The sequence below is a fragment of the Pollachius pollachius genome, assembly GCF_949987615.1.
Source record: "Pollachius pollachius genome assembly, chromosome: 1".
In the NCBI taxonomy this organism is placed as follows: Eukaryota; Metazoa; Chordata; class Actinopteri; order Gadiformes; family Gadidae; genus Pollachius; species Pollachius pollachius.
Window position 1 is genome coordinate 13,533,269 of NC_136934.1, and position 144,179 is coordinate 13,677,447.

Genomic DNA, 144,179 nt, shown 5'->3' on the forward strand with positions numbered 1-144,179 from the left:
TATAAATTTGTTTTCTCCAATCTGAACTCCATCCTGTACATCTTCCATTTTGAGTCAGCATGGGAAGCCCTAGGAAACCAACCAGAAACAGAGAGAGAGTGGGAGTGGGAGAGAATGTATAGAGGGAGAGAGAGAAAGAATGTATAGAGGGAGAGAATGTATAGAGAGAGAAGAGAGAGAGAACAAGAAGAAATAGAAAGAGAGATAGAGAACTGAGATTAACCTCATGGCACTTCATGACAGTCAGCTGGTTCACAGAGAATCACAGTGGAGCTATGTGAGCAAGTGCCCAGGATAGGAGAAGCAACAGAAAAACACATTCACAGATTACAGCCTCCTCTGTCACTCTTCTGTGTGACTGTTGAACCAGCTCTGAATGTCTTTTCACTCTTTAACCAATGACAAAAGTGCTCTGTGTTGAGCACGGACAGCTGCTCCCCACCTTTCCTTCCACAAGCATAAACTTTTCTGCGGTCATTTATGCAGAGACCACCCCCACACACACCACAATCACATTCATAGACACACAGACACACACAACTCTTTCAAATGTACACCAACACTTGCCATATGCCATTGAATGTGTGTGTGTGTGTGTGTGTGTGTGCGTGCGTGTGTGTGTGTGTGCACGTATGTGTGCAGACATGCATGCGTGTGTGCACGCATGTGTGTGTCTTTCTTTACGAATACGCAGACGGGAAGCAGGAAGGAAGCTTCTAGAAGGAACAGGTGCAGAACACATGCCCCATCAGGTCAAATCCTTTCTGCTGCTTAAACATTCATCTTTATCTGGAGCATTTGACATAAGACACCACACACACACACACACACACACACACACACACACACACACACACACACACACACACACACACACACACACACACACACACACACACACACACACACACACACACACACACACACAACAACCATATTAACTGCGCTTTAATAGAGAACAATTGTTGTGTTGTAGAAGATATGTGTGTTTAAATGATGACCATAACAGAGAACGGCGATGCGTGATACTCGGTTGGACGTCGTAGAGAACGCTCTGATGACACAGAACAACACTTTTGTAACCAAAGAAGGAAAAAAGGAGACAGAAACGTATTCCCACCTCTCCACGCCGCCGAGCTTAATCCCAGATCAACTCCCGGGCCTACCTTTGCAAACGCACAGCTCCCCCGGTCCCTGTCTCTGGGGTAGAAAGGGTGAGAGGGGCCACAACAGCGGACGGAGGCGGGACCAAAAATAAGAGAGTCAAGAAGGAAGTGCTCCCCTTCCGTTAATCACTTCCTCCTTCACTGAGTCAGTGACACAGGATGTGGCGGGCTCGCCCCTACATAGGCCGAAACTTCCTCAATTCAAATGGCATAGATGGACGGTCTTAGTCCAACCCAAACAAGCGCCCACACACACACACACACACACACACACACACACACACACACACACACACACACACGCACACACACACACACCCACACACAGATTAGGAACGCCTGCTTGCCTTTCCTTGCCTATTTATAACCTAATTACTGTGTAATTATCCAGGATCAAGTTGATCAAGATTCAGTCCTGTACTTTAGCAGTGTAAACAGTGGTCTGCCTCTAAAGCAAGGACTAGAAAGGTCTGAAACCAGGGTGATGTGGCAGTCCTTGAATGCACTTCTGAGGAGATATACCGGTTGAACTCAGAGATCAGCAGCGCAAATGACTTGGGTTGTTCGCACCAGATCAAATATTAATCTCCAATAAGCTTGGCACCCAGTGGAACCCAATCAATATTTCAGCAACAGATATTAGGCCCAGTCATCCTGTCTGACGCTCAGGCACTGACCTACACAAAGGAGAGCCTTTAGAGCCATGGCCCCTGTTAACGGTAGGGAGACTCAAAGTCATGAGTTGAGCCAGACGTCCGTAGCTAGGCTGTGGTCTGCACTCAGAACAAATGTTGGAGTTGTCTACTGTGGAACAAGTTTTGCTCCGATGTTTCTTCATTCTGCTGTATCCTAAACTGAAAATTAAAGAATCTTTATCCTTGATAAAATACTAAGAATAACCTCATGTTTACTGTGACAATATGACTGTAACAATAACCATGGTCCTTAACTGAACGCGCCCATATTTGGCAATGGCTGTGGCCTTTTAGCAATCCAAGAAATACAAAAGCTCTGCTGGATGGAGATATTCCTGTTGTCATTATTCAAGCTTTCCTGTTTGTTTTCAGTATCCAGGTCTTCTTTGTATAAACCTTGAGGTTTTCAAATCATGACCACTGCACTATTATCATAATCATCAATATTGGTTTTATTAGTAATCTCAGGAATGTGTGTGTGTGTGTGTGTGTGTGTGTGTGTGTGTGTGTGTGTGTGTGTGTGTGTGTGTGTGTGTGTGTGTGTGTGTGTGTGTGTATGTGTGTTTGTAAGAGAGTGACAGACATACAGAAATTAGGGGGTTGTTTTAGGACCATGCTTGTCTAGACTTTAACAGTGTCAATCTGTCACGGAGCTCTGTCAGGTTCAACTGTATTTGACCTCAAATACAGCATCATTGCTTGATAAGGTAATACCATTAACAAAAGCTATTGCTTGTACAATATGAATTCTTTCACTACTTAGTAGTGGAAAGTATGACGCTCAGCTTGGCAGTAGCCTAGACTCCTCCTGTACTTAACAGAGTACCACATTACAAAACACAACCCCAGCAGCCTGCTTGTTTTTATGTGCACTAGTAACGATGGTAAGCATTTATGTTGTGCGACCTCTTCAGGTTTCGTGTCTACGTTTTCCCCCACACATCTCTTTATCAGCTGTGCAATTGACCAAAGTACCCTGTAAGCGACCACGAGGCGTGCAACGACTACATCAAGAAAATATGTCAGCAACTATTATGCTTTAGCAATGGTTATTACAGCATCCCTTTCCTTTTGCTGTAAAAGACTCGGCGTATCTACAAATCCAACCGCGATCCAACGACACCCTCTGCCCCACCGTTTCCTGTAATCCAGTTAAATTGATCTCGACAAGTAGCGAGACATCAACGCATAATAAGATCAAGCCGAATCCTCGTGATCTGTGGGGCTACTTACAATTCCGCTTGTGTCTCTGAGGGGTCCACTGATTCCCGACCAGTTTCAAGATGTTCCCTCTGCACCGGAGAGCGGCGACTGATTTACGTCGGACCAAATCGGTGGCCCGTTATCCGTACTCCTTTTGAACTCATCGCCTATCGCATCGGCCACATCGACGGGTGCGCTCGAGGGAACGAGTGCTTCCTACGAGGTGGAGCAGAAGTAACCCATCTGTTCTAAACCTTTTGGCGTCTGACTCGGTAACCAATCAGCGTAGGACCTGACGCCCCTTTGTCCGCCGTGACAGCGTCGTAGAGATGAATAACTGGGAAACAATGAACGCCCCAACTGCACATGCATAATAAAACACTAACCCTACTCTATATGCGTTCTTTAAGGAATCCCTTTATATCTCTGACTCAATGACCGGGCAGCCAGGCGGACGGCACTAAAATGTTGCAGCTATCGTTGGCAGCAGTAAGTTAAAAGTTGAACTCAATAACTATTATTCATTGATACGTTTTAGATAGCTAGATAGAGATCTGGACTGATATCACTGCAAATAGATCTCTTGGAAAATAAGACCAATTATGACATTCAATTCATGTATTGAGAACTACTGAGTCCAACTCATGTGTGAGATTTTTTAAATATTAGAATTGGTCAATCTGATCCAGAACACGTTTGATAGTAATACAGTAGCCTAATATTAAATATTAATATTGTTAAAAGTCTGTATTCGAATGAAATTCGAATATATTCATTATTCTTATATATATATTAAGAATAATATATATTCCTGTCTCGTGTTTCACATTATGTCAGCTTTAAAACCACACTTTTTTTAGTCTTTATGATGCTCAATTACTCAGTCAAATACCTCCTCTTTATCAGTACGTCAAATTCACATTTCCATTGCATCACATTTATTAAGCAGAAGCTTTTGTCAAAAAACGACTTACAGTAAAGTAAGTGCTTTCAAAAATGAAGAAATAGCCAAAAAAGTGCTAGAATCATTTGAGTGGCCTTCATAGCAACTCCATGGATTAGCAAAGAAACGGCTTTTAAGTGCTACAGTACTGAAACACTATATATATATATAAAATAAAAAAATAAAATAATTGGAGTAGAGATCAACGTCTTATCATAGATTACAATAGTATAATCTATTTTTAAAGTCTAATAGTATTGTATAGAATGATCAAAGTCAATATATTCATTGTGCCTTCAGTTTACAGGGACCCCTAGTGTACCGAACAGGCAGTAAAGTAAAGGAAAGTATTCTGCAGGGCTTCCCAGAAAGGAACTTTACATTTGTGAGTCCGGCTACGATGCAGAGTGGGGCAAAGGCTACATTTAAACAACCTCTAGATGTTTAAAGTCAGGCATATCAATCAAATATCTCCTGTTTAAAATGTATTTATGTCAAAGATGAGACCATTGAGCTGGCCATGAAAATCTCCGTGAAATAAGAACAGACACCAACATACAAAACCACGGATGGTATCCCCGGCCACTGTAGTCACTCCCCTATCCATGTCTCGACCATGCCCCTGACACAACTCCCTTTGCAATAATCTGAGTGAAACAGATAGCAAAGCTTGAGCCTAAAGCTCCCAGCACTTCCATGGGTCATTGTGGACCTCAGTGCACTTCATCATGTGGCTAGGCATTCGGATTGACACTAGATTATATTAACACATGCAAATTTCCATCGTTTATTCTGATGTCTTTTCGGTAGAAAAAAGTCCACTTTAATAAGACCATTCTACAACTGATTGTGTCAGGCTTTTTAAGTCCAAATTTCTTCACATTCTGTAACCACCTATACTCTTATCAGTGGCAAATTCAAACTTTCTTAATAATAAAGAGGCAATCGATATATTTAGTGTATATCACCATGGATGCTAGTGAGGGGTTTTGTGGGGGTTATCTTGAAGGTAAGTCGATAGTGAGGTGTTGGAATTAACAGTTTGTAAAGGCCATCATGGAGAAGGTTTATTTTGACTTGAGGATGTGCCAATGGTCAAACGTCTTGGCTAAACACCAGGAAAGAATAAATGAAGGATGGACATTGGTGTGAATGGAACAACGTATGTATTGCAATTAATACAGACAATTAAGACAGAAGTCTGAATGGATTTGTATCATCGTATTAAATAGTTTTAAGAACAAATATAACATTTTCTTGCAACTCAATATCTGGTCCAGAATTTTCTGCACATAATTAGCACGCAGTTCAATATACATTTTGAACATCCATTTAAATTATTACAGCCTTTTTTTAAATTCTGTGTTAACATGAAAATAAAGTAATGTTAGAAAAATACAATATGGAAAAGTCCTAACAAACAAAATTATTTCATCAGACCACAGATAAAAGTAAGAACAAATAGGGTTAAACTCTTTGAAATAAAAATGTAACAAAACAATGTGCTTTCCAGCATGATTTAATAGTATATGATTTCTTACAAACACATCTGTAGAAAACGTAAAAAATTATGCATACAAAACAAAGAAAAAACCCGTTAAAAAGATAAAACACTTGAGACTTAATTATATTCTTTAGGTAGTGCCCCTTCAAAATAACTGAAAGGGATATTTTGTCACACCACTTATGGCCACCTTTTCAAGAGTCGTCTTTTGATAGCAAGCTCCTTAACTCTGAAAATATGACAATGGGCCAAAACCTAGGCTTTTGTAAGTTGAAAGCCAGGTGTAAGTGCTATTAGGCACCAAATTTAACCTTTTAAGGTAACAGGCCATAGTTAAAAAATCGAATTAAGGAAAACTTGCATTGAGCGACTATACCTTCAGAATGCAACCAACTGAGAGCCGTTGTTTATAAAGGTGGCCGATAGGTGTCATTTCCTGTATGCAGGCAGGAACCTCAATGTGAACATCTGCACTGTACTGGCAGGCGAGTATCAGGGGAGGAGAGAGCAGGACGTCAGAGAGGAATAGAAAGCGTGTTGAAACATGGGATGGGCGTGTAGAAAAAAAGTGAAATAATATTACGCATGTATGATTTCGATGTTTGCATCTTGAAACAGACGCCACCGCTCCATAACCAAATCCAGGAAGAGTGAAATGGTTAATGCAAACACTTAAAACAGGTGGCTTTCTGAATAGGCAGAGGTAGCGTACTGTATTTTAACAACTAGCAGGCAAGCTAGCCGTCTTCAGGTCCAAGTAGACTTGATAACAAAACATTGTGTGACCACCGCTGCAGCAGCAGTTCAGAGGAACAAAAATCTGGTGTGACGGTAGTCGACATGCTCTCAGAACCAAAGAGAAGAAATCAGTTACGGATGTAGTAACAGTACTTGTTATGTAAGAGTGTTCAAGCTCCAAAATTCCAAAAGTGTTTGCCGTATATCACATCACTGCTTCACTAAGCATCTTATTTTGTGATTCTAACCTTTATCCAGCTCTGTGCTTGTATGTAATGAGGAACTGTAAGCCCCTCAAGTCAAATATAACTATCTAAACATGGGACAATGTGGCGTTCCCTGTAGGCAGAAGCGCTAATTACAGATTTCTACAGGGCAAAAACAGTAAACTATTCTTAAAAATATTATTTTTTATACATTGTGCAAGAGGCAGTCAAATGTGCTTTAAAATCTTCATTGTACATTGTCTTATAAATAAATAAATTAGTATGAGACAGAAGGGTTTTCTTTGTGTAAATTACTGAAAAACTGTTTTGGTATGACAGTTTGGAACATTTCTATAGTATTTTGGTTCGACAAACATCTCACTTGGACTGCTGTTCCACAATACAGTTTGAGCTTTTCATTATTTCTTTTTTGAAAAAATGTCCCATTTTCTTTATAGCCACTGTTGGGACTATGGCAGCTGCCACATAGTAGCTTTACACTCCAGCCCTGATCGAAGGCAAGGCTCTAAATAACATCACATCCATGTTAATCCACCAGGTAATGTCGTACGGCTTCCAGTTCAAAGAGCTACGATTAGTAGTAGTGATATATAGTTATCGCTCACTTGGTTTTGCCAGCACGGACACAGAAAAGGACAAAAGCCCATAATAGCAACCGATCAGGAAAAGTCAACTACCAAAAGCTGTTGCAGTGTTACAGTGTGTTGAAAAAACAAACAAAGCTAGATTGAATGACGATGGAAGGAAAGACCTGAGCACCTTAGCAGAGAATTGGAAAACGGAACAATGGGGCATGAAGTACTTAAAAAAAATAAAAATAAAAAGGAAGGAGCAACCAACGCCTCATTGTGATAATCCAAAGTAGTGGTCCGAAGGGAAAAGAATACAGATCAGTCTCAGGAAAATCAATCATAATTCCAATCTACTACAATTCCCTGTACAATTTACAGTTATGATAGCCATTACGATTGAAGAGTTGGATGACATCCAAATGACGTCTACATCTAAAGTGACACGTAAACGTTGTGTGGGTGGGCAGGAAGCAATAGCTGGTGCGCTGCCTGCGAATCCTCAACGCCATTAAACAAATGGGTCACGTGCACTGGTGATGTTCTACACAACAGCAGGAGACGGAGGTCATGGAATGAGTATTAACTGTAAATCTAACTCCATTGGGGTCAGTCTGATGGTAAAAAGGTAAAAATACTACTCTAAGTGCTGTTCGAACAAGGTAAACTCATGCATCTGGGAGCAAATTTTTCATAGTCTCGTTTTGCGCCAGTCTAGAACTTGCATTCTCGTTTCACAAAACCATCCACTAGTGGCCCTGTTTGGGGCAGTCCTGACCCCACTGTAATTGCATAATCCTAAACTTCCTCACCAGTGTCTATAGAAATAAGAAAACAGACATTAGCCAAAGTTAACACTAAAATTAAGGTCCTCAGTGAATGAAATAATTCTAATCTAATACTATTTGCAAAGCCGATGCATTTTAAGTCGCAACTCAAGGTGCAATATATGCTCCATGCCGAGGCTGAATATATAAGCTCTAATCGTCTCTTCACAACCATTTTGGGGGAGGGATGTTTGACAATAGAGGGTTTTAGTAATTCAATTATGCATAAGATAATACTGAGACACTTTAGTTACATAGCTGGTATTTTGGCAAATGTACACCCATTTGAATGCTTTGAATGTTTGTTTTACTGAATGAAGACAACCTTGCTCTTGTAAGGTTGTCTTCTTGGGACTAGGTTTTAACAGACAACCTATTCCATTATCACCTCCCACCAGCGACCATGGAGAAAGAGCAGGTCAAATTGTGTTGCATTTGTGCAAACGGCAACGGTTCAATGGAGGTGAGGACATCCTCGAACTCTGCAGTCCCCTTGAATTCTAGACAGCAAAGAACGCCACAGTCCCCTGGGCTGCCAGGAAACATACAGCAACTGATTGATGAGCATTTCCGTTCCAGCCTAGACTAGACCACCAACATTAACACACACACACAGGGTGCATATATATATATATATGGATATATACACACACACACACTTTCCTTTTTAGGTAAACAAATTATTCTCAGAAAGGTTGTGGCACGCCGTACGCGTGAATTGTGTGAGGGAGATGGTGTTGCTTTGAAGCACTGATTTTCTACATTAAAGAAAGTACAGCTAACTGGATGCACGACGACCCCCCCCCCCCGACTTCTGCATGCAATCATGTTTCGCCACAGTCCGGCTTCTCCATGAGCCCATGGCCTTTGGCGACGTGGACAGACGAAAGGAAGACAGAGGGAACGTCACCTCACGAAACACACAAAAGGGAAAACACAAACGGGGGGTTGCGCACTTCTTTATCCTCGCTCCTCCGTTCTTGAGTCCATCCGTCCCTTCCGTCGGATCCCTCCTCTCCCCCAGAGTCCCATCGCTATACCCGGCTGTCCCCTGCAGAGCCACCCCCCCCGGCTGCCTTGCCGGCCTCCTTCCCGGCTCCCTTCCCGCTGTCCCCGTGGGCCTTCCGGCTCCGGCAGGCGCCCCGGAGCCCCCCCCACTTGTGGCCAGTGAAGGTGGGGCTGATGGGGAGGTAGGTGAAGATGTCGTGCCTGCGGATGAAGTCCATCCCGAACGGCAGGTCGTAGGATCGCATCCCCTCCAGCTCCGAGGTGCTGGGGCCCGTGCCCCTCTTCAGCTTCCTGATGCCCCGCTCTTCCGGCGTGCCTGAAGAGCGATGGGGGGGGGGGGGGATACACTCGTAAGATCACAAGCAAGCACATGTTCCTGAAAGTATAAGTTTAGATGAAGCCCCTGTCTGCATAGTGAATGAGGTGGACGTCTGCTACTGCCAAACCATAGAGCAGGGATATAAATTCTAAATAGAGAGGTTTTGTCTTGTTGGAGCAAACCGTGATAAAGAGCGTAAAGGCTTGTAAAGGCTTACCTGGTATAGTGTTGTCGAGAAGAAACGCCACCGAGCCACCGACAAACATAGCGGTGGTCAGAAGCACATTCAACACCTGGTCGACCTCGACGACGCCTACACCCACCGAGGAAGAGAAAGATGATGAGAAAAGGCCTACTTCCTCTCCCCTGTGTCTTGACAAAAAACAAACTCAAAACGCTTCATGCACGTAAACAGGATTCCGTGCTTACGCAATCTTCGTTTCATTGAAAAAATTAACTTTGACTTTATGTTTTCTCAGGAAAGAAATGTAAGCCAGAAACATCATTCTGTGCTGTACTCGCCGGTGACCAGCGGGTTCTGCTTCAGGTAGCTGGGCAGCACGAGGCCGAAGAAGATGGAGAAGCCCAGCACAAAGAGGTTCCTGGAGGAGTTGAGGTCCACGAACTGCAGGTTGGACAGGCCCACGGCGGTGATCATCCCGAACAGGGTGCAGAACAGTGCCCCCAGGACTGGGTCGGGCAGCGAGGCGAAGAGCGCACTGAATTTACCCACAAGCCCCAGCAGCAGCATCATGGCGGCGCCATACTGGATCACGCGTCTGCTGCCGACCTAGAGGGCCAAAGGGAAGCCAGGATAGAGACGGCCGTCATAAGAGTGTCCGAGTCTCAACGTTTTTTGATTCTAAAGAAAGAGGAGCCCGTTTATTAAGCAAGTATGGAAGCAGCTGGTGAAGTACCTTGGTGATTCCCAGAACCCCGATGTTGGGACTGGACGAGGTGGAGCCGTTCCCGGTTCCAAACAGACCGTCGAGCACACAGGACAACCCCTCCATGAAAATACCCCTGGAAAAACCCGAGCAACCCAGGTGTTAACAAGGGGCCTCACAGTCGAGCACACTGGACACCCCCTCCATGAAAATACCCCTGAAGAAACCCGAGCAACCCAAGGGTTCAGAGATGATTCAAATCAGTTTCTAAAAAGGGCACAGTCCCATATTACAAGACATACCCAATAGTGTCAATCATATTTTTGTGACAGATTTATATCACTCGATATGTTTATTTGCCTTTATGGATGTAAATTATAGAGAAGATTAACAGGAAGCGGTTGTGTGAGTGAGTGAGTGAGTGAGTGAGAGAGAGAAGTGCCTCACCTGTTGATGGCGTGGATAGGGGGCGGCGGCGCACAGGCCAGCCGCGCGCAGGCGTAGTAGTCCCCGATGGACTCGATGATGCTCGCCACCACCGCGCTCAGCATGCCGATGACGCCCGCCGTGGTTACCGTGGGAACGCCCCATTGAACTGTGGGAGACATGGGATGTCAGATAGCATCCTAGCTTTAAACATAATACCCTTTAGACTTAAGAAGAACAACGTCTCATTTATGACGGCCTCGGAGGAGGGTGAGTGAGTGAGTGAGTGAGTGAGTGAGTGAGTGAGTGAGTGAGTGAGTGAGTGAGTGAGTGAGTGAGTGACACTCACAGGGGTAGGGAATTTTGAACCAGGGGGCAGCGCTCAGGATCCCCATGCGCGCGTCTGTGCGGGCGTAGTAACCGTACTTCTCCTTCTCGGGAGGGAAGACGTCGGTCGCCGTGAAGATGAAGCACGTCAGCCATGACACGAGGATGGCCATGATGATCTGGGAGGAGAGGAGCCGCGTAAAACTCATGCTTAGTTTCTAAAAGTTGTACACCAATGTGTGGGTATTCATGGTAAAAGGTAGGGGGAGATTTTATAAGTGAAGTGAGAAATTAAATGTGTCGAATGGTTAAAGGTCATCATAGTCATGCGACAGAAACAAAGAAACTACAATCATTTATAAGAAAGAGCAATATCATAATTCAAAAATGAAACCATTCCATTTCCAGCCACCAGGGGTCATGATTGGGCTGACTTGTATTGCTGACCATAGGAGTCATGTAAGGCAACCCAGAAACCATGGATGAATTATCCACATGAAGTTCACGTGTGTCCAGTTCACAAAGTTACGTACCATGACTAGACTTAGCCGACAGTTATGTACTTCTGTATGCATTTCTGCTGTGGGAGCTATATTTTCATGACTTCCTCATCTGAGCGCGGGCATGTTGGCGCCTTTCTGTTGCGCAAGTGTTTCCTTTCGTGCTGACCTAGCCTGCAACCCTCATATCCTTGTTATGAAATGGTGCCTTCTTGGCCAGGTCATACAGAGTGATTCCCAACATGACTAACCCGGCAAATTAAAGTAAAAAAATAGATCCATTTTATAATAGAAGATACATAACAAAAAATAAAGAAAGGGAGAAGTAAGGGAGTCAGTCAGTCAGCCAGCCAGCCAGAGAGCAGGAGACGAGAGAGAGAGGCACACAATGCATACGAGTGTGCAGACTTACGGGGAACATCTTAAAGACCTGCAGCCTGTACACCGTCCAGCCCTTCTTGAACTTGTAGATTGGCAGTGGAAACTGGACATTCCTGGCGTACTGGGAGAAGAGCAGCACCAGGAAGATGGTCCTGCAGGGAGTCAGAACCAGACGCGGGTCAGTGGGTGGGTTTCACAGAGAACCGGCGGGTTCCACACCACTTCACTCGGAGGACATTTGTGAAATGTTTCTCCTTTACATTTGACCCGCTAACACTGAAATATAAATGAGTGCCGCCGTGGAAACGCTGAGAACTCACACAGAAACCAAATTGTGAATGTGTGTTTGGCTCTCATTCAAGAGCCTGGCACAACCACAACAGCCTTGATGGCCCCTAATGCATCTCCTAGAAGCGTGGCCAAGTGTTTATATACATACTCAGGGCTAACCGCCCCTCTAACCTTCCCCCAGATTCATTGCATTCATCTAACCGGCCCCCAGACGCATTTGAGCCAATCAATTAGCTTAAAGGCCTTGAATGAGGGCTAATTGGAGGTCGTGACCAGCCGATGGTCCCTTCTGGGAGAGAAGCACCCCGAGGGCCGTAGCGTGGTCAGCAAATGAAGAGCTGGTGCTTATACTACAACTCTGGCTGATATGCCATCTGATGAGGACAATGAAGTGTCAACGTGCAAGTTTGTGGTTCCCACAAGAGAAAGTTTGGGTGACTATTTTTAAAGCCTTTACAGTGAAAGCTGTCAGTTCCTATTTCACTTCCGTTTAAGAATACTCCCCCCTCTGTCCCCAAACATCAGCCCCAACATCAGCCCAGCTGCCTATTACATAACGCAGGTGAACTGGATTGTAGTGCCTCTGAATTGGCCTTATTCAGTTTTGTTCTAAACACCAACAGGCTGACGGGACTGAATGCGGATTCCCGCATTCAGTCCCGTCACCCTGCCGGCGTTTAGAATCAAGAAGGAATCGAGGAGGCCGCGGTGAGGAGCACTAAGGGGCCATTGTCCGCTTACAGCATAGCGATGCCCCAGTGTTTCCCCGCCCTCTCCCCGGCAGCCTGGAAGCCAGACAGGCCGATGAGGGCGACGGTGGGGGTGATGGTCAGGGGGCCGATGTACTTCAGCAGCACCCCGGGCAGGCCCAGAGCGCCGATGCACACCTCGATCAGGGACGACACGATGATGGCGCCCTGGATCTGGAGCGCAAAGACACAGAGGTTATCCCCGGAAGGAGTTAACAATGGCTCTCTCACCTTGTTACGTTGGACTACAATGTGAACGGTAAATGGACTGCGTTTGTATAGCGCTTTTATCCCAAACGCTTTACAACATTGCCTGACATTCACCCATTCATGCACACGTTCACACATGGTAGGGTCAGCCATGCAAGGTGACAGCCAGCTCGTCAGGAGAAGTTGGGCTTAGGTGCCTTGCTCAGGGACACCTCGACGCTCGGCCAGGAGTGACGCTAGGATCAAAGTAGCAACCTTGCGGTTACCAACACGCTCCTGAGCTACTGCCACCATAATTTACAAAGTTGTTGAAATTGGGGAATTCTGTGTACAATAATTCTGCTTCTTCCGGTTGTACACTGTATTTATTTTTTTCATTGGCTGCAAGCTCTGCTCAAGGCAGTATGACATGGGTTTTGAACACGCCCCTCACACTTGCTTCTAGGGATCCGATCCGTCTGTTTTCTAAAACCTTTACGACGGCCGATTCCATTTTCTCAGCTCATGGGGGTTTGGTTCACCCTTAAAAGCCACATACTTGAAAACATATAAACCCTGATCTCGTTATAGCCCTGGCTGCCTTCCAGGAGGCTAAAGGAACGATCTTGGGGGAATGTTTATGTGTTAATGTTTATGTTAAATAACCCCCTTTTGGCCGGGACCAAACAAATTAAGCTATATTGCTTGGTCTTTGATAAGGTTAAGTGTGTTCTGAAAACCAATTACTTTTTATTTGAATTGGGGAAAGAAAAGGTTAACTTGAGTTACCGGTGTCCGATACTTTTGCCCTTCAGCTACGAAGAACAAGAACTTATTCTTGATGGCCAGTAAAACAAGGTTTGCCAAAGCCTACTGAGAGGAAAACGTCTGTGCAGAAACTGTTAATGTATTTTACTTTGTCTTGCGTCCACAATGTTGCACCCGAAGTGCAAATGCACGTTCACGCATATGCCTACCTCTTGTATCCTGGGGTGCCAGATGTGCTCTGTGTTGAGGAGCTCTGTGCTGTTGAAGTCAGGGACCACTGATTCAGGGGACAGAGCACAGTGACCAACATTAGAAACACAGTGTTTAAAGATGATGCTTCACTACAGAAAAGGTGCTAGAGGCAAGATCTGAGAGTTGTCAAGTGCGAGAGAGAGAGAGAGAGAGCGATAATGGGAAGACAATCTGGCGTTTTCTCTGCCATTGTGAGGTATTTTGTTCCACTCCAGTGCCGGAGTTGCCAGGAGTGCGAATGTGCGGGACAAGCTAGATGAAAATTGGTTCATACAGAGGTAGATGTGACCAGAACCGATAATCTCACAGAGCACTTCACTCACTAATAGCTGAAGGATGGCGACGGCTATTTCTTAAAAATTATAATCAAATTACAGCGCTTATGTCGTACTTGCAGCGCATTTGACAGATTTGATTTGCAGATGTGAAACGACATCCAATTTAGGAATCAGTGAGTGAAATAGAGAAAATATTTACCTGTATTGTTGCACTTCCATTTATCGAGTGATAGAATTGCCCTGGCTGGGGCGAGGAAGGCAAACGCACTGGCCTGGAAAAGAGGCAACCTGGGCAGAAACCACAAGAATACATTATCAATGAGGGATCTGAGCCCATTATCATTAAAGTTATTTAATGATAATTAAATAAAAATTATCATTTCCATGCAAAGAAGAGTCTAAACATGTCAAGTCATATATTTTAGTTTTTAGATGATGTCTCACAGGCCAACATCATTATCATGTTGTAATGATCCCACACTAATGGTCTAGGTTGGGGTTACTCATCTTGAGAAATCATTTAACTGTAACGGTAACCCTATTACTAACCCTGACTCCATAACTAACCCTAACTCTAAACTGTGTGGGAGCAATATTTACTCCCGCACTAATCAGGGTCTGTCGACTCTGAAAGGAAAAACTGCAATCGTGTCTGAGCTGCCCGCAAAAATCCTGCCTATCCTAATCAGAAAATACAATCCAGCGGATAAGAAGAGAGGAAATAGCAGTATTCTTATTGAATATTGTGATTCTGTTCCATGACTAATCCCCATGACTAACTAATCTCTATTTACCAGCCTAACTCCATTAATAACCCTAACCCCATTTCTTACATGTTGCTCCATACAGCCCAACATCAACTTCCCTTCACGTGCGCTATTGAAGGCAGCCAGCCCGTCAAACAAGGAGCCAAGGTTGGGGAAATGAAAGAAACTGTCACAAGGGGTAAGAAGTCAGATGTGCTGAAGAGGGCAACAAGGACTTTTATGTTTGACAAATAGAGGAAGTGAAGCGTTACTAAAGTAGTCCCTCCCTCTGAAAATAAGCTGTACACCTGACTCCTAATACGGCAGTAATCAGGTGCCATCTTAAGTGGAAGTAGGTAAGGACGTCGACCGAGAAATGTACCCTTTGTAACAGCAGTTACAAGAAGAGTCACAGTTCAGTTGACTCCTTAAAAGGGGCAATGTTTAGAATTGAGTGCCACCCGGTGGTAAGGTAGCAGACTGCAACCCTCTGACCACCCCGCCCCTTCATGCCCTTCTTTCCAACGATTAAAGTGACGGGATGGTGGCCTGTACTGCCCTGTAACTTCTAAAATGACATCATCGTCTACCACAGCATCAAGTAGCAAAGTGTGAAGTGATAAAGTTCCTTGATAGATTTAGAAATTGTCATTTGTTTGTAAAACTATCGTTTGTTTGTTTGTAAAAGTCACGGCTTACAAGTAAGATAGGGATTATGATTTTGTTGTCTGTTGTGGTCTACTGTAGAAACATGGTGGTAACAACATGGTGGGTTCTGTGGAAGAGGCCACGGTCCGTATGTAGGTATAAGGAGCTCTTTCTAAGGTATCAAATACTCAACAATCCTTTTTGCATTTGATTAGACTCCAACTAAAACATAACGGATATAATATTCCATTTCAGCATTGTCTGTTGCACGGGAAATACACAAAAAAAAACAATTTGACAAATTCTGACTGTGTAAATTGCATGATTGTTGATTTAACTCAAAACATAAACAGCATATGGGTCCCCTCAGCTCTTAGTCGTAATGGGCTCGCACACACGCACACCTCAAAGTCCCTCCATGCGTCATCTCTGTTGACACATCTCTAACCATGGATGGCTGGTTCTTCATCCCCTTATCTTCTTCCTCATCCACCCCTCCTCTCTCTCCCCCTCATCCCTCCCTCCTCTCCCCGTCCACCCCCCCCTCTGCTCCTCCCTCCCTCCTCTCCCCCTCCATCCCCCCCTCTGCTCCTCCCTCCCTCCTCTCCCCCTCCCTCCCTCCCCCCTCTCCCCCACCTCCTCTACCCCTCCCTCCTCTCCCCTCCCCCTCCCTCCTCTCCCCCCACCTCCTCTCCCCTCCCCCTCCCTCCCTCCCTCCCTCCTCTCCTCCTCTCCCCCCACCTCCTCTACCCCTCCCTCCCCCTCCCTCCCTCCTCTCCTCCTCTCCCCCCACCTCCTCTACCCCTCCCTCCTCTCCCCTCCCCCTCCCTCCCTCCCTCCTCTCCTCCTCTCCCCCCACCTCCTCTACCCCTCCCTCCTCTCCCCTCCCCCTCCCTCCATCCAGACCTCTGCTGCAGCCGGCTCAGCTCTGATCACGTGTCACGCAGGCCAGGACAGGGGGGGCAAACAACAGGCTGCGCGTCACGTTGACGTTAGACAACCAGCAATTAAACAACTCTGTGTATGCGCGTGTGTGACGCGGTGAAATGGAAAGGAAAAAGGAGAGTGACTCAGCAAACATCTTTGCATCTCCAAGCACCATCAACATCATCGTCATCCAGGGATACAGAGTGTGAGGTTAAATATGGTGGTCTTGGGGACCTTAGAGCAGAGAAAAATCAACAGAGACGGCCAATGTTGTTCAAATGTTTTTCCCCATTGTACCGACGCCACAGGCCGATGTGAGCAGGGTTCCTCTGTTCAGCCGGAGCTGGCTGGGACACATTTATTCCTGGCAGCAGGGCCAGAATTGTATCTAATCACGGAACACACAGAGAAAACACTGGCCTCGGCATGTGCCTGTGGTTCGTCTTAAGGTTTACTACTCGATGGCGGGGTCATAACAGGAAGTGCATTTGTTGACTGTCCACTCAGGCTATCAGTCAAGGCTACTGCCTCCCCCCCGCCGCACAGAAATAATCGCAGATCCTCTCCTTCGGACCGATGACTCTTCCCAGGCTATCGCTATCGCTTGTATCGTTCAAAAGGTTTATTTTTATCTCCCCGCTGGCTACGCGCAGGGTCTTTAGGGCCAGGGCGCTGGGCAGAGGAGATTAACCCGGCCACTGAGACGCTGACGTGGGCCGGGCCGCGTGGGGAGACGGACCACTCGACCGCCGGATCACATTCGATTAACACCGGGGGGGGGGGGGGGGGGGGAGACGAGACCAGGATGCCCTCGCGGCCGCTTACACTGAGTCACTTCTGGGGCCACACACACACACACAGACGCCTGCTGCCTCTTGACGCACACACACACACACACACAGACGTCTGCTGCCTCTTGACGCACACACACACACACACACAGACGTCTGCTGCCTCTTGACGCACACACACACACACACAGACGTCTGCTGCCTCTTAACGCACACACACACACACACACACACAGACGTCTGCTGCCTCTTGACGCACGTATAGGTGGGTTGGCGGGCGGAAACACACACACACACACACACACACACACAGACACACACAAGTAGAATGATGCTGTATTTTAGTGTCTCTCTGTCTTCACACCTCTTAATGTGGAGACAGGCCAGTGCCTCTCCAACTGATACAGGGTTTTATTCCCATCAATCCTCTATTTGTTTATGTCCCCAGAAGGACGAACCAAATAGCTGGTCCCAGGCTGTCTGGGTCATTGGCAGGGCCATATACCTTATCAAGAGAGAGACTGCTTCTGTTATGTGAATCACACTTTCTTTTGTATAAAACTCTCCCCAAACCTTTGGTTCGGTGAAAAGACGGATCGACAGCCAAGGAGCACGTCCGGAGACTCCTCACCCAACTACACTATAGACTATTCCACTCAAGTCTGTATCTTGCTGTATCACATCCTCGATTTAACCATCTATTTAACCCTCTGATCCAACCTGTGCAGTTGCCTTGATTTTCACTTCGAGAATTACTACTCAGACAAAAAAAAGGCAGAGTCTATACTAATAGCTTAGAAATAAGATGAACACACAAACACACACACACACACACACACACTATGTCGTTATATCTGTAAAATAAGAACTATGAACCTGTGGGGGAAACACAGGACAGGCCTGAAGCCGCAGATAACAGGCCTATGGAGGGAAAGGAAGGACACCCGACAGTTAATCATGAGTTCAATTTCCCAGGCCCAATCCAAAAAGAGCCAGTTCTCACTCAGTTGTTAAACTGAAGGGGTCAAAACTGTGGTTTCACACGCTGTGACCCAAAATTACTTCATACCATTTGCCATGCGGATGAGGCCATAAGCAGAGTGTGGAGAAGTCTGTGTGTAACGCTTTGGTAGTCGATACACCAATGGACATGGTGAAGGCAGGGTAGGTACATGTAGCAACATACAGTATGCAGGTTGAGGCAGTCCATGTACATGTGGACACGCCTCATTGCCCCTTGAGGCGGTTGCTTCTGGGTTTGCTGGACAGCATGGGGTGACTGAGGACGCTAACGTGTGGCATGTTGTGTAATAATGAAGCTATATCAATGGACTTGCAAGGACGTTTCTTATGATGCGGTTTGTCACATGTGTCCGTCGGGAAAGCGCTGATATCAAATAAATGAAATGAATATGAACTATGAACGATTAACTGTATTGTCGTCCTGAAGGTTACTTAGGCGAGAAAAGGTTTGATTTACGTGGCACTAACGAGACATTACATATCAGTCATTCAACAACTTTTTGAGGACTAGCCTCTCGCAGCCATGCGCTGAATTGTGATCACATGAAACGATGAGCTCGGCTGTGTACAGTAGAGAGCGGTGGGAGAGAAGCAAGAGTGCGAAGCAGAGTTTGGTATGGGAACATTTCCAACGACCATGGCCACTGTAAACACTGCAATGCCGTGTATGACAACAACACAACATCAACGGCAAGAGCGAGTGTTTTTAGCCACTGCCTGCTGTACTGACACTGTTGCCGGGTTGCGTCCGTGTCAACAAGGATCAACAAGAATCAGTAGGCAAGCTCAGGAGTTCGGACAAAAGCCCCAATGTGAGTCGCTCGTGTTATTTTTGTTTATAATCATTGCATTATCAACAAAAGAATAACATGATTAAGAACTCGCCCCGCAGCTTGATCTTCGCTACCACTGCGAGGAATATGAAACGCTCATGCCTTTGACCTGTCTGCTGGGATCCGCCAAGTGGAAGTGACACTTCTCAATTCTACATTGTATAAACAAACTAAATTGGTTAGACAAAGTCCTCTGACGTCTTCAAAGACCTTTCTATTAGGCTGAGACAGATTCCTTATTCTGATAGTGGAGGCCTTCTGTAATAGCCAAGCAATGTTAGATAGGCCAATCTAATCACGTCAGGTTCATGAACGTTTCATACAACCAATAGAGTGGGACGAACTTAGAAGAATCACAGCAACCTGCATGGCGTTTTGTGTTTATTCATTATGGCTTGCACAGCTGTTTCATATGCCTAGGTTTAAAGGTTTTTACTCTTGACTGTATTACAGACTGGAATCCTGGTTATTCCGGTTTCTGCCTTAGGACAGAGTGCTCAAATTTGATTTAATATCTGAGCAACCTTCTGTTTTGGGGTGAAATGGAAGAAGGAGACCACTGTTGATGTCCAACTTGGCCTTTGTTTGCAGACTCATTTAAATAAAAGGTTGACGATTGATCCTCTAATCTTTAAGGGTCACTTTCAATTATTTTAACCAATGAAATTGTAGATCAGCAACGATTTTCATTTCGGGACGGCTTTGATTTTATTTCTGGACGGCACAGGGAGGAGGAGGGAGTTAGGAGCCCCGGTCTGGACCCAGTGTGTGGGCACGTGCGTACCTGCATCCTACGGTGGTCTGGATCAGGGTGGTTATCCCCACACAGAAGAAGATGGTCCCTATCAGCTGGCTGGTGGCCCACTGGTCGTAGCCCACACACATGGCGTCAGCCAGGAGGAAGGGGACGGCGATGGTGCCGCTAAAGCAAGTCAGATAGTGCTGGTGGGACGAAGAAGGAGGGAGGCTTTGGTTATACTGGTCCGAAGATTTCACCCAATCATATCCCTCGACTGTAACGTTCCAAATCCCCTCCCCTACCCCCTCTCCATGTAATTACATGCCCAATAGAATTAACTTGCATTAATAGTAGGGACGCATATTTCCCTTATAAGTTCTTTCCAGATAATGAAACCTGTCTCTTCCGGGAAATCCCGGGATAAGTGTTTTTTGTGGCACCGGTGCATCATGAACAACAGCTTATCCCAAACAACAGCTCAACAATCATGGTGAATACCTTATAGATCCATGATGTCGTCTTTCATGTAAACTAGCTATGTTTTTCAATTTTTATAATACATCCATGTTGGTTCTACGCTCAGGGACAGAGGAGGTTCTCTGCTTGGTCGCAGAGTATTGCAAGCTTTATAAAGGAAGCATCTAGTCAAATACGATTTATCAAAGATGTTGGAGGGTTATGGCTCCGGCTACATTAAAAACACAACAAGAAATTAGTGGGATAGCCTATGTTCTTTCACGTTAGCAATAGAGGACTTCAAAACGTCTACCGGAACGCCAACATTGTACATTATTCCACTTGTGGAGCCACCACTCCACCCACTCCAACTCACATTTGACATGATGCATCGGTACAACAGAAGGGTTTGCCTTGTTGCTCGTGGCCATATAGGACTTAAAAATGAATTGTCGCATTGAATTTAGATTAAAAGAAGGAACGTTTTGTGTTTTCTCCTGATTCATTATATGCAATGTGAAATTTTGCCAGGAACCCTTCCATCATTGCAAATGAAAACATAGTTGGGAAATCCCGGGAAGCCTTTTCCAATACATTCCAAGCATTGTGACTGTGAGGTTTCATGTTTGCCTTACCTGTAGGCCGAGGAAGACACACAGGTACCACGGCGGGCAGTCTTCGATGGTGTAGATCATGTCCATCCGTCTGGCGTCCACGCTGTCTGTACTGTCCAACGTCTCAGACATGGAACACTATTGGCACACACACACACACAAAGTTTATACTTTGACATACACATTATGCACACTGCGCATAGATTAATGGGTTTTATCATTTAACAGACATTTTTATACAGAGTTGCCAACAATGTACCCACTCCACCTTTTGCAATTCATAGTGCCCAATGTTGCAGGATGTCTAACACTTCACACTCATGCATATTAAACAAATACTGTATTATTTTTAGTAAACATATATTTTTGATGATGTGTGTAAGTTCACTTTGCAGGACAAAAACATGGCTGTGACATTGTGACCCTTTGTTAAAGTATGTGTGTGTTTGACAGCTGCTCCTCTGCACAAACAAACTTTGTAGAACACAACAAAAATGCAGAGTCATTCTGGCAACTCAATAATGTGCATGTGTTGTAAGGAAGGGGAAGTGTGTGTGTGTGTGTGTGGGGGGGGGGGAGGACAGAGAGATGACTGGAGGCAGGATTAGCCATAGCTCATGTTTCAACACTTGGAATGTAACAATCTAATATGTTAATCAGACAATACAGGTTTTTGTTTTTTTTAACAAAAGGAAGAGGCACGAGGCACCGGCATGCGGTAAATGATAGAAAAATGTTCTCCCAACATAATAATCTCATTCTATAATATCCATTTGGAGGACTGATATCCAATATCCTATAAAACAGAGCAACAGAGACAGCGAGAGAGAGGGAGAGAGAGAGCCAAAGCGAGAAGGCAGGTGGAAAGAGAGGCTGTGGTGACAGGGGGAAACATGATGGATCAGCTGAGGTAAACCTAAACGTGGAGGCTAACACCGGGTGTGAAACACACTCTTTGATCAATGTCTTGGTCAAAGCTAGGCCGGCGATTTGGCTGACACAAGCAACCCTGTTTATTAGTCCGCAGACGTACCTTCTCTCCTCCTTGATTCTCTTTAGCGTAGACGGCCATCAGCTCTGTGTCCTCCGTGTCTTGTTCTCCATTGGTCTGGCTCACCCCATTCACCACCACCTACACACACACACACACACAAATTATAGCAAAATGATTGTGAAAGATAAATGTTTTATTTGTAGCATTTTTTTTTAATATATAGTTATATATACACACAAATACAATATATAACATTACCCATATATATATATAACATATAGCTAACATAACATTTCACAACCACATCTAATTGCATAGAGACATGTTACGACGAGGCCCCCATAAGTTCTCACTTTACTAGCCACTCTTGGTTGTGCCTTACCTCCAGGCCTCACCACAAACCCAGGGAAACCAGAGAGATGACATAAGAAGGCATGGAAATGACATGTAAAACAATGACCCTGATGGTAAACCTTAATGTAAAGTGGCCAGGAAATCATGGCCCAAAACATTTGAGGACCAGGAATCACACGTCTAGTGGACACCAGTCAGCCCCAGCATCATGCTGCATTTAAATATCCTCGGCCTGGGATTTGTTGAGTGTGGCCAGACTTGTCCATTCTGATTTATTCTATTCTGTTGCACATTTATGTGTTGGATTTGCGGTTGCTTGAATAAGCAAAACAGAAAGGAAGACCATCCGATGTGGTCTCTATAATGGACGTGATACCCATGGCAAAGACCCTGAATAGACATTGTGGTGTTTTTAATGTTACACAGTCTTGAAAGTAGGGTCTTAAAAAAGCCAGTGAATGACTTAGACCATCAAAATAGCATCTGGACAATAATAAAAATAATGCACCAGCCACAGGCTGCTAGGCTGAGGCCGTAGGGACAAGCTAGAGGGGTCAAAACAGAGGAAATGGAAGCAGCTGCGCCAAACACGCACCAACAGGCTCTGGAAAACACAGACGCACGCAGGCGGGTTTTCTGCTTACCTGCACGCTGCAAGAGTAATCGCAGGATTCACTGAGTCAGAGGGAGTCAAAGAGTGACTGAGAAGGGACGGGAGGGGATATAATAGGCATGGGGAAAAGTACTCAAGTCTTCTAATCCTTTAATTACATGGGCAGGCAAACGGTGTTGAGTTGGCGTAAAATTATCCCCCGCTCACACAAGCGGGAACGCTCCCAAACACGCATACCCACCGGAATAGGGTAGAAGTCTGCTCCGCGTTTGGTTTCCTCCTCATATTTGTTCCCGTTCCCATCTCCTCCTCCTCCTTCTATAGATTTGGAGGTTGTATTCTTCCCCACGCCCATTTTTCTTCTCTCGTCTTGCCACTCTTCCTCCTCCTCCTGCTCCTGGCTCTGCACCTCCTCGCCGCTGTGTCTGCGGGGCACTCCTTGCTCCCTCTCCAACGTGAAAACTGAAGCCGTCTCCGTCACCCCGATGACATGGTCCAGGATGGCCTCGGCTACCGGAGGAGAGAAAACACAGGTAAACGAGAGGCACTACGATCAGCCCCCGTGGCACAAAACACACTAAACATGTCTAGGTGAAGTCATGGTGACGGACTGGAGCTCCTTCAGACAAAGAATGAGGAGACGAGGTCCCTCCACAGACTACTACTTCGGAGGCAGTGGTCAACACTTCCCCACGGCTGGCAGAGCCATTGATCGGAGGGATGGCGGTCAATAAGAATAGGGCAGAGATACTCGCAGGAGAATCGACTAGGTGGAGAGCGCTTGGTTTATGTGCAGCCACGCATGCAAGGGCTACCGGTAGTTTCAGAGATTGGGAGCAAGGAGATGAAGGAGCGGCAGGAAAAGATAGATGGCATCGGAAGGGCGAGCAAAAAGAGAAGACTGCGTCAGGAAGAATTAGAACGAAGGACAGTGGGACATGTGATAAGAGAGGACCAGAGCAAGATAAAGGAACGTTGCATTGTGCGTGTGTGTCTGCCCTCGAGCCATCCACGATATTAAAAGATATTTAAATCACTATAACATTAAATGCCTTTAATCACCAGGGAAGAATTTATAATAATTTCCTCACCACATTCAAGACGCCACACCCTGTTCCAATCTGTTGCAGGCCGTTAAGATTCTATTGAATCTCTAGCCAAAACCTCACTAGGTATTCCACCGATTTCCCAGAGACAATGAGATACTGTGGGGGCAATTACTTTTAACCGTCTTTGACGAGGGCTAGTCAAGGTGTTAGTGTTGCCCGTGTCCATGGGAACAGAATACAGCCTTGACTGTCTCAAGGCTGAAACCCAACCAGCCTGCTGGGTGAGAAACCCTTGAATCACAACTCATGTCAGACATTATGCATCGTTGCAGACTTATCCAGTTTAGCAAATGTATTAATAATTTCTACCATCTACAGGCTTCTGCAAGCTAGGGTATAGGGAATTTTGAGAGCCCAGCCAGAGTGAGCAGGATTCGGATATCACTGGCCTGTGTCTCTTCAGGCTTACCTCCAAAGCCTCCCTCACCCAAAACATGTGACTAGCCTGCTAGCTTTAGCGATACTGCAGTTGTGCTCTATGGGAGCACGGGCAGAGTTCACGCAGGTGGCCTGCTCGGTAGGTTGACAGACAGGTATGCCATTCAACAATTTCATCAGGCTGAATGTAATGATTTGCATTTCATTTCAACATTTTGACAGGGCTTTTGACTTATTGATAGCCGTCGGGAACATAAGATAATTTCAACAAATATGGACAAAAAATGCTTCTATAATAATAGTCTGTAATAAAATGAAATTGATCCACTTTTTGTTCCATGAGGCAGGCCGCTTCAGATACTGCAGATAACATTTAGTTGTGCTTTTCCATGAAACACTTACTTTGATTATATTACCCGGTACTATATTCAATAGAGGATGAGAATGAGAGTATACATATATAATTGATTTAATGACCTGAGCAGTTTAGTTGTTTCCATGCCAACATAAAACAGGCTACACACAAATGAATGAATTATTGAATACGGGAACAAAACTGAACCCGTGATATAGAGGGCTCGGTCCATGGAAAGACATAAGCCAAATGAACGTCTTCGGCCATGGTGCTTTATGAAATCCCCTTTATCTTCTTGACCATTTCCTAAGCCCCTCTACTCATAATCTCTCTGCAGGATCTCTACCCACCCACCAAGACCCCCACCCCCCCCCCTTCAGTCTTCCTGCCTGATGCAGTGTTAGGTGTTGGGATAGTTGCAATACCTAGTGGACACTTCCCATCGCTCCTCTCGAGGTGGGTGGCTGGGAGCATCTGTGGGGGGGGGGGGGGGGGGGGGGGGGGGGGGCAACAGAGGGAACAGGAGGCAGAAGATGCGGGGGGCAGAGAGAGAGACAGAGAGAGAGAAGAAGGGGTGAGAGAGAGAGAGCGAGAGGGAGTGAGGTTAGAGGACAGGGTAAGGAGGAGGAAGGTGACAATCGTTATTTTAGCAGGCATAAGTGATCATCAGCATAAGTAGTCAGTGTGACAGTGAGGGTTTGCATTACCCCACCCGTTCACTCCTCTGTCCTATGTTACAGAGCAATGGGCCAGGAAGTAAAATAATAGATACGACTTCACTCATCGCAGCCCCCTGCAAAACAAATTCATAATGAAACATGTTGCCCTTGATCTCAAACCATCAATCCTGATGCTGAATGTGAGGACCAGGTCAGCCATTTTGGCTGAACAGCAGGCTACCGTGAGTCAAGCAGCCAGCCGCCAGCAGCCAGCTTGTGCTCCGCGGTGCGCACCCAGCTGGCCCACTACTGGCGGCCAGGCGCCTGATCATCATTACCAGAGGATTCTGTGGAGATGCTGTGGTTCATGGACCCCACGAGAAGGAAGATACGAGACACAGAGAAAGACCAAGAGAGGAAAAGGATAAACAATGCTGCTATGCCCTTTTGACAAGACAATATGACATTATTTATCAAAGTGATGTCTTTCGATGAGTGACACCGTGCAATATGATTTGGAGTCATTCTCCATTAAGGGGATGACGCTGCTGATATTCTACCTGGCATCCCATCAGTGCATCCCATATTCTTGTTCCCCTGAGAGGATGAACAAAAGAAGAGCAGCATGGTTGGAACAAATAGGTGGGAAGCAAAAGAGAGGAGGAGAGCAGGGAGAATCAATAGCCCAATGAGGGATTGCATGTAACTCATCCCACAGTGCCGCACTGACGCCTGACTCAGTTGCCACGGCAACCATTGGCAACAGAAGACGTGTACACGTGTTCTGTGCCGGATTTCAAAGGAGGCTTGGAGCGCACGCATGCGCGCGTGTGTGATTGTGTGTGTGTTATGTTGTTAAGGCCAGACAAAGCTATACAACTGTGGTTAAGGCTATCTAGACCTCAGACCACATGGCTCGTTTTTAAGAAGTGATACTGGGGCTCACATGCGCCTTTCAAACATTTAGTCTGCTGACCATTAGGAAAGCGACTGACTCAAACTTTCATACTTCCTACGATCCCTGTGGTTTAAAGTGGGCTGCCTTTATGGGGGGAATGTTCATCAGGAGAGGGGGCGTTTGTTGTTAATATTAATGTTTAGGGGATGATAGGGGACACCAATCCAACCCTGATATCACCACAATACAAGCATTACAAGAGAATTTGATTTCCCCTTTCATGTTTTCCATTTATTGCTTAGGTGAGACTGTTCTGCTTTTCAACAAAAAAAAGCAGAAACAGAAACGCAACATTCACATAAATTGGAATATTATTACCAAATGCTGTGGCATGAGCGAGGCATACATTTTTCCTTTATGAAACCCATTGTATTATTATGTAGTACGGCGGTCACAGACAATCGTACCATTTTATCCTAGGATTGACTGTGACCACTGTACCGAGTTGGCAAAGAATTACACCAAGTGCAGCGCAGCGCAACTAGAAGTTCAGCCAGGTTACAAGGGGTCAGACAGCACCCTGAAATATCCCCACGTGTCATTGTAGGCTAGGGCAATGGCCTCCCATTCAATGTGTTTTGCCAGTCCCTTCAGTTGAAGATCACGTTACCCTTTCATCAAATTACAGGTGCGAAATAATTTATGGATTTTACTTAAGAGACTGCATTGATATAGACCATTGATGCATTGATGTAGAGATTACTTAAGGCGTTTGGATTGACAGGTTCACCCGAGGACACTGCACACTGAAACAAATTAAAGATTAAATAAGTGTGAGACCCACCCCGTTATGGGCCTTGGTTACATGTGAAGTGAACAGGTTTGGGCACGGGAGGACTCATTTGAACATATAACCGACAACACGTGAGCAGTTGGCTAAGTGTGTGTGTGTGTGTGTGTGTGGGGGGGGGAGTAGGCCTATGGGCAGTGGAGAAGCCTGCAAGGGGATGTTTGCTGATCCTGACAGTGGGGTATAGGTAAGGAGATAAGAGCCCATTATCTTGAGAGCACATGCACAGTGTCAGAGCCAATCAGCAGCCTTAGTGTCCCTGCTCAAATTCTTGTTGTCACCAAATAGTGCAAGCAAGGGCTAAAACTACTTCACGCACAATTATACCTGTGACGATGAATGCAGTTTGACATTTGATATTCTGCCTTTTTCACTCACTTTCTCTCATCTCGAAAGTGACTTGAAAAAGGAGAAGACATATTTTAGGGGAAGAATGAAAATTGTGTGTCACAGGACATTTCCTCCTGTGTGTCACTGGAAATTACGTTGATATGAGGAGAACATTTGTTAAATATCCCGATCAGCGATAAAACAGTGTGGACTATTACCCAATGTCCAGCCTCATCACCTACTATCTGCCCTTTTTTAACAAGCTGTTATTTCGCTAGCGAATATCGTCAGATATCCCCACTTTACGCTTCCGTCGACGGGGCCCCTCACACTCGGGTGTGCCTCTGTCAGGGCCCCTCGCAGGTGCCGTCGAAGGCGGGGGGCCCCCCGCGGGCGGGTGTGTCGACGGCAGCGAGGGGGGGGGGGCCTGCACGTGGTGTGCCAGCAGCGGCCCCTCCCCTGGCGCGCAGGTGGGCCATCGACACGGCACACGGTTGGGCAAGTGAGTCTGTTGCGCTACACGCCACTTAATTCTACTCACTGCACCTATTGACAAGCTATGCACCTATTAACATGTTTGCACCATAACATGCCATGCCATGTAATCTAACATGCTACACGTGAGCCTAAATGACCACTGTCTCATATAAAAAGCAAAAAAATATATGGGACATTAAAATGCCACAAAGAAAACGGTTGACAGTATCGCCCCTTTTCACGCGATCCTCTCATAGGGATAATACAAATTTTGGCCAACAAAGATCAGTTACACAAAGATATCGGTGCATCTTTATGCCCATGACAACCTATGTAACCAAATATGAAGGTCTTCGGTGGTGCTAGGAATCTTACATAAACATGGGAGAGAGAGAGAACATGCAAAATATAAACAGAAACCAAATATCTTCTGGCTGGGTTATCATACTTATCTAACCTTAGTTATTCAGGCCGCCTCATTGAGGTAAGGCACCTCTTTTGCAAGAGTGACCTAGATAGGGGTAGTAATAATGAGTGACATTTGGTGTTTAAAATGACCAGAGCTCTGAGGGCTGTAAACATAATAGCTAATTGAAGGGTCAGACGTCACCAGCACAAAAAACTCATTCAGAAGATTTCAGAGCTCATTTGTACTCTTCAGATCACGATGTTGCCATGATCATGATACATGTGATGAGTCTGTAAAAGTGCATGTACAGTCATTTTCAGTACATCTGCTCTTTCATTCAATCTATGGATCTAAATATCTCCTCTGGCATTCTGTGACCCACTCATGTGTACAAAGAGCTTCCGTGTCACATGGTGGGACACAAACATCACATGGACCATGCCAAAATAACAAGAATTCCATCTTGGATGAGGTGACACTGAGAACAAAGACCATATTAAAGCTGCAATGAGCAATTTGTGCCGCCGCACTTTGTTATGATTGAGTCTCAAGGTTCTCATCCATTTGTTCCCCCTGCATGAGAACCATGAGACAATCAAAACACAATTCAATCAAAACTAATTGGGGTGAACACAATGTGATGCAGCTTGAAGACAAAAATGTGGCAGGCCAACGTCAGTATTCCACATTCGATTGATACTTTATTTTAATTCTGTTAGGGTCAAAGGATTCCACCATCATGTTGGATAAAAGTCCTCAACTGCAACCCCACAAGACACAAACCTTTTAATAAAAACACTGAACTGAATTGAAGCTCACCTGCTTTGTTATATACAGTGTAGTTGACCAGCAGATGGGCCCAGGAAATGGGTTGTGCAACAGAACACTTAAAATGGCAATCTCAAAGTTCTAAAAAGATTTTCATTTCAATAAATGTGAGTTATGTCATTATCTATAACCCACCGATGAAAGCCCTTGCATTTGCAGTATTATGAAAGTTACGAGCTGGGTGTCTGTGGGGACAGCCCCTTCCTCCATGTATGAGAGGTTATGGCGGAGCTACTGCAAAGGTCGCACTCTTCAACTGTGTGTGTGTGTAGCGGCTTACATTGTATTGCATCACAGGTGCCTTGAGAGACAAAACAGATCTTCAAGATTACTTTTTAGTTTAAAGGCTGTAAACTCAGTTCATCACTATGTAGTCCTACTGAGTGACCTATGGACCACTATGCAGTGCCAATGGAGATGTGTCGTAAATCTAGACAACTGACCTATTGCAAAGGTAAGTTAAAATGTCCACACTGTAAGCAAAAAAACAATGCTTGACAATATGTACCTAAACAATTATTGAAGGGGTTACAATACCACCTCTATGTCTCTGAAGTGGGAGTTCATGAGAAAGGCCACGGCTTTGTGCATCCTTCTAGAACTACCATGATTGACCCCCTAGACTGTATACGCAGCCCCCGACCCACCTCCACACACACAGCATGTAATCCGCGGGGTATGAATGGACTGTAAAAGGTTAGAAACATAAAACTCTTTTGCCTTTGTTCTCCGTAAAGTACAACATGAAACACTATGAGAGTGTCTTGCCCGCTGCCCAGGCAGCCGGACTGTCTGGACACAGGTATTTTCCAGGAGGTAGCAGTAATGCTGAACGCATTAGTCATCTACCGTGGTTCTGTGCAATTTGTAAATCCCCCAGAACCATTATCTGAACCAAATCCATGCCTGTGAACTGAAAGGTTCCAAGGATAGCATCAACCTCATTTAGTTGAGTGTGTTGGACTCCCATTCAAATATCCAGTGTCTAACAAGTGTTACAATTATGTACTGTATAATAATAATAATAATAATAATAATAATAATAATAATAATAGTGTTGAGGATCATTTACCCAGCAGCTAAAACTGAATAGGGCACTGTATGACTTAAAAGACAGCTCTAATGTGATAGTTTGTGTCACAATTGAATGTAAGTGGTATATGGCTAGAGGCTATATTATATAGACAGGATAGATTATTAAGAGGCCAACAACCAAAACATTAAAAGTGTCTTATCAAGGAACATCCAAAGGACATTTTAAGGCTTGATACAAGGTGAATTTATACTCAGTTTGTTGGAGTTAGAAAATAGGTTTGACTAGGGTTATAAGCCTAGGAATGAAGTGCCCTTCTACCATCACAAATAGCCTCAAACACTTAACCTCAAGAGTACATGAGCATGACAAGATATCATAATCTGCAGGGACACACTACATTATGTCACTATGTTTGTCATTCATGGACTCACATACTCAATGTATAATTATTATTCATCATGAATGCATTGGTGGTTTTCCCAATCCATTTAAACCTATAATATTGCAATGGTAATTCGGTTCAAAGTTTATTCTTAGCATTCTTTCTCCTCATGCAGGTTGATGACTAAGTCTTTATTTTTATTGTGTTGTTCATCTTGTTATACATTAATCACTGTTTATAGTCCCGTTGAACAAGTAAAAAATACCATAAATGCGTGCAAACCCAATTTGTGTGCTTCAGGATGAATCCCTTATAAGATTGGTTGGTCTGGCATACTGTTTTTATGTTATCACAGTAACAAAGTTTTCATGAAAATCTCTCCATTTATTCTCCTTTTGGGCAAACAAAAGTAAATAAGGGGTTCTTATTTACAGTTTATCCTACAAACACACAAACACATACTTTGATCCAGAATAGTGTAATCTTAGTCACATGGTGAATTCAAAATAACAGGCGCAGGATTCCACTTGTGCGACCCAGTTCAGAGGGCCGCGTGGAGGCTTGGACCAGTGTTGGCCCCAAGCTGGTACACTGAGGGGTTCCATCTTAGCACATTCCTTTCCTCAGCGCCAACACCGGGAGGTGCCGATACTGTTACTGCCAGCCCATTATACCTGGTCCAAACAGGATACACACTGAAGAACAACCACAAAGCACCAGCACAAAGGCCCTTGGTATCTCTGAATGAGAACGGGGGTTATTAGATCTACCTTATGGGGCAATTAGCGCACAATAACTGTCCAACCGTGTTCGGGAAATGTAACAGATTGAACCGCTAAGTTTAAAACTCTGGGATCCAAGTAATAGGTTTGACATGGTCTTGTATAAGAGAAGATGTGCTTTTTAACCTGATGGGAACATCAGTATTATAGCAGTATCCCTTATGCGAGGGTCGCAATGTGCTCTTGCGCTATACGAATAGTGACTTCTTTTTAAAAAAACTTGTGAACCAATAAGAGACCACCTGAGTGTATTTGATATCCATTTCCCTCAGTAATAACAAAAAAAAAGCATTCATCCTAAAATCCAAAACGCATTGGGTGGATGGATGTGAAAAGCAATTCCACCATGTCCCCACATCTGCTGACGCTGTGACTGGCGGTTATCTAAGATAATTGAGCCCTTCCACCCCAGAATACAATTAAATTCTGATCAGGTGCCGTTTTGGAATAAAAACATATATACACATCTTAGGTAAGCTCGTCAAGGCCTTATATCATTGTGCAGCATCCAGGGTCAAACCGATGGGTTACATGATACAATATACGACTTTTAGCTCATCTGACCCTGGGAGGGTATGAATATGTAAACCTTGTCACCCGATGCTGTTTTGAGAGTACAGTTAAAAAAGCCTGAAGAACTAAACATTGATCTCAACTCACCTGTCGGTATAACAGAGTAGTAGACAGTAGCTGCTTCCCCTCTCAGCCGACGTTACGTCAATGTAACCCTTGGTTTTGTGGTTGGCAGGGCTTCTTGGTGGAGGGCAGTAGGCGACTAATTCTACCAGAGACTATCTGTAAACATTGGCGGAGGCAAGGCGTTCTCAATATCTCTTATATGAGATGTAATCTGAACAGTCCTTAAAGACAAATGGCGTTCACATTGATGCTAAAGTCGCACTGCTCACGCCTTTCATACAGACACAGCGTTGCCTTGATCCTTATCGCGCATGCTCTAACAAACCTTGACGTCAGGGTGACTACCTTTCGCTCCTCCCTTGGAACGTTGTTTCCACCAATCACATGTATTGCGCAAGTGACGCAACTCACTTTGCATTGTTGTCTACTCCTGTATTTGCCTAATAGACAGCAGTGGGTCTAAAACAATCATTGATTAGATTATTTATCATGCAACACACAACACTTTATGTTTTTGAACAACTATCAATCAAACCTCCCTACGTAAGGGACGTTATACGGAAAGATTATTCACGAATCCTGGACTTCCAGATTTTTCCAATTCAGCCACATGGCCATCTACAGGATTTTGGCTGGAAACGCAGTTACTTAATTGCCCTCAATTCAAAGTCATTCTTATGAAAGCTATATCGTTATGAAATACGATTTCATAACTGTCGTTATTTCATAACGACAGTTAAGATGTTATATGTTGTTGCCAAACCCGTATGTCCCATTGTTATAGAAGCTGCTTCTCTAATGAATGTGTTTCATAATAACGTGTCATTATGAAGTTGAAAATTCAGACTAGGGCACTGTGAGTCTTTGTGTTTAAACTCTGATAGATCACACTATTAAACACCTGAATTGCTCCCAATTTCAGTTGTAAACTGTGTTTAAAGACTTCAATGTAATAGATAAATAATCAGATCTGGTTGTTGCCATAGACTTATTGGACATGATTATAGGATAGTACAAGATAAATCTGGCCGAGAACGGAGAAGAAAAATCTCGAGACTTTATTTCTAATTATGTCAGATCACAAAGGTTTTATTATACTGTACAAAATACTGTATTACTGACAGCCAGCATGCTCTATGATGACAGCAAAATAAAATTACATACCTCAGTTCATAAACATTGTTTGCTAACTCGTTGTTTCTTAGCTGTACTGTACTCTGAATCAACATGTCAGCATAATTTTGAGAGACCTTTACTCCTTCTCTCCACAAGTCTTCAAAAATATATTAATTTAAATAAATGTAGAACCAATTAATAGGGATTGATCAAACACATACTGGAGAAAAAAACACACACTGACACCAAACACAGGTCCAGTGAATGAACACAGTGTGCAATAACAGACATTCAGTTGAACATCTCTGTCCCTAGACCACAGTTAAGTGCAGTACAAATTAAACTCTCACAACCTAGGATATGTATAATATTATCTATACATATATACATAAACCCTGCTTTCCATCAGTGGTGGACAAGGTGCAGGTATCTACAGTGCGCTTTTTTGTTGTTGTAGTTGCATATATTACATTATAGTAAAATGTTTGTGCAAGCTAATTCACATCACATACGACAAACATGCTTCAAGTTAATTGTCTTTAATAATTTTTTGTTTCCCTCTGATTTGAATGCTGACAGTTTACTGTGGTAGTGTTGTTTTAATCACTGCTTGAAAAATGGCTAAAAAGAGGAGTGTGTATTTTGTAAGTGTCTGTTTGGTGTGGTGATGTTTTTGTGTGTGTGTGTGTGTGTGTGTGTGTGTGTGTGTGTGTGTGTTTCTGTGTGTGTGTGTGTGTGTGTATGTGTGTGTGTGTGTGTGTGTGTGTGTGTGTGATTGTGTGTGGGTGCGTTTGTGTGTGTGCTTAAATGTGAGTCCCTGTGTGTCGTTGTGGGTGTTTGTGTTATTGCAACTATGAGTGTGTGTTTGTCTGTTTTTCCCTGCTAATGTTTGCGCTAGAGATAGTAGCATAGATTCACAGATGCTACTCCCTTTTCCCCTCCCCCCATTAGCACTCAGCAGATTCAGATGCAAAACATCCCAGGAGGAACCTGATCCACGAGATGCCCTGGCGCTGGATTAAGGCCACTCTGTCTCAGGTTCTGAGAGGCAGGATAAAGCTAAAGAAGGGCAATGAGAGAGACCCTTGAGTGTTCATTGTATGTCCCTCCCCTCCCCACCCTGTTTCTCTATCTACGTCTTGCTAACCTTATAACCTTAGTGGAAGGTTGAGCTTGTAGCCTGTGGGCACAGGGGGGGGTTGGGGTTCTGTGGAGATCAGAAGGTGTGTGGTCAGGTACATGTCATTGACGGAGGCTGGTGACGTAGAAGGGAGCCCTGGGTTCTAGATGACATTCTCAAAGAGCTGCATGGAGTTCATGATGTTCTCATCCTGAAATGGAATCAAATCGTTATGCACCACTTGTTGGGTGGCAAAGTTTTACAGCCAAACTATTGAGCACCACAAGTGTACTACATGCTTATAGATCCCTTACCTTCTGACAGGTCTCAATAAACTCTTCAATGGTCACGACCCCATCTCTGTTTCTGTCCATCTTCTGTAAGCAAGAACAAATACGACATTTGTCACCATTGAGGATTCCTTCAGCCGTTGAAATCATCTTTTGGAGAACCTTAAATTTTGGTGGCTCTCCGAAAATCTTAGACTACATATTTTGTGAGCCAGATTTTGAAAATGAGGATTAGACTTTGATTTCCCATTGATTACCACCAACTATGACCCATACAACCATCTATGTGTTGAAATCCTTACATATCACCTTAGGTGAACTAAAGCGGCCTTTACAATAGACATTTACAACACTGCTCTGTTTTCAAAACGGCTTTAGTAAATGATTAAAGGGGATCACTATCAAATATATTGTCAAAAGTCGGACAATCTTTTTCTTATTTTATGTAGAAATAAGTGTTGCATTTGAATGCGAAAATGAATGCAAAACACATTGCCCAAAAAGTGTTTGGTGCACAGAACCTGGAAGAACTTGTCCACATGTTCGGACGGGGCCTCGTCCCGTACACAGGGGTAGGTGTACCTCCCCATCATGTCATAAATGGACTTCATTATCGCCAGCATCTCCTAGTGAACAACAATGTCTTGGTGTCAATGATCCACTCAGTCACAAGACTCAAACAACAACACTTGCGTTATTATAACATAAACTAACACTGATCTAACGCTATACGTTTCTTTAGTGATCTTGAGCCCGCTCTGATACTTCAGACATCGACTCTGACATTTGAATACATTTGACTTGACCTGATTGTTAAATCTTGACTAATCTCGGATCCAGCAGTCCTATTGTGTTATAGCAAAACTTCGGGGGGCAGACGGGCCGGCATAGAGTCTGGGCCAGTAACCGGAAAAATAAAAGGGGGTTAATCTTGCTTTCTTTTTTGTCATGGCTATTTCTACAGAACGAAGAAGGGGATTTGAATAAGTGTACTTCAAGTCTGAAACATGAGGTTGATTTGAAACCTCTACAGACAGTTTACTTCTGCTTGCTGGGCTTGTGTTCACCAATTACACGCTTACAGATCCCCCTCCCCTCCAGCAACATAATTGGTCAAAACAAAGTGAACGATAGCAACACACACTGTTCAAATAGACTGAAGACTTTAGATATGAATCCAAAGTCTGAATTGTAAGACTACATCTAGGCTTACAACAGATACACACTGAAACAAGAACTAAATTTCATCAGAATCTGCTCCTTATTGGAACAGCATCTATCTTATTTTATCTGCTAATTGTTGTTTGTCGAAAAATAGATCTGTACCCAATGGTTACACACACTCTGGCCACGTATACCTCTTTGGTGATGTAGCCATCCTTGTTGATATCATAAAGGTTGAATGCCCAGTTGAGCTTCTCCGTCACTGAACCCCTGAGCAACACGGACAGACCGATGACAAAGTCCTCGAAGCGGATTGAGCCATTCCTGTCTTTGTCGAACGCATTGAACAGGAAGTGAGCGTACGTGGTTGCGTCTAATTTACAGGTTGAACAAACAGAAAGGGGGAAAAAATACAGTATTTGCATGTCGTCCTTAATACAGTTCACACATACTACTGATTATGGAAAGAAAAGGTCAATATACTAAGAGAGAGAGAGAGAGAGAGAGAGAGAGAGAGAGAGAGACAGACCAAGAGAGGAGCTTTTCTAACCTCCTTGAGGAAAAAATTGAGAATAGATGGACTTGAAAGTTTCCTCATCCACTAATCCGCTGGGACACTCCTGCGAGAGAGAGAGAGAGAGAGAGAGAGAGAGAGAGAGAGAGATAATTTAATTGAGAGAGGAAGAGAATAAAGCACCAGAGCAGTAGACTGACTATAAACAGAGCAAGGGGGATGATGATCGCTGAGAGCACTCTCCCGTCAATCCTTTGCCTATCACTTAGGACGGCCACATGGGCCCACCGCTTAAGCCTGCGGACGTACGTTCTTGAAGCCCCTGTAGAGAGACTGTAACTCCTTCTTGGTGAACTTGGTCTGGGCCTGCAGCTGGTCAAGACCCTCTGGCTGGTGTCTCACCGTGGACAACTCCAGGTCACTGTCACTACTCTCTATGGGAGAGAGAGGTAGAGGCAGAGAGGGAGAGCGAGAGAGAGAGAGAGAGAGAGAGAGAGAGAGAGAGAGAGAGAGAGAGAGAGAGAGAGAGAGAGACACGGAGAGAGGTAGGTGATGGAGGAAGAGGGAGTCAAGAGAAAAAGAGGGAGGTTGTGGTAGAGTGCATGGATGCAGGCCAACGTTGAGGAAGGGATGAGGAGACATCTCACAGGGGGGCGTAATTTAAAGAAGTGGGAACAGGGAGGGGTGAAAATAGAGATATAAGCAGGTAAGCTACAGGAGGTTTAACAAACAGTAAACAAAAGAAGAAGGTAAGGAAGTACTTTCTTTACAGCGCTTAATGTCCCTGAATGTCCTTCTCCCATTCTTAAATTTAGCTTTCTTCGTCAATTATAGTCAATTTAATCTAAATTGCAGAATTGTCCAAAAGCAATTCACACACTTAAAGAAAGCACTGGGTGAAGAAAGGAGGGGAGGAGGGACTTTTTGTCCTCCCAGAAAACATTGTTTAAATGTTTCTATTGCATCCATACTCACCATCTTCAGACAGAGAACACATAGGGAGAGGGGTTGTTGATAAGGAAATATGAAGAGAGAGAGGGAGAGAGAGAGAGAGAGAGAGAGAGAGAGAGAGAAAGAGAGAGAGAGAGGGAGAGAGAGAGAGAGAGAGAAAGAGAGAGAGAGAGAGGGAGAGAGGGAGAGAGAGATAGGGAGAGGGAGAGAGAGGGAGAGAGAGATAGGGAGAGGGAGAAAGAGGGAGAGGAATAGGGAGAGGAGGGAGAGTAAATGGTGAGAAATGTTGCAGTTAGGTTAGAATATTCTCAGAAAGCACCCAGCTGGGTCGGTATAAAATACAGCCGGCAACGAACAGAAATCACAACAATGGTCATTTAAGATGAGCGACCATCCTTATTTTTTCTAAACGGGGAGAGATCGCCGCTCCAGTGTTCATTTTGAGACACGAGGCAAGGAGAGCCAGCGGGGCTCCAAGGGTTACACAAGAGAACATCTTCATTGTCCGCACTATGCAGAGAACTGGCTCAGGAACTCTTGTTTCAGGAGAACAGTAAAAACAGATATTACTTTCATATTCCCGTTTCTCTTTTGGCACTCGCTCAGATCTCAAGTATGTAAAGCTGAACAGTTGTGTCTCCATTTGTATTCCATTATTGAATTGTATGCATACTCTCTTCTGAGATGAATGGAGTAAACTCAGTCATTTATATGACGACCACACGCGAGTTAACACTGATGAACTTTGCATGCACAGTACTGTTTATACATTGTCTTACTCCTTTATATAGAAAAACAAACAAAACATTGAATTGCAAACATCAGATGTATCACCACTTTTGTATCCATTTCGCCCCACACTTATATAGCTTGGTTCCCCTTGAAAATGTTTCACATTATTGAAGCTGTCAATGCATATGACTTAATGTGCTAGATTAAATATTTGTAGTTCATCTATTCTCAGTAAATTACTGCAGAACACTTCTCCATCTTTATAGCGATTCATATCCAAGCATTTACGTGAATGTCCCTACAGGAATGGCACCATTCAAAAGCACAATTCAAAACTCTTTTCTTAAAAGCAAGCCTATAATAATTTTTCCCTGAATACTAAAAAGGCAAAATCCACTCCACTACTGTAGGCATGACAAAAACACCAAAGTAGCTAGAACCAATCTTTCAATCTCTTTCCCCACCTGCTGCCCATCCTCTGATAAGCTTCAGATCGCACATCACAGACATACACCACAGCTGGTTGAAAACACCCCATCTTCCCCAAAAGCCCTCTCGAACAACCACTCAAATTACTTCTTCCTTCACCCCTGCCCCTGCCCGGCCAGCCCCCGGGGGGTCTGTCTCACCGTGCTCCGTGATGTCGATGAGGCCCAGCAGGTGCATCAGTTTGAGAAACATGATGACCAGACACACAATGCCCACAGTCTGAAGACCCTCCGTCTCCCACCTCACGATTATCTTTTCCTCCTCCGTTTTAACGCCTTCCCCTCCGCGCCTCTACACGTCAATCAGTCACTCTCCCAGTCCGTCAGCGCCCCAGCCGGTCAGCCAGCCAGCCAGCCAGCAAGTCAGTCCATCGGGCAGTCAGTCACTCTCCCGCAGTCCATCAGCCCCCCCAGCCAGCCAGTCAGTCAGTCTGTCAGTCAGTCATTCCATCGGGTATTCAGTCAGTATCTCACTCAGTCTGCCACTCAGCTCCTCTCTCAGCCAGCCAGCAAGTCAGCCAGTCCATCAGGCAGTCAATCACTCAGTCTAATCTAAGTCCATCAGTCCCCAGCCAGTCAGCCCATCAGTCAGTGAGTCAGTCAAACGGTGCCTCTGTCAGTCGGTCAGTCAGTCAGTCTGCAATTGTTGAATCCAGTTCCAGAAAAAAATACTTCCAATGAGGCGAAGAGCTGGCCTGAATTCGGTCACAACGTGTGAGGGAATTTTTGGGACAATCTGTCAATCGGTTTATTGACCTCCTTCCAATGATGAAACCGTCGGCAAACATGCAACAAGCACTCTATCTGTCATTTATCCAAATGCAAGCCTTCCTCTGATGTGATTAAGTCAACTCATCGCTCCCGGAATAAGCTAAACCTTACAACTATCTCATTGCTCTCCACCCTCCCCCTGCATGGATGTGTATTGTACTGATTAACCTTCGTCCTTCTTGGAAATCCTGCATCGGCCCTGATTACCTTAAAATAAACTAAATTAAACCCAAAATAATGAACCAAATTATGTATAGGTTAATAGCACACCCGATGTGATTATGGTTGATGGGAAGAGAAGTCCACCTCTAATTCCTATTGATGGATTTGAAACAAAGTGGAGCCTTTGCCTTTAAGGCATCAAAAGGTGTGGTTAAGCGTCAACAGGTGTCCTGAATCCCTCTTTCCCCAGCCAGCTCCGTGATCCACTTTTTTTAATTGCTCGCCTTCATCTCCTGGGGGCTGTAACACATACGTTAAATATCCGCCACCCACTTAGTAGCGTGTGGAAAAAGATCAAGCGGTAAGACGTGGTGGTGTGTGTGGCGTGACGAGCCACCTAGGGACCTGTTACACTTGTCAAACGCTCATTACGCTTTAGATGGGCGTCTTTCCCTCCTTCAGACGGCTGATCTTTGCTGCCCTCTGGTGGATTTGATGAACGACCTGCACAAGGGGGGCTGAAATGTTTACAGATCCAAATAGAAAACGTACCACTTTGGTTTTGTGATTTCTCCCTTATTAGGCTGATATTTGTGGGGGCCATCTTATAGATACAAATAAATTGCTGAAATAGAAATGAACTCTACTGAATTAAAAAGGATATCGTTCTGCATTATATTACTATACTTTCTTTCTGTCATATGACGAAAAGTATGATAATAAACATTTATTTTGTATACTGAATACTGATATACAGTCTTTACGTATACGGAAAATGTATGCATGAATTCTTTAGCCATGCTTAACATTTAGTTTGACCTGTGCATTTTTCAGATTCAACAGGTCTGTTAAAAACCCATTCACATGCATTTGGAAAGTTGGCTTGTAGCTTAAAATAATTATGAGCCATCAAACTAATTAACAATGTAACAATGGAAATATATAATCCCTATTCTTCTGATTACTCTATGAAGGACACATAATACCTCTTATCCTGCCTGAAAACCAGTACAGAATGAACACCTGATAGGTGTGAGTCTTCAAAAAGGCCCCATATTGCACGATGGACAAGGTTAAGCCACATGGTCAGGGAATATCGATGCCATCCCAAAATAAATCACAGTGTGTTGGATTTACCCCAAAAATATCCCTGGTGTGTAAACATAGACGGATAGAAATAACTCCAATCGAAGGACATCACTTTGACTTCAGGCCACTGAAATGGATTTCATGAAGGCATATGAAATACGCAACTGCTTAAATACACACATGATTTCTAGCACACACGTATGCACGAAAGCACACAGACAGACACACGAACACGCGCACACACACACACACACGTACACACACACACACAAACACACACACACACATTCATGCACCTTTGATTGACGGGCAAGATGGATTCCCTGAACCAATCAGGGAAAAGATGGTTAGAATTGGTTAGAAGCAAGATTGAGACAACATAGAGGCGGACCCATTCCACTCAGAACGTTATGCTCACAGCACATTTCACTCACTCGTAGCTGACGGCTATGGTCATTTCTAACAAATTAAACTCAAAATGAAGCTCTAACCTACAGGAGATTAAATATGGTATTGAAGAAGTATTATATAAATATATGTACAACATCTTATATATAATATAAATGTACAATAGCAGCATGAACAGCCTGTTGCTGTATAAATGTTGGCCATATGGGTCACAGGTTTTATTTATAAATTGTGTTATGTTAAATGGATTCCCATCCCACATGGCTATTGATCTGTATCGCCCATGACCCATGACCTCCAGGGAGAGATCAAAGGTCAATCATGGTTTTATTTAGGTTGTATCTATATTTACACTGGCTGATGCCTTTAGAGTCTGCTCTGCTATAATCAACTGAAGCTAAGATTGATCTCCCGTTTCTACATGTGAACACACAGTGAAACCAACAGGACTGCTTAATTGGTCACTCAGGAACCTGAGCAAGTGGTAGAAACAGCAAAAAGGATTATTAATGAGAGCAAAAGAGAGTGAGAGAAAGAGAGAGAAGTGTGTATTTGTGTCGTGAGTGTATGTGAGTGAGTGTATGTGTGTGTGTTTGAGCGAGCCTGTGAGTGTGTGCTTACGAACATGTGTTTCAGCCTGTATATGTTGTGTTGTAGCAGTGTGTGTGTGTGTTTGCTTGTGTTTATGTGTGAGGGGGGGCTGTGTTGGTAGCTACTGAGCGGGGTCCAGTGTCCTTCAGGTTCTTAGAGGAGCACTCCATTCTCCATTTTTAGGCGGCCTCAGAGAAGGCCTGTTCGATAATGCATGTATAATTGATGCGGGGTAATGCTAACCCTGAGCCTCTCGGAATGATCCCACAACAACACAACAGGGGAAGGATGCAAGCCATGAGAGCAAGGCAATGATTGTTGGATGAAAAAAAAAGAAACAATGTGTGAGAGACGGAAAGATGTGGCTGTTGAACCGGTGAATTGACAGAGTGAAAGTGATTGATGACTTATGAAAGCCCATTATTGATGTTTTCGCTGAATTCATTGCCTGTGACGAGCACTAATGGAGCTGTTGTGTTGTGATCGCCTTGGCATGCTGACCAAAGGGCACTCTGAATCGCTGGCTTTGGGCCTAAAACCCGTGATAAAGGGGAAGAGCCCCGTCGCAGCGGAGCTCTCGCATGTTGCTCCTAAAGCCCCAAAGTAAACCCTGAGGCGTGGACGGCTAAATGTCGGACATGGACACTAAACAGGCCCACACCCAGGCCTCCAACATACACTCTATTTTGAGAATCTATACCTCAAATATCTACATGTCAGAATAAAATCCTTCAATAGAAGATAAGTTGCCTTTGTGCTAGCACTACTTGACATGCCCCGATAGAAACTCCCAAAGTAGCTGCTATATGGGGGGGGGGGGGGGGGGGGGGGGGCGCCCAGGTGACCCTTACCTTCAAAGGAAGACATGGGCTCCAGGATCCCGAACTGCTTGAGCACCGCCATAAACAGGATGATGACTACGCCGATGGCAAACAACTCCATGCCCTGGATCCCCATGACTGCGACTAGGCGGGGGTAAACGCCCACTCAGGGGCCAACCAAGGGAGCACGCAAAAGGCCCCCGCCGGGCCCTAAAATAGAAGGGTATACACTAGCCTAGGCCGGCGGCCTGGCTAATCAGCACAGTTTTTTAACCAAAGGTTAGCTTGTAGTAGAGGCTAGTCCGTCTGGGTGTTGGGTTTGTATCCAGGCCCAAGCCATTGCCACAGCATGAGTAAAGAAAAAAAAAAGAAAAAAGACAGCGTTGGATGATGTTTGGTTTAACGTCAACAATGATGATGACATGGAAAATATGTGAAGGCCGACATATATGGCTCTCTGGAAGCATGGGGGAACGTGATGTTGCGTCAGGGTTCGTTTATTTTTCATGCACTAAAGGAGGATTAAGGAGTTCATTCTAGATATGGCTGCAGCCGTTCTCCCCGTAAAGATATAAAGTCTGCCACTCTCTCACAAGCACTATGTCTATTAATAGTATAACCGTGGCCTATTCGCCCAAACCACACTCAACACTTACATTTTGAGCTTTGAAATAACGTTGATGGAAAAAAAAAAAAAAATTCAATCTGTGTGGTGTGTCTAGATCGACATCAAATTTCTGTCTGATCGATAATTATGGAGACGTAAAGTAACATCTTAGCTTTTAAACGCAGAATTGGCATAAACACACCACATATCCCAATTTTTATCATCCTTGCCATTCAAGAGCATTAGTTTATGAATTATTAATAACAAACGCATGTAAGAGCCACATTAATCCATTTGTTTAAAGCTTTGCTAGGGTCCGTAAATAACTATTTATTCAACACGGCACACGGGCCAAATGCAGCATACTTGGAGGTAAACAGACCTGTATATCTGTCTGTGAGATTATCACTAACGCAGAACTCCCAGTAAATAAAATAGGAAATTCACTGAACTATATTCCGATGAAAAAAACGCCTGTATTTAAGTCCAGTCCATCAGTACTCAGAACAATCAATAAATCCCTCAGTTGGGAGCCCGTCTGCTCCTCTCGTGTTGGGTGCTGCTGCTCATTTTTCCCCCAGCCTGAAGGACTACTATTTAAAAGTGGACTGCCTTTCCGGATCAGACCCGGGAAAACAACCTCAGAAAGTGACAGTCGTCAGGGTTTTCCTGCCTATGGGCCATTCGGATCCCTCCTGGTTGGGAGCAAAGTTCCAAGCATGTGATGGGCTTGATGGGGGTGTTCCCAGAATTGTCTTAGTCTCTATCCGCTCAGATACTCCGGTCAGGTCCAGCAGGGTCCAGGGAGGAATGGGGTATGGAGCCAGGGAAGAGCCCAGCCAGCGTCCTGGGAGGGATATCCTAAGAAAGTGAGAGGCGCCCTGGGGAACAGCTCCTCCCGCAGCCTCCTCCCCCGCACATACTTTAAAACACTCCTCTCTGTCCACACGTCTCCCCCACAGCCTCTGTCTTTTTTTCTGTCTGTTCCGGCTCCTGAAGAACTCCTTCTCCCTCCCTCGTCTCGCCGACACTCAAACCAACTGTTACGGGATTGGGTTTGGTCTGTGATGACACCAGGCCACCATCAAACTCCTTTTTTCTCTACTGTTACTCTACTGTTTTCTCTTTCTAGTGTCTCCCTCTCTCTCTATCTGTCTCTTTCTCTCTTACTCTCTGTCGCTCTCTCACTCTGTCTCTCCCTTTCTCTCCCTCTGACTCTCTCTGTCTCTCAGTCTCTCTCTCTGTCTCTCTCTCTCTCTCTGTCTCTCTCTCTCTCTCTCTCTCTCTCTCTCTCTCTCTCTCTCTCTCTCTCTCTCTCTCTCTTTCTCTCTCTCTCCCTGGTCTTGTCCACTCATCGCCCCTTCTCCCGCTCTCCTCTGGATTGGCCTGGCCGCCCACAGCCTACCATCTTCTCCTCCTTCTCGACTGTTATTTCATCACTCTGGTTGACCACAGACCTGCTCCCCTCCTCCTCATGTGACCCTTCTGGCCTCCCTCACTTTCTCTCTCCATTCTTCCGTTCCTTGCACGCCCACATGCCTCTCGCTGCTCTCCCATATCTCCTCCCCTCTCCTCTCTCTCTCCTCCCTTCCCACTGCAGAGTTTTGGGAGGAGAGCTGAGGTTACATTCATCCCACAGTGGCACAGAAGAGGGAGTGTGTGTGAGTGTGTGTGTGTGTGTGTGTGTGCGTGTGTGTGTGGGTACTCACACACACGTGTGCACCTCAACATAAACACAGTGATACACACACACAGACACAGAGGCACAAACTATGCAGCACTCAAACACACACACACACACACACACACACATACTATGCAGCGCACACACACACCGATCAAATATCAGGGGCATGCCATCCTCCACAAGTCCCTTTCATCTATTTGTACCTTTTCCCCTCTAAAAGTGTGCGTACGTGTGAGTGTGTGTGTGTGTGTGTGTGCGTGTCTGCTAATGCATGGTCTTCGTTCGGGTCGGGAGTCGGATGGGGGGTTGCGATACGATCGATGGCTGTGTGGTGGGGGGGTTAGCGCCTCCCTCTTGCCCGAGATCAGCACCCGGCTCTGCAGGGCAGCCCCCTCTCCTGGGGCCCAGTGTGGTCCCGCTCTGCTGCTTCTCATCACAGAGGGCTGACGGCTGTTTAGGGTCAACCTCCAAGATCACTGCTACAATCTAGCCGCCTTCCAGTGACCTGGATCATGTGGTGTGTGTGTGTGTGTGTGTGTGTGTGTGTGTGTGTGTGTGTGTGTGTGTGTGTGTATGTGTGTGTGTGTTTGTGTGTGTGTGTGTGTGTGTGAATGGGATTGTATGCAACGTTTTTGTTGTGTGTATGCTTTTGTGCGGCGTGTGTTTGTGCCTATGCTTTTGTATGCATATGCATGTGTGTGTGTGTGTGTTTGTGTGTGTGTGTGTGCGTGTGTGTGTGTGTGTTTGTGTGTGTGTGTGTGTGTGTTGAGGTTTGTGGGCAGGCCATTAAGAGGCTAACAGGTTTTTAAAAGGATAGCTTGGCACCGCCTGCTGACACAGCAGTCAGGTAGAAAGGGGAGGAGGGATGTAAGGGAGGGGGAGGGATTTACATGATCGACACTGCAGGAGACAGAGAAGACTCAGATCAAAGTCACTTAAAATGCTTAATTCCATCTGGATGTTGCCAACATATTCAAATCTTACTATTGGTTCAACACAGAGCTTCAGGCAATGAGTGAGAAAGGAAGAAGGGGGAGAGAGAGAGAGAAAGAACAGGAAAGAGGGGCATAGAGTGAGCAAGAGAGAGCAAGAGAGAGAGAAAGAAAGTAGAAAATTGACCATGAGTAAGCGAGAGAGAAAGAGAGAGAGAGAGAGAGAGAGTGAGACAGAGTGAGAGCCATTGAGTGAGAGCGCGAGAGAGAGAGAGCGATACCAACTTGCTGAAAGACTGAGCACACCACTGATACCGCAGAACAATTGAATTCCCTTGGCAGGACGTCAACCCAGTAAAACAACATTCAACAGGTGTCTGCGAGGTCCTACCTGAGCGATGGTACCGGGCCGAGCTGGTGCCGCAGGGAGAGAGACAGCTGGGCCGGGAGAATCGTCTCCTTGCCTCCATAGAGACGGCAGCAATGACGGCTCCCATATTTAATGCAGCCAACAGCACTAAATAAGGTCTGACACTCCACTGATGTCGCTCCAGCGTAGACCAGATGAAAACAGAGAAACTTTAAAAGGCAGAATGAATCAGCAAGGCCAGATGGGAGGTTATTTTTCAAGGTTTTATCAGTGATAACTGATATTAAGTGATCCTTGCTCTATCGGAGGGGCATACAGGAAAATTATAGCTGAGTCAATTCTAAACGTTTCTCTCTCCAATCGAGATGGCCAACTGACACTGATATGAAAAGGTGACCAGAGACCTTCAATCTGTGCGTGGTGTCGGTGTGTGCGTGTGTGCATGTGGGTGTCAGAGACCACATTTAAAAGTCTGTTTGGGGCATTCAGTCACGGTGGGCTACAGGCTGTGTGTGTGTGAGTGTGTGTGTGTGTGTGTGTGCGTGTGTGAGTGTGAGTGTGAGTGTGTGTGTGAGTGTGAGTGTGTGTGTGAATGTGAGTGTGAATGTGAGTGTGAGTGGGTGTGTGTGTGTGTGTGTGTGTGTGTGTGTGTGTGTGTTTGTGTGTGTGTGCGTGAGAGAGATGAAGCAATAAAATAAAGATCAAGACACGACCTTTAACATGAAACATCCGTCATATCTTCCTTCATCTCTCAATCCCACCTCATACTCCTCTCAGCCAACAACTCTCCACATTGAAACTTGAACTAACACAGTAGATGCATCTCATAAAATTGATTAGGTCAGTTTTCTACCTAAACATGTCACTGCACCATCAGCATAGACATTATAATTCCCTGTATATCGACCATGCAGAGATTCCTTTGGCTGAGTTAAAAAAAACATCATCAAGCTCTGGGAAACGTGTTTGCATTCTCACAACTTTTGGTTAATAAGCTTGAAAGAGAAGATCATATTCAGACCTCAATAAGACATCTTCGTTACTAACCGCAGACACATAAATATGAGCGATAACTACCTACATCCCTCTTCCACCCAATGGGGGGCACTGCACTACATGAAATCAGGCTCAAAGGACACCAGAGATCCTTAATGGCCTTTGTATATATAAGGACTCTGAGTCACTGGGAAGACAAGGTGTGATTTCCTGCCGCAACAGAGTTAGCTTTTCCCGGGGGTGCAGTTGACTGCAAAAACGTACAAATGGATTAAACCGGTCACAATAAATCTGCAGCATTAAATATGCATCATCTACGGTCTACTGGAGTTTAAGTTCTCCCTGAGGCACAAGAGCAATAGGGAACTAGTATATAAACTGCAACCTGTCCGTCAAACTGACTTCACCCTTTATGACACTGATGTGTTTTTAATGCCTCTGGGATTGGATCAAGGTCAGACAAGGGGCTGCAGATGACAGGGAGATGATAACTTTTCCAAATACAGTTAGACGGCCGACCGGAAGCCCTTTCAATGAGTTGTAGGGCATGCTACGGGAGGTGTAGAGGAATGACTTTACCAAGGGTTATTGGAACCTCTCCTTTATTACCCCGCTGTCCTCCCATCGTCTCCTCCACCCCTTCTTAGCCTCCCACCACACATACTTCTCTCGCGTCTTCAGACTCAACATCCTACCTATTCTCCCCCTCCTCCCCCTTCCCCACCAACTCAATCTCCTTCTCCCTTCTCCCCTCCTCATCCTCTCCCTTCTCCCTCCTCATCATCTCCCTTCTCCCCTCCTCATCCTCTCCCTTCTCCCCTCCTCATCCTTTCCCTTCTCCCTCCCTCATCATCTCCCTTCTTCCCCCCCTCATCTTCTCCCTTCTCCCCTCCTCATCCTCTCCCTTCTCCCCCCCTCATCCTTTCCCTTCTCCCTCCCTCATCATCTCCCTTCTTCCCCCCCTCATCTTCTCCCTTCTCCCCTCCTCATCCTCTCCCTTCTCCCCCCCTCATCCTCTCCCTTCTCCCCCCCTCATCCTCTCCCTTCTCCCCCCCTCATCCTCTCCCTTCTCCCCCCCTCATCCTCTCCCTTCTCCCCTCCTCATCCTCTCCCTTCTCCCCCCTCATCCTCTCCCTTCTCCCCCCCTCATCCTTTCCCTTCTCCCCTCCTCATCCTCTCCCTTCTCCCCTCCTCATCATCTCCCTTCTCCCCCCCTCATCCTCTCCCTTCTCCCCCCCTCATCCTCTCCCTTCTCCCCTCTTCATCCTCTCCCTTCTCCCCTCTTCATCCTCTCCCTTCTCCCCTCCTCATCCTTTCCCTTCTCCCCCTCCTCACCCTCTCACACTTCCCCTCCTCATCGTCACCTGTCTCCCCCTTCTCACCCTTGGCCTTCTACCTTCCTCATCCTCTCCCTTCTCCCCTCCTCATCCTCTCCTGTCCTCCCCTGCTCATCCTCACCTGTCCCCCCCTTGGCCTTCTCCCAATCCTCATCCTCTCCCTTCCCCCCCCCCTTATCCTCTCCCCCCTCCTCTTGTCCCTTCTCCCCCCCTTATCATCACCCCCTCCTCCGCTCCCTTCTCTCCCCCCTTATCCTCTCACTTCTTCCCCTCCTCACCCTCTCCATTCCCCCCTTCCTCACCCTCTCCCGTCTTCCCCTCCTCTTCCTCTCCCGTCTCCCCCTTATTATCTCACTTCTACCCCTCTTCACATCTCCCTTCTAACCCTCTTAATTTTCCTTCTACCTTCTGCCCGCCCTCATCCTCTCCCATTTCCCCCTCCACACTCTCTCCCTTCTCCCCCTTCTCATCCTCAACATCATCAATCTATTACAACTACAGCCAAGCATAACCTTTCCTGACATAAATCATAACATCCATCCATCCACCTGTCCAATCCTCTCTCTCTCTCTCTCTCTCTCTCTCTCTCTCTCTCTCTCTCTCTCTCTCATTCGCTCTCATTTTCTCATTCTCTCTCTCTCTCTCTCTCTCTCTCTCTCTCTCTCTCTCTCTCTCAGGTTAAGGTTATATGAGCTGACCTGGCCAGCAACTTATGACTGAGAGCCAGTGCTGTGCACATCGGCCATGTCTTCACATGGAGTGAGCGTTCATCATGAGGTCATTGGCGCTCTAACGAGAACATGCACACCTACAGCGGTCTGCAGCGACCTCCTCCCCGTTCTGCTGGTTCACTAAACACAGGACATTCTGAGCTGAAAACAACAGCAGGGGCGGCCAGACAGAACGGGTGTGGAGAGCAGGGCCAGCGGCAGAACTACAGGATTACTCAACGGAAACAATAAAGGAAAATGGGAGAGAGAGAGCGAGAGAGAGAGAGAGAGAGAGAGAGAGAGAGAGAGAGAGAGAGAGAGAGCCTGTGCTGATTCAGCCAGTGGGGGTATGATAGAACTGTGTTCAGAAACACAGCAACAGAATCTGGGATAGGGCTGACACATAGTAATTGCTCAACGGAAAGGCGCCGTGCTTGTTGAGTAAAGACAGCCAAATTATAAACACAAAGCTAATATTGACCCAAGGCATTGCTTAAACAAAGCAACATTACTAATCAGTATGACGATATATATAGAAGCCAACACATATTCTACCAAATATAAGCGCTCTATAATCTGTATTACAATTACAAAAGAGGAGTATAGATAAGGTAAGCGTAACAGACATACTTAACAACGTACAAGGTTCATTCCACGTCTGCCCCTGAACAAGAGGCAGAGTGAGGAATGCACCCCGGTCATAGAGTACCTGGCACGGGGGTCCCAGTGATGAAGCTGAAGAGGCATCGGAGGAGCCTCATGATCTTCTCCCCTCCCCCGTTACCAGGCAACCAGCGGCAGAGGGGACACAACAAGACGCGGCAGCACGTTCACAACTATAACATTTATATAAAAAAAAATTGCATTTTGCGAAGAGAGGAGGAGGAAAGAATTGAGTCCAATGACGAGAGGTCCGTTTTGACTCGACGAGAAAAAGGAAACAGTCCCAAATACATATAATGAATACACCCGTTCCAGTTGGACCCGTTGAAGGTTGAGGGTTCTAGTTCCTGTGAGAAGGTACGTCGGCACAACACCGCTCTTCCCCCTGCCCGGTGTACCAGTTTTACACGAGGAGGCGAGGTCCAACCGGTACAACCCTCCCTGCTCTTGGTGTGGCGATGGAACGAGACCACACCAAGATGGGAGGGTCATACAACCCTCCAATAGGTTATGGAGAGTCCCAGTAAACCACCATCCCACCACACCACCCGCCCACCCGGAGACCCTGCTCCGGTGTCCGCTCTGGGGCCAGCCACAAGTCCCATGGTCACCGGGACAGTATAGTACCCGACGCCACCGAGATGAAAATAGTTACCCTTCTCCCGCCCTCACAAGAGTACCGGTCACAGGGGTCAGTCCGGTGATGAAGTGACTCAGGGCGATTCACAGTGGATTGGTTCAGACAACTGTCCCTCTCTGCTCTGCTGATCCTTTCAAAGACTTCACCTACTCCTCGGACAACCATTTTATCCCAACATATGGGATGTTCATTCTTGTATTTGTTCCTTGCATGGTCATTCTAAGGTTCTTCGATAATTAAAACATCCAGTGTATTGGACATATAAAGAGAGTGTATCACTCTCTTTATATGTGATATTTTCTTTGAGAGTGGAGAGTTTTTGTACAGTATATTATTTTTGGCATTGCTTGTACTATAGCATTGGGTTTGTTTGATCTCGACTATCCTTCATAGCAGTCCAGTTTATAGGCCAATCTGATCACTCAGCATTCTCATACATCAGATTCTCCGCCCCCTTTTCCTTCTTCCAAATAACTTCTACCTCCTAGTATCCCTGACCATCAATCTTAGTTTTCGCTCAAACCCTTGGAAGCTCACATCCCGTCAGCTATTAGCCTCTCTCTGTACTCCCATCTCTCCCTTCCTCCCTAAGTCTCCCTCTATATATCTTGTACTCCCCATTACATTCTATGTTCTCACTCTCTTTCTCTATCTCAATCTGTTCTCTTTCTCTCTCTCTCTCTCTCTCTCCCTCTCATTCTGTTCTCTCTCTCTCCCTCTCATTCTGTTCTCTCTCTATCTTTATGTTCTCTCCTCATCCCACTCTCCCCCAGTCTCTTTACTCCCATAACATTCTCTTTACTCCATTTGTTTGTAATTTAACGAGAGTGCACTGGTGATAGTTACTTTATTGACAGTCATTTTCTGGGGAGTTTGGGGTTTTGTGCGTGGGGTTGTGCCGACCGGCGTAATCACCGGTCGGCGTCTTGTGTGGACGCCATGGTAAATGGCGAGTTCGCTCAGCTCACGAGGAAACATAGCATCAAAGTTGGTGCCGGTTTCCCGTGTAGCGTGGAGGACATCGGGCTGGCTGTGGGAGAGGTAGTCGGGCATGGCAGCGTGAAATCAGCCGCTCGGATGAATAGTGCCGTAGTCCTCTTCCTGGACCAGGTGGAGAAGGTGAACCGCGTCGTCGAGACGGGTCTCACGGCGAATGGAATGTTTGTGCAGGTGCTAACGTTGACGCAGCCGGCAACAAAAATAACCTTGTCCAATGTCCCTCCTTTTATTACTGACGAATTTCTCAGTAGAGAGCTATCCAGGCATGGAAAAATCGTCTCACCGATGAAAAAGATCCTGTCAGGGTTTAAGTCTCGAAACTGAACATGAAACACGTTGTGTCTCACCGGAGACACATATACAGTGGTGCAAAAAAGTATTTAGTCAGCCACCAATTGTGCAAGTTCTCCCACTTAAAAAGATGAGAGAGGCCTGTTATTTTCATCATAGGTATACCTCAGCTATGAGAGACAAAATGAAAAAAAAAAATCTAGAAAATCGCATTGTCTGATTTTTAAAGAATTTATTTGCAAATTATGGTGGAAAATAAGTATTTGGTCAATAACAAAAGGTCATCTCAATACTTTGTTACATGCCCTTTGTTGGCAATGACAGAGGTCAAACGTTTTCTGTAAGTCTTTACAAGGTTTTCACACACTGCTGCTGGTATTTTGGCCCATTCCTCCATGCAGATCTCCTCTAGAGCAGTGATGTTTTTGGGCCTTCGCTGGGCAACACAGACTTTCAACTCCCTCCAAAGATTTTCTATGAGGTTGAGATCTGGAGACTGGCTAGGCCACTCCAGGACCTTGAAATGCTTCTTACGAAGCCACTCCTTCGTTGCCCGGGCGGTGTGTTTGGGGTCATTGTCATGCTGAAAGACCCAGCCACGTTTCATCTTCAGTGCCCTTGCTGATGGAAGGAGGTTTTCACTCAAAATCTCACGATACATGGCCCCATTCATTCTTTCCGTCACACGGATCAGACGTCCTGGTCCCTTGGCAGAAAAACAGCCCCAAAGCATGATGTTTCCACCCCCATGCTTCACTGTAGGTATGGTATAACACGAGGAGTTGAGTTTTTACCAAAAAGTTCTATTTTGGTTTCATCTGACCATATGACATTCTCCCAATCCTGTTCTGGATCATCCAAATGCTCTCTAGCAAACTTCAAACGGGCCCGGACATGCACTGGCTTTAGCAGGGGGACACGTCTGGCACTGCAGGATTTGAGTCCCTGGCGGCGTAGTGTGTTAGTGATGGTAGCCTTTGTTACTTTGGTCCCAGCTCTCTGGAGGTCATTCACTAGGTCCCCCGTGTGGTTCTGGGATTTTTGTTCACCGTTCTTGTGATCATTTTGACCCCACAGGTTGAGATCTTGCGTGGAGCCCCAGATCGAGGGAGATTATCAGTGGTCTTGTATGTATTCCATTTCCTAATAATTGCTCCCACAGTTGATTTCTTCACACCAAGCTTCTTACCTATTGCAGATTCAGACTTCCCAGCCTGGTGCAGGTCTACAATTGTGTTTCTGGTGTCCTTTGACAGCTCTTTGGTCTTGGCCATAGTGGAGTTTGGAGTGTGACTGTTTGAGGTTGTGGACAGGTGTCTTTTATACTGATAAGGAGTTCAAACAGGTGCCATTAATACAGGTAACAAGTGGAGGACAGAGGAGCCTCTTAAAGAAGAAGTTACAGGTTTGTGACAGCCAGAAATCTTGCTGGTTTGTAGGTGACCAAATACTTATTTTCCACCATAATTTGCAAATAAATTCTTAAAAAATCAGACAATGTGATTTTCTGGATTTTTTTTTTCATTTTGTCTCTCATAGCTGAGGTTTACCTATGATGAAAATTACAGGCCTCTCTCGTCTTTTTAAGTGGGAGAACTTGCACAATTGGTGGCTGACTAAATACTTTTTTGCCCCACTGTATATGATACTTATACGGAATGCGGAGCTCAACCTCCGCTTTCATGTTAAAGTAGATGATTATGACTACGTGATCTTCGCTTCCTCGTCGGTAATGAAATGCTTTGGTTGTGGTGTGGAGGGACACACCGTGAGGGCCTGTCCGGGGCGTGGGGAGCCGGCTCCGCCTGGCCCGGGGGGGGAAGGGGCGACCTCCGCCGCTCCGCCGGTTGGAGCGGGGCGGGGGGGGATCTCTGCGGAGCTCGGTTCCGCTGCTGCGGTTACGCCAACGGAGGGAGTTGCAGTTGCGGGGCCGAGTGCGGTTTTCGGGGGGCCGATCGCCGCACCGCGCACGACAGTCAGCAGGACTGCCGTGTGCGACACTGAGGACGGTGTAGGAGTGCACATTGGTGAGGTGGAGGTGGGTGAGAGTGAGGTGAGTGTGGAAAAACTAACAAAAAAATACAAAAAAATGGAAGTAAAGGGGATGGGTGAGGAAAATATAGAGACAATAAGAAGTGGTAGGGAGAAGAATGTGGAAGAGGTGAGTGAGATCAGCAAGGCACAGGGTAAACCGAGTTTGAAGTGGGCGAGAGTGAGGTCAGTGGGGAAAAACTAAGTGAAAAACACAAAAAGGTGGGAGAAAATGGGATGAGTGAGAAAACTATAGAGACAATAGGAGGAAGTGGTGGGGAGGAAAATATGAAAGTGGTGGGTGATAACAGCGAATCACTGGGTAAACCAGCTGAATCTGGGGAAACGGTAGAAGGTGAGGCAGGTGAAGCCAGTGGGATGCAGGGGCAAGAAGAGGGCAGCTCATGGGTGGAACGGATAGAAGAAGAGGAGATGATGGTGGAGGAGGAAGCAGTAGAAGGAAGGCCAAAGCCTGCAACAAAACGCAAAGGGAAGGCTAAAAACAAAAGCAGCGATTCAAAGGCAAGCAAGTTGGGGAAAGACAGGCAGACTGGGAAAAAACAGACTGCACAGACAGACAGTGACAGTGGAGAGGAAAGTCTCTCAGATGATAGTGACATCGTGCACATAGAAAAGCTAAGTTGCAGTCAGCAAAAGAAAATATATTCACCGGAGAAAATTAAGTCCTTTCTTCAGGACACCAAAAACGTAAAAGGAGTCAAGCTTGAGGAATATTTCCCAGATATTTCAGCATTTTATGTTTCTGCCAGATTTTACGCTAACAACAGAATTGAATCTGGCATTACAGACCAATAAATGTACAGACTCAGGAAACTGGTGCTGAAAGTAAGAAGGCAGATGAACAGCAATGAGCGTAGAAACTCTGTGTGTTTTAACTAAGCTAATGGTTCCACTACTTTTATTTTTTTATTTCGTTTTAAATACCCCACTCATGACTGAGCTTTTTAGCATGGGAAGTCTCAATGTCAATGGAGCAAGGGAGACAAAAAAAAGGGCACTCATTTATGAGACTTCTAAAACAAAACAAATCGATGTCCTCTTTTTACAAGAGACCCATAGTTGCGCTCAAAATGAGGTAGACTGGAGAAGGGAATGGGAAGGAGATGTAGTCCTGAGCCACAACACTAGCCTCAGTGGAGGAGTGGGCTTCCTTTTCTCTAAGAGTTTCTCTCCAGTTTCCATGGAGGTCGAGCATGTCGTCATGGGGAGGTTGCTTTTAATTAAAGCTCGGTTTGAACGATTTAATGTGGTTTATATAAATGTTTACGCCCCAACCAATGGTACAGAGAGGAAGCTGTTTTTAGAAAAAATAGCAGATGAATTAAATAGTTGCAACTCTGAGGATTATTTATTCTTGGGTGGGGATTTTAATTGTACGGAAAATGCGGCGTTAGATCGCAACCATGCAGAGCCGCATCCAGTTTCCCAACATGCTCTGAGGCAGCTGGTCTACTCTCATGGCCTAGTGGACGTGTGGAGGAGGACGCATGCGGACTGCCGTCAGTACACCTGGTCCCACCTCAGAGAGAGTAGGATCTCCTCAGCTAGGCTGGACCGCATTTATTGTTTTAAGCATCATTTTAATATTTTTAAAATGTGCAGCATTGTCCCTTCTGGTTTTAGTGATCATTCTTTAGTTTTGTGCAATGTTTTTATTCAGAATATTTCACCTAAAAGCGCTTATTGGCATTTTAATTCAGTCTTGGCATTTGATAAACACTTTAAGGAGGTAGTTATGTATTTCTGGGATGCTTTTAGACAGAGGAAGGGTGACTTTAGCAGTATTAGGCAGTGGTGGGACCATGGTAAGACTCAGATTAAACTTTTATGCCAACAGCACACCCTCAACGTCACCAGAGACATCACCAGATCTATGAAGGACCTGGAGATTGATATAGTGGAACTAGAAAGATTGAGTGAGTCCACAGCAGATCGAGGATATATTGAAATCCTCAAGATCAAAAAGCTAGCATTAGCCGACCTGTTGGATGTTAAAGTACAGGGTGCACTGGTCAGGTCCCGGTTTCAAGCCAGTGCGGAGATGGATGCTCCCACTGGTTACTTTTTCGGCCTGGAGAAGAGGAGCGGGCAGAGGTGGGTAGTCCACTCACTTTTAGCAGACACAGGGCAAACACTAACAGAACCCAGCCAGATACGAAGGCGAGCTGTTCAATTTTACTCATCACTGTACAGCAGTGAGTATGAGGAGCAGGAAGCTCAGGTGGAGGGGTTTTGCACCGGATATTTTTGCTAAAGATCTGTTGGATGTGTTTAATGAAAGTCTGGCCGCTGGTTTAATGCCCACATCTTGCAGGAGAGCTGTAATCACGCTGCTCCCAAAAAAAGGTAACCTGCAGGACATTAAAAACTGGCGCCCTGTGTCACTACTGTGTGTGGATTACAAGCTTCTGTCCAAACTCTTTGCCTCCAGGCTGGGGGTAGCTATGGAGCATCTCATCCACCGGGACCAGACCTACTGTGTGCCCGGCAGGTCCATGGTGGACAATGTCCACCTCATTCGGGATGTTTTGGACATCTCCGGCTCATTGGGGTATGGCACTGGTCTGGTTTCTCTAGACCAGGAAAAGGCATTTGACCGCGTTGAACACAACTTCCTCTGGAAAGTTATGGAGAAATTCGGGTTCAGCCCTGGTTTCATAGCCAAGATCAAGGTGCTGTACAGCGATGTTGAGAGTGTGCTGAAATTTAACGGCGGTCTGTGTGCTCCATTCAGGGTGTGTAAGGGCGTCAGGCAGGGCTGTGCTCTGTCCGGCATGCTCTACACACTCTCCCTGGAACCCCTCCTTAACAGTTTACGAAACAATTTACAGGGTTAGCTTTTACCGGGTTTTAATAGTGGCATTGTTTTAAGCGCCCTCGCTGTCGGTGAGTGGCGCGATGGTCTCCCGGTTCTTCCCCAGAGCCTGATTTGGCAAAAGGATGGTTTTAAGTACCTGGGGGTGTTCCTTGGTAAGGAACACATACTGCGGAAGAACTGGGAAGGCGTGACAGAGAAAATTGAGGGGAAACTTTCCAAGTGGAAATGGCTGCTCCCTCAGATGTCTTTTAAAGGTAGAATACTGGTTTTAAACAACCTTGTAGCATCTCAACTGTGGCACCGTTTAGCCTGTGTAGACCCACCTCCAAACCTACTAGCACAACTACAGCGGAAAATGGTTGATTTTTTTTGGGATGGCCTACACTGGGTGCCACAAGGGTTGCTGTTTTTAGCCAGAGAGGAGGGGGGACAGGGCCTCGTCCACCTGGCCAGCCGGACAGCCACTTTCAGACTACAGTTCTTACAAAAATATCTCACAGGGCCGGCCGATCTAGTGTGGAGAGACGTGGCTAGCTGCATTCTCAGACATGCAGATCACCTGGGGCTGGATGCCGCTTTGTTTTTAACTGATTCTAAACTTTTAAAATTAAGTGGCCTGCCTCTGTTTTATCAGGGTGTTCTTAAGTCTTGGGCCCTTTTTAACTGCAGAAGGTACCCAAAGTCTGACTCTCTGTACTGGTTGCTGAGAGAGCCATTGATTCACGGGGCCAAGCTGGATATCAGCAGCAGCGTCACCCCCGGCCTGACGGTGGCACTGCTAAAAACCAAGACCCTGTGCCTGCAGCAGCTGGTGGATGCAGTGGGGCCGGCACTGGGTGATGCCCGGGCCCTGGGTTCTCTCCTGGGCCTGCACTCTGTCCGGGTGGCGGTGAGGCTCCTGGAGCTGTGGCGCCAGAGGCTCACTGGGAGAGACAGGAGCCTCCTCATGGACCATGAAAAAAGAAAGGCCGTACCGAACCCTGCAGACCCTGACATCTCCCTGAGCCCAGACCTGGGGGAACTCACCGGCCCCCTGCTGGCTACAACGCATCCAGAGAGGCTGACAATACACAAGGCTGACAAAAAAACGTGGTATTTTAATTGTGTAAAAAACATTCACAAGGCCAGACTGTGCAACCGCTCCCCTACTGTGTGGTCCAGCAGACTTGGAGCAAACGGACCCGGCCCACAGTGGAGGACTTTATACAAACCCCCCCTAAAAAAACGGACTTCCGACCTCCAGTGGAGAATTCTTCATGGTGCTGTTGCCTCAAATGCTTTCATTTGTGTTCTTAATCCTTCTGTTCCTAACACCTGTCCATTTTGTTGCCTTCGAGAGACTATCTATCATGTCTTTACAGAGTGCAAGAGGCTCACGAGCTTCTTCTCTCTTTTAACATTGGTTTTTAGTTTCTTTGATGTTGTTTTTACTGAGAGGGTCTTTATCATGGGAGCTGCCTACAAAAAAGAGGAAAAAGAAAAATATCAGCTCCTTAATTTCCTTTCAGGTGAGGCAAAGATGGCTATTTACATTAGCAGAAAAAACAGAGTGGAGAACAGGGAAGGGCAGGAGGCAAAGGCAGTGTGGATGGTCAATATTAGAGCGAGACTCTGGCTAGATTTTAGATTTTTTAAACACATTGGAGATTTGGACGCTTTTAAACAGCGCTGGTGTTTCAATGACATTGTCTGTTCAGTCATTGATGAGGAGTTGGTGTTTGCACAAGCTTTCACTAGATAAGCTACTTTACTGAACGTACTAGTACTTAAAGCACTAGAACTTTGGTTGAACTGCTGAAATGTAAAAACTAACATTATGTGAATAAAGTGCTTTGTTAAAAGCAAAATCTCTCTCTCTCATTCTCTCTCATTTTCTCATTTTCTCATTCTCTCTCGTTCTCTCTCTCTCTTTCTCTCCCTCTCTCTCCCTCCCTCACCCCTCTCTCCGCTCTACCATCTCCTTTGCTGTCTCTCTCCCTCCCTCTCTCCCTATCGTGCTGTTCCCAGAAAGCTTCCTCCTGTGTTGATTAGTCTTTGTCTACCTATCCCTCTCAGCCATTAGTGAGGCCTTGCCCCCTTCTCTGACACCTATATATACCTTGCTCCAGTCTGCTATTTATAGATACTGGCCATTAGCTAGGTAAGGGTCTTCCCATCAACCATAGGTTCCATCTGCTCTCCTCCCCAACCACACTGCAGCTATTAAAATAGTACGCTGTGTGTGTGTGTGTGTGTGTGTGTGTGTGTGTGAGTGTTTGTGTGTGTGTGTGTGCATCCTCAAGAGGAGAAACTACATTTCGACATTAAGAATCAGACAACAATCTTACCATAGAGAGAAAGCGGGAGAGAGCGAGAGAGTGAGAGAGAGAGAGAGAAAGGAGAGAGAGAGAGAGAGAGAGAGAGAGAGGAGAGAGAGAGAGAGAGGGAGAGAGAGAGAGAGAGAGAGAGAGAATTTTGCACAATCCCGTCTGGACCACTAGGTGGCATAGGGAGACTCATTAAGCAGATCAGTAGACAGGAAACAAGGGACAATAAACTCTTGGGATAAAACAGGTAATGAATTAAAGGTCCCATGGCATGCTACTTTGTGGATGCTTATATATAGGTGTAAGTGGGACACAGTATTTAAAGACGTTCAAGAAATTCAGCCATGGTGCAGAATTACAGCCACAACAAGCCAGTCCCACAATGAGCTTTCCACAAACGTGTCAATTTTTAGAGGCGGGTCAAGGAGGAGGGTGGGGGTGTGGCCCTGAGCAGCTTGCGGCCACGGTATCATGCACTCGTGTTTACAGTGGATGTACCTAATGGCGAGGCGCACACAGCCTTTGGCCGTGTTCTGTAAATATTCTAGAACACTCTGGGTGCTCCGGCGGGAGTCTTAGAGCTCTATATCTAAATAATATCATATTATACATAGATAGATATCATATAATATATATTATCACGGCCAAAAGCTGTGTGCGCCTCCAGACGACATTATGAATCTCAAACGACCGCCGCGGGGCAGTGGTGCCCAGACAATATTATGAATCTCAAACGACTGCGTCGGGTTCTCTGACGTCTCTGGTTCTTCCACTTCCACATCAATCTGAAGTAGACTGAACCGTGACATGGAGGAGAAAGGGATTATTGCCTGTTATTGTTTTCCGCGTTTGTTTCCCGCCGGAGCCCCGCTGCCTGCTGCCCGCTGCCACGGGGCACCACCGCCACGGCGCTGCCTGCTGCCCGCTGCCCGCTGCCCGCTACCGAGGCACCACCGCCGTGAGGCACCACCGCAGTCGGTAGCGGGGCTCCAGCAGGGGACAATTGCGGCCAATCCCTTTCTCCTCCATGTCGCGGTTCATGTACTTTAGGGAGTCAAACCCAAAGTTCCTTTGCCCCCAATTCCTTCTCAACCATGGCTGAGATAACCCCCACTACAAGTCTCATTGTGGAAATACCAGAGTCGTCAGAGAACCCGGCCATAACACCAACAGAAGAACGGTTATCCAAATAACAAAGAAGTGTACAACAATTGCACACATGTGCTGCTCGCACGGTCGTAGCTCATTGGGTAAAGCAGAGAAAGGGGAGGTAACATGTCCCCATATGACGACATACGGGGAAAAATTCCAAAACGTCGCGTCTGAGCTTTGTCTTTTCAAAGGCGGAGCAGGATAGCTAGTGCTCGTTTTACACCTAACGCCATTTCTAGCTACTGGGGGACCAGATGGGGGACTCATATTAATGTTAGAAAACCTCATAAAGTGACATTTTCATGCCTTAGGACCTTAAAACAACTGTGTGAGTGTTTCTGTGTGCCTTTGTTTCAGTATCTGTGTGTTAGTTTGTGTGCGTGTGTGCATGCTTGTACGTGCTAGTCCATGTGTGTGTCTAGTGTGAGTTTTTCTGTTTGCCTCTGTTTCAGTTTGCCTCTGTTTCAGTGTGTGTGTATGTATGTGGGCGTGAGTATGTGTGTGTATGAGCGCGTGAGTGTGTATGTGTATGTGTGCTTGAGTGTGTATGTGTATGAGTGCGTTTGTGTGTATTAGTGAGAAAGATAGAGCTAAACAACCAAAGGCAATGAAGAGAAAGTGATACAGAGGGAGATACTTCGACAGAGACAATAATAGAATAAGCGACGACATGAGTATGCAAGAGAGAGAGAAAGAGCGAGAGACATAGAACCACGTGAGGGAGAGAGAGAGAAAGGGATAAAGAAAGAGAGAGAGAGACAAATATCAGAGAAAGAACTACGTGAGGGAGGGAGAAAGAGGGAGAAGAGGGAGAGAGAACCACATGTATGAAAGAGGGAGAGAGCGAGAGAGAAAGAAAGAGAGAGAGAGAGAGAGAGAGAAAGAGAGAGAGAGAGAAAAAGCAAGAGAGCGAGAGAGTACCACATAATGAGGAGGGAGAGAGAGAGGGAGAGAGAAAGAGAGAGAATGAGCGTTATGCACTGGGGTATCTAAGATCTATATACGTTTGCATATTAAACAGCCCACTAGCAGTGCTCTGATGTATGGGATAAATGAGTGGAAAGATGTTAATGATCCCCCAGGGGTGAGCCTCAGGAGTGGGTCCTGACCCATAGCAGATGGACTCAGGACAGCTCTACTGATACAAGGCGCGAAAAGTCGATCGGCTTATCGATCCCAATGCAGTTAGTCCGACTTGTAGCCCACTCGCCCCCAAGTGAGCCTGCGGCATTTGACACCACCTACACACACACATGTCCACACACCCACCCCCCCACCCCCACACACACACACACACGCGTGACGTGACCTCTCACCTTTGTCCTGAGGCTGTGTGCTGGCGATGATCCACTTGACCAGGCAGCACTTCATCAGGGCTTTCCGGGAGAAGCGCGGCTTCTGCCACTTCCCAGAATCCTTCACTCTGCCGGGGCCAGGCTCCAGGCCGTTGGCATCACCCAGCAGGCTGCCGTCAGTCACCTTGCCTCCATCCTCCTAAACACACACATTCACACGCATACACATAAACACACACACACCAGAGTGGGGGCGAGGGGGAGAGAGAGAAGGGATAGGGAGACATGGTTCAGAGATTAGGCTGGAACAGCTCATAGAAGAGATGTGTGTTCATAATTAACACATGCTTATATTGTTCTTGGTTTCAGAAGAGGGGGATTACCCTAGTTTATTCTAGCATTTCACACTGTGCCTCATCAATAATGGCTGCAACAACTTTCCCCAGGGCTTCTTCCATGTCTCTCGCTCACTCTCTCGCTGGTTCCTGTCAGGGGTCATGGGGGTCTGTCACACTCCCAGGCTGACTCCAACCCCGGGTCAGCCCGGTCATCCACGCCAGAGACATCTCAACGTGGTTCTCTTACTAGGCCGATAAGGGTGGGACATTGTTCCTGGTTGTTTGAGAATAAAACAGCTCCGCCGTTGTAGGCAGAGAATCACTCTATGGATCTGTTATGATCTCAGTCGTATTAAATCCTTTATATCATTTTTGGGCTGGCAATTTTCAGCTCATTCATTTTATTATGATCTCGCTAGACTTTTTTCACAGAGGGGTAAATGCCATGTGATAAATATTTTTGTTCCAACCAAATAGTTATTTTTATGTTAATCTTGAAGCAAAAATAACAAAATCCTAAATTTGTAACGGCTGGTGGAACCACAGGAGGTAGATCAAAAAAGCATGACTCGAATTGTCTTTTCTGGTAGAAACTGGGATCAGTACACGGGTTATCAGCTCGGTGAGCCAGTTAACAAACCCGGGAAAAGACAAAGGTGTGGTGGCTCGGTACACAGGGTATCAGTCCGACGATCAGGCAACACGGCTCCGGCAAGGAGAAGGCAAATTGACCGAATGAAGCAGTGCTCCACTGTACTGTGTTTACAGTTCGAGGTTGTGTAACATTCATCTCACTTGACTTGATTTGATGTCAAGTGAGATGAATGTTACACAAATTCCATGTGATGGAATTTGAACCCTTTACAATTGTTTTGGATCATCTTTGAGACCCACTGGTATCAGTCACTGCTTTGTCTGCTTTACCATGCACACACACACACACACACACACACACACACACACACACACACACACACACACACACACACACACACACACACACACACACACACACACACACACACAAACACAAACACACGCGCCCCCCCCCCCCCCCCCCCACACACACACACATGCATGCATGCATAATAAATGACACACACAAACACACACACACACACACACACACACACACACATCAGGACTGAACGACGTGTGTGATAGCAGATGAAAGAGGTAAATACAAGACAAACAGAAGCTCTGTTTACCCTGCAGGGAGGGAGGGAAAGAGAGAAAGAGAGAGAGAAAGCGCAATAGAACACAAATATAGAGCACTTTATATGGCTTTGGATTCCATTGAGATTCTGAACATGCATATCTCCCATTCTGATCAGGGCAGAGAGTGACAGAGAACGAAGAAGAAATAAAATAAGCAATCAGGACCTGAATTAGAAATAGCATAGCATAGCAAGAGAGGACGAGTGTACATGTATATAAGAAGAGAGAGGAACATAGAGAGAAAAAGAGAGTGAGAGAGTGAGAGAGTGAGAAAGTGAGCGAGAGAGAGAGAAAGAGAGAGAGAGACTGAGAGACAGAGAGACAGAGAGATGGAGAGAGAGGACAAAGGGAGTCAGAGGGACGTTAGAATAAAGATTGCCTGCTCGTCTTCTTGGATGAGCCACTGGCTATTAGCATAATGGACGCTGCCCATGCTATGGGAGGGGAGGGGAGGTAAGAGGACAGCCAGGGTCGGAGCCAGAGGACAGGGGCTGTCCGTGATGTGAGAGTGGTGGAGGATGGAGGCTTTTGATATGGATGTGTGATCTCACAGCGGCAAACCCACACACGAGAACCACAGAAACAGAGCCACAGATTTAACGTCAATTACAGAGACAGACAAACGCACGCACGCACGCACACACGCACGCACGCACGCACGCACGCACGCACGCACGCACGCACGCACGCACGCACGCACGCACACACACACACACACACACTCCGGACTAGACTGACTATGAGCTATGGATCTGTGAAATCAAATGGGCTGACGCTGCCGAAATGACAAACATTCCTGCTAGCTTTATTAGAAAGTACATGTCAGAAGGAATACAGTTCACAACACAACAGACAGCCTGGCTGAGGTCCCCCCGGGGTTTACGACGTGAAAGCAGCCACCAGAAGGAGAGCACAGAGAGGTGAACCAGTGCAGGCAGACAGCATGTAAACAGAAGAATCCTCAAGCATCTTTCTGTTTTATCCATGGACCACTGGGCACTCTGATAAACTCGGGGTGCATAATCTCACACAGCCACACGTGCAGGACACCCACCCACACACACACACACACGCACACGCACACACATACACACACACACACACGCACACACGCACACACACAACCCAAAATTGTGTGTGATGTGCGCACATCAAGAAACACATCCATTCACACGTATACACACATGCACAAAATACATACACATAAACAAACACATGCACACAATTTGCTCTGGATGAATTGACCTAAGATGTACTGCATGTCGGTTACCCCAGGTTGTTTTTACATGTGCTCCATAAATGCAGTGACTTCCCTTCACTTGAGAAACAAACACTGCGCAAATACGCAGTATGTATTCTCTTTCCCTCTCTCTCACACAACCAAACCATGTTGAGTGTGAGCGTGGGAGAGACACTGGCCTTCCATTATTTAAGATAAGTCATCCTGTCATTCAGACCAAGCAGGAAATCTGCAGTAGGCCACTGTTACTGTACTGTATAGTGTAATGATATGGATGAGAGACACAGACAGAGAGAGAGACAGAGAGAGAGAGACATAGAGACAGAGCGCAGGGGGGGAGAGAGAGAGACAGAGAGAGACAGAGAGAGAGAGAGAGAGAGATAGAGACAGAGCACAGGGGGGGAGAGAGAGACAGAGAGAGAGAGAGAGAGAGAGAGAGAGAGAGAGAGAGAGAGAGTGCAGCAAAGGAGCAGAGGGAGTTCAATAGAAAGGGGGTGGTTGGGGGGAGGTGAGAAACAAGAAGGGGGAGATGCAAGAGAGAGTGGAGGAATGGATGGAGTTGCATATGTATCAAAGGCTCCTCACTAATGACAGAGCTTGGGGGACCAAAGGGAGGGAGAGAGAGAGAGAGAGAGAGAGAGAGAGAGAGAGGGTGGGCAGGGCGGGGGACTCTGCAGTGTAGCGTCAGGGATGAGGAGGTTCCATAAATAAGTTATCTGATTAACACTTCTCGCAGAGCAGTGCATAAGAAGTAATCTGACTGTCTCTTCCATTGACTCTTCCATCCGCCAATCCAATTGTTTAGAATTGAATTCAAGCCCCGCCTCTTCAGATCGTGTTCGTGCAGGGAATGGATTGCAGTTGTCTCCGCGCTCATGTGTATTCATCACTCTTCTAACTCTGGGTCCAAGAAGTCAGCCCCCATCTATATCCTCCATCATGTCCGTCCATTCCACCCCATGCACCACACTCTTTAACTGCACTTTCCTGCCGTAGAACTCTCTCTCACTCTTTTCCCTAAAGCAAACCATAGAAACCTACAAACACCCACACATATACGTACGTATGTAGACACACACACACACACCTACCCACCCACCAAAAGACACACACACACACACACACACACACACACACACACACCAGATGTACTCAGGGCGGCTCGTATAGGCTCACCTCGGGACATGGTGACAGGTGACTTAATGTAGAGAGAGTGTGTGTGTGTGTACGTGCGCATGGTAGGTGAGAAGGTGTTTGAAGAGGTGTGAATAAGAGGAGCAATAGGTCACAGACCAAGACAGAAATTGGAAAGGACGGATTCAAAAAAGGAAAAGGGAAATATATAATTAATATTTGATAATCCCGCCATACCTAATTTCTGCTACTCGGCAGACCCAACGGAGCGCCGGCACGTGTGACATGGTCTGAAATCATCCCATTCACATGCAAATAGATGGAGAGAGGGACTCAAATGGACCCTTCTGGTGCTGTGATGCGAGTGGAAATGCGATTGAGAAAATTTGTTCCCCATCTCGGTGACAATAGTCCACACACAGAACCCAACCTGCTTGGAGATACTCTTCGAAAGGTAGCATGAACATGGCGTGAGTTCTCAATAAAAAACTGCTCTAGTGTGTGTGTGTATGTGTGTGTGTGTGTGCGTGCGTGTGTGTGTGTGTGTGTAAATTCAATAAATTATCTCTATGCTGTTTTGCAAGGGACTGTATCTCTTAGATATCTCACCAAATGTATCACCAAATGTAAAAATGGATTTTTCTTGTAAATCACAATATTGATTATTGATTGTTCGGCATTCTTAACAGCCAATCATTTCGATTCAATCCATTCCCTCCCCATCATGAATTCCAAGGTGTGTGCAAATGTGTTTGCCTGTGAGCAAGTGCGCAGATGAGTGCCTGTGCCCTTCACTTTGCATTCTCACAGAGAAAATCTCAACCGTATATGAGAAATTGCAAATTAGATTTTTATCGCAGGGTTTCCTGAAAGATGACATTTTCAATGGAGTCTGTTATTCAGACCTTCTAAACAAATGAGCCTGCAGCAAGCAGACGTTCCCCTGGGTCGTGACTACAGGCCACAATGATATTGTTATGAATATCATCGCATGAATCCTGCAAAAACAAATCTTTCATTGACTTGATTTAATGTAAGTGTGTCAGTGGTTGATCCAACCCTGATAATCGCATCACTCATGACGCGTTGCAACCCACTGACCGGACCCAGTGTGAACAGCGGAGGCCATCTGTGACTAACACACGTGCTGCAGTCTCCACCCAAGCATGTTTCATATGTAAATGTAGACAGACACATGCATAGCGATGCATGTAAACGGCCTGTCTGGTAACCAAGCCTCTTGTACCACCAGGGGGTTAATGGTGCGTCACTTTGGCTGGAATGTAGAAGGAGAGATATCTAGGACCATCTGATATCGGTGGTCCCTATCAACCAAATAAATAAATAAATAAATGATGTTTTCTTATTTCTGTTTAGTTTTGGATTCTTCTGATAGTGCTATTGCGTTGTATCAGCTATGTTATCCTAGAGAATTTTGATTAGTGATAGGGGCAAAAACGCCTGATCGTGAATAACATGTAGAATAAAGAACGGCTATTGTCATTTTTTCATTTTGTTATTTACAGAGGATTTGTAATACACATTTTGCCCACACCTGTGAAAATGTTGGCTTTTGTTCAGACACTCTCGACTACCCTTTAAATGTAAATTGCTGCCTTCATTTACATTGCATTTTCTACGTTATTTTACATTTACATGACACATACAATTAAATGTGTCCTTGTATCTTACTTGAGCTGCTTGAAGATAGGCCTTGTTTGTCATTTAGATATTAAAGCTGGATCTAATATACCACCTGTAACCCCAGCCCATGTGGTTTATTCCTCTAAACACAAAACATTGCAAAATGCAAACAGTATACTACATCATGATGGATTAAAACTGGCAGAATGGAAGGATTCAATGAATTAACACAATACTCTGGGGTTGTAATGTATTAACATGAAGTCAATATCAACAACTTTCTTTTATATGGTTCACCCTATTTTTATTCTAAAGCCGTTCCCTTGCATTTCGTACACAGCCATACTTGATAAATATGATAAGATAAACACAATGTTATCTAACTCCCGCCTCTCCTTTGTACTGCAATATTTATGCACCTATCAATAGAATTCTGTTTATTTTAAAGGGGTGTGATGGATACAGGCCACCCAGCCGGCTGGATGGCTGGATGGTAGATTAAGGTCTACATGGAAGTGGCTAAATGGGTGATTCATAGCTCGTTAAGAGAATTAATGGTTCTTGAACGGCGATTTTTTTTTGTAAGCAAACCCATTACTTAAGCAAGGAAATAAAACCCACAGTGGATGGGAGTGAGAGGGATCAGGCTTCTGGAGGCTTCTAACGGGGGACTATAATCAGAGTACCAGGGATTCCTTATACATTGATCCTTTGAGTCCTCTGTAACCGTGCAAAATCAGCTAATAACTTACAGTCTGTGCGTGTTAAATGATGTCCCCGCGCCAGACTATTTGCAGACTGTAGCCGGGATGAATCACCATAGAGCCATGAGTTTTCTGTCTGTCTTGCGCCAACAAACACGCACAGGAACACACACACACACATCTTCTCGCGCACAGCGAGAGAAGATGAAAGGAGTCACAGTGCGAGAAGTGATGTAAAGTGACAATTTAAGGAAACTGATCCGGAGTCCGCTGTGTCGTGCGGACCTGCCACCAGAAAGCACAATAGACTGAGTATTATGTAACTTCACTCCGAAACTCAGCTTTGGAAAAAGTATAAAGGATGGGGTCGCTGTGCGACGCCCAAATATAAAACATGCACGTACACCATCAACCAAAGACCGACCACACTAAAACATTAATTGAGAATGTAGCCCACTACAACGGGATTCTAGTGACGCGAATCACAGTTCAAATCAGACAGCAGTCGGCTAGAACTGGCTCGATTTAAAAGAGAATAGATGTATTACCTGCATGTTTGGGTTCTCTGTGCGCAGGGTGTCGGTAAAAGTCGCCCGGATTGCAGCCGCAGCGCTTCCTCTGGTGTCCTCTGCTCTCAGACGCTCAGCCCGCTCAGCTGAGATGCGAAGGAATGTTCGCCTACCGAAAGGAGGGGGGGGGGGGGGAATTCAGCCAAAGAGGATGAGGGAGGGGAGACGGATTGAAGGAGGAATTGTTGAATTCCAGGTTGTTATTATTGGCTTGTGATACATATGTAAGCGTTACATTTAGGGACATATATTTTCATGTATCAAGGAATATCTACCACTCAACGCCAACTGAAATTGAAATATTTCAATCAAGGAAGTTTTTGTTCAAGGTGTGTTTGTGTGTGTGTGTGTGTGTGTGTGTGTGTGTTCTAGTATGAGCGCACATAGTAAATTGTGTGTGTGTGTGTGTGTGTGTGTGTGTGTGTGTGTTGGGGGCCTGCAGGTTGTTTTGTGTGTGAGTGATTGCCTGAATGCAATTAAAAGCCTCTCTGCAATTCCTCCTCTTCTCAGGAGGAATTGAATCAATTGGAGCGACCTTGGAGCAACGAAGCTGCACGGGGTAGAACGAGAGAGGGAGTGTGTTGGGTGTGTGTGTGTGTGTGTGTGTGTGTGCGTGTGTGCGTGCGTACGTGCGTGCGTGCGTGCGTGCTTGCGTGCGTGCGTGCGTGCGTGCGTGTGTGTGTGTGTGTGAGGTCAGTTTTACAATCAACCCGGGTCAGTTGATTGCATAATTAAACGCAAAACACCTGCTACCTTTTCTGTGATCTCTGAACTTCATATTCACATCACTGCTGAAATATTCAACACTGTACCAGTGAGTTGCCCTTGATTAGGGAGTTATTTCAGGCAGCACAAAACGGAAGTAAGAGTCTGAATGACTGGAATGTAGCCTTTTTGCCTGGCTTTGATTGATGGAGGATTACGTAATGGGATAACTTTACCCGAAGCACCTAATGAAGTGGTGAATTTGATGTTGATTTGTTCATCATTTTGAAGTGATGAATGCTGATACTGAAAGGCTTATCATAATGAAGTAGTGAATGTTGATGCCCGAGGTTTGTCATAATGAAGTGATGAATGTTGATGGTTAAAGGTTTGTGACAAGTGGTGAATGCTGATGCTGAGAAGTCAGCATCTCAGTCAGAAATCATAAATGTTTATGCTCAGAGTTCGAGATGAAGGGATGACTGTTGATACTTAGAGTTTTTCATGATGAGACGGTGAATCAGGAGATTTGTTTCAAAGAAGTGATGAATGTTGATGATTATAGGTCTGTCCATTAGGCAATCATTCCTGCTTGCCTGTATGTAATCAAGTTTCCAGGTGATTTGTTGGCATCATGGGTGTGTGTGTGTGTGTTTGGGGGGGGGGCGTGAAGGTACCTCTAGCAGTCAGGCCTGGCCCTCTTTGCCCTGGATGGCGGGTTTATCGCAATGTCTTTGTCCTTCAGGATGTAATGCTCCCAATCTCTCTATCTGTCCCTTTCCCCATCCTCGTCCTCTACTCTCCTTATCTCAGACCCATTCTCTCATTCTCCATCCCTCTCTCGCTCTGTCTGTCTCCCTGCCTCTCTCTCTCTCTCTCTCTCTCTCTCTCTCTCTCTCTCTTTCTCTATCTTTCTGTCTTTGTCTCTCTCTCTGTCTGGTCTCTCATCCTACCACCCACTCTCTCTGTCTCACTTCTTTTCTCACTATAATCTTTCTCTCATTCTCCCTCCCACTCTCTCTTTCTCTCTCTCGCTCTGTCTGTCTCCCTGCCTCTCTCTCTCTCTCTCTCTCTCTCCATCTGTCTCTCATATTGTCGAGCTCTCCACCTCCGTTCCTTCATCTCCATGAATGGGAGCAGAGTGTCGATTGACCTCAGCTCCCCCCAGCACCCAAAAAAGACAAAAAAGCCACAACAACAACAAACGCTGCAAGAAAGGGCAGATGGGCTCAAACATCAGAGTGCTTTTTTCTTCTGGAACACAATAATCTCAGATTTACCATGCACACACACACACACACACACACACACACACATTCACACACACTTACACACAAACACACTCGCACACACGTACACGCACGCACCCACACACACACACACACACGTACACACAAATGCACCCGCACACTTACACACACACACACATGCACACACACACACACACACACACACACACACACACACAAGCATACGCTCACACATACACACACACACACACTTTTATGTGTCTAGTGGGGACTGGAATATCCATAACGTGGTGAGCCTCTGATCGACAGCGTCCTAATAATAACCATGCAGTGTTGTTTGGCAGATCAGTCGTTGTGACAGAGCCCAGGATTCACACACAACCTCTAAATAAAGCTGACCTCACACGGCATCAGCCGAGGACGCTGGCAACAGCACACAGGGAAAGTGACGCGGAACAAAGTGTATATTTAACGCGCCTTTCCTTTCAAGCAAGCAAAACTGAAATCATCTTTAAACACCCTGTACTGCATGAGTCTCTCCGGATGTCGTTATGAGAGCAAAATGTCTCTTAGTCTACCGTTCCCGTGTGAGTCTGCCCTCCCCCGGAGAAACCAGTGGCTTTAGTGCCGCGTTCGGATCAGTTCATTAAGGCTTCATTAGGATTCACAGTATTGGGGCTTGTTATCAGTGTGCTTTCCGCTGACTTTCGTTGTTGTGACCAATTTCCCTGTATAATATACAGGGCCGGGGCGAGCACGCAGCGCGGATTGTGTGAGCCGCACAATGTACCTGTCTCATTTGTAGCAAATTAGCACTGGCGTGGGTCCAATGTTAGGCATTTGGTGCCTATTACAAAAGGCTTAACAACAATTCAAACCTAAATGCTGAAACGCACATTGAATCGGAGAACTTTAAAAGCATAATCCGCTGAACACGTACCCACCAGTGAGTCACTTTCAAATGACTTATGGACAAACAATAGCCTGAGTTTGGCTCTGAGCGCTAGCAATAAGAACAGCAAAGTCGACGATTGTAATCGTTAGTTCGTTTGTACTAAAATCTTCATGCTTTTTAGATTTTGATGCTATGAGGATATGATTGATTAACAAACTTTAATAAACTGGAGCAGTGACATTTAAATGTTGGGTAAAACACACACACGCACACACACACACACACACACACACACACACACACACACACACACACACACACAAACACAGAGGATTGAGTGTTTGTTAGCACACATATTGTGTTTTAATAGGCATCTCATCTCAACATATGTGCTATGCCTGCAAGGCTTTACTGACGTACTGTGTGTGAGGGGGGAGGGGGGGGGGGGGGGGAGTTGGGGTTGCTTGGAAACCCCTGTGGCTCCTGCAGGCGTCCTGAGCAAATGGAGACCCCTATAGAGACCACCTCGCAGCTGGGACAATGCAGTGGATAAGCTGTACGTGACACATGTGCAAACCAACACACGTGATAATGCCCGCATATTAAATGCATCAAGCACGGAGCAGTACACAAGCATGTAAACACACACATACAGGCACACATAGGATAAACACACACAAGGATGCGTGCACACACACGTGCACAATCACACAATCACACAATCACACACACACACACACACACACACACACACACAGAAATTCACTCCTCAGAATTAGTTCATGTTTCTATGGTGAAAATGTCTATTTTTAGATGTATAGAAATACATAGATTCTTCGGCACCAACATTTGCATTCATGTGTGACTCCATCCAACAGCCTTATGCTATTTCTGTATTATTATTCCCATGTGTGTCCGTGGACGTTATCTTGGCCGGCTCAGAACCACATTGCAGCGATCTGCAGACTCTCTAATTGGTTCGTATGTGGCTACCTTGTAAAAACATGGTGGGCCAATTCTCTCTCAATTCACAACTTTAGTCACAAATGACATTAAGAGGGGATTGTGTTTTATGTGTTATTTTATGTGTGTATGTGTTTTCTTATGTATCTATGTTAATATAGCAACAAGAATGATGCAACACCAAGTTGTTGTATAAGTCCAACTCATTCAACACCTTTAACGTTCCACTCGTAGGTGATTTCCTTCAGTGAATCAGACAGCCGTATGCAGACCAATAGTTGTGCCTTTTGTGTGTTCCTTCACCGTCCATGCAATCGGCAGCGGACACAAAAGAACAGAGGGACGCCGGGCGACTTATGTGGAGGTGGGGGCGACAAACGGAGGGCAACTTTGTAGCCTTGGAAACTGTTGCTAAGTAGCAGATGGAGGGATCCCTAGACAGAGGGTGACAAGGATAGAGGCAAAGAGCAGGACAAGAACGCAGGGAAAAAACAAAACATTTGGAGAAGAAATTAGAAGAGGTAATCCAAAAGGCTATAACTGATGCATCTGCCGTTCAATCCGTCCCTCTCTCCCTCCATCGCTGAGTAGAAGTATGTCAACGCAGAGCAAGGTGCATCCTCAGGTCATCATATGGAGATGGAGGACACATAAAGTGTAGGCATGTGTGCTTCGACAGCAATGAGGTCATCTTGATGCGAGTCCAGGGAAGACAGAAGTTCGACGTTATGAAAGGCCTCAAATAAGATGGTGGTAGGCGTCTTTATTTCTCCTAGGCGTGGAATTTGAGAAACTACGGGATAGTAGAAGGAATGTAAAATAGAATAGCGTCAACCAAACCAAAAAAATGCAGAAAATACATATAGACACAAAAAGAGTAGCAGTAATGCACTCTCATCTCACTGTCAGGCTCCACATAGTTCCATCTATGTATAACATAAAACATTCTCTCACCGCGTTCCCCTCCCTGCACACAACACAGCTTCTAAACGAAATCCCGCTCACAATGTGCTCATCCATACAGTCCACTCAGGAGTATAGCGGCCGAGCCCATGTCGTGTGTTTACTCTGACTCTCGCTGCATGCAATCAAGCCACAGGTCCACAATCCCTTTTTTTAATGGTGTTGAACAACGTATCTCTACATTGTCGCCCCTGAACTGAGCACCGTGTGGTTCATTGGTCAAGGGTACCCCCTCTTCATCACCAGCACAGGAACAGCTGTCCCCCGATGCTGTGTCGCTAACACACATTATGAGCAACGAATGCAGAAACAGACGGCGTCATTGATCATGTGTTTAATGGAGGCCATGCAGGGGAAGTGGACGCTATCGAGGTCATATCTTGGTCGTTATTGTTTGGAACTTTACCTAGATCCAACTCTAAATACTCACTTTAACTTCATTGTACCTGTGTCAGCTTCCATTTCAAATGATTCAATGTGTCCATGATGGCTGCTGAATTGTTGAAGCATTTCCCAGCATGCACCGGTTCAGAAGATGTCCCTGAGCCCTTTTAGTGGTCCTCTCCTCTCTCTCTCTCTCTCTCTCTCTCTCTCTCTCTCTCTCTCTCTCTCTCTCTCTCTCTCTCTCCCTCCCTCCCTCATCCTTCCTCCCTACTTCACGAAGAAGACAAAGATAGACAGCAAAAGAGAATGTCTCATCACATTGGCCTTATCTGCTTGGCCACCGTCCCCTGCCTCCAGAAAGCAATTTAAAGGCCAGACACAGACAGAGAGGGACAGAGGGAGAAAGAGAGAGAGAGAGAGAGAGAGAGAGAGAGAGAGAGAGAGAGAGAGCGGGAGAGAGAGGGGGAGATGGAGAGAGAGAGCCCTTCCTAGTTGATTAGGATTATAAATTCCAAACCACTTCTCTACTATTTGCTGAAAACCTACAAATGAAGCGTTGATTTAAACCATGTCATAATTATATTGGTCGCAAAGTCAGTGGCCTGACGAATATTCCTTTTTGCGACAAAGCTTCCATTCTGGGTCGGTTCAAACATGGTTTACATCAATGATTCTAGCAATAAAAGGGTAAATTTCAGGAAACAACTTCCAAGCTTTAACAGCTACACTATCATTTCAAAGCAAAAAGTTTTAAACAGTACATCTGCTACATTCTTTTCCCATATAAACTAACAGTTTGCCTATGGAAAACTAAAAGACAGTAAGATAACTTTATGGTCTTGCTCTGAATCCAAAGGATAATAAGTTTACTTCATGGTCTTGCTCTTAATCATAAGGATAATAAGTTTACTTTATGGTCTTGATGGTACGCTCTAAGCACTGACCTTGCTCCCAAGGTGCACCCACTTTCCGTTCTGCTAAGAAGCAATTAATCTTAACCTTGATGCCAGCAGTTAATTAATAATTGAGATGTTCTTAAACTCTTAAATTGCTAGACCCTCTATTGCTTTACTGGTCCCTTGCACAAAGCCTCTGTCCTTCTCAAACACACACACACACACACACACACACACACACACACACACACACACACACACACACACACACACACACACACACACACACACACACACACACACACACACACACACACACACACACAAACACACACAATAAATAGGCTCCGAGGGGTTTACACAAGTAAACACGGGGCTCATTACTGAAAAACCAGGAGCAGTCCCATAAGCATTTCTTGCACTATTAACTACCAAGGCTTCATTTAACTGTAGAGCAACATAGATACATTGAATTTGGCGAAAAATACTCAGATCTCTGTGTTTTCCTCAGCCTCACAGTGTTGCTTAGAGTTCAGTCCGACAGTCCGCTTTTACCACACAACTGGGCTGCTGCTTAGAGCAGGGGTGTCAAACATACGGCCCGCGGGCCGGATCCGGCCTGCGAGATGATTTGATCAGGCCCGCGACTTGTATAGCATAAATTTCCAAGATATTACACAGCACCTGAATAATCTTAACAGTATCTTAACTCAGTATAATGACAGCATACGCGCATTCAAGTTAAAACTGTCACTCTGGGAGACGCAGCTATCTAGCGGTGACACCGCCCATTTCCCATGTCTAACCGCTGTGCGTGCGACCACACGTAATGCTGATATGGATCAATACAAAGACAAGATAACAGGATTGCTGCAGGAGATCAAGCAGAGGTTTAAAGTCTTCAGTGAACTAGAGAAGGAATTTGCCATTTTTCGCTCACCATTTACAGTCAAGCCTTCTGACATGCCAGCTGACATCCAACTCGAGATAATTGACTTGCAGTGTGATACCAATATGAAGGAGAAATTTGCGTCGGTGGGCTTGGGCACATTTTATCAATATCTCTTGCCAGGGTACCCCAAATTAACATCCCTGGCTGCAAAGGTTTTATCCATGTTTGGGACTACCTATCTTTGTGAACAGGTGTTCTCTGTAATGAACCTAAATAAAACAAAGCACCGCTCAAGGTTAACAAACACACACTTGAATGACATTGTGAAATGTGCTGCTACTCAGGATTTGACACCTGATATTGATGCACTCGTAAAGGCTAAAAGATGCCAAGTTTCAGGAGCCAGCCAAATAGACTGCAGTGAGAAAAAAAAAAAAAAGTTAATCAGCAAGTAGGCCTGTGCCTAATTCTTGTGATGCTCTTTCAGAAATGTTTGCACTCTGATGAATACAGATCTTATAAGTTTACTCAGGTTTCATGTTAAAAGACAATGAATATTGTGCAGCATATCATTCTCAGCTTCAGTAGCCTACAAAACAGTTTGATCTGATGTAGCCTAATCTCATAGCTCATGCACTGCTATAACTTTTATATTTGTTTATTTTATTTATATGTGCACATTAACATTTTCAAGGCAGTATGATAGCTTTCTTCATAGCTCCCACATGAGTTTGTTTAGTGTGGTGAGTTGGTTCAGGTGTTCAGATGTAAAAATGCATTCACTCAACTCTATAAAAATAAACCAGTTGTTAATGAATGTGAAATGCAAATTCCATTGGCCTATCTGTGAATAAATGTGTTGTGCTAATATAGATCCTTGTGATCCGTGATTATGTAGGCTACAAATGTAGGCCGAATGATAAAGCATAGTACTGAAAAACAAAGCTAATGATTTGGAGTTGACGTAGGTTATTTTGCCATTATTTTACTGTTCCGGCCCACTTGAGATCAGATGGGCTGTATGTGGCCCCTGAACCAAAATGAGTTTGACACCCCTGGCTTAGAGGGTTTGTCACAATGAAGGAATGAATGTTGATGCCAAGAGGTTCATCATAATAAAGTGATTGACGTTAATGCTCGGAGGTTTGTCATAATGAAGTGGTGAATATAAATGCTTAGAGGTTTGTCATAATGAAGTGATGAATGGTGATGCTTTGAGGTTCTTCATAATTACCCAATTATTTTATGTTGTACGTCCTGGCACTTTAATAGTTCTTAGCATCGTGTAGCATCTTATCTTAGCTATCTTTGTTGTATACGGGGAACGGGTTAACCTAGAAATTGTAAAAGCTTGGCACTTGTTCTATAAGCATTCTTACTGCCCTAAACGTAAATGTAAATGAAACACTGAATTCTGATCCGTAGAAGTTTGCCCAATAGAGTTACCTCTGTTTGCCAGTATGAAGTAATGTTTTTAGATTCCAGTTGATTTGGTGTCATCATCTGTGTTTGTGTGTGTGTGTGTGTGTGTGTGTGTGTGTGTGTGTGTGTGTGTGTTTGTGTGTGTGTGTATGGAGGGGGGGGGGGACATGAGGGTACCTCTAGCAGTCAGGCCTGGTCCTCTTCGCCCTGGACGGTGGGTTCATCACAATGTCTTTGTCCTTCAGCATGTAATAATCCCAATCTCCCTATCTGTCCCTTTCCCCATCCTCTTCCTCTACTCTCAGGCCTCTTTTCCTATTCGCCCTGCCTCTCTCTCTCGTTTCTCTAATCCTACCATCCTCTCTCTTGTGCTTCTTCTAATCACCCCCCGCCACCCCCTCTCTCTGTCTCTCGGATTCTCATACTCCCTCCCTCTGTCGCTCGCTTTATCCTTCTCTCTCTCCATCTGGCTGTCATATTGTCGTTTTATCTGTTCCTTCTATCGTTATGGAGCCCTCTGTCCGTCCAGCTCAGAGAATTGGACCCGAGGTTCATTTGACCTAACGCCCTTTGCCAAAAAAAATCCCCCCTGGGATTACACAACCAATCTACTCTGAGGTTATAATCTGCTTCTGTCTGCACCACTGGGCTGCTGGTGAACTTCTAATGCACACCGCCTAAATCAACCAGATCTAAATGATACATTTGCAAGGATGAGGGCAAGTGGCCTTGTGGCAGGCTCAGAGGAACCAACATGGGAAAGATACTTCCAAACATTCATTACTACACAATGATTATTCCTGTGTGTCCTGAATTAAGGCCCTGCTGCAAACCAAATAGCCCCTTCTTAGGGAAATAAGATATTGAACCATAAACAGAAGGAATTAAGGCACGTCAGGGACTTCGTTATACAAGCTCAGAGTAACTAAATAGCAAATACAGGCACATTTGTTGCAGCATGTCTGTCCTTGGCCATTCACCTGATATGTCCACAGGCAGATGTGTCAGAAGAATTATGGTTAATCCCATATTGAACGCCCACAGGTTTTACCGACTTTATAAGCGTGGTTATAAATAGTCATCAATACTGGTAGTTTTAATGAATTCAGCTGAGTGCATTGAACGGATGCAAGTCCTCAAACTTAGAGCACTCCATGATGTATTGATCTGTTATAAAGTAGGGCAGACAGGTTAAGCTTGTGTGGATAGAGGGGGTTACATATATCAGTTTGAAGTAACAATGCAACATTTCAACTAGCTGGTAGCTAAAAGTAACCTTGACATATCTATGTAGACTTGTTTGAGGAGGCTGAACTAGTACTTATTTTATTCAACAATTAACAGGCCATTATCATTGGATAATTTATTACCATATATGATTACATTATTCATATTTACTATATACATTATTTTACTTGGGAGTGAAGTTTCAGGAAAGTGCTATTTCATTCCCTTTCCATGGAAACAAGCATGATATTTACGTTATATTTATGCATGCAATAGGTTCAATAAGCACACAAAAATGACTACTAAGCCAACTCTTTAAAGTATTGAAGACTCAGCTATTTGTATGGAAAACTCATATTGCAAAACATAAAGGAGAGGAAATGGAATTACTTTCAAAACAACTTTAATAATTTGGGCATTGAATACAAAAAGAAAAAGAATGTGGTCTTGGTTGGCTGACATAAAACCACAGTAAGTATTTACAGTCGCGTATCTACAAGTAAAGGGTGGGCTGCTGAGAGATTTGCTTCACTAAGTTAAAGTTAAGTGAACCAGGAAAAACTGGAGTGGGGCGTGATGGAAGTGCCGAAGACTTCTTAAGGGCCGTTTTGATGACGAGACAGATCTCCAACTCGCATACACACAACAGGGATCGCAAGAACGTTAAACTGCCAAGACCATATTTGTATGCATGTAAATCTGTATTTGCCTACACTCTTTACTGCAGCTCTTTCCGGAAGTGGCCTTGATTCACCCATGGGATGTGGCCAAGAGGGAGTCTCATTGTGTGCATCAAGTCCTCTGGATCTCCAGTCCTCGAGAGAACCCCCCCACCCCCACTGGAGGAGAGCTTAGGAGGCCTCCTCGTCAATCTTGGGGGCCAGGTAGTATTTGACGTGACCCATGTCTGCGATTTTGTACTCGACCACTGGAAATAAAAACAAAAATATGTTTGTTAGTTCGAGATAGGGGGGGGGGACATGCGCATAGTAAAAAGAATGACGAATAAACTGATCCAATTGGCAAACATGATCTCCATCACTGACCTAGGGGGATGTCTGCAGACATGCTGAGAATGACGGTCTTGGACAGCGGCGTTGCTTTGGTGAAAAAGTTCAGGTAGTTCAGGGCGAAGATCAGCTGCACCGGCTCATTCATCTCAATGGTCACCTACAATACAAAAAACAAACGTGTTTTAATACAACAGGTTATGAGGCCAAAACCAGCCCACATGGCTTCACGGTGAACAGAAAAGGACCTACAGCCTCGTCCTCCTTGTCAACGTTGCTGGTCTGGGACAGCTTGACGTTCCCGGTGCCGAGCTCTCCGGTGGCGGAGAACTTGACTCCGTCCTTGGCGCAGGAGATCATGACGGCGTCTCCGATCTGGGAGAGGTCCCGGCAGATACGGGCAAACTCCCCCGATGGCATCTTCACCACACAGCTGTACTCTTGCTCCTGTAAGCACACGCAGACACAGGTTAGACCAAGCACGTGGGTACCACCTAGTGGTGCTTCTCTGTAGTGTTTCAATCCAAAAAAATTGTTCTTCCTTGAGATAAGTGCTTGTGCCTCCCCCCCCATAACAGAATCTTAAGTATATTAAATAGCTTAATGTAGCAAACACTTACTGGGATCCCCAGTTGCTCCACATCAAGGTCCATGAGCTTCATCTCATAGTCTGAGACTTTCTCCTGGTCTGAAATTGGCACATGGAGACATTTAACAAATGTATTTTGGGGACCGTGAAATCAAGGTAAATACACAGCTGAAAGGCTTGACACTTACTGATGGTTTCAAACACAAGAACGAGCGTGTCAGCATTGTCTTCTGCTCTGAGGGTGATGATATCTTCATTTCCAGCACACTTCAGGATCTTTGACATACTGTGAGAAAAACAACATTTGTTCAGAAATGTGCAACATGCTTTCAGAATGACTTTTTAAAAATGTATTCTTATGGATGAGGTTCGTAACATTGAGTTGCTGTTTAGAGCACATCGCTAGACATCGACAGCAATACAATAAATGAGGTAAATGATCGAATGAAGTTTTACTGTGTGCGTGTAGTCTTGTAGCCTAGTTAACCATATGGACAAAAGTTTAGCGGCTAAAGCTGTCATACATGTGGAGCGGAAGGACAAGTTCCCGGGTTCAATATTTCCCGCCATCCACCAAAGGACTTTGGCGCTCGAATGACGTAGTGAATAATGACTTCGAAGCGCGCCTAATGTTTCGAACCACAACAATGGATTGGTTTCAACCTGAGAAATCGTGTGGAAGACAATAGAACTATTCGAGAAACTAAATAAATATAACACTACGATCTTTGATGTCATGGGCGAGAACTCCCGTTTACGCTCCAACCATAAAGGCTTGCCCGGGCAGCTCTCTCCAAGCAAGATGGCTTCTTTGTGACATGAGCGTTAGGAACTAGCTATCTACGTACACCTTTATTATAAAAGAGTATGGTCATTTAACTCGCATTTATCGACCTCATAAGGCTGGTCAATGTATAAATAGCGCGAGTGAGTACACATCCCCATCATTTGTCTTTACCAACTACACTATCCAGGCATTAGTCCAGGCACTGTGCTAACGGTACATACAAACAGGCCAGGTACCACCGTCACATACTATACAGTGAAACAGTAAGGCAGTTTAAACAAATACAATCCTTGAAGAGGCACTTTCACACATGGTCAGATGTAGAGTCATGATTAGAGTTCTCTCACCTGCTGAGGTTGACTCCCATGGCGAGGTTTCTGTCGCAGCGGTAGGAGTCAAAGCCATCGCTTCGGAGTGTGAGCTGGACCAGAGAGACGTGAGAGGAGTCCATACTCTGCAGCGAAATACCGAACGAGCTGACATCCCAACACGCTTCTGTGATGAGATCCTTCAGAGCCTCCAATACTTTCTTCAGGATGGAGCCCTGGACCAAGCGTGCCTCGAACATGTTTAAAGTTGTATTTGTTGGGGTGAGTCAAAGAGTCAAAACTTGCTGCGACGTTAGTCGTCGAATTTAGACAGCCGGCAAAGAAATAGGGCAGTCGATCAAACCTTGGCGGTAATAATGCGTTGTTTGTGGAGTAAGACAGCCAACGCTACAGCATCACACAGCAGTGGATAAAGAATGCTCTGAAAGCGCGCGCCAGCGTAAAGTTTTAAGGACTTGCGTAATACGTCATTTCCGTGTTGCCAAACGTCCCTTCCCTTGACCAAAAGGAGTACACGAAGCGCGCCATTTTTAAGAGGTCGGATTCGGATCTGTACGCTTTTGCGAGTGTCATTCCCTTGTGCCAGTAAACTCTTCATATATTTAGTTACCTTATATAAGTGAGTTAAAAAACGACCATAGAATGTTATGCTTTTCATTTTTATTAAAATATAATTTACTATGAATAACTGAGGTGGCAAAGTACTGCATTACATGTCTGTGGGTGGCTTTTCTTATCTTGTAGAATACACTTTGTTGAGAAGCTCAAGCTTCTAAAAAACATTAGAAATTCTTAAGGAAAACAACTGCGTGGAGAAATATACCTCAATACAAAGTCAGTTCAACGTTACAGTAGCTAAACTTCTGAAATTGTCTGCAAAATACACTATAAGTAAAATAATTAAAGAATTTAACTACTCATAATACACACACAAAATAAAAGACTTAATACATTTAAGAAATCTCCAACAACTCCAACAAATGGATTCAGAAAACGAGATTACATTTATTTTTTTTATTGAGTGGAGTACTTGTTCTGGCAGTTTAGATTTAATCATACTAGCGTTCCCTTGATGACACACAGCCACAAAACACACAATAAAAAAACCCCAAATGGTATTTGTGTACCCACACCTGAGTACATGGATATAGGCCACTTATGTTAAGAATGGGGAAGATAGACACAAACTGAGAAAAGGGAGGACCTTCCAAGGACCTTTAGAAGAGAAGACACACACACAACTCAGATTCATGTTTGATCAGAGCAGTAGTCCATGTTGGACACAAACTACTGTAGACTGCTCTGCCTTGTTCAGCATTTCCCTCTGTTTTGATTGGCTCATGGGCTGGTGTTAAGCTCGGAAGAAGCGTATTACAGATTGATATATTGGGTTGCCATGGCGAGAATGGGGGCTCCTGTTGGGACCCCGGGGAAGGGGCCACTGGAGCCGGCGATGTCAATGTGGGAGTACGGCAGGGGCTTGTCTGAGTCCACACCGAACTGTTTGGGGGAACCAACACAGTACAAATGGGTTAGGAAACAAAAAGGGTAGAAACATGGGCAGTGATGGACTATTGGTCAATCTTCAGCACCTGCAATGACATTAACTTTGCCTCGCTTTGAATAAAAGCGTCTGCTACACAACTGAACAGTAATAGTTGTAATGGAGGAGTGACTCTGTACCTTGTCCAGCCCTGAGGCCATGATGAGGAAGGCAGCAGGTGCCTGGTGTCCTCGCGGAGTGGCTGAGGAAGGCAGGTTGTTGCTCTGCAGGATGTCCTCATATTCAGACTTGCCCTTGTGGAACTCGTAGTCCTCACGCCTGATGCTGGAGATCTCAAAGACATCCCCCAAGACATCCCCGGCTGCCCAGGAAGAAGGGGGAATAAAAAGGAACGAGAGAGTTAGACGGAGGATGTGACCTTCAAATCAGGAACTCTCACAACTACACGTAAATACGAAGCGAGGAACATATTGAAATCTGATGAAATGAGTCCTACCTTTCTGCCACTTGGAAGCATTTCCAGCACGATGGGCTGGACCATTATCCATGATGATCTATAGAATAAATGAATACAAAAAAATACAAAACTCAGCAAGCATTCCCTTATACTGTTGTCAATCCTTACCCAATTTGTGCAAGACTAGGATCAATATTCATGCAAATATATGGACTGAAACTCATTTTGCGGCTACACTTACAGAGTAGTCTGGTCCCATGGCCCTGATGGCATGGCCGGTCAGCGTGGCAATAGTAAACAGCTGTGGAGACACCTCATGCACAGCCTAGGAGAGGGAATACAAGCAGAAGAATACACATAAACAAAGATCTACCACAGCAAGCTCTGAAAGCTGAGATGATTCATTGATACAACTTTAAACTGGGAAGTTGTTTGGTAAACGAATAAACATATGATTGAAGTTGTGTAGACGGTAAAGTTGAGGTTCTCACCTTCTCCTTCATCTCACAGAGCAGGTCCACCATGACCATGCGTCCCTCGGCATCAGTGTTTCCAACCCTCACCCTTCGTCCGGCGCGGGACACAATCAGCTCGTCGGCCACGTAGCAGTCTACCAGCCGCCAGAGAGAAGAACATGTCAGTGACAGAGCACGGGTCAATGCTAATGGTGACTGTGAATCCGATACGCCTGTACAGACGTATAGTAGTAGAGAGCATCAGGACCAGACCAGAATGGCTTCATCTCACCTGAGCCTACGCTGTTCCTCACCATCGCCATGGAACCCACCACCTTCAGATGCTTGGGCTTCAACTTGGCCAGAGCCTAAATGAGACAGGGAGGGACAGTTGGAAACACAACAGCCACTGCAGGATGTTCTGAAGTCATGCCAGACAGGATGTGGCTCTACCTTCTCCACAATGTGTAAACCTAGGATTCCATTCTAATAAAATGTAACCCCTCAACAGTGATCCGAGCCCGGGACTACCACGTGACAACGATACGTTTGCTTTTCAAACCAATATGATCATGGCTCTGTTCACCTGGAAGAAGCCAGCGACAGCAGCGGCTCCACACTTGTCCCTGTGCATGCCTGCCATGAAGCCTCCAGCTTTGATGTCTGCGCCACCTGTGTCGTAGGTGATACCCTGGAAGAAAACAAGAAATTACATTTTTGTATTCATAATATCAATAGTATCATCACAGCATATCAAGATATAATTCATATAATGACGCTATGAGCTATGGTCTCTTCACGCTCCGTAAAGCTCTTTCTCTGATGCCAACATATCATACGTCAGAAGGCGGGTGGCCTCTCACCTTGCCCACCAGCATCAGAGTGGTCGTAACGGGTCCCTCTCCACAGTACAGCAGCTTGATGACTCTGGCCTGGTGGCGTTGGACGGCTGCATCAGAAGGAGCGGAAAACCAACCAGTTAGCGTCACGCATGTGTTCAGAGTGTTGCACATCAGACTGGTTGCTGCTGATGAGAGGACCTACCGTGGGCACATCGGTTTACAGCGGCTAGGCAGGGGTATTCCTTCTCCAGGACCTTCACGTCACTCACTACCTCCACCTAGAGCACGGGCAGCACACAATACCGATCTTTGATAGTTAATCCGACGTCACACACGTAGATAATAATTAATAGCCACAGAAACAAAAGGTTGTTAATCGAATGAAGCCCACCTTCACAAGGCTGTCCTTGAAGAGCTCCTGCACATAGTCGGCCACACGGGGAGCCGCCATACGCTCGGGGTCTGAGCCACCGATGTCGCGGCAAACCAGTCTGAAAGGACAAGACGGCAAGTGTTGGCCGGTGAGCAGAACAGGAAAACACCCAAAAAGAAACATACATCCAAGAAAGGGACTGAACTCGCTCACCTGCCACTCTCAAGAGCAATGGCCAGATCAACAATTTTCTTTCCCTGCTCCTTCTTTGCAACCCACAGGCCCAGAACACACACCTTGTATGGAGTGGGGTTCGCATTCGCTTCCCTCACTTCAATGGGCTACAGCAGAGGGTGAAACAGCAATATAAGATCACACCGAATGTTTAACACATGCCTTGGGGACCAGCGAGGCAGAGAGAGCACACATGAATCCTGTTCACACAGTGATACGTCTTTCGCACCATGTAAAGAGCATGAAGGGCCCCCAGCGCAGCCACCAGTGTGCTCTTCTCATAGTCTTTGTGTGGAGGACACACCAGCAGGGGGCGCTGCATACCAGCCTTCATCGCACTGTAAAAGAGAAATTGGAGAAGGTTGAGAGTTGCGTGCTAATAATAATTCATTGCATTGCTTAAGCACTTTTTCCAACACTTTACAGAAAGGGACCCCACCTCATCCGCTACCATGAATAAAATCAGTAACAATGGCAATACAACCACCGTTTGCCCCGGCTTCCCCTTCACAGAACCCACCGCTGGATGCCACAGATAGCCGCATCGCTGTAGCGCCTGACGTCATCGTAGTCACGGTTCACCGGGCCAGTGGAGGCAAACAGGAGCCGGTTGCCAGGGCAACCAGGGACCTGGAGGACGACTGCCTCCTTGCCACAGGCATGGTCCACCTGCAGAGGGGACCACAGGTCAGTCTATCATGTGACCACGTGTTGTTGCGAGCGAGTCCAAAAGGAGTAATGGAAACACTTGAGGTTACATTTCCCCTTCAGAGACCTTCACTTCCTGCCCCCCCCCCCCCCTCCATTTTTATAAAAAACAAAATAATAAATCCGGCCTGCTGCTGATAGTCATGCTTCCTGACTTTGCACAATAGAGGTTTGACGTTAGGGAAGCGAGTTCTCCATTAACATAAATGAGCGGTCCATACAGCACACAACTCAACACGATTAATTGCATGACAGATTGACAATGGTTGTTATTTTGTTCAATACAATATCCAGTGAACACCAATAGTATTTACGATCAACTCAAGCCGGGCCCCTGAAAGCTTTACAGTTCCCCCCCTCTCCCCCTTATGGCTGTGTGAGTGTGTGATGGAGATGCTAAGGACAAGTAGTAAAGTAAAAGGGAGACACACACCGAGCTGTAGTCATCCAGAGGGGACTTCAGCCATTGCAGCTCTTCAGGCAGAGTTTGACTGCTCTGGGTCACCAGGACGATGCCATCAAAACTAGAAAATAAAGAGAAGAAAACATTAGTGAGCCATGGAAAACATTAACTAGCTTACAGAGAATCTGAGATCAGTCAAAACTCACTTCTGGTTCTTGCAGTCCGTGATCAACTCGATTGGTTGGATTCTGCAAATAAAAAAAAAATAAAAAAAACATCTTATCTCATCAATTGGGGTTTTTAATAGACGGAACATGATAAAGACCGATACCGGTTCCCTTTGTTCTTTATCTAGAACTATACAATGGATGAACAGTACAGTAGGTCATAGTCTGGAACTCTACAAGCGCCATTAACCGCCAGTTTTAATTAATCTTTAACAGGGATTTAACAGGGAAGACTAACATTAAGGGTAACCTTACGTTTCTTCACGCACACAAATATATGGCTTTTTTGTCTGCATAAGAAAGTGAAAGTGAAAGAGTAAGACAAGCCGATATTTGATTATGACTAATGAGTCTGAAGTAAGTGAACCATATAGTCCTATTGACACACACATACATCTAAATAGTTTGACCGTCTGGCAAGCTTACAGTACAAACATCAAATGGCTAGCAAACACAGCTAGAAGTCCCAGTCAAATTAACTGCATTATCAAGCATTTTTGACACGGCTTTGTAAAAAAGGTTAAATATTGCAATTGAGGAAGATGATTACAAAAGACACAAGGAGAACATCCATACCTGGTACACATTGCAGCCTTTCTGCTCCGACGTCTTCTGGAGAAGAGGGACGTGAAACACGGATCACTCCCTACCTTTCGTCTGCTAACATGCGGATCACATGATATTCTGGCTGGAAGCCGGGAATTGTAGTTCTTTTGTATTTACTTATTCAGGAATCATCAAAAACAACAATAACCTTATGGTATTTTTTTCATGACTTAAATGTATTTTTTTTCAGTTCACAATAAATACCTAAATATTGAATGCGCACTAGTTTGTACCGGTTTTAACATTATTGTTTATGGATGACAGGACTACAATTATTTAACCCGGAATTGAGCGTCGAGCAGAAAGCGCGTCCTCTCCTCCCCCTCTCTGCTGTCCACGCGATTTTCTGCCTGGGCAGGCGGGAGCTGTAGTTTTTTGTTTTAAAGATAACTTCCAAAACATAACAAGGAATACTTTTTGTCATGCTTTGAACATCGTTTTTTAAAACCACATTAACTAGCATCATGGTACGTGGGCGCGAGTCTGTACATTGTTTAATGGTCTCCATATTGACAGGAATAATAGCCTAGAAACACAAACCCGGAAGTGAGTTTACCTATTTGTCAGTGAAGGCAGAGGACGAGCTGCACAGTTTGCATTACAGAAAACGTGAGTTACCGAGTCTAAAGTCCAGTCCAAGCTATTAACTCGATCATTGTCCTCTGACTCGGCAGCAGTGTCATGGTTATCTTGAGTTGTACGTAATTATACAAAGATAACTATTTGTGCACGTTCCAACTAGTTGCCTCCAAGCGTGTAAGTAGAGAACTGTTAAACCATGCAACTTGTGTCCATGTACCTGAACTAACGATGCTATTATTTAGCAGACTCATTAAGTGGGAGTCTGATAAGAGTTTAATATTGTCTGATTGTCTTTGTATTTTGCATCCCTCCTTTGCATTTCTGCTTTTTTTATTATTATTTTTTTTTTACTATTCCCTAACTCTTCTGACAGTAATGTCACCTTTTTTCATCAATAGATGAGAGTTGCTCTCCACTCGTTCCGTCTCTCGAGGACTTTCTATTCTACTCTAGTGAGAAACCCAGCCAGAGGCCTGTGTGGGGCAGCCATGCGACTGGTGCAGTTTCATCGCCACTGCGATGAAGGTGCGATAAGAGTGGGAGTCGAACAGGCTGAGGGACTCGGTGTCGTTGACCTCAAGACCTTTGACCCCTCTATGCCTACTACGATGAGAGGGCTACTGGAGCTTGGTGACAAGGGAATAGAGTGTGCCCAGAGGTAATGCAAAATCACCACAAGCAACAACATGTTTTATTGTCGTTGTTGGCGGTGTTACAGACTTATTAGCTACATTACATTTTGTTCTTCATCTGTCTTCCCAGAGCCTTGTCATCTGGTCAATGCGTGTTGAATAGGTCAGACATCAAGCTGCTTTCTCCCATTCTTGCCCCAGAGAAGGTGGTTTGTGTGGGCATGAACTACCGGGATCATTGCCTGGAACAAAACGCACCCATCCCTAGTGAGCCAATCATCTTCAACAAGTTTCCCAATGTGATTACGGGCCCATATGATGACATCATCCTGCCTTCCGAGAGCCAGGTGAAACTGTTCTCAGAAAACAGTCTTCCTACCGACTTACTTAAGTAGTACAAAAGAGTACATTTGGTGGTGTTAATATTAACAACCGGGGAAGAGTCAAGCAGGAACATGAAACAAGGAGCAATTAGGAGACAACTAAGATTATAATGCATTTTAGGTAAAATAATTAAATATATTTTGTTTCTTTGGATGTTTTGGGCAACCGAGTGTATGCATTGTACTGTTGCATTGCACTGGCATTTCACATTGAAATGTTGACATTATATACATTATTCCTAAAACAAGCTTAGAATGAGCACCTTTGTGGACTTTATCTCAACAACTCTTGTCACATCTTGAAAACCGACTCAAAGAATATTGTTGCTTTTGTGATATTACTCACTTCCATTAAAACAGGATATGAGGGTGACACTCAACACTAAAGACGGTGGAGGGATGTGTATGGCTCCTTCAGGGTTTGACGAGTGCTAGTGGGGGACATCATCATCACAACCTCCAAAACTGGTTTCTTCAATTGAGAGCAAATAAGCCAACAGGGTAAAAAATAATCATTTGTTGCCTGTTCATTTGGTCTTTCAGGAGGTGGACTGGGAGGTGGAGTTGGCCTTTGTGATTGGACGCAGTGGAAAACACATCAAGGTGACTGATTGCCACCCACACATGGTGGTTGATTTTTCATGTAACCTTTCATTTTAGCCTAGTGATGAAAAACCCCATACTCAGAAATGATCCACTCTATCTTTTTTTCTTGGCAGGAGGAAGATGCTCTGTCATATGTAGCAGGGTTCACTGTGGCCAATGATGTCAGTGCACGGGATTGGCAGATGAAACGCAACGGAAAGCAGTGGTTGCTTGGGAAAACATTTGACACCTTCTGTCCTCTTGGCCCTGCCTTAGTAACTACCAATGCAGTGAAGGGTGAGCGCCTGTTATACCCAGTATGAAGGGAGTGAGGGAGAACAATATATATTGCTAACTTCTAAAAAATCTAATTGCCATTCTCGTCTATCCATCTTTTTTTTTTCTTTTGTAACTCCCAACATTGATCTCATGCTGAGATTGTCCGAAGCATCAACCGGCTGCTAATGGACTAAATGTTAAGTGCATGTTATCCTGCTTCTAGATCCACACAACCTCGGCATTCGCTGTCTTGTCAACGGAGACGAAGTCCAGAGCAGTAACACTGACCAGATGATCTTCAAGACAGAACAAATAATAGCATGGGTCTCTCAGTAAGACTCTAACATTGTGGTTTGGCTCATGTTTGGTACCTCCTCGGGCATCTGATGTAGTTTGTCGCTTTTTAGGTTTGTGACTTTAACTCCAGGAGACGTGTTCCTGACGGGAACGCCACCAGGCGTTGGAGTTTTCAGAAAACCAGCCGTTTATCTCAAGGTAACAGTCAAAACAAGTCATTGTCGATTTTATTTGCCCCTCAAATCTTAATCCAGAACCCATTTTACCACCAGGGGGGATGTTGGTAGTGAGGGTGGATTTTGAATAGTCTTCTATTGGAATTAATCATAACACCTGCCCTTTTACCTGCATTGACCTATTGTAATCAGATTTGGTGCCCATAACACTAAGTAACATTAAAAACCACAAGACGCGGTGTATGGGCATTCTGTATGGTCTTAAGAGTGTTTTGAGCAGGTGTTTTCCCTTTTGTTTTCCAGAAAGGAGATGTGGTGGAGTGTCAGATAGACCAGATAGGGTCTATAGTCAACAAGGTGCTTTAACGACAAGATGTCAACAGCAAGGAGGTCCCTTCAACTGTTCTCGATACCGCAAGTTTCTTGACAATGCAAACCCAAACAGACATATCATGTTTCAGTTGATTAGAAGGAAGCTGTCTCTAGATATAGAACATTTGCACAACATATTATTAGCTAGTGATGACCTAATAGTTTATAAAATTTGTGATATTTTATGACAGGTTAAAATGTATTTTGTAACCAATTACTGCACATTCAAACTTTTGTTTTCACATAAGGCACCTGAATCATAATTTGACTCCAGTCATCTTTCAACTATCATTGGTGTTGGATTCATCTGAAGGGGCTTCATGGATGGTTGCTTTATGACAATTCAGTCATATTTTTTGTGACAGGACAAGAATGAATCTATTTGAAGGATACAATTATATGACTCACCATGGGAGTGAAAACGTGTTCCTTTTGTCACCCTTTTCCACTTCCAGCCTACACCTCTTGAATAGCTATTTACCAGAGCCACCCACGCAAATAATACAGACCCGTTGACCATATTTCATCAAGTTCGGGATGGTCATCATGTTATTAGATGCAATGTGAAGGGATGACAAATCCATTCACATTGCAAAAAAAATCGAAATACTTAAATTCACGTTATGCTTTTTTTTGGATCACATTAAATTGAGTTAAGTTAATATCAAAGGTTTATGGGTATAAAATACATTGTAATGTATAATTATTATATTTTATTGAAGTTCCCCTCTCTAAAGTTTGATAAACAAAATCCTGATATATATGGTTCAACAGATATTATTTTAATCTTGCTCCATGTGTTGGAAAGTTAATATTTACAGTATTTAATAATGTGAAAGAAGTTAGTTGGGCTAAAGCTCCATACTGAATTCCTCATTCCCCATTTTTTGATTATTATCAATTGTCTAAATGAAAACGATATATTAAGTTGGACTACAATGTTGTATATGCAATTCACTAGCACAACCACTAGATGGCTCTGGTGTTTCTTTATAGTTATACAGAGATAAATAAATGATTATTCTGGTTGATGTGTTGGGGAGACCGGGTAGGAAAGCTAGCAACAAACACAACCCACCCCACTGTCAATGCTGTGAATCCCCACATATTTAATGCTTATAGAGAAATCCGTCTTGACCCCCCAATATTGATTTCTCCCTCTCAACCACAGGGTCGAGGCAAATAAGTCTCCAGAGGACCAACTCAGCACATCCAAGACTTGGGTCAGATAGGGAGCTGTTCAGACTGCTAAACAACACTGCTGTAAAGATTGTTCAAAGTTCAGTTACTGTATAGCGGACACGCAACACAAACTATGAATGAATATTAAAAATAAATGTGTTTATGTGATAAGAATTTAATGCTGACAAATTCTGAGAAATGCAACTAAACAAATAAATAGAACACAAGCTCTTCAAAGGCCTAAATAAACAATGTTGTACGTTAAGCAGCGTTTACTAAATACAAGTATATCACATCAAAAACACATACAACAAAAATTGAAACATAAAATATAAGTTACCAAAAAACTTAATGTCAACCTTAACTTTTTTTAATTTTTTTTTTTACAAATTATAGATCAATGTTAATGAAACCTCATCTTCTCATCTCCATGTCATCCAGCATAAAAAAAATACTATTACTGAAGCTGAACAAAACTCAATGGCCAACCTTTCAAAATCAACGGCCCTTCAACTGTATAAAACAGGCCCCTCTGCTTGTGGGGACGATGGGGGGAGTCCTAACGCCCAGCCTTATGGTTGGTGCTGGGCCCTCAGCTGTAGATGTACTGGGAGATAAAGCGTTGCAGCTTCTGTGTGTTGTCTGGCAGCAGGAAGAGGGGACTGACAGCGAGGGCGGTCCCGTTACCCAGCGGCTCCTCCACCAGCACCTGAGGAGACACACCAGACCTGCATCACAATGGGGCTGCCCTGACCGGTTCACCTTATAGTAGGAAACCTGATTAACATACTGCCTGATGCCCATGAATACAAGGTCAGGGTTTTTAATCGATGTCTGCACCAGACGTTTTCCTTCACGTGGAGATGAGGAAGTATGGTCAGAAATGAAACGTGCAAGGAAAGCGAAATGCGCTCTGACTAAGCAGTTTAGAAGTAGAGTCGGGATGGAAGGCAGAGGCACAAAAGAGGAAGATTATTTGACCTCTTGTACCAACGTTATCTTCTCTGCTTGGGAAATGACTTGAAAAATGGTTCAAGAGGAAAGAGAGACTTTGAGGTATTATATTATAAGTATATATCTTAGGTTTATCTAAAAGGGAATTCATTCTGATAGTGGAGCTTCTGAGCCTGTCCCTTTAGTAGGAGTCTTTGTACAAGGACAAATAAATAGTAACGTGCAATAGAAACAAAAAACAAGGAACCAGAGAGCCAGAAATAGCAGGTCAGTTGTTTCAATCTAGATCATTAGTGGAATCTTTGATCTAATTAATTCAATCACTATTTCCAAATCTTCGAAGAACGCAGCCCACCCAAGCTTCTTCGATTCTAAGGGGAGCCCCCCCCCTTTTTAAGTATGCAACATTTGCGTCTTATCCGCCATCCAGCGTTACTGTAAATCATCTTATGCAACAACACCTGATGACTTTCCTCAAGGTTCAATATATTCAGGACCAGATCTTGTATTCAACCCAATGCACTCTTGGTAAAGAAAAGTCAATTATTTACGTATTGACAGACACTTTTGGCAGTGTTCTGATCTATTTAAAATAAACATTAGACAAAATAGGGTCAGGTAATCACTTGGATGACAACACGAATGAGAAGCAGCTCGTTGTTGTCCCACGGTCATCTTGATAAAAGCATGATAAAACAACTTTTTGTATCCACTTTAAACACTGTGGGTTGTGGGTAGCCTTATATTCTGGCACGGAATGATGGTTAAAAAAAACAAAGCAACTGTGAGTACCTTCATATTAAGGGTTCTGACCCTTACTGTGTACAGCAGTAAATGTGGCTTATTATGGGGTGTTTCATGCAAGATCTGGCACTGCAGCCTTGACGGGAGCCAACTGAGATGCAGTGAGACGGGTTCTGACAGCTAACTGATGAGGACGGATAAAGAGCCAACCGCGGCCTGTCCAAAATATGTTCCACCATTTACTTATTCATTTATTCACTCACTCTGAAATTATTAGCTGCCAGGAGTGTGTGTCTGATTTGATAAAATCCCATTACTCTTTTTAGTATTCTGAGTGCATAAAAGATAGCCAAGGAAATTCCTTCAGCTCCTCACACCTGGCCTCAAATGCTACGGTTCTGAGAATGTGGAGTGGGATACACCACGGCGAGACAAACCACACAACGCCATTCATATTAAATAATTATAGTGGTTTCTGAAACAAAATCTGACGTTGATGATGTGTAATATTACATCGTGACCAATGAGTATGAGTACCGTACCGAGTACTTTTTTTTCCACCCGCTAACTTTATTAAGATTGGCTTGTATTTCAGATTGAGCTTGAAGATGTTGATCAGAGATATCTGATACAAGCACTTGATCACAAATACATCTTAGCAGGAGGTATCTGGAGCCACACAGACTTCAACACTCCCCACTCTGCAAAGCAATCGCATCTTTAGGGATTCCTGAAGCACACACGCAGGGTTACTCACCCCGAGGTCTGTTAAGGTTCGTACTGCTATGCGTGCCGCCTCCTCAGTGCAGCTCTCTGCGTCAAGAACAAGAGGCACTGTTTATCAATCCAACATTCCTAACAAAACAAACAGGAAGCCATGAAGAGTCCAGGATGGCCTTTAATGACAGCGTTTATAAGGCTTCTAGAGCTATTAAAAGAGAGCTTTTAAAGGGCTCGTTAAGCTCAGCAATTACTGCATTAACATATGTGTGTGTGTGTGTGTGTGTAAAAGAAGGTTTTATGAGGCATGGGGTTCTGCTCACCATATTGTTTGTCCTGATTAGCCCTGCTGCACAGATGCAAGTGTATCACAGCTTCACATTGAGCCACTGCAGGGCGAAAGAACAAAGACAATTGATAATTGACTGATATTAGACGGCAAAATCAATGGAACGCTGTGAGAAGCAACTGAATTAGGATTTTCGCATTTTGTGTTTTGAGATTGCATGACATCACACAGCTTGATGGCTCGTCTACAAACCACTCAGTGAATATATTAATAGGGGTGTCGCATGTGCGCACCAGCAGACGTACCTGGCATAGGTGTGGTCAGGTATTGGACCCCTTCAGTGGCCCAACAGAGCGCCCTTAGGTGGCCAGCTAGCATACTGCAGAGGAAGAAGAGCATCTCTGGAAACTGAGACGGCTGGTTCAGCTATGGGAGAAGACAAGAGACAGTCAGTACGTTTACATGCACAGCTTAATCTGATTAAAGCCATAGCTCAATTATGCTCCGCAATCGGACAACTGCAATTGTCCGAGTACACATGGCGGTGAGAAAATCGATTCATTGGCCGAAGCATTTCATATCGCGCTACGATAGGGTGCGCTGTGCCCATTTCAACTAGTGGTAATAGAGCCACCGGTCTCCTTACGTCACTAGCAACAACAAACTCAGGCGGCCGCAGCATTAGAGAAAGATGTTTTCAGTAGACAGCTGTCAGTCCACTTCGGGTCCATGTAATTTCTCAGACGCTCCATTATTCCGACCTCTCGGTCATATGCGGACTCCTCCGGCGGCGGCAGAGCAGCACCTCCGGGAGTCCGCATACGGCAACAATCCCTTTCTCCTCCATGTCGCATTTCAATCTGGACTTCAGAGAGTCAAAGCCAAAGTTCCTTTCCCCCAATTCCTTCTCCCCAATTCCTTCTCCCCCATGGCCGAGATAACCCCCACCACGAGTCTTTACTTGTTGCTGAAGTACCAGAGAGTCGGAGAACCCGACGTAGTCTTTAAGATTCATAATATCAGAGAATATCCCCGTCAGTTTGGCCACGGCGCAATGAATGAATAAAGATTGTAAAGAAAACATTTATTTTGACAGATGTGCCTGAAGTTACTACTTTACAACCTTGTTGAAGACCAACATTTAGAAAGATTATGTACTTTTAATTCAGCCTTGGTGTTACACCTTTCCTGCTGTCGGCTCCCAGACCGTAGTCGATGAGCACAGGAGAGACGTTCCCTCCAGGGCCGATGTTCTCTCGGGGGTAACACCCTTCACCTTGACCGGCAGTTGGTCTGCTTATAGGTCGGAATGAAGCGGCCACCGATTATTGACAGGCTGGGTACTTTATTCGTAGTTCCACTGACTTAACAGTACACGTTTGCACAGACACAACCGGACTCGTTCATTCACTAAACTGACACACGCAACCGCTCGCTCTCCTCGCTCATCCATTCACTCGCTGAAGTCACTCACAGACACACTGCCATTCTCGCAGGCACACATACGCTACTCTCGTAACAGAAGCGTAGTGTGTATTGAATGCATGTGGATGATCTTATAGGGGGTAACTACATTGGCACGACACCGGCTTCCTCCATCTTCTTCGCCACCTTTTTAAATAAATCGCCGTATCTCGTTTTCCCAAGGCAACAACAACACGACTATCGTCTCCTTATACTTCTGGCTCACGCCCTCCGGGACAAATATCGAGTATGCACAGAACGCATAATCCAATTCCAATCTGATTTACCGTATACATGCACGCTTAATCCGGCAAACAATAGAATAATGTAGGGGTCTTAATTCGATTGAGTAACTCGATTCGATTTGACTTAAGTCCGACTAAGGTGTATACATGCATCTTAATAATCCACTCATAGTCGGACTAAGAATATAATTAGACTTTGAGTGTCATCTAAACGTACTGAATGAGAATAAGACTGGCTCAGCTATGGGAGAAGACAGGAGACGTGAGAACAACACTGGCTTAGCTATGGGAGAAGACAGGAAACGTGAGAACAACACTGGCTCAGCTAAGGAAATATAAGGGGTGAGGCAGGAAGTATGCGCTCAAACCACAGAATAAGTTATGCATTGACAAAAGCTAAACCTACATCTGACCTCAGCCCAGGCCAAGGCAAGTTTATTTGCTCAACCCATTATCAATGAAGGCCGTCAAGCACAGCGAGTAAAAAAACTCCTGAAAAGTGAAAGACGTTGTTGAGTGACTAGCGGTTACCTTGTAAGACCTGGCGTCAGGCGTCTCACAGTCAGAGTCGCTGTGGTACGGATCATTCGTGGTGGGCCAGGACAGACCTACTTGCATCTTCCAGCTGTCACACATGGGGTTGTCCCTTGTTATCTAAACAGAACCAGAAGAGTACAAAAGAGCCAGATTACTACTGATGTTAATATACCAGAGCATGTTCAATCACCTTCTACTATTCTTGTCCCTAATTGCAAGTATTCCATATGTTACAGTACAATTGTGCTTTTAAAAACTTGGGCCAATGGTAGCCGTTGTCCTGGATAGGTTATAAATCGCAAAAGGGGTTAGCTAAGCTTACCAAGATAGTTGGATAGGTACTTTCTTCATCCCCAAGGGGAATTCAAGGGGAAAACAATTAACAACTAGGAAGGATACACCCTTCCACCGTTCGACTGAAAGGGTTTGATTGTAAGCAGTTCCGGCGCTGAATAACATGGTAGAAATTGCTGCTTTGAGGGGCTATAAGGGTCATATGACTCCACATGTGTCAACGAGGCGTGCAAGGGATAATGTGGGTACTGATTACAAAGGGACCTATGTCTCATTAAAGGCAGTGGTGATAACGACAGGATTTTACCAAAATAAGTGCTAATTACAACGTGATTCCCTTGGAATAGCACATAGAAGGGGTGGGTGACAAAGAGGCGGATGATTAGAGGTCTTTGTGAGCCCTAGCGTAGCGGCTTACCTCCTCCATGACGAGGAGACCACAGCGCACCAGACTGTCCACCGTCTCCAGGGCAAAACTATGGGATGACTGGCAGGGCTGGCGGGTAGAGAAAGGTAGAGCGTTAATATGAGAGAGAGAGAGAGAGAGAGAGAGAGAGAGAGAGAGAGAGAGAGAGAGAGAGAGAGAGAGAGAGAGAGAGAGTTGTAAAGAGAAAGACATTGATATGGAGGAAGAGTAGGTGGGAAAATCATGGGAAGAAAGCAAGAGAGTGGCAAGGAGACAGACAGAGCAGAGAGGTGGGCGACAGTGAGAATATGGGATGAACAGTGATAAGGATGAAGATAGGTGGGAGTAGCAAGGAGAGAGGAGAGACAGTAAGGAGATTGGATGAGCCCCATCCCATCACTCAGCTCTTTCTCGCCTCGGCGGGGAAAGAGCCGTAATGTTATAAGGCTAGTTTCAACACCTCACATATCTAGTTAGTGCGGGGGAGACGGGACAATCAGCTGATGGACAACATCAAGTGTTTTCCAGAGATGTTGTTAAGATCAGAGAGGGAGAGGCCAGCCAGTGGGGAACTAGAGGGAAGACAGATGTTATTTGGTGAGAAATAGAGAGAGAGAGAGAGAGAGAGAGAGAGAGAGAGAGAGAGAGAGAGAGAGAGAGAGAGAGAGAGAGAGAGAGAGAGAGAGGCTGTTAAAAGAGACAGGTCAGTGATTATTAGAGCTTGGTGAGCTCAGAGAAAAGGAGGTAGTCTTTATGGGAAGGATCAGGAGATACTGGATGTGGGTTGAAACAACACACACACACACACACACACACAAACACTCACACCACATTCCCACACACACACAAATCCACGCACTCCAGCACAGACACTCACACCCACACACACAAACAGATGCACCGCATAGCAACACAAATCCACACACACGCACCCCAACCCACCCACCAACCTAAACACACTATGAGGAGGGGTTGTTCTGCTCCATTTAACCCTCCACTGGATGCCAAGCGCTTGATAGGGGGCGCGTGAGCGGGTTAGCGTGGCGACGGGCCCACGCGGGACGTGATCAGAACACCAACTCACCGGAATGAAACCCGGGGGCAAGAGATGGCAGAGCTGCAGGCTCCGTTCAGTCAGCTGCATCTCACAGAGCGCCACGTCAAACTCCATGTCGCCCCTGACCTCCTCGCTGCGCGGCCCGCCACTCCTGACTCGGTGGCTGACGCCGCTGGCCGCCACATCGCTCAGCATGGCCGACACCGCGCACGCTGCACACAACAACACCACAATGCTCACACCATGCGGCCGCCCACTGTCTGAGTGCGTGACCCCTGCTGTCGCCACTCAGCAGGCTGTTCTGCCGGAGAGATCTCTCCCCGGCAGAACAGCCTGGACCCAGAGACGACCTTCTGGGCTTCTGCCGCTTGGTTAAGGACAGTCGGGTCTGATGGGTTCCTGCTTTCAATGGGGCTTGAAGGCCGACGGGGAGCTCCCTGTCCACGGCACGGCACGGCACGGCCGATAGATTATGTCAAAATATGCCAGTTTGCCGAATTCAATGCTAGACACCGATCAACACGATTGAGAGACCGAGACTTCTGACATTATTAATTTATTTACAGTTATTTCAGAACTTTTCATCTTCAGACACGTTGTTTATGGGTTTATTATTTGCCTGCTTAGGGCTGTCTTCAAATTTTGTTTGAAAGAAGGCTTCTGAATCCCGTTAAGACGGAATATAAATATGACGTTTAAGATGGGGGTTGTGGGACTCGGAAATTAGCTTAAAAATTATGCATAGACACAGTTTGATCAAACTTTGATCGTGTGGTTTTGGAAATAGGACAAGACATCATCACAAAATGACTGTGACTGCAATTGGAAATAATTAAAATGAAACTTAACATGGTATGAGCAATGAGGCAGCCAGCCCACCGGGCTCTGCAGTGATAGAGGAGCTAACCCCAGCTGAACCCAGACGGCCACAGAACCAGGAACATGACGGCACCCCAGAGAAAGACAATTGGCCGACACGCTAAAAGATTAAGTTGACACCAAGGCATAAACAACTCACCCCCGACAGCTTCCGCTATGAAGGAGTGGGTGACAATCTGTGTGGGGATGGAAAGGCTGGTGATGGCGTCCATGGAAGGCCTTGGAATAACGAAGATATCTTTCCTAATAAGAGAACGGGGTGTTGAGGAGAAAGACAGACATTTTGAGTGTATAGATACACAGTGATAGTGACACATTGTTCTTGCACAAAAAAAAACAAGCAGATTGACAGACAGATTGACAGCACTGACTGATGTGTAACTACATACATATACAGTATATATATATATAAACATATATATATGTCATATACATCATACCAGCTGGACATCACACATCAGTCATAGCGTGTTTTTATTGGTCGTAACCAGATGAGCAAAAGAAAGCACACAGAGGGACAACCTGGAGGCGGTAGAGATGATGGTGAGGTGAGGGCCAAGCAGCACTAGAGCGTAGCATACCACCTCCGGCAAGCTGCCCCCAAAGCCCACGTCTTTGTTCCTGAACAGAAGCTCCTCTGTCAGCCAGGCTACATCACGACACAGAGCAGACGCATGCACTCCCTGGGGAGCAGAGATAAACGCAAAATAATCACGCATGAGGCGAACGATAAAGCCAACCCAAAATGAACATTTGCTGTTTTTTAGCAGCTAAATGGTCGCAATGGAGGAGAAACATTAGCCAGCAACCCCCCCCCCCCTCAATAACACAGCTTAGACAGAGCCTAGCGAGCATGACTCAGCCAAACCCGGTGGCACTATGACGCACCACCAGGACTTACTGGAGGGGGTCCAGGGGTGTACCAAAAGAATAAAATCATTAACATTGCCAATGGGAAATGTTGCCCAGCAGTCAGAATATCATAAAATAAGCACATGCAGTAGCAAACACACACACACACACACAGTACACATACCTTGCGGTGTCTATGCAGCATAAGACTGGCTACCAGACCGGTGGACATCACAGCCGTACAAGAGGTCGTAGCTGAACACGAGGAGAAAAATAAATAATTGAGTGTAACAAGGGGGCATTGAGGGGCGAGTTGCATGTAAGGATGTAAAGATACAAATGAGAGACACATGACCGACCCTAGTTGAGTATGAGTATATGTAAGCATATATGAGCAGCATACAACTATGTTTGGTTTAAGGTGAAGGTTATACATCTCCAGTAGATGAGGTGGGTGGTGTTATAGCTACAGTAGGTGAGGTGGATGGTGTTATAGCTACAGTAGGTGAGGTGGATGGTGTAATAGCTACAGTAGGTGGGGTGGATGGTGTTATAGCTACAGTAGGTGGGGTGGGTGGTGTTATAGCTACAGTAGGTGAGGTGGATGGTGTTATAGTTACAGTAGGTGAGGTGGATGGTGTTATAGCTACAGTAGGTGAGGTGGATGGTGTTATAGCTACAGTAGGTGAGGTGGATGGTGTTATAGCTACAGTAGGTGAGGTGGATGGTGTTATAGCTAAAGTAGGTGAGGTGGGTGGTGTTATAGCTACAGTAGGTGAGGTGGATGGTGTTATAGCTACAGTAGGTGAGGTGGATGGTGTTATAGCTACAGTAGATGAGGTGGAGAGTGAGGGCCGTGCTGAGGTCCCTTTCGGACTGGACCAGTTCAGGAGTGTAATGTGACGGCGGGATCCAAGACATCTTCCTTTGCCCCACTACCACCTCGGTCCTTGGGGAAGGGGGAGGCCAATAAGGGAGATAAGGAAAACCTTTGTATTTGACGATCGTTGAGCTCTTTCCCACAACAAGCAAGCATTGTGGGAAAATCATAACTATGCAATTACATGCTTTCGTGTAGTGGTCGTGCATGTAATCAAATTGAGATTGTTTTAATAGATTGAATAAGAACACTCAATCAAACCAAGATTCAATTACATGGTGAGGAATAATGTCCAGCAAATGGCAAATGTATTATCTGCAATAGATTCAGACTAACACATTATCAATAGCCATGATTGATTTTCCATGATAAGGGGAGCATACGCTGTAAGTCGCAATGATAAAGTTTCAACCAGTGTGTAAAACAATGTGATGTATAGTGTAGCCCTAGTGTTGGCTTCCTCATATTGAACTAAAGCAATATTGTGGGTGAATGAGATGTATGAGTGTGTGTGTGTGTGTGTGTGTGTGTGTGTGTGTGTGTGTGTGTGTCTGTCTGTGTGTAAAAGGTATTAGAGAGATGGCAACATGACAATTTGTCTCCAACAATAAAATGCTATTAGGATTGACATTGTCATTTTCAACCACAAACAAAAAATGTGTGTACACCTGTATACGTACTCTTTAAAAACACTAATAGATGCATGTGAGTAGGTGTTTCAATATTTGCAGCATTGCAGCACTCCACGGCTGTGCATTTTGTAATTTGTCAAACCACCAGAGGAAAAAGGAAATCTGAGTGTGGCAGATGCGAAATGAACAGAACGGAAGCTTTTTAATAACTCCAAAAACCACAACGATTTCTCAAACGCTGATAAGAATTTGCGTCCCACTCCATCACTGTGCCGTTACAGCTCTTATATTCGTTGTCTTTTGTGTTATGGTTGCTGCCTGCGTCTCTAACACAACAATTTAAATACGCACACAAAAATAAATATGATTTCAAACAAGATTGAGCAGAGATGATAAAAATGTTATCTTTTCCACTGGCTGGCAGAGTATCTTTGGTGGCAATTAGAGCGGGTCTAAGAGGATGAAGGCTCGGAGACAACTCGCTGCTGTGCCAGATCTAAGCTTTAGAGTGAACTTTATATCAAAAGTTTACACAGAGAAAACTTTTCAATTTCACAGGTATTAGACACAAAACAGGGCTTCCCTCCCACCCCCATGTAGAAAGGTGCAGACACAAGCAAGCACGCACATATGCAGACACACAGGTCTGATTGGCTACCTGCTGTAGAGAACAGCGGGCAGAAGCAGTTCCTGTAGAGGGCGCCATCCATCCACCCGGCATCTCCCTGTGGCGCACATCTCCTGTGAGGGGGCACACAGCCAATCAGACACATTTATGCTGGTTAAACGCGTGCAGGCACTTACACAAGGTTGTTCAGTGAAGTTCATCAGTGCTCCAGCAAAATGTTCAATGATAAAAATTATAATAATACGCGAGTGAACAGTTTTAACTGATCAGGGAAATTAAAAGAAACACACAACCACTTTGCGTGGGTAACACTGCTTTAGCCTCCTCAGCGGCACTTCTATCAAGCGCTGGCGGTAACTTCAAGTTAACATCCCACACTTTGTGACGGTTTAGTTTGACATTGGCGTTTAACTGTCCAGGTAAATATTAACCCTGACACGTGGTGAATAAACGCACACTCAAAACGCTGAGAGTGATCAGCATTCAAAGCCTGATTAGTATGCATCTTATGGTCGCAATGCTTGTTTCCCCAAGTACCTTGAGAGAGAAGGGTTCGGCAAAGTGAACCCTCAAACTACTGCTCGGCTGGGACCAGAGAGCAGCCCAAAGGCGTCTGAATAAAGAACCAAGGCCAACCTGTAGAGTAGCGCATAGAACACACACACACGCACACGCAAACACACATACGCTGACTTAATAAGCACATGCAGTTTACATAATCAATGGGTAAAGTTGAAATAACATAATGAAAAGGTGTCAGTAAGAGGTCAATTACAACACTGTCATGATGAGCAGGATACACAATGAGTAGCACCTCCCAACAGCCTGCTCCAGAGAGCATGTGTGCTGTGTTCAGTGTTAACGTGTGCGAGACTGAGTGAGTAATACCCTGCCGGTGGTTGTGGCTCCTTAAGAGGACCTTATTTTAGTATTAGAACAAACACTAAACAACACCTTCTCTTCTCCAGCCCCCCCACAGAGCACAATCAGCTTACTAATACAAAAGGGCAGACGTGATTACCTGCTACAGTCCCCACGAAGATGCTCCAAGCCTCACATCTCAAGCTTGACTGTTCATTGGCTATTTTTAAGTATTCAGCTATTCTGAATGCTCTCTTATGACCCATAGGACATTAGCAATAGAGATGGTAGCCAATAATAAGAGCTGCATGTCTCGGTGTGTGTGTGCTTGATCTGTTTACATTTGTTCGGGGTAGTGTTGTGTGTGCCATTTGTCTTTTTCCATCAATGTGTATGCATGTTTATTTGGGTTTCCGCACGCGTGGGTGTGTGTGTGTGTGTGTGTGCATTCATGGGTTTCTGTTTCCATCTAAATGCATCTGAGTTTGTTTATGTTTACGCATTTGGTAGTTTGTGTGTGTGTGTGTGTATTGATGGGTGTCGGTTCTGTGCCTGTTCATATGGATGTGAGCATGTTTGCTTACACATCTGTGCACGCATTCATGTGCCTTCATGCGTGCGTGGGGGACGTTTGTGTGTGTGTATGCATGTGTTTGTATGCATGTTTGTGTCCTTTATTGAAACACACCGGCATGCCTGTGTTTGGGATGCTGTCGTAGGAGATGCCCACGGGGACCAGGCTGACATCAGGCACCACTCCCTCTTTGATGATCTGCCTGATGCGCGCCAGCCACTGGCCACCGCGTCCGGTCTCCCTGCACACGCTGACACTTAATGCCTGGCCGTCGCAGAGCAGCTCACGCAAAAGCTAGAGAAAGAGGGAGGGAGGGAGCGGTTGAGTGACAGGGAGAGAACATATTTAAAGTCCCAGTGGAGCCAAAGAAAATCCCTTTTTGTTTTTTCAACTCTTTGTATTTTTTTCCTATGATCTTCAACATAGAAAAATATGCTATTTCACGCTGTGGCTAAGATAATAGTTGAATTCGCAAAAAATACGTCCCATGTTTCTGCGAGTCTCCGCCAATCGGTTTTGAACGTTCTTTGGTGTTGTTGCCGAGAGGGTCTGCTAAAGCCATGATGGGTGCAGAACTCTGTTTGAGCAGCGGTTTATGTTGACAACTGTCCAAGAGAGGTTCAGCTTCTTGGACACTTGAGGTATTACAGCACAGAGTGCATATACAACATTGTTCGTTATTACGCTCATACTCAACAACGTTACTAGCTTAAATAAACCTTTCGACAAAGGTAAACAATGTAATCATATTATAATATAGCATCCCCTGTCTCCTTCCTTGAACCCTCAGGGCAAAAACATTACTAAAAGGTTTAGTGTTCACATTGGGGCATAAACAGGGGGTTCATTTACACTTAAACCTAATCATTTGAATGGTTTGTTTTCCATTGTAAATGTTGGGAATTGGAATATTACATGCTGCTATTGTACGTGTGCTTTTGATTTGTTTAATGATTACCTCTCTTTGTTTTGTTTATTTGCCAACTGATTTGGCATTGCAGGCACATTATTTCACTGCCAATAAAGCTACTCGAACTGAATTGAATACCCAGAGAGTGCGGCGAGAGAGAGGGGAATGGAGGACCACAATGGAAAAGATAAAGGCTTAAAAAGTTGTGGGAGTATGGGAGCACGTAATTAACTTAAAGAGCCTTTGTGCATTTGAAAAATAAAAGCCAGTAAATACAGGCCAGCACTGCAGTAGAGAACAAAACACAAACATAAATAGAAGCGGCTCTATGTGGGGAGGGAGGGGGGTGTTGGGACAACAGTGCTCAGAAACAAGTGGCGAGGCCAAGTCCAAGCTGAGCAGAACGGAGCTGAGACTCCCCAGGATAGATAGACAATCCCCAGGATAGATGTTACTGCCTCAAGTGCGCACTCCTTCGGACGAAAGGAGGGAAATTCAATTTGTATTGAACGGCAGCTGAGCAAGCCTACACTCAATCAGCAATAAAGGTCTATTAACATTGAAATACAGCCAACCAGCACCCTGCCTTCCCTGCCACATCCAATATGCTAACTCACATAAATGGTCGATGTAAGGAAATCCTGTGTCCCGGCCTCGCACATAAACAACCTGCTCGTGCTCCATTGTGGCTATGTCTTTTATACTAATGTCAGCATGAGCTATTTTATGGTGCCATATAGGACAACATTGATCTGATTAAATGCGGTAACTTCTCCAAAAGAAAAGCACTTAATTTGGCGGATAGATGTGTCGGGGAGGGAGCTCTCCACCGGATCCAAAAGGCGCGCTGCGTCTTTGCACGAAACGTGGGAACAAAATGATGCCCGTGATTAAAGGAGAGTGGATGTCGCCGAGCACAGAACCGAGACGTTGACGAAATGGGATGAATAGCTGAAGGACGGGCAGAACCCATTCACCATCTACCTCTCCCTCTCACACACTTTTCCCCCTCTCATTTTTCCCTTGCTCCTTCCAGGCCACTCGACGACTAGGCCTATAACAAAACTCCTGACGGTTGGTAATTTGTGGGAGAGAGATGGTGAGGGCGTCAGCAGGAGATGAGGCTGGGGAAAAGGGACAAGAGTAATACGGTTGCATTTTGATGAAGGAGCAGCCTGTGAAAATGCTATTCTAATAGTGGTATTGGGAAGGCTCGGAGCATATGTGAGTGTGTGTGTGTGTGTGTGTGTGTGTGTGTGTGTGTGTGTGTGTGTGGAGCTGCCACCGATGAGACTGCACATGTCTTGTGTTTTTCCGACAGCATGCTTGTAGCGTGGAAACCAGAAGTGGGTGGTACTGAAACATTCTACCAGGGGAATCAGGCAAATCCTAATGAATCAGGATTAACGAGGGGTATGTATAATTTATGTAAAATGGATCTCAATGATGATGAAATGAGTGAGTTATAATGAGACAGACAAATGAAATGTGGGAGATGGAATCAACTGCCCCCGCACACTGCCGAGCCGTAAGAATACTTCTACCATCTTGGAACGCTTCCATTATTTTATTTGGGGGAAATCAAAGGCTGGATATTGCATTAGGTCTACTTTCACGTTCGATGATTCGTCAAAATGCATCATTGGTGTTTTTGGTTTTCAGGGTAATAGTGAATTTATTCGTCTGTTTGCTTGTTTTCCTATGAACTACTAGAATATAAGCAGACACAGACTGCTTCTCCCCTGTGTGCTAGCCAATCACACACGAACATGGTATAGAAAATACAACAACCAACCATGAAAAACCAAGCTTTGTCCCCGCATATATTTATCGACACAATATCTAGAAGATACTGATGGTGATAAGGATCGATATGAGGAGAGCGAGCGAGAGGAGTGAGTCGTTAGAATCAATCATTATTATCCATTGGAATTTGTACTCAGTTACTCACAGCTGTCATGGCTGGAGAGTACAAATCGTCCAACTCAGCATCGTCTTCAGTCGGCACATTAGGAGGTAGGAAGACCACGCCCACTTTCTGTAGGATGGCCCTATGAGGGGGATCGGAAAGAACAGCCGACTGCAGGGTAAGAACTCGACTTCTGTTGGATTTCTGTGTCTGTGTGTGGGTGTGGGGTGGCTTGGTGTAGTGTGGTGCTGTGTGTGTGGTCAGTGATTGTGTGGGCGTTTTTTTTACCGGAGCCAGGAGCAGTTCATCTGCTGGGGACAGAAGGTGTAAGGGACTCTGAGGTTTTGAGTGAAAAGCAGCAGGGGAATCAGGACAAAGTCAATGCTGCTCTGACGCATAAACACGTACACCAACGGGGAGCCCTGAGTTAAGGAGGAAAAAAAACGTTAAACGGTCCAAAAGTTAAAAGAGCCTGATGTTGTTTATCTGACCTTTGCCGTGGGAATTATCCCCGTCGGTCAGAATATTATTAGGATACTTGCGTCTTCTTTGGGTGCAAAATCCAGATACTATCATACAAAGTAAGGATTTACATGCATTTTTTTATATTAGATTATTATATATGACTATAATATGATATGATGATCAAAGAGATGCTCTCTCAATCAATCTGAAAAATCCCAAGAACCAAAATCTCTGGGCCAGGTGCATCTTGGGGCTTCTCTGGCCCTTTAGAAACCCTTCAGTTCTACACGTCCACAGCAGAGAGTACTTGGTGATTACATGCCTAATGACAAACACCGGTTTCATTAAACGGAGAGGAATAAAACTCATCATCCCACCAACTTTACCGATGACACAGTTTATCTCTGTCCTCTTAATAATTTATACAATATTAGTCTGAGGAAGGCGGCATTACTTGCTGCAATCAAGTGTGTGTGTGTTGGATGTGCACCTGTTGTGACGCCCGGTGGAGCGCGGCCACATGGTTGAGGTTGACCTGGATGCTGCGGAACACCGATCCAAGGGTCTTCAGGTACAGCCAGCACCCAAAACTAAGCAGGAAATGAGGAGTCACTGAATGGCTGGTGGATAAGAAAGGGCCCATGAATAGACACTGAGGTGGATCGAGATACACTTTACACGGTCATTTAAAAAAAATGATATTAATCTAAGATGGTGGTAAAACACCCTGGATGGGTTTGGAAAGAGTACGGCAAACAAAAGGATGAGAGTCAGAGAGCGATGTTAATGAGATTCACAGATGACACAGATTAAAGTGGAGAACGGAATAAATAAATCAATATGGAGATTTCAATCAAGGAACACAATAGCAATAAAATACTACGGGGAGAAGTACTGTGAGATTGACACGAGATAAGAAGTGGAAAGATGGGAGACAAGGTAAACGCCAATACTTATAGCGGGCTTTTTGTTTGGATGTATTTTTAATTTGTTTATAATCCATTGTTGTGTTTTTTGTTCATAATCTTAGAATGGCCCCTTTATATCTACATAGGGAGCAGGTCGCCTTCCTTGGGGCTCGCCATGTTGCTTCAACATGGATGTACAGTGGCCCAGAATGGACAAACAACTATAGATTTACAAACTTAAAATCTAAATGCAATTTGTAAATCGAATGAAGGAACCCCATCACTTGACACTTGGCCACATGACGCTGTCGTAGACGATGAAGTCAATTGGCATTCTTTTGGTCAGAAAGGGGAGGGCTTAGGGGTGGGGGCGTTCAATTGGTTGTAATCTGCAGCCTCACTGCTAGATGCCACCAAATCCTACACACTGCACTGATAAAGACTGGTTGATTCCCTTCTCACTGTGCCATAGCGAAAAACATTTAGCTGTCGCTTACGCAGAACACATGCCAGAACAATTCCACATTAATTTGAAATTACACAGAGAAAACACAACTGGAGAACAGACATGGGCACAGCTGTCTAATGTAGTGTACATGGGGTCCAGTATGTTGGCCCTATGCATATCCCGAGGGTTACGTTAGGTCTTATATTATACTGTGCTGATTTGGATAATTTAAATGTCTACTGCATAGGCCAATCGACTAATTTGTACCACTTCTGTTTCACTTTTGTTCATATGTTGTATTTATCATATGATGTATGGTTTCTCCGTATTTAATATCAGTGGTCTCATATTGTATGACTATTCATGTAAGGAATGCATTTATGAACACAAACACACACACACACACACAAGCACACAAGCACCGTAGAAAGCCGGGGGAGATGCAGGTGTTGATGAGGGAGGAGAGGCAGGGAGATAGGCGGCTGCTCTCCCCCTGGTGGCCCGGCCCTGGAGGGGCTGCGTGGTCCTCACAGAGAGCCTCTTGCACTCTGAGACGAGGAGTCACAGGACAGAGGGGTTATCCCGGAATAAAGGCCACCTTTGTGCAGCACATAGACAAACATTAACACCCACCTTCCAGTAAGACAACAACATCCTTTAAATAAGGAGGTTACATAAAGGTCAAACTCAATTACGTCGCGGGAGAGGAGAACAACAGATACTAACTGAATACCCACTGACACAGATCGGGTCTGACGACAGACCAAAATCGTCCTCTTCCCTGTGTATCCACCCCTGTGCAGAGCCGATGTTGCCTTTATTTTCTATATCTGTCTCCATCTCTTATCATCCTCCCCTTTTCTCCCTTCTCATACTCTCCAGACAGCCAGGAACGCATTTCATTTCATTTTCTCTGCCTCTGCCTATCTCTTGTTTGCTCTTCTCTGGCATCTCTTTCCCCATCTGCGGTACCTGATGCTCTGACGGACTCGATCGAGCCTATCTCCGGCTGGACTCGGGAAGACACTGCACCCAGACACAAACAGGAGACAGCAAACTCTGCGGACCAGCCATCCGCGGTACCTTTGGTTTACAAAAGCACAGGCATTTTAGGAAACGTAGATGGGTGTAGAACAGGTACTTTAATCGTCCAAGAGGAGAAATTAAGGTTCTTCGTAAATCGTATCGCATCGTAAAATACAATAGTTGTAAAAAGTAACAATGGAATAAAATAACACATTTTAATACAAGTAAGCTGAACTAAAATGTAGAAATTTTCTGTAAACTAAACTCCACCTGATTTGTGTCTCATCAACAGCCAGGACATTCTGGAAACCAAGAGAGGCAGTCTTCTGTCCTAGTTTCTTGCCCTAAGCCATCGACCAGGGAAGATGAATGCAGAGGACAAACACACAGACATGACTGTTTGACTCAGGCAGTGATGCAATCCACACCAAACGCAGTGGAAAATAAACCCCCTATATCACGTTAACATTTCTCAAGTTTCTCAAGAAACTTCTTGAGAACATCAGAGTCCCCTGAAGGAGGTCATAACAACAAGGTAATCTATTGAGGTGCCCATGGGTTTACTGTATTCACTCTGTGTGTCAGGTCAGTGGCCTCTGAGGTCATCTTCTATCACCAACTTGTTTAACTTGTTGTTGTTTAATGGATCATGTGACTGGTGAGGCTCTTCAGGAGGGGACATTGCGAGCAGAAAAACAACCATCAATATCCTCCCTTTTTTTAATTTAGACCTTACTCACCTCTCCCTCCGTCGTGACTGAATGACCCTTCTGTAAAATGACATGACCCGAGTGCAGCAGGCATGTTTTCTGAAGGTTTAGACAAAGGCTACTGTTTGCACACATCTCAAATGTTAACAAGGACTATTTTTTGAAGTTCTTCCCCTCGAACAAACCCTTGGCGGAGCAAGGAGGGAGATGCGGAATACACAAACACACAGACTGATGCACAGAGCGGCAGAGCCTTTTGCTGGGAATGATTGACGGAAGATCATTACGTCCCAATCTCCTACGACAGCGGTGGGGGTCACGACGACCAACTTTGATTTAGTCAATCGATCACACACGTAGTAAACATATTAACGTTGTTTGCTTGCATGTGCTCAGATATACCCCCCCCCCCCCCACTCTCTCTCTCTCTCTCTGCTTTGCATAACATGCTTGCTCACCAGACTGTCTGGGGTGCACTGATGGCAGCACTGGCCCACGCTGGGTCTTAAATTGCCCAGGTAGGGAGTGACAATCTTCAGCCTCTCCTTGACCTTCAGCCTCTCCTTGAAAGAAAACAGTACACACACTGTCAGACATAAAAAGGGGTTAGCACCGCAACTACACAGAGTGGCTGGGTTGGAAGTTCTCCAGTGAGCAATGAATCTCTCCGGCTGCCAAGTCAGTCCACAGCGAATGTAAATATGATCCTGAAAAACTATAATTTAAAATAGCGCCGTCAGTGAGCTCACTGTGCCGTCTTTTTATGAGCATTTGTTTGTGCGTGTGTGTAGGCTTGAATAAGTGATATTACTCTACCTATGCTTGACATGGAGGTGTTGCATTTGGATGCCAGATTGATTATCACAGCTAGGTCTGAATTAGGCTCATGAATCTCCTCACATCAGAGACAGTTTACTTCACAGTTGAATGGGAATGATTAATAACGCGTAACAAGAGTGGATGAATGGAAGACCATACATGACTAATAAAAGGTCAATTTCAACAAACATTACCATAAAAACAAGGCTAGAGTTTGATCATCGATAACTTTTCTCAGAGCTGAGCAAGTTGATCACACACACCCATACGTTTAACTGAAAGATTTTCAGATTATCTGAGAAATGGGCCTTAACCATTAATCCACATCAACGTAAATCAATTGATTCAACTTGATTAACGTTTCAATCCACAAGCAGCCCATTGATATTCACCGGGGCTGTTACTGTGAGCAAATATTTTTCTGCAATATCAAATCAAGGGAAATTCTCAGCATATTTGGGTGCCTGAGCTGTATCTTAACCTTTGGCGGCACTATAAAGGCATACCTCTAGCCTCTTGTCGTTCACCTCGTGAAAGACATGTGTATATTGACATTAGCTAAAACAAATGGTTACAGTCAGAGCAACATGGTGTAGCCCACCATCTTACCCTGAAAGCACACCAACTTTGTCCATTGAATCAGTCAGTAAAGTGATTGGAAGCACGGGGGGCGAGTGCTTCAGTGCCTTTGGACGAGGAAAGCGGCGAGGCGTAGCGAGCCCGGCGCACATCCAGAAGACTACAATATAGATCACTGTGATGTTGATTATACTCTAGTGGGAGATACAAGGTAACACTGTGTGCTGAATGAGGAGGTAGGCGTTGGGACAGAGAGGACCGTGTAGGAGGCTGTCGTTTTGTTATTTTTTTCCCCCGCCTTACCGCAGGTTTGTTTTGAAGAGCCGGAGAAAGGAACACCTCATCGTTGAGGTGGGCGTCCGCATCCAGCACCATCCTGGGCTGCCTTCACAGGTCTCCCTCTCTCACGAGCCTACCTACAACGTACGGAAACAACCGGAAGCTTGAGAATACTGTAAAGAGCAATCTCCCCCCCCCACCCACCCCTGATGTTTGACAGCAGTTCCATCCGTGTAAGTGCAGCTGTATGCAATGCGTGAGTGTGTGGGTTGATGTATTTTTTAACTCAGGGTTATGACACCAATTTCAGAGAGTGGGCTTGAGCCCTCCCAATTAAAGTAAACACAAACACACACACACACACACACCATTTGTGTGTTTGCTCTAAAAGACAGCCGTGGTGCTTTAAAGCGGAGGTAGCATGAACTGATACATCAGATACAATTGCACCTTATTGCTCACCACCGTAGCTTCTCACCCTCTTCCCTTTGGTCGCACATCTTCTCTCTTATTATCAAATCCGGCCTATTCCCTTTAGACTCATTCAGTTAATCTACAGACACGTTACCTTACCTAATACACTAGCTTGCCAATCCCTTTGTCTCAAAAGATTATTGGATTTGAGTGTGTGCGTGCGTGTGTATGCATGTGGGGAGGGATAGAGTTACGCATACCTTAGGGGTTATTCCATCCAAGGTAAATCGGGGGGAACATTTAATTATTCAAGTAGGGGACCGGGTTGTCGACTCAAGACCACTTAGGTGAGTGTTGCGCCCATGCCTCATTTCACAGCTACAGAAACACTGGGCTGAAGCGACACGCTGCACGGCAAAACACATCTAACCCATCCGCGCCATCCACCCAGTCTCCTCAAGAGTTAAGGGTTAGCTATTAAGGCAGCTGAAATACCCAGCGGATCTCACAAGGTCTCGCCTCTTTCAGGTGTATCACATGCATCCAATGTGTTATCAAAACGTTATGTGATGCATCACATGACATAGGGGTAGGAATGGGCGAGGGACTAGGGCTGGGCAATAATTATGCATTATTGTTTATTGTCTGAAATTAAGGTATCGACTTATAGTGATACCCAAATATATAGTCAAAAAGTATTAGATAAGATATGGTGCCAATTAACAAAATATCAGGTGATAACGTACAAGAGAGGTTAAAGGTTAGTTTAATAAATCCTTATCAAACTCAATGTAATGAACCTTCGTTAGACTTAGAGTGATATTTGGAATTCACAAGAGTATTGTTATATTTATCGACATGTGTGCAGTTCCCCATGATTGTTGTGATCCTGAATTTTTCCCCTATTGCCCAGCCCTATGAGAGACTAGACATATAGAGTTGCCTTGCAGTCAATCAGGTTCAACTCGAAGGAGATGGAGCTTATTCTGTCGTCTGTAAGAGGTTATGTTTCCTGCCCGGTGTTTGATTGTTTTTACCTTGATGTATATTGTTTTGTGCTGCATGCTGGCCGGGTCTCTCTATTAAATAGGTTTGTTCCACTAAAGGTTAAGTACAAACAAATAAGTCACTCGGCAGAGCCATTCCAAAGCGTCTCTTTTTTCATTCTGCCTAGCTTTAGCATTTAAGTCATCAGATTTTCTGGTTGGATGGTGAAGGCATCCCCCGACCCCTCCCCCCAACTCTACACCACCTTAACCCGCCTGCCCTGGCCTACTTACGGGGCTAATTCAAATTCTACAATTCCCTATTGGGACGCGTTCCGTTTCGACTGGCTTGGATTCCCACATTCATTACTGACTCCAGTGGGGTCACAGTCATCGATTAGAGGCTCCCTGGGCCTGGCAGCAGCAAAGGGTGACGGGGAAGGTAAGGGAAGCCAAATGGGAGGTAAAGGCTGGTAATTAGAAGCTTAAAAGGATTGGGAATCAGCACCTATGCAGAAAACGCCCTGACGGGGGTTTATGTAAGCGGCCCCACCGGGAACAGCACATCACGTAGACAAGGCTGAAGATGGCTCATACAGCGTATGTAGGCCAGGACTCAAATGCCAAAATTGTAATCGCACACTATACACACACTTTGCATAACAGGTCCCCTCCCACACAGACACACGCCCCTCTAGAGAGTGAATTCAAATCAATGTCTGTGATTCAAGGATGGGCCCCTGTGCTGCATGCAAGTCCCCAGTAAATAACTTATTAATCAAAAGTCTTTAATTACAATGCCAGATCATATCAATGTGTTATATGGGACAACCCTACGACATTACCAGCATCTGTTGTGATTAGGAACCGCCAAGTCAAATTAAACCCAAGTCAACTTCACAGCAGCACTTTAATATCTGTTAGAGTGTATGTTTCGATTTCTTTATTGAGGTGTGTGAAAACAAATCCACCTGATGGATCTATAGAGACGTGTGGCTAAGGGAATGCCATACTGATTTGCACACTGCAAACACATACACATTGTGATTTAAAGGCTTGTCTCGCCTACACCCTGAGAGTTCTCCACATCCCCATAGGTCAACTCTTTTTGTGGGTGACCTTTGATTACAACAATAAATGTCATTCATTTTTTTGTGGGGATTTAAAACATTCCTAGTTTGCCACAGCTATAACCATGGCAGACGAATTGGAGATAGTTGAAAAGTACGCTCTTGCTGACAACAGAATATATGAATATATTTAATCAACCCAGCATCAAGGTAACAAAAGGTTTTCAAAATAGGAAAACATGGCATTATTTACCAGCCTGAAAGTGTTAACATCGTGTCTTTGACATGCAAATGAGAATTCGGAGTGGGCCCGAACTGGGAGCACACATTGTGCTGAGGGAACGCATAGATAAAGTCCAAGGGACAGGTGTGATGGTCCGTACTTACAGGAGAACCACAATCACAGCCTTTCTGGGGAATGTTAATCAGGTGATGACGCAGAGGCCCCAATAATGACACAGTGGGCCCGTCAAACACACAACACACACACACCCACACACACACTGGAATGACCCAACCTACACTTGTAAACACTGACTCGCACGCATGCACCTACCCACACACACACAACCAGAGCAAAATCTTTGATCTGCTCTTATATACTATTATCCCCATCTGTCCTTGACAACATCACTTGTACAAAGCCTGCAGTAGAACAATCCCAGTACAGCCCTGAAAATCCTGGGATTTAGGTAGGTAAGACCACAAGGTTCATATCCACAATCTTTTAGCTTTAAAATCTGTTAGTCATTCCTTTGGCACGTCCAGCATGAATTCAACAGTCAGTTCTCGTAAGTCTAATTTAATAAGCATCACGATCCGCTGGGATTGCTTTTACAATGTCTCTATAAAATTATTTTCTCTTTATTCCCACTTTGTTTGATCAACTGTTGGTCCTCTTCCTATACCAACTGAAACCAACAATCCCTAGAGTAGTGGTCCCTAGGAGGAGGTGCGTTGTTCCTCACACCAATAACTTACCATGATTACATGCGTTCACACATTTGCTCACACATTTAGCTTGGTATACACGGTACAATTGGCACATTGTATGTGTTCCACTCATGACAGACAACAGACATGATATAACCTAATTTCAAAGCAGTTTGGTTTGGTTTCATTTTCAAAGATGGTGAGTCCAAAAAGTCTCAGTGCTTTGGAACAGGTGAATATAGATAGTGTTTGGTTTTCTTTTAATATCAAAGCATAGTTTCGTTGGTTTTTGCCTGTAACTGCCTCTTTAACAATCCTAGTGTTTAGCCTAGCCTTGTATGAGCCTTAGGCCAGAATATTAAATGTGAATAAATGTCCTATGATTAATACTTCACATTTCCACTTTGACCGCACTCATCAAAGCTATGATTGTGAATGTCTTATTACTAGGAGCGTGCGTTAAATAATTTGCGTTCAGTGTCGAGGCCTCCGTGTCAAAGCATCAATGACGGAAGTGCTACTGACAAAGCAATCCATGCATGGCTAGTGGGGCTGAAAATCATTTAAAGGCAATATCACCATATAAAACAGATCCACAACCATAAGGGTGTAGGCAATAAACTGCAGCACCTCAACCCAGCTGTTAGACATGCTGTCCGGTTGCTTTTAAGTGAAGAGTACATTTCAACCCATCTTCTCACAAAAAAGCCATTAAAAGCAAAATCCTGGCACAGCTTGATTCCAGCTTGAAGAGAAGTCACAAGGTATGGCATATCGGAGCAACACACTATGCATATGAATTTTCATTGGAGAGTAGTAGGGACTTTCTCCAGTTGTGCAATGCAGTCTTGTATCATGTATGTATCATCTTGTATGGCTATTTGTATCGACAGGCCTGTTTGACAGAATGTCTCTGATGCGGCCTGACATAGTTAGCCCCAGGCTGCAGCTAACCTTCTGCCTGCACCATTGTCTCAGAGGCTGCAGCTAACCTTCTTCTGGCACCATTGTCTCAGAGAGAGCATCGGGACAGAGGAGAACATAAGGTTATTCAAAGAGATAGACCAAGATAGTGTGTGTGTGTGTGTGTGTGTGTGTGTGTGTGTGTGTGTGTGTGTGTGTGTGTGTGTGTGTGTGTGTGTGTGTTTTGTGTCTGGGGGAGGGTGAGCAAGAGCTATGCAAGCAAGAACAATTATAAAAAATGGCAACCGAAGACCAATAGTAAAATGCAATATTGAGTGTTGCTGGCATTGAGTTCAGGTAAGTTAAGTTCAGAATCAAACGTGCACATAAAATAATGAGAATCCCAGTATGAATTATTGAATGGCTGAACAATTTACCTGGGGTGTTTCCCAATTCAAAATCAGAAACTTTAACTCTGGCTCCCTGAAGTTGTTTTGCCGGACAGCAATGATGTTTTATTAAATACCGCGGAATACATAACACCTGAGTGCCCGGACCTGGGTGGAATCGTTTAAAAGTCAAATTACCGAGAGGCCGGATATTATTGTGCAGATTTCGCACTTTGAAATCAGGTCCCATGCAGAAGCACGCATGCATAAAATAAGCAATTAAACACACGGCATTCAGGACCTTGTACACAGCAAACAAACCATGTATTTAACCTAAGGTAACAGTATTGGAAATGCTCCAGAGCCTTTAAATAGAAGGCCCACAAAGTGGCCCTGCTTTTAATATGTAGAATACAGAATAGACCATTCAACATCCGATAAGAGGAAATACAAAATGTAAACATGATCTACTTTGGCTCATTGAACCGTTTCAAACATGACGGTTCTCTAAATTTGGCATTGATACCAAACAAATAGTTTGTATGATCACTACTGAAGCACTGGGCCACAACACACTGGGCCAATATTACACTATTTGCGTAATATTTCAATTTGTACAGTAAACAAACGTCTGAATTCATCTTCCACCGTGGGCCAGGTCTGATGTGTCGTGATACTAACAGGCTTTGCATCATGTGAATACCAAAAGTGTGTGCTCCAATTTATGATCCAATTCTGAGCATGACAGACCACTGAGCCTAAACAGCATTTATGGGCCCCAGCTTGAATGCAGTGATGCAGCTGAGGTGGTAGGGGCAGCTCAGAATAAATGCTATAGAAGCTGTTGGCTGAATCATATCCTCTAAATAACCAGACTCTTACCTAAGCCCACTACACCATTGAAAAAAAGAAATTTCCGAGGATAGGGGCAAATAACTACATAAACAATCGCGCAACATGACATAACTATAAAAACACTGAAATATGCAGAAGAAAAAAGATGCAGAACTGGGATTCGAGCATGGGAAAGACAGACAAAATGTGTGTCCGCACCCACATGTGTGTGTGTGTGCATCCATGTGGGTGTGCGTGTAGGATCAGCGCTTTTGTTCGTGTGTGCATGCTGGCTTTGTGTGGGGAAATGAGGAGATTAAAATAACAGCTCTCTGCTCCTCTATCAGAGTTTGGTTGAGACAGTTACTCTTCATGGATCCTTCTGCTCTTACAACATGCTAACAGTAGTAAATGGAAATGGCCTTTTAAAATTCCCTCACTCAGCAAGTTAAATAATTGGACCCACTACTCCCAACCTATCACCTCCATTCCGACCCAAAAGGGCACACATAATCTTACATGACCCAGAGTCACCACTTCCCCAACACCTCACCTTCCTTCCCTCTAGTCGCAGACTCACAAACCTCTGATGCATAAGGGCCCGTTTTAGCAACCAACCATTAAGGACAATAAATTACATATTGATGTTTGGGTTGGCATAAGGACAAGCATGTTACACACTTGTTTAAATGGAGTAGTGTGGCTATATTTTCTATGTCTGCCCTCTCTATGGTCATACCATTCACTGGTGACTCCTTATCACGATATTGGACCCACAGAGTCACAGTCTAATTGAAGGTTGCTGTGCACGACTCAATTAAAGGAAATCCTATTGGTCAACAACACAAGTGGTACGTGCTTGATTAGAGGACATGCCTGGATGTAATAGTCCAAAAATTCCAATGGTACAAAGCAAAAAATACCTAGTGGTGCTACTTGCACATGAACACACAAACCAAGTGCTTCAGCTGAGTGCCAAGATTGATGAAAAATAGTCTGTGAGACAATGATTGGTATCTGAGTTCAGTTGGAAAGCCGTTGCATGTGTCACAGAGATAAGAGAGTGAGAGAGTAAGAGAGAGAGAGAGAGACAGAGACCGAGAGGATAGGAGAGAATATGATTTTGAATGATATCCTGCAGATGAATAATGAGATAGCTCAGGGATACATGGAATTAATATGTATGAGTGTGTTGATGGTCAAAAGACTTTTATCACCTTCAACTCTGACAAAAAAAAACAATAAACCATGGATAGCCTGTCCCGGGCGGTGAGCAGCTGAGCCACGGCACTTTAGTTCCGATCCATTTCATATTTAAACAGGCTTGGGCTCGTGACGGATCGAAGGAGGCCACCCCTTGAGAACTGAACCGTGAGAGATTACCTATGCATGAGGATCCCTGCCCAGGAGGGTTCAGCTCCACCAGAATACGTCCCCAGCAAGTCCTTGAATGTAATCAGGTGCTCTGTTATTCTATAGGGTCCAGTACATCACGCAATGCTAGTTTGGTCCACCCCTTCCCCCAAACCCCTGATGAGCTGGTTGTTGACTTGCATGGTTGAACTAGTGCTGCGAGAACAATATAAATGCCTTCCATTAAGCGTTTGTTAATATTATTTCCCAAAGGGATCAAAATAAAAAATTCTAATAAAATCATACTTTATACACACATCATATTTGATCATATCTGTGGGAACCATCATTTGGTGTGTAATGTGACTACAAAGGAGTTGTCTGTCAAAAGACGAGTAAAGTGGAACCTTATAAGTGGTCACCCTGTTGAAAATCCCTCTTAGGGATTGTTGCACCATTATCTCTTTTATAGCATGCTTTTATAAAACTTTAGGCCGCCAAGTGTAAAGTGTGGGTGCTAATGTAAAACTGAGGGAGAAGGGGGGGAGAAAGAGGGAGAGAGAGAGCATGAGTGAGAGCGAGAGAGAAGTAGGGAAGGATGTAGCAAATGGCCACAGGCTGGAATGGAACCAGGGTTGCTACTTTATGCAAGTATAAAGAAGCCACTTTATAAAAGTCTTATGATCACTAACTATAAAAGAAGATCAATCTAATACAATCAAGTCTAAGGGTTCTGTGGTTGTATGTGAGTGTGTGAATGGAGACATGTGAGGATCACTTGGTAGGCCCAATAATAAGCCTGTGGGTGTGTGTGTGTGTGTGAGTGAGTGTATGCAGGCCTATTGCTAAATAATATACCGGCTGTGTGAGGCGTTTTGCTCCCTTCTTCGCCTATCCCCTTGAAAATCTAAATCTGGAGGAACTTGCTCTCAAACAGACCATGCCATGCTTATCTAAACTTAACAGATTGTATGCCATATTCAAATCAATGATGAAAATTAAAAGTCACTGTGCCATTTAGGCTTCCGGGGATTCAATTTTCCGTATGAAAAACACAAGGTCAGAGCATCTAAATAAATTTCATGAAAAATGAAACAGAATTGACGTACTTGCTTTTTTGCTATGGCAAATTTCCAAGTTTGTGTGTCTGATTTGGAGAGATAAGCTATCAAGTGAGGAAATACAAATTCTGTGTCAAGGTATCTTGAAGCCATATTCCTGTTAGTTGAATACCACGTAATTCAGAACATTCCTGCACCCACGCCCAATAAATCCAATAAACTAAAATGAAAAGAAAGGAATAAGCTTATCAAGCCAAAACCAGGTTTGGTAAATGGTTTTGAAACATTTTTCTTGAGAACATGGTTTAAAACTTCAGAGCACTTTTTGGACACTTGACCATACTTGACTTCAGAGAGATTACACGTTTTTTAGCCTATTCAGAACTTCTCTGAATTAGTACAATTTCACGCTTTTTAGTGATTGAGGGCTTTTACACACTCCATCTGGGAAACGTTGACAGGATGGATATAACAGGATGGAGAGCGAAGGGGGCCTGGGACTGTAAAAACGATTGATCAACAGTGATGAACTGACCTTTGACAGCAATATTACATTTTTGATTATCTTCAAAGTATTTATTTTTTTGTCAATCAACAGAGACACAATTTGAACGCAATCAATCCATTAAGAAATGGTTTGTTCAAGCTTACACTGATTAAATATTTTAACTCAACCTCATCTGTGTAATGTATGTGTTCATGAAATAGTGAAATAATCACATTGAAAAGTCTACAGAATTCATGACAACAAAGTCATCGCACGTTAATAAAGCATATATAATACTTGCTTAACCATTTTTTTAAAAATAAAAATTCAAAAGGAAATGAGAAATTTAAAAGATCAAACTTCCTTATTTATTTATTATTTAATGGATTTAAGCAGCATAAATTTCACACTTCCCATCACGAGTTCTTCCTGAATAAAATGAGACATTGTCAAATATCATCCTTATCATGCATGGGAAATAGTTTGGGCCTCAAAAGTCCCACAGAACTGACCGCAACATTAAACGGAGAAGAGATGAGCAGAGCGCACTCTCTGGGGGTCTCCTTCAATGGTGGGCTTGCTCCGAATGCAGTTAGCTCCTCTTCAATACTCAGCTCTGCGACCCTTACCATCTCAGCTCCTTCATTCTGCCTAAATAGATCACACACATCATCCTCTCCAAATATTCCACCCCACTGAAAATTCAAGACCTTACAACAGCACAAACTAGGGAGACAATACAATTTGCAGCTTCGCTAGTACTGCTGGGTCAGCAGTTGAACAATATCGGGAGGTCAAATACCCCAGAACGGGATGCCCAAGCAATTCCAAGGAAGAATAAACTCAGCGGCTGTTCACGTGCACACCATAAACCACATTTTGCAAACAAAAAAAACGATGACAATGCATTAGAGGTCTGTATTGAAAACTTAACAGGATTGTATTCTAACAGATTTCCTGGGTTTCCTGGATTGCAGCTGTGAAGGTCTTCCATGCTGTGGGGCTAATCTTCGAGGCCCCATGCACTTGGAGTGAGTGGGGTCACCAGCGCATTACACATACTCTATGCAGAGAACTAAAGAGAGTCTGCACAAAGAACCACAACAGGGAACGGAGATAATGAAGAACATAATTTTGCCAGCGCCAATGAAGGGCACACCGTGTTACAATATTTCTTACTGTGTACTGCTGAGCTCCATCGACATCAAGCTATAAAAAAAGGAATGCTGCTGCTTTGCGAGGTCAGCGATCAGGGATGGCGGCTTAAAATGTTTGAACCTTTGGCCGAGGGATACAAAGCCTGATTTGGCCAAATTGTCAAGGGCCAGCACCCAAATACCTTTAGGTAAAGACAAAGATAAACACACACGAAGGGGTAGACAAAAACCTCCCACACTTGTTTTTTGTCTTATTCAAACAGCACTCGTCATTTACACTCTGCCCTTCTCGCTCTTAACCAGGTGTGGCTATGAACAACAGCATGTTGAAGTGTTGAGCAGCCGTACTCCCGAAACAGCTCACACCGGGGCTCAAGAGTGGGCGCAGGTCATGACTTCACAAAAACAATGCAGTGACTTCTGCTTATTGTGCTCCGCTGTTGACGTCCTCTACTTCCGCCTATTCCTCCTCCTCTAGAACTCCATTTAGCTCCCTTTCTGTGTGCATTTGGTGTTGACCTTCCCCTTTCCTGGCTTTTTAACAGAAGACCCATTGAAAGAAACATTTTTGTTTTTTCCCCCTCATTTGTTTTGCTTATCTGACTCATCTGCAAGTAATGCCAGCTCTCCTCCCACCAATCACCTCCTGTAATCCTAGTTTTCTCCAATTATTAGGCAGCTCTTACATTGTTATTTATATTATTCTCTTCTCATTATAAACTACAGTGTTCCCCTTTATGAAGAAGACCTAATTAGTAACAATAAACGGTGCATGCTCCAATATAGCCTAATAGTGTTTTTTGTACTGAAGGAACCGTTATTAAACTCTTCATTAATAGGCCTCTTTCTTTGATTACTGCCATAAAGAACATACCCAAAGTAAATAGAGAAATTTTAATAACTTTAATGTTTAGAGCGAATACTGCCTTGTGCATTATTACTTGGTAGCTCTACATAACAACTTCGCCATAGCATCACATTTGATGAGTATCTGGGTCAATATGTGATGCCAATGAAGTGAAGGAGAGCAAGGATGGAGGTTTTAGTAGAGGTAGGATGAGGTGAATTCTCCAAATAGAAAATAATCCAATGCAAAAATGACGAAATAGATGTATATCTCAAGAACCTATTGTTACATTTTTCACATCTGATCCCTCTATTGAAAGGACAAGTTGAATATAATTGAATGAAACCAAGCCCAGTGAGGGGTTCTCTTATGATGAAAGGTTAACCGAAATTTGTGCAAATCTTTGGGATTTTGGCCCCTACAATAACCCCCTATAATAAGTAACCCTCCACGTCCATTGATACTGAACTTGTTCTGTCCACTAGTGGACCCATTCAATCCCCTGACACACAGGGAACTGTTCATGCAATTTTTTTTTTTAAATAAAGCGTACAATGTCATTCACCCATGTAGTGAAACAATTGACTAATTTTCTTTTAAATAATTGGACCGTTTATGTCTTTTTCCTCAAATCAGACCAACGGAGAACACAAATCACGGTAGAATGAGGTCAATTGTCCAACTTTCCAACATTACTTTTCATGGAAATGAATTTGACCATGAAACGCGTTGTAACACGTGCATGAAGCAGTGCCCTGGTATATTAGCAGCCTAGTGTCACGGTTCCTCTTCAAAGATTCAAGGAGAGCAAGGGAAGTTCAAATTGATCTGGTACAGCTTCTGAGGGAAATTTTGTTGAAAAAGTTGATCGATGAACAAGAAAAGTGAGGTATAAGCATTTTCAGAAGAAAATCAATATGCCTTCTCAGATGCAGTAAAAGTAAGCTAATATGGTAATAATAATTTGTTATTGATCCCTGCATTGAAAATCTACCTGCCTGATAGTTTAGAAAACATTAATCTCGAGACAAATTTCTTGATCCGGAATGGTATTAGTGTTTTGTTCAAGATCAATGTAAAAAAGGATACTCCAGTGATATGAGGTGGCCAGGTTGGAGAGCCTTCTGCTTGCAGGTAACCATTTGACTGAAACTCATTAAAAATCTTGTATCAGCTATATCCTATATCAGTATCCTTCTCTTGTACCTTATTGATTAATGATAACCGGTCTGTAAAGGATGTCTTGTCAATTTTTTTGATAGAATAAAGCCTCTAAATGATTAACAATAAATACACATTTCTGATTTCCATGGCTACTATGCAGTCACTCCAGTATATGTTTTTTGAAGTAGGTTGCGCATCACAGCGACCTTTTAGCCACACTAATTTTCACTTTGATTGTTCTCACCCTAACTTGTTAGTGGAGAAAAGCGTATCCTAAGTGACTAATATATAATGTAATGTAGCCTCCCATGAACCTAACTCACACATGATATATTAATGTATAACCCGTTCCTCTCCTCATATGGGATGCATGACATAGGAAACTGTCATAATAACCCTTTCTATTACCGAATGCTAAGTTTGTTAAATGTAAGTAGCCTGTTGGCATTATTGTGTAAATATCCAAATAAATGTTATCTCAACTTTATTAGAAGAATAACCCCTTTTGATGAGCCATCTAGTTTCCTAGGGGGTCCAAAGAACAGATACTCATTACAGACATTTTATTATTTGCTCCCAATCATATTCCTACAGGCTATACGGTTATGAATAATAAAAAGTATTTTTATTACTAGATACATAGTATCTTTTTATATTAGAAATTCTTATGAGTAACAATCCCGAGGAATATAACAAAGAATAATATTGAAATACCGCCCCTACTATGGGCTGTAGTCAAGAGAATCAAACTGCATCTGGATCTTTCCACCCAAGTTTTCTCCAATAAAGAAAATGGGCAGCGCAAGAAATAATGTGTTTGTGACCAGTCTGCATGAGACGACAGAGATTCTCGGGGCAGCATTAAAAGTGCTTTGGTATAACATCAAAGAGGAGGGAAAGCATCCCTCCTCTTTGTACACCCTCATGCTCGCTGTTCCCATTTCTCACTCCTTTATTCACACTTCCGCTCACCCCCTTTCCTCTCACCCGTGTACCTTTCAACTCAATTTAAATCACTTTTATGTGCTAAGTAAGGCAGATAAAGGACAGCCTATGATCTGTTTTTGGCCGTGCTCTAGGCCCCGTTCCCTATGACCATCCCAAACCAGTACCAGTCTTGTCTTCTCACTGTCCCTAACCAATGGCGTTGTGTCTTGTCACTGCCCATAACCAGGGAGAAGACACTGTGTTTTCTCCCTGCTTAGGGACCATTGAAATAAGTTTGACCTGGCATCAAACTTATTAATTGTTATTTACTTTTTCACTTTCCGCCTCTGACTCCAACATATGAGGTCAATCTCCAGCTCTCTTTCTCACTCACTGTTCACTGCAGGATATTTCCCCGCCGGGATCCAATCTCCCCGTGATTGATCCTCTCATCTCTTCTGCATTAGAGTGCGGGAGAAACCGGCCACACTTTTAACAATGGCAATAAAAAGAATGACGCAAATGAAGCAGAGCCGCATAATCAGAGGTGCTGATATAACTTAATGGAGGGAAATATCTCAGAGTTCCCTTCTCTCATCCACCTTGCGTGCACAGATGGGCAAGCAAACCAGAAATCTCTTTGTCTCACACATACACACATACACCTAATGGAACAAAAGCTAGGCAAGATCTATTAAAAACTGTAATTTAAGAATAAGACCTATTCATTTCTGTCCAATGCATCAGATTAGATTTTATATTAAATTAAACCAATTTGCCCAGGTCTGTATTCAGCGCTGTCAAGCATCAGCCCAGATACACACACACACACACACACACACACACACACACACACACACACACACACACACACACACACACACACACACACACACACACACACACACACACACAAAAAAAAGCTGACTGGCAGTAGTAGATTTGGACAGAAGATGCGATGCTGTGGTGTTCTAATTCTCTAGTTTCAGCACATTCACTCATCGGATCCTCATCAAATGAAGTGCAATTACTTTATGCTCAGGCTCATTAGAAGCATTAACAATCTGTCTCACCAACTAAATGAATCATTGAAGTGTTAAATATATGAGTATAGGGTAATACGAGAGCATAAAGGGCCATTTCCATTTTCCATATATAAATATATATACAGTGGGGCAAAACAGTATTTAGTCAGCCACCAATTGTGCAAGTTCTCCCACTTAAAAAGACGAGAGAGGCCTGTAATTTTCATCATTGGTAAACCTCAGCTATGAGAGACAAAATGAAAAAAGAAATCCAGAAAATCACATTGTCTGATTTTTTAAGAATCTATTTGCAAATTATGGTGGAAAATAAGTATTTGGTCACCTACAAACCAGCAAGATTTCTGGCTGTCACAGACCTGTAACTTCTTCTTTAAGAGGCTCCTCTGTCCTCCACTTGTTACCTGTATTAATGGCACCTGTTTGAACTCCTTATCAGTATAAAAGACACCTGTCCACAACCTCAAACAGTCACACTCCAAACTCCACTATGACCAAGACCAAAGAGCTGTCAAAGGACACCAGAAACACAATTGTAGACCTGCACCAGGCTGGGAAGCCTGAATCTGCAATAGGTAAGCAGCTTGGTGTGAAGAAATCAACTGTGGGAGCAATTATTAGGAAATGGAATACATACAAGACCACTGATAATCTCCCTCGATCTGGGGCTCCACGCAAGATCTCACCCTGTGGGGTCAAAATGATCACAAGAACGGTGAACAAAAATCCCAGAACCACACGGGGGGACCTAGTGAATGACCTCCAGAGAGCTGGGACCAAAGTAACAAAGGCTACCATCACTAACACACTACGCCGCCAGGGACTCAAATCCTGCAGTGCCAGACGTGTCCCCCTGCTAAAGCCAGTGTATGTCCGGGCCCGTTTGAAGTTTGCTAGAGAGCATTTGGATGATCCAGAAGAGGATTGGGAGAATGTCATATGGTCAGATGAAACCAAAATAGAACTTTTTGGTAAAAACTCAACTCGTCGTGTTTGGAGGAGAAAGAATGCTGAGTTGCATCCAAAGAACACCATACCTACAGTGAAGCATGGGGGTGGAAACATCATGCTTTGGGGCTGTTTTTCTGCCAAGGGACCAGGACGTCTGATCCGTATGACGGAAAGAATGAATTGGGCCATGTATCGTGAGATTTTGAGTGAAAACCACCTTCCATCAGCAAGGGCACTGAAGATGAAACGTGGCTGGGTCTTTCAGCATGACAATGACCCCAAACGCACCGCCCGGGCAACGAAGGAGTGGCTTCGTAAGAAGCATTTCAAGGTCCTGGAGTGGCCTAGCCAGTCTCCAGATCTCAACCCCATAGAAAATCTTTGGAGGGAGTTGAAAGTCCGTGTTGCCCAGCGAAGGCCCAAAAACATCACTGCTCTAGAGGAGATCTGCATGGAGGAATGGGCCAAAATACCAGCAGCAGTGTGTGAAAACCTTGTAAAGACTTACAGAAAACGTTTGACCTCTGTCATTGCCAACAAAGGGCATGTAACAAAGTATTGAGATGACCTTTGGTTATTGACCAAATACTTATTTTCCACCATAATTTGCAAATAAATTCTTTAAAAATCAGACAGTGATTTTCTAGATTTTTTTTTTCATTTTGTCTCTCATAGCTGAGGTATACCTATGATGAAAATTACAGGCCTCTCTCATCTTTTTAAGTGGGAGAACTTGCACAATTGGAGGCTGACTAAATACTTTTTTGCCCCACTGTATGTTGATTATACAAAGAGAAAGCATGAGAGAGAAAGCGAAATCAAAGATCAAGTGAGTATATGAAATAGCCTCACAGTTCTAGACTGCTTTTAATTTTAAGTGCCATTTGGTTGTGAATACCTCATACGGTCCTTTTTAACAAATGGATTACAGTGACCACTATACCAATACAAATGTTATTCCATTACAATATTAAACATCGCTGTGGGCCATCTACCATGTTTCTAATTAGCATTATTCCCACACCAATGTGGTTGTCAAAGACCAAATCCAGGTCCATTACTCAGTCCATTAAGGCGTTTCTGTACAGCTGGTGTTTAATCAGACTATTATATATGAGAACACTCGGCACTTTCCACAAAACATGTTGTCATTCATTATCCTCAAAACAGTGTCCAGCATGTGAACTGTACATTTCTGTTTATTAAGGGTAACTGAATGTGTAATTGACAGTCGTGATGACATAATCCAGATTAATATATACAAAGACATAAACATATCAACCTCAGGAAGTTAACCAGGAGATAAAGACTTGAGGTATGCAACAAGAAAATTATTTTTTAAATGACCCATTTCTAAATCATTATCGCAACCTTGTTTTTGTTGCTGTTATTAGCAGAATTAGGGCTAAATCAAAGTTGAAAGAATCGTACGTCGTACCTTCTACTGCACCGCAGTAGAAAACATGCCAATCCATAAATCACAAAACCTTTATCTTTCTGGTCAACAGAGGAATATGTGTCTGTGGGTCGAAGCATTTGTGCAATTGGTCCTCATGCATATGAATGTATCAATGTGTGTCTCTGTGTGCCTTTGTGTGTGCACATGTGAGTCCTGAAACCTCTCAAACTGAATAACGATATCATAAAGCCCTTCTTTAGCTCGCAGGCAGCCAGCAGCACTAACCACTGTAGACTCAGATTGATTTGACCATTAATTCTACCACCAGCTCATTTAGGAGAAACCAGTAACTACTGTGGAGGCTGACCCAAAGCTTCTCGGCCAGGGCTGGTGGCAGTGTCCTATCGCTGACCCACCACAAGAAAGTGAATCTGGAGGGGAAACGCACGAGTGTATCTGCGATAGGCTTTCATCCACACTTTAGAACCATCTTCCCCCCTGAATGAACCATGACAGGAATGGTTGGATACTTCGCAGGAATGCAGCTTTTATTGTATGGCGTCTCAGCTGTGAATTCATTCAAACTTAAACGAAAACCAAGCAATGAATATAAACACAATGCTATTGGAGCTTAAAGGGCGCCATAGACAGTGACTCCTATATGAATGGCGCCCAAAGAGGAGACTCGTTAGTTGAAAAAGACCCCGCTGACAAAGCTCAATGATTTTACGACAACGACAGGGGTGGGTGGTAAATAGACTGTCTAAGACAGATCATTATGTAGACTTGACATGTTAGAATGCAACAATTCCAATGGGCAACATTTGTTGAAAACTGTCTTTACATCAATCTCTTTAGTGCTTCCCAGGTTATTGATAAAGACATACAACTTTTTAGTTGGCTTTTTGGCACATTTGTTTGGTTTCATACTAAATCCCTGTAATCGGCTTACCCAAGGTCTTTCTCAATGTGTTTTTAGGATCTCACCTCTTAATTGCCTTAATCCAAAACATAAATATAATCATATCAGGGCTACAGACTGCGACCAAATGGCGGTATTTTGCGACCAAATTTTGAGAGTGTGCAACTGAATTTTACATCAGTAAATTTGTCCTTTATTTTTTTATTTGTACATGTTAAACGTGGAAGGGGCTGGTCAATGAATCCTGAATCTGTAGCAGGCTAATGATTGTTAGAAGGATAAGGAATGGCCTTATCCAATCATATGACTGCAGGCCCGACCTCTGAAGAATAAGTCCAGCCTCCGAGCCTCCCGGTTCCCTCGGACAAATGCCTATGGGAAATAACGGGGCTTTTGAATGATCGTACATAACAATCTCTAGCTGGCGAAGAAGTCAAAGCAGCGTAACGTTTTGAATTACACACTTTTTCCATCTAGTTTTGTCTGGGTTTGGGATTGTCGGTGCGTTAAAGTAGTAAACGGCGGCGACAATCTAAAAACCCAGTCACTGCAGTCATGTTATTGGCTGAAAACGAGGGAGGCATCTAATTGGCTACAGATAGTTCCTTGTTGAAAAAAATGCATTTGTGAATCCAGCCACGTCAGGAGAGTCTCAAAAATCCACATATAAATACAGACCAGTTCACACACAAATGCAAACAAGTTTACAAATGAAAAGCGTCTTGTAAATTCAAGTTTAACAGTTTGTATATAAATGTAACAACATCCAAATACATTTTGATGAAAATTGCAAATATTTTGTAAACTAATATATTTATGGGTTTATATTACATTTATTTAAAACAAGACACCTTTGTGTGGGGATCAGAAATGTGTTTGTGAAACTTATTTTTGTTTATGGATTTATTTTACATTTATACATACCGATATCCATTTGTGTGTGCATTGAAATGTATTTGTGAGAAGAGAGTAATTTATATATAAATCACAAAATACATTTGTGAATCCTTCTCTGTGCATTCATTATTAATGACTGTTCTGACCCCATACATCCGACCCATGTTCCGACAGTGGCGCGATTTACATTCCGCTGCCGTCCAGACCCGCTATAAAATGATATTGACGCCCGACCCGCACCTGAAGGAAAATTAGACACATTAGATGGAACGCCGGGGAATTACACTATCTGGTGTTTGGCCTGGTGCTTAAGATTGCTGTGCAAAAGAGCACATCATCCACTGTTGAAGGTTTTAGTTGACTCCACCGCTCCTGAATAACATGTCCAGCACCGGAGAGGTCTCACTCAAAATCGCAAAACCCGCGTCCGACCCGCGCTGTTCAGGCCTCCAACCCAACCCACACCTGTGTCCGACACAGTACATAATTTTTCACCCGTTTCATCCAAATTGTGCGGCTACCCGAACCCGTGCAGGACTCTGCTTCAGGTGCCATAAAGGGCTTTTCACACGGGAGGCGTTTGTCTTGCCTGCTTATGCAGTCTCAATGGAGAGGCAAGCGGGCAGAGAGGAGGCGCAGCGTCCTGTCAAACAGCACCACAAGCGGGCGCACTGCCGTGAAGCTATCATTTCCGTGCTCGTCGAACACATGCACGCACACATGGTAACCGTTGGAATAGATGAGAATCACAATAAAATGTGACACTGAATTTAAAACAGCACATTGTAATTGCTGCATCTATCACAAATATATTTATTAAAATTTGTAGAAATGTGAATATTTGGTTGGCATGTTGATTTACGGTGTTTGCCCCTAAAATTTCTGGTTGCACCCCTAAAATTTTCAGTTAGGGGCCACAGTGCTCCTAGTGAAACAAGTTAGTCCGGAGCCCTGCATATTGTTTTAATGGAGCAAAGCACACTGAGTGTGATGGTAGCAGGGCTATATATTTCCCCTTGCTTTGAATAGGACTTAAGTTTGTTTTTGACCGAAACAAAAAAAATCAGACTTCCCATCTGTCCCGACATGCCTGTGTGGCTTGGGCTTTAGATTCGGTACAAGCAATGGTAGATTAGTGAGAGTAGTCCTGTCCCCGGCCCTTTTCCTTTGGGGAGGTAGACCTACGCCTGGGGTTTCGTTCTTATTATTTTTTAAGGTAAACATTCCCGATTTTATATCGTTTGGCTTGCCTATAATTTTTACATGTTCTTGGTGGAGGAATCAATTTATATCTACTGTTTGCCAACACCATGCATAATTAGTTACACTGAGCCTCAGAGTCCTCCACCGAGACGGGCAGCAGATACCTGTACACAGAATCCCATCTGTTCATCGACCCATTTCTACCCCTTTCCACTCACATGTTTCGCCTGCTCCAGTTTCTCTAGCTTCTATAAAAGCAGACCAGGGGGCTAACTCACAGAACGCTGTTAATCAATTATAACATGGGAATATCTTATTTCCCCTTTGAAACACATAGAAAGCCAGATGGGACAGCCTTAAAACCCCATTACTATTCGCACCTATGTAATGAATTATTGCATGACATAAGACGGGCAACTGTGGAAAAGTAAGCAAACACTTATGCCTGCTATAGTCACTGAAGAAAATGAACACAAATTATCATCATTGATGATGTCACTGCTTAAGTCATATGTCGGGAAAAAAGTTTGGCAGTTGGCTTGGAGCTGTTCAACTTCTTAAAGTGTCAAATGTGTGATAAACTGACTACAGCCAGAAAATGGTTGCCTTAAGTGACAATATATATAGCAAGCAGGGACTGAACGCAGATAAAAAATACAACATTTATTATTTAAACCAGTATGAATATTCCTACCGTACGTAAGCCTATACACATTACCAGGCTATCGAATAACGCCCACACACACACACACACACACACGGTGGCGGAGTGGTAATCGGGAGAGTCGGGAGAATTCCCGGTGGGCCGTTAAGGTTTCGGAGCTGTCGGGCTGATTACTGCGGGATAACAATATTGCGTTTATAAAAGTTCCTTGCAGCGCCGTCCGGAAGCCTGAGCTGTGCGCCCGCAACCTCTCACTCACTCAACAGCTGCAACACTCAAAACTGTCAACATTGCAACCAAGTCGATTTTGTCTAGAGGGGAGTAACTGAGCTGCTCTCCCGAAGTGGTACAGCCCAGGTGGGCCTTGAACTGCGATTGGTCAGAAAGACGTAACAGCTAATGACAAAATTGAACTCTCGTGCAGGCTCGAACAGAGTGACACACAAACACACACACACTTTTAAGGAGTTTTTCACCCGCTCCGTATCCTTGCTTGCCCCAACAAGTTTGTGCGGCGTGCTTGTTGTTTTGTTTCCGGTGTAGCTAGTTCCGATATGGTGTTGTAGTTTTTCTAACGTGACTTGTTGTTGCTAGACAGCAGTTGAAAAAACGACAACGTTTGCCAAGCCAAAAGACCATTAATCGCGAGATAAAAAAATGATCGTTGTTTAAATTGGTTTGCGTTAACACCGTTAACACGTTAAACTGACAGCAATAATTAATATTAATTAACTCAATTATACTCCCAATGCCAATACTACTATTGCTCTACTTGGTTTTTCCTGCCTTGATACAAAATGGGGAGCAAATAAATAAAGCTGAATCTTCATTTCTTATTATTAACAACCTTTACTTACCCAGGCAAGCAAATTAAGAACAAAATTCTTATTTTCAAGTGCAGCCTGAAAAGAGCTAGAAGCTCTTTAAGGCTTCTTTAATTTCTTGCAAAGATCCAATCCTCCCAACAAATCCTGTATTAACTTTCTACTTTCTTTTTCATTTATATTTTTTGATGTGACCCGTATATAAATTCAGGCATCAAGCAGATGGTAGGTCTTGAAAGAACAAACAGTTATTAACAAATTTGTAAACAAAAGTGTAAATGGTAAGAAAAATCAAATCTTCAAATAAGACACCTTTGTTGCAGTGTGAGAGAAACAGAGAGAGAGGCAGTAATAAAGACAGAGGGGCACAGAGAGAAGTGAAGATACAAAGTTGGGTAGAGAGAGTGTGGTAGAGATAGACTGAGATGTGATAAACTACAACCCTAGTAGTAGTAGTACTACTAGTAGGTAAAAAAATATGTGGCTGCTGTGAGAATAAAGGAATTGTTGAAGAGCCAGTACCCTACTGTTTCAGCTGAAATTCGAACACTATGAGATTAAAAATAAATCATTTTGGTCTGACAGATCTAGGAAGGAGAAGAGGCGTGTTATCTCCATGGTTATGACCCCCAGCAACCTTGTGATACTTTTATAGCACCGTTGTTGTGTATGAGTGTTATAGTGAGCGATGTCTTATTTGAAATGTGCAACACATCGTGGCTTTAAACTTGTTGTGGAAGCTTAGCCCTCACTCGGCTGTAGACATTAAATAAGCCGCTGCTCAGACGGAGCTTCACCCTCCTCACACACTGTGGCGTTGTACTTTAGGTCTCCGGGAAGTCTAACCCTCGCTCGGACGCAAACATTAAATAACTGGCTATCTTTACATGCTTTAGAGAGAGTTGAAGATGGCAGATCAGATGTCCCTTCTCCAACAGTTTGGGGCTTCTGCAGATATTTCCATTTGGACAGTTACAGAGTAGAAAAAGTGAGCCTAATACAAGCAAAGGCATGAAGCTTACCTCCATTATGGGCTTTCCTTTCCTGCTCCTCTATTCTGTTTTCTTAATTGCGCACCTGAAGGCATGGACCTTTTCATTGTGGAACACTTTTTGCACTTTATGATCAGTCAGGCGGTCAGCAATTGCTTGTATTTCTTATGTCTATGACTTGTCGTGATGCGCGTCGAAAGGTAACCCATCCCCCCACTTTCAGTGGCCATAGTACAAGTCCCCCCGGCCAAGGCTCATGAAATTTTTTATCAGTCAGTGTATCACCAGGGAACCGTTCACAGTCAGGACAGGAAGACACCAGCAGGCAGGAGTTAAAGAGGTATAGCAGGTATGGAGGACCGGGGTAGAATCAACGCTTACACTCAAGATGATCACCGTCCCTACTGCTCAGGAGGATGGGTATTTTCTCTACCTCATGGCACACATATGCTGTAAACCTACACAATACTATATTAAACTACTAAGTACTTTGTGATATATATGTATTTTTTAAATACAAATATATTAATAAGTAGTTAGTAGTTTAATACAGTCCTAACTACTACTGTCTAAGTAGTAAGTAATTTAATATATAAATGTGAACACAGCCTTTATATGGATGCCCTCTTGGGGTCCTGAACAAGTGATCTTTAATGTCAATGGCAGCTAGAGGATAAAGCACCAGGAAGCTACTGCTGATAGGAGATAAAGAGGGATGAAAGCCAACAGTGGCCGTCATATTCCATCTGAAGTTCTTTGACAGGCACATGACATTGAAACATGCAGTGGCTTTTTGACAACCTCTGCATCAACAAACTAGCCTGCTCAGACCAAACTTCTCGCTCTAATGATTGAGTTTGTTTCTGAGTTGAATGTCTTTTTTTTTTTAACACAAAGTGGCACAATGGAGCTGTGTGATTAACTCATACACAACCATACACTGGTGCTGCTTGCTCGCTAGATTAATTGCTCATGTATTCAGGCCAGGAGTGCAGTGTTTTACACCTGCAGCATAACAGGCTGATTACACAGGAGGATGAAAATGTCACAAAACATGAGCATGTCAAGGAGGTCCCTATATTTAAACCAATTGCAAAAGCAATAAGGATTAATTAAGAAGCTTAAGTCAACATACATAAACACAGGTTGCTCTGCCTCTTGTGCAGCTATGGCACATTATCCGCAGACAATGCACAAGGTTTCCCTCTTTATTGTAAATTCAATGCACTCAAAAGTCAAGAGCCGCATATGTGATAGCATAACCTCCACCTGTATTGAAAATTCCAATGATTTCTTGCTTTCAGTGAAGGTACCTACGTCATCCAATGTACTGCAGTTTGTTGTATGAGGCAACCAGTTTGTTTGATGTTGAAACAAGACCAACAGCCTTGCTTCCCAACCAAGAGCAGTGATTGGACCTGAACCAAGAGCAGTGATTTATTTAGATAAAGGCTTACAGAGCATGTCAGCATTTTCTACAGAGCCAATGTTTATGGAAAACACATGAAATACATGCATGTGTCGCCACCGCTTGGTGGGAGACAATGAAACTGAATTCAGGATGAATGGACATTTATAGGCAGCCTTGATGTGACTGCCCAGGAGAGTAGTGTGTGCTAGATACTGCAGAGACTTAAACCAATTACACTCTCTGGAGATAAGATACTAAGAGAAGCCAGGCAGGTTTATAAATAGTTTGGGTCTGAAATCGAACCAGCAAGGATTTTAAGTAAAACAATCCGGACGAGGAGCAACACAAATGGTTGCAGATTACATATTACAAAACAGTTTAATGCACATATACACGAAGAGCATTACATTTTCAATATAGGCAACAACAAAAAAAGGAAGATTTTTATAAAAACTATTTATACATGCAACCCAGCGTCATCATGATTTTTAATAGACTTACCAAATTTAGCCTTGATTAGATGAATTGTGAATCATCATTATGTCCACACAAGGAAATTATTGGTGTAAATGCATTGAAATATTTTAAATGGAAAAAATTAAAAATCCAACCATGGTGGCAACAATTTGCTAGGTTGTAGCACCAGCGCCGTGGTCGAAGAGAAGTGGAAGAGATGTTTGTGTTAAGCCAAGTCAATGTTTCCCATGGTAGATTTTTAACATTCTATTGATCCCAGCTCTATGTCTCCATCACATTAAGTCCATATTGACTACCTGAAGTAGGAAGAGTTGAAACACACATACTGAAACAAGGTGAATCCTAGTCCGTACATATCCACTATATATTGATTCATGTCAGGAACATCCCCTGTGTGGGGGCTTCGTATTTCTTTAAGATTAGATGAGGGTTGCTGCTGTCTGATGGTATAAAAAAGGAAAGTACATTGATGGTGACACTTACCATTCATGAAGACCGGTCTTAATTAACTCAGCGGTTATTTGGACTTTAACAATACCTCTGACATTAAATGTATTTATTATTCTATCTTTCTTTCCCAAAGTCGATTGCTCCCATTACTCTACAGTCATGGAGCCAAACCATTGGTACGCTCATAAAGAGGCTGTTCATGAACTGCTCCTTTCCTGCTTTAGTTTCTTTTGGTTTCAGAAGGCAATCCGTTTGTCCTCCTCTGTGCACAATTGGGATGCATTCCTCTCCCTTTAAGGCTAGAGTGACATTTGGGTGAAACAAAGGGTAGAAATAACATCAAGCTTCGGGACACTTGAATGGCTGAAGGCGACCTGCACACAGAGGGACACATGGACACCGCCAACACGTGCTAGCCACAGTTGAATCTCATTTAACAAAAAAAACCCATTAAATCTCATACCATTGTAGAACATAGCAGAAGCCCTGCTGGCTTATCAATTTCTCACTCCTCACTAAATATTTAATCTGCTTGGTCTTCTCTCAACACACTCCCTTGGAAACCTCAACTCACTGCTGATATGCTTTCTTGGTATTTCTAAACAATTAATCCCAGATAAATGTAACGACATAACCAACATTAATATTTTTAACAAAAAGGTAGCAGCCTGACTTATTTCCCTATAGCTTCATCTCTGTCAAACCCTATCCCTCAAGCCTCACAAATACAGACAGGCCACCTGTGGCTCAGCTGGCACAGGAAATATATATGCTGCCCTTCACTCTCAACCCTTCCTTCAAGAACCGTCGTCTTTAACTGTTTTTGTGCTCAATAATTTATGCCAAGCGTCATTAATATTCAGCAGACTTCCAGCTGACCCTGCCCTGAATAGAGACTTCTCGACAGCAATGGTACTGGTGTCCTCTGCCTTGTTCTAAACTAAAGTAAAGAAATAAAGTTAGGGGAAAAGTGATCTTTCTTTCTATAAATCAATCAATGTGGACCTTCATCCCTGACTTGAAACATGGTTGACAAAGACTTACGCATATGCTGATAACGTCAAATCCCAATGCAATGTATTGCATTGGCAGCAATTAACCCATGAGCCGTGAGCCGGAGAATCCTGGAGACTCCTCCCAGTCCGGATCTCAGCCAAGCTCAAATAACAAACGTTCCAGCATTTGCCATTTGCAGGAAAACAATGATTCCTTTTTTTATTTTAATGTACAATTGTTCAAATTATTTTTAATAGCTCTGCAAACATATGATTTAATTTTCAAGTTTATTCGAACAGTGGAAAATGAAGACTTCTAATGGGAGAATCCTGGCTGTCATTTTAAAGGGATTCCATTCAGTTGCTGTTCTGCGCTGGTTGAGGAGAAGCTACCGGAGCTCAGCCCAGGCTGGTGCCAGCAGTACCCCTTGGCTATGACAGCTTGCTGGCTTACTTGGACCATTTACACATCCTCCCTGGCTGTTGGCAACACCAGGCGGCCCTTTGGGCTTTATCAGCCCCGAACACACACTGGGAATAACCAATCTATCAAAAGCATTTACACACAGAGACTTTCAAATCAATCCACACAACTGTATTCTCACACTGAGACATACACACACCCTTGTGAAAGAAGCATTGGCAGTGTTGTAAAAGCTAAAGCCCAAAGCACATAGCTGTGTCAGGAAGAAACGCAAAATAATGTTATTTTTTCTAATATCCGTGTCTGAAATAGAGTCCTTAGTGTGCTTTTCTCCATTAAAAACGATACGATTCTATTTTGCTTTTGCGTGGCCCTACAAACATGATCTGTGTGCGTGGGGCTTAAGGCAGAATCGAGGGGGAAAGAAAGGGCACAGATTTGAGAGACAGACACACACACTGATTAAAGCACACACAAACAATAGCTGTCAATAGATTTGAGAGATGCACGGGCGGCGGGAGGTTGTGATCACTGATTATAGAAAGGCTCAGGTGCATTTTGACACAAATGGTCTCATACAATGGTAAGAAAATAAAGCATAAGCAAAATATTCCATGAAACACAATTTCCACATACTCTCTCTGGCAAATAGTCACAGCACTAAACAACCATGAAAACAGTGAGTGTTATTAGTCACACATTTAAAGCTCCTGGTGGGAGGGAGTAACCGGAGCCCAGGGCCTCCTCTGGACACCTCCGCACCGTGTGCCTCTCCAGTGTACCCTACATCTACCCCGGTCACTCGGTCACCCCTGTAACCACAAATGGAATTCCCCATGCCTTTGTTTGCACTAAAGATTGAGTCAAGTTCATTGCTTTATCGTGGTCAATTGAATGCATTAGAGGGCAAATGTTTGCAATTTCCCTGGGATGAAAATAACCAGCTTTTAGTGCTCTGGAAGCTAACGTGATTACCGAGAGGAACTCAAAAACACAACCCCTGATAAACTTGGTTGGAAACGGCATCAGGGCTTCAATTCCATTTGTTCACAGACTGTCTTCTTTTTGTGACTAAAGAAAAACAGAAATTATTTTGCGCACTGTGTTATGCAATACTGTAGCATTAGAGTGTTTCACCCTCTGAGGACACAACTCCAATTGTTTACATTTAGGTTTGACTGAATGTGGGCAGAGGGCTCTTCAGCATGTCCAATTTCACATGTGAGTGAGAACAATGCGTTTTTCTGGCACATCTGATGTTATGTCTTTTCAATACAACTCGTGATTTGAAAACCTGTATCCTGCTGCTTGTTGAGTGGACACTTTACTGTGGGCCTGGGAACTCAAGCTCAAGATTTTAATTAATTTAATTCCCATGATTTTCTATTACTGCTGAGTGAAGTGTTCAGTTCAGTTTATGTGTGTGCATGTGTGTGCCTGAGTATGTGCGCTTGCATGCGTGCGTGTGTTTAGCATTTGCAATTATTTGTTATGCTAATTTACTTTGATCAGTTTCTGTACACCATGCTGCTTTGGAAAGTTTCATTATTAGTAGTATATTAAGTATTAAGGAGGTATCTTTTTACAGGTCAGAAAGATGTCTACAAGCACTAGCGTAGTACAAGTGGTTTAGCAGAGTTTATACCTTCTGCTCTTTCACCTGCTTCTGTAGTCATGCACCTTAGACTATAAACTATGTTGGGCTATAAAGTGATACAATTATCCACCTGATTGATTCAATAAAGTATGGTGACATCTCCCAATTAAATTACAGGATTGATTCACCATCTCCATTACCGGCAACAACAAAAAAAGTGCAGAAGTACATTCATCAAGGACAGCGCCTGTTTTATCACGAGATTATTGTGAGGTGGAGAGCGACAAACTGGGAAATACCCTGATATACTGTACATTAGGGATGGGCAAAATGATTATTTTCCGGGAATAAGTTCTTTCAGTTCCGTTCACTATCACGATTCGTTCGTTCGTTTGATTCGTTCATTAAGTCAGATGGTCTGTTACGTCATTTGCCAGGGAATAGGAAATTATGAAATAAATGTTAATCAACATCCATGTAGCCTACTACTTTCTAATGTTCTGGCGAAATTACCGAGGTTAAGTGTAAATATTAAGCATATACTGTATATAAAGCACTTTTTTTTTTTCAAAGCCCTTCTTTTCATACATATCCTTAATACATCATGAGGTGCAGTAAGAATAAAATGGCGTCTTCCAAGTAGCGCTAATAAGCAGTGAAGCACGTTAGCAACTAGACCAAATGAGACTCATAATGGTAGGTAAAACAATACTTTATTAAATCATGCAATTGTGATGTAGAACAGAATAAAAAGAAAACAAAGTGCTTGCATGATATTGAAGCCTACAGCAATCGTTAGTTAACTTGAGTGGTGGTGCCTTATCATTTGTTTACCCATGGGCCATCGCAACGCGATTGGTACCAGCTCTCATTGGCTGAATCAATGAGAACGTTTTAGTCTCAATCAATATAAGGTCGCGGGGAGACAAAGCTCTGTTTGTTTGTATATTTTATTTACGTGACCATATTTTTGTTATATGTTTAAAAAAAAAAAGAAAAGAAGCAGTTCTCTTGTTTTGGGAATCAGTTCTCGTCGTTCACCTTCGGGATTCGTTCGTTCTGACCGAATCGTTCGCGACCAACCCATCACTACTGTACATGTGTCCATGCCATTTTTCAAAACCTACCACCCTTTCATATGTTTACAGTCTTATCTGTTATGATAGTAGGTGATGAATTGTGTGCTCTACACAAATAGTTCAGAATGAGATTCAGGGCTGAGATAAACGGTGTGTTTATCATTCTTTTCCTTTTCCTCAGAGCTCTGTATTGATGGGATAAAACTATTATTTAATTGCCTGGATAATGCAGAAATTAGGTGTGTGAATGAGATTGCGTTGAAGTTAAGAGATGTCTTTACTAAGACTGCTACTATCTTTAGATTCAACTATCATTTCGTATGACAAATTACTGTTATCCATTTCAAAAGGTAAAACTCAACTTGTAACTGCTTCAATCTCTACCCTCGATGGCAGATTTGTACTTGCCTTGTCTATTACCTAGCTACCTATTAACTTATCACACTCAGTCAGGTGTGTTTCAGATGCTTTCTACTGAAAGATAAAAGCCATATTGAATCAAATGGAATACCGATAAAGGGATTGATATGTACATCACAAGAAACAAATATTGAAAACTGAATATCTGAAACCCTGTTATGACCTCAACATATTTGCGCCATTGGTCATTTCATAGTGGCTGGTATAATGCTATTGGCTATAACCAGCCTCATCGCCATTGGTCCAAATGGTGCCGTTTTCCCCCTTCCATACATCATCATCATTATGACTAAAGAAAGAGCTGCAGTCTGTAGGCCCATAACGCCCAGGCGTCCACACACCACGGTGTGGCCGCTGATAAAAAAGTTATCAATCTCGAGCTCACTGAAGCCCTCTGCGGATGATGGGTATATAACTACCTCTATTAAACTCCAAGTGACCATCGTCCTTCTTCTGCCACGATTCTTGAGAGGGAATCAGATAAGTCATACCGCGCCAAAGAGAGTTGGACAGCACAAGCTTCATGCACCAGACTTTTTGAGCGGGTAGGCGTCCACAACTAGGTGAGAGTGACATGGAGAATGGAACTGTACAATAGCAGCACGTCTTGGACAACATCATTTCACAGAACTCAAAGAATTATTATATATTATTCAACAATTATCTTTACCAGGTTTGATTATACAGTTTGTTAACATAGTTGCTACGTTCAGCTGGATGCATACAGGCCAATTTCACCGTGCAGACGAGAATGTATTGATGCTTAATGAGGGTGAAAGCCACTTTAAAAGGGTTGATAGATATTAACTATCTAATATCTGCTTTCCTAAGCCCATGGTTTATTTTCAACCTGATCCGTAGGAGGGCAAACAGAATATTAGCAATTGGAACAGGATTAGTTTGTCTCCAGTTTCTTCTTTAGGGAAACTGGTGTCAAAAAACAATACCATTATGCCAAGATACTAACCAAAAGTCCTGTCCAACAGTGTATTTCAGATTGCATTTAGATTATCGCTTATCGGTCTTTCATTTCACCTTTGCCACTTCTTTTCTGTGTCAATTAAATTTCCTTCAACTGAGCCGGAAATAGATGTAGTCATATTATACAATGGAGTTACGCATCTACTGCACATCCGGCAAATATGGTCACTATAATATCTAATATAGTAATCAGGAGAATGACAATAGCTCTAAGAGCCACTTCATAGTCTGTTTTAAATAATTGAATGGGCGTATGTCGGCTCTACCTTCCCTCCTCTCTTTTACTCTGGCTACACTTTGCTGCAATATACTTAACTCCACATGAAGTACTTTACTTTAATGATGGTCAGTGGATTGGAGCATTTAGTGAAATTATTTCATTATGCCAATGCAGTGCAAAAGGTCAAATGATTGTCTTGAGATTTTTTTGGATCCAGCAGCGCAAGGCTGCATGTCTTAAAGTGAAAATGACGAGCCAAATTATGTTGAATTTTACAGTGATGTTTAAGATGACATTAACAGAGCTGAGGAAAATTACACAATTGAATGTGGAAAAACACTTTCATATTGATTATGGGTAAAACACAATAACTAAAAGGAAACTTGATGAGAAACATAATTTATTCAGTATAGCTCAAGGTATCCCATAAGATATCTTACTACTATATAATAGCAGGCCTGTCGGACAAGTTACTCGGAAAGTTGGTCAATGCGCATGTGCCAAACAGCCTGCAGCTCACACACACAACACGCGCAAACACACACATACACCGCACGCACGAACACCGCACACACACACACAAACACACACACCGCACACAAACACACACGCTCACACACACCGCAAACACAAGCGGGCGAACGCAGACGTTGCAAGACAACGGCAAGATCGAGATAACAGCCCCGCCGTCGACACACTCTCTCAGCTGAGACGTTATGTCTATAGACTGTAGAAATTGCGATAAAAGAAGTAAAGAAGCAATTTCTCAATTCGACAACACAATGGCCTATCCTTCATTTTATCATATAAAAACCGCTCAAACATCACGCCGACCGGCATATCAACAAAAAATATGCGCAATCTCTTAAAGCGACAGCATTCCTATAACACAGAACGAGAACATGCCAATAACACAGTATGGGGAATTATGTTTATAGAGTCCACCACAAGACTACACGAAGTTGCTAAAAGGTAATATTACTCTCCGCCTTGAGCCTCCCGAAATGTCTACACACTTTGTTGCTCAAAATTGTAGATTACTCTTCTCCTTATTATTGATATCCCCCCTCCCCCCTGCCGACTGTTTTAGATGTTTTATTTTACTAATGTTTTGTGTGTAGACTTTGTGTGACTGTAGGCTACTGCACACAAATTTTCAGTTTCAGAAGAAGCCGTTTGTTATTATTTTCAACTAACATATAGTAGTCGCCATGTCGCTTGCCAGTCTCGTATTGATGACGCTTCAGTCTGCATTTGCATGTCATTGAGTCGCCACCTGAATGATAATCAGCCTGTTGCCTTTTGTTCGCTGAATGGTTAAAAAATATGAGTCATTCGTTGTGAAAGCTAAAAGATAGGTCTTATAACCCTGAAAGTACACATCATACAATAAATTACAATACATGAGTTCACAGCTGCACCCGTATATAGAAAATGTTTTTATTATTATTATTATTATTGACAATTAGCTGAAGATTATACTCCCTGTATTCTCAGTTAAACACAGAAATCAACTTAATTTGTCCCAGTGTTTGTTAAATCTGAAATGAAGCAAAAAAATACGCTCTTTCTCCGGTAACGCAGTCGTTTGCGACACCTCTCTTCTTCGTAGTTTCTTCTATTTGTCTTTAACACATGCTCCAATCTTTCACCGATCGAGGCTTTGGATGTTTTGAATGCAACGGAATATATGATGCATTGTTGCAGCAACATTTAAGAGGATCGCGATGAGTTCTGCCCCTTCTGCCTCCGTGCAGTCTGCGGTCAAACCAAAACAAACTACAGTGACAGCGGCCGCACTTATCCCGCCTCTTGCAAAATTAGACCCTACGTCATATACCGCACCTTGCAAGCCGAACCCCCTTAACCCCCCGTTGATTCTACTGAGGTCTGAACGTCATCGATGTCCGAATATACATGTAAAGCATCAAGTGTGAATCACCCTCAGGGTTGAATCTCCTGATATACAAATGTGGCAAATGCTTGCTTCATAACGTAATGAGAAAATTATTATGCTTGGTTCATTGAGTAATAGGTGAACCAAAATGTTATCATTGTAACATTATAGGCAAAATGTTAATATATTATGCGCTCAGAAATTTGTTTCATTATCGACCGGGATTTCCACATTATAGCTATGGGTTTTAATGCAACCAGAGGTTGAGCACGCGCAACGCTCGTGCGGAAACTATTAATGTCAAGGATCTTCCTTTTAAACCCAGCTCATTCAATTTATTTGAATGAAAAATAACTCTTTAATTCAGCCTTAAAACGTCCTGCCCTAGGATGAATTGAATGTGTGTAATGTAAAAAACGATTCACTGATTAATGCAAATTAAGGATTCCAATACCTTAGGAGATGAGCTGGCACATATTTTTTTCAAATGTTAAAACCACCACCGAAGTGAGGGATTATAACAATTCATGCATAAAAAAATGCAGCCCTTTCAGATATGCTTGCCTTGACAAATGCCACCACACACTTGCTAATATAAACCATTACAAAGTTAAAAGCGCTAAATCTTTACATCTTTAACAGGAAGCTATGACTTATTTAGAATCCAAGCACAATGTAGGACTGTTAATCTTATTTCCAGTGCACAGAGCACAAATTAATGTAACCAGGGCATCTTAAAGAGTCTTGCCTGGAGCATTCAGCTTTCTCTTGCCTGGCTATTTATATAGCTAATGTGACTACTTAAAGATCGACCATTGGTCGCTTCAAGTGCCACATCTGCAATTCCAATAGAAGCTTCTGTTTGAGGTCTGGCCAGGCAGAAAAGTGGAGAAAAATTGGGGGAAAAGGTTAAAGATGAGAGAGAGCCCTGTTACTGCCAGATAGCACAGATGGAAAACAAGCAATTAGAGCCGTGTGGAGGACGGGCACGAGTTCTCCACTGAAACAGAAGCTCTTTCTCTCACCAAGAGTGTTTGTGTCTGCTCTGTGTGTTGTGGAAACGCTGCCACCCTGCCCCAGAGTCACAGCACAGTAAACTTTATCCAACAGACAACAGGGAAAAGTCACAAGTACCAAACAGACTGTCAAGCGCTGGAAAGGGAACAGGGGAGGGAACGTCCACCATGCAATTGGTTAACACAAAACAGGGGATTGTGATGGTTTCAAGCAACCTATTTTCAAGCCTTCCCCTGTCTTACATTTTTAATTATAGGTTGTTGAAGCTTATGTGCAAACATCCATAGTTTGGTGATTTTCACACTGCTCCAATGACTAATCTGAAATGTGACAACATTATTGTAGAAATAGCTAGCTCTACCTGTTTCTTTTCTTGATATCTTTGTTTTGAAGAGGTTGGTTCTATCAAGGAGATGCACTGTGGTTAATTTAGCTCTGTTGTGCTCTTCAAGGGGATGACAATACCATGGCATATTCTCAGTCACAACACAGACAAGTGGGCTGCCTAATTATGAATTTAAATTGGAGATAACACAAATAGTACAACACATGCTTTTGAATAAGATCTTTTAACCTGCAACATTTAACATGTCATGGGCATTTTCTTGATATGCTTTCCCACAGAGGTATTTCCCACAGACCAAAGTTATAGCAGAAAAATAAAGGCAATGATGCCAACGTGTTTGAAAGGGAAGATTCAGAAGATATCTAACGAAGCTGCATTTAAATAGGGTTGGTTTTGGGACAGGAAAAGAGGATGAAATCTCTAAAGGAGTCAGGATTTGTGGAGAGCTGGATTTGGGATAGTTTCATTGGCCTGAGGGATCTCTGACCTGACCAACAATAATGTATGAAACTGAGGATCACAATGTGAGCACCTTTTCCCCTGACCATCACATTTATGCAAAACTCAAACGATCTGTTAATTTGGCTTAGATTTAACATTGATCCCCTTATGCTACATATCTCCGTACACAGTATTTTTTATCTTGTATTTTCTAAAAATAGTAATTGACCTGTTTAAAGAGATGTAGCTGTCCAGCATGTAGAGGTGCGGTTATTATATGGGATTGTATG

General features: G+C 44.1%; 7 protein-coding genes across 18 annotated transcripts in view; 1 reads left to right on the plus strand and 6 right to left on the minus strand.

The window, feature by feature from the left end:
* The window catches only part of rassf2b (Ras association domain family member 2b), a 10,078-nt gene extending 6,778 nt beyond the window's left edge, over positions 1 to 3,300 (minus strand). Inside the window, exons 1-2 of one of the 3 annotated variants that reach the window (XM_079757380.1) lie at positions 3,095 to 3,300; positions 1 to 69 (exon numbers count right to left, since the gene is read on the minus strand). The exon at positions 1 to 69 is cut by the window's left edge and continues 5 nt beyond it. In XM_079757380.1, coding sequence (XP_079613506.1) covers positions 1 to 48 — 48 coding nt within the window. In that variant the 5' untranslated portion in view covers positions 49 to 69; positions 3,095 to 3,300. Of the gene's footprint in view, positions 70 to 1,120; positions 1,234 to 3,094 lie in introns of those variants that run through there. The other 2 variants (XM_079757382.1, XM_079757381.1) reach the window with 2 other exon arrangements.
* Positions 3,301 to 5,213: 1,913 nt separating this feature from the next.
* Positions 5,214 to 32,394, minus strand: slc23a2 (solute carrier family 23 member 2). 3 transcript variants are annotated; one of them, XM_079737884.1, is made up of 16 exons: positions 32,139 to 32,394; positions 25,253 to 25,301; positions 23,227 to 23,495; positions 22,058 to 22,156; positions 21,046 to 21,162; positions 20,000 to 20,157; positions 14,447 to 14,535; positions 13,927 to 13,994; positions 12,753 to 12,934; positions 11,752 to 11,872; positions 10,862 to 11,018; positions 10,534 to 10,681; positions 10,117 to 10,222; positions 9,722 to 9,989; positions 9,417 to 9,512; positions 5,214 to 9,196 (listed from the first exon to the last, which is right to left on the minus strand). In XM_079737884.1, exons 2-16 carry the CDS (start codon positions 25,299 to 25,301, stop codon positions 8,907 to 8,909), a joined length of 2,217 nt encoding a protein of 738 aa, XP_079594010.1. In that variant the 5' UTR covers positions 32,139 to 32,394; the 3' UTR covers positions 5,214 to 8,906. The 3 variants fall into 3 exon arrangements, with proteins under 3 accessions (XP_079594010.1, XP_079594011.1, XP_079594012.1); XM_079737885.1 differs by lacking the exon at positions 25,253 to 25,301; XM_079737886.1 differs by lacking the exons at positions 25,253 to 25,301; positions 32,139 to 32,394 and adding an exon at positions 24,077 to 24,182.
* A 2,122-nt stretch (positions 32,395 to 34,516) lies between these two features.
* Positions 34,517 to 61,373, minus strand: kcnip3b (Kv channel interacting protein 3b, calsenilin; the record flags this gene model as incomplete). 2 transcript variants are annotated; one of them, XM_079754189.1, is made up of 7 exons in its annotated part: positions 34,517 to 34,564; positions 34,668 to 34,730; positions 35,165 to 35,269; positions 36,002 to 36,180; positions 36,358 to 36,427; positions 36,631 to 36,755; positions 61,211 to 61,373. In XM_079754189.1, the coding sequence occupies 7 exons, from the start codon at positions 61,263 to 61,265 to the stop codon at positions 34,517 to 34,519; spliced, it is 645 nt and encodes a 214-aa protein (XP_079610315.1). The 2 variants fall into 2 exon arrangements, with proteins under 2 accessions (XP_079610315.1, XP_079610314.1); XM_079754188.1 differs by lacking the exon at positions 61,211 to 61,373 and adding an exon at positions 42,365 to 42,470.
* Positions 61,374 to 78,025: 16,652 nt separating this feature from the next.
* On the minus strand, positions 78,026 to 80,750 carry pcna (proliferating cell nuclear antigen). The gene is made up of 6 exons (XM_079756977.1): positions 80,367 to 80,750; positions 79,421 to 79,518; positions 79,264 to 79,331; positions 78,896 to 79,090; positions 78,680 to 78,803; positions 78,026 to 78,561 (listed from the first exon to the last, which is right to left on the minus strand). Exons 1-6 carry the CDS (start codon positions 80,585 to 80,587, stop codon positions 78,485 to 78,487), a joined length of 783 nt encoding a protein of 260 aa, XP_079613103.1. The 5' UTR covers positions 80,588 to 80,750; the 3' UTR covers positions 78,026 to 78,484.
* A 243-nt stretch (positions 80,751 to 80,993) lies between these two features.
* LOC307090099 (putative aminopeptidase W07G4.4) lies at positions 80,994 to 86,207 on the minus strand. The gene is made up of 16 exons (XM_079756643.1): positions 86,128 to 86,207; positions 85,531 to 85,572; positions 85,355 to 85,445; positions 84,734 to 84,882; positions 84,443 to 84,551; positions 84,193 to 84,320; positions 83,998 to 84,097; positions 83,809 to 83,884; positions 83,628 to 83,713; positions 83,351 to 83,455; positions 83,057 to 83,132; positions 82,801 to 82,919; positions 82,551 to 82,634; positions 82,349 to 82,406; positions 82,032 to 82,213; positions 80,994 to 81,848 (listed from the first exon to the last, which is right to left on the minus strand). Exons 1-16 carry the CDS (start codon positions 86,136 to 86,138, stop codon positions 81,720 to 81,722), a joined length of 1,545 nt encoding a protein of 514 aa, XP_079612769.1. The 5' UTR covers positions 86,139 to 86,207; the 3' UTR covers positions 80,994 to 81,719.
* A 287-nt stretch (positions 86,208 to 86,494) lies between these two features.
* Positions 86,495 to 90,862, plus strand: fahd2a (fumarylacetoacetate hydrolase domain containing 2A). Of its 7 annotated transcripts, XM_079739717.1 has the most exons (9): positions 86,495 to 86,624; positions 87,138 to 87,397; positions 87,502 to 87,718; positions 88,298 to 88,357; positions 88,474 to 88,636; positions 88,842 to 88,950; positions 89,026 to 89,113; positions 89,395 to 89,481; positions 90,635 to 90,862. In XM_079739717.1, exons 1-8 carry the CDS (start codon positions 86,622 to 86,624, stop codon positions 89,455 to 89,457), a joined length of 963 nt encoding a protein of 320 aa, XP_079595843.1. In that variant the 5' UTR covers positions 86,495 to 86,621; the 3' UTR covers positions 89,458 to 89,481; positions 90,635 to 90,862. The 7 variants fall into 7 exon arrangements, with proteins under 7 accessions (XP_079595843.1, XP_079595847.1, XP_079595842.1 ...); XM_079739721.1 differs by having other exon boundaries at positions 87,113 to 87,397; positions 89,395 to 90,862; XM_079739716.1 differs by having other exon boundaries at positions 89,395 to 90,862.
* Positions 90,863 to 91,237: 375 nt separating this feature from the next.
* gpat2 (glycerol-3-phosphate acyltransferase 2, mitochondrial) lies at positions 91,238 to 110,810 on the minus strand (the record flags this gene model as incomplete). Its single annotated transcript, XM_079749847.1, has 22 exons — positions 91,238 to 91,354; positions 93,101 to 93,156; positions 93,387 to 93,452; positions 93,658 to 93,778; positions 95,593 to 95,715; positions 96,311 to 96,388; positions 97,383 to 97,567; positions 98,374 to 98,477; positions 98,754 to 98,917; positions 99,271 to 99,341; positions 99,917 to 100,035; positions 101,257 to 101,339; positions 101,764 to 101,862; positions 102,776 to 102,955; positions 105,523 to 105,622; positions 105,769 to 105,902; positions 106,436 to 106,535; positions 107,724 to 107,849; positions 108,274 to 108,384; positions 108,598 to 108,671; positions 109,496 to 109,600; positions 110,739 to 110,810. 22 exons carry the CDS (start codon positions 110,808 to 110,810, stop codon positions 91,238 to 91,240), a joined length of 2,388 nt encoding a protein of 795 aa, XP_079605973.1.
* Positions 110,811 to 144,179: the final 33,369 nt, after the last annotated feature.

Bases quoted from the DNA above. Each gene is read 5' to 3' on its own strand.
- slc23a2 (XM_079737884.1), bottom strand. From the start codon at position 25,301: ATGCTCCCAGCCACCCACCTCGAGAGGAGCGATGGGAAGTGTCCACTA. The intron at 10,682-10,861 runs GTGAGTGTCACT...TGTCTCCCACAG, and splicing joins GTTCAAAATTCCCTACCCCT to TTCAATGGGGCGTTCCCACG. The intron at 9,990-10,116 runs GTACTTCACCAG...TTGGCCCTCTAG, and splicing joins GGGTTCTGGGAATCACCAAG to GTCGGCAGCAGACGCGTGAT.
- LOC307090099 (XM_079756643.1), bottom strand. The intron at 84,883-85,354 runs GTGTGTGTCTCC...TCCCCTCTGCAG, and splicing joins CTCTGGATGACTACAGCTCG to GTGGACCATGCCTGTGGCAA. The intron at 83,885-83,997 runs GTGGGCTTCATT...CCCGTGCTCTAG, and splicing joins TCAAGGACAGCCTTGTGAAG to GTGGAGGTAGTGAGTGACGT.
- fahd2a (XM_079739716.1), top strand. The intron at 88,637-88,841 runs GTGAGCGCCTGT...TCCTGCTTCTAG, and splicing joins AACTACCAATGCAGTGAAGG to ATCCACACAACCTCGGCATT. The intron at 89,114-89,394 runs GTAACAGTCAAA...TTTGTTTTCCAG, and splicing joins AACCAGCCGTTTATCTCAAG to AAAGGAGATGTGGTGGAGTG.
- pcna (XM_079756977.1), bottom strand. From the start codon at position 80,587: ATGTTCGAGGCACGCTTGGTCCAGGGCTCCATCCTGAAGAAAGTATTG. The intron at 79,091-79,263 runs GTAAGTGTTTGC...GTGTGCTTACAG, and splicing joins TGGAGCAACTGGGGATCCCA to GAGCAAGAGTACAGCTGTGT. The intron at 78,562-78,679 runs GTCAGTGATGGA...TTTTATTTCCAG, and splicing joins GTCTGCAGACATCCCCCTAG to TGGTCGAGTACAAAATCGCA.